Source organism: Callithrix jacchus, chromosome 5 (genome assembly GCF_049354715.1).
Source record: "Callithrix jacchus isolate 240 chromosome 5, calJac240_pri, whole genome shotgun sequence".
In the NCBI taxonomy this organism is placed as follows: domain Eukaryota; kingdom Metazoa; phylum Chordata; class Mammalia; order Primates; family Cebidae; genus Callithrix; species Callithrix jacchus.
Genome location: NC_133506.1, coordinates 54153519 through 54296798, shown reverse-complemented (window position 1 = coordinate 54296798; position 143280 = coordinate 54153519). Strand labels below are relative to the sequence as shown.

Sequence of the window (143280 nt, the reverse complement as noted above, 5' to 3'; positions counted from 1 at the left end):
CCAAGGCTCACTGCTGAGGTTTCCCAGCCTCCCCTGCCAGAGCCCACTCACCGCAGTGGATGAGCCTGGGCACAGGCTGGGCTGTGGGACTCTTGGGCTGCATGGGCTGGGCAGTCATGAAGCCTCACCAGCCTGTGCTGACGGAAGGTGGCCAGCAGCCGCGTCCCCTCAATACACGTGCACACGTGCACTAAGGAAGAGCTCAGCCTCGTGGAAGTTTAGGTGTGAAGTTATAGTTTTCTGATACCAAAATGAAAACCATTTGTTCCCTGAGAAATGTGCAACCAACAGGTGGTGGCAGTTCCTGCCCTGCAGAGGCTCTAAGGACTCCCTGAACCCCAAGCGGGCCATGCCCAGCAGCAATGTCAAACGGAATAGAGCTCCCAGACCCCTGTCCCTGCCCTTCCTCTGCTCCTGGACAGGAATCTTTAACCAGGATACATACTCCTAGCATGGAGCGTGGACACACAGCTCTATAGGATCCAGCATCTCTCTCACTCCTGCAACAGCCAACTCTTCCACCACTGGCACACAGCCCTCACCAAAGGCAAACACTCGGAATGGTGGGGCAGAGGCAGCCAGCAGGGCAGGGAATGGCCAGTGGCAGAAACTGCAGCAGTGGTGCTGAGCGGGGGGCAGCTTCGAGTCCCTGAGACCTCCCTGACCCGCTCAGTAGGGCAGGAGCTTTTTTTGTGCCAGGCTTGGAAGGTCGCTAACACCCCCAGAGCCCAGTGCCACCCAGCTCCTGGCATTTAAAACATTTTAAACATTAAAAAGTTTAAACATTTCATTATGAAATAATTTCAAACTTACCAAAAAATTTGCAGAAATAGTCACAAATAGCTGGGCACAGTAGCTGATGTCCACAATCCCAGCACTTTGGGAGGCTAAGTTAGGGGTGGATCACTTGAGGTCAGGAGTTCAAGACCAGCCTGGCCAACATGGTGAAAACCTTGTTTCTACTAAAAACACAAAAATTAGCCAGGCATGGTGGTGCACGCCTGTAATCTCAGCTACTCTGGAGGCTGAGGCAGGGGAATTGCTTGAACCTGGGAGGCGGAGGTTGCAGTGAGCCAAGATCGCACCACTGCACTCCAGCCTGGGCAACAGAGCAAGACTTTGTCTCAAAAAAAGAAAAAAAAAAAAAGAAATAGACACAAATAATTCTTCAACACCTATCACCCAGATTCTGCCAATGTTAGCATCTTGTACAGCCATGGGACAACAGGCAGCAGGGGCTAGTAATCACCAACACGTGACCATCATCTGTTGGGCCCACCCAGATTTCAGACATCCGGACCGGATCAGGCTACACACCATGCCCACCTGCCCTGCCTGCTTGCTCTCCTTAATCTGGGCAACTGCACAGTCTAGCTTTGTCTGTTGCGACCTTGGCACTTTCAATGCTGAGTTTGCCTGATGTTTCCTCATGACTACCAGCAGGCCATGCATTTTTGGCAGGAATCCTACAGAAATGCTGTGTCCTTCCCTGTATACTGCTTCTGGAGACACGTCAAGTGGCTCTGTCCCTGTCCTGGTGACATGCCCTGGGACACCTGGTTAAGCTGGGTCATGAGTATCTCCACTATAAAGCTACCAGAGGCACTTGGAGACCATCTTGCTGTCCTGTTCCCAGCCCACTCTCACGCTCCAGTTCCAGTGCTGTGGGTCACTTCCACCTGAAACCAGACCTGACTGTGGGGTGCCAGGTGAGGACTTCCTGTTTCCATCACTACCTCTGCAGCCCAAAACTGGGATTCACTGTAAGAAACGGTTCTCCCCCACTCATTTATTCATTCAGTGATCTAGTCCTACCAGTGTGGACATGTGGATTGTGGTTTTATTCTCTGGGCAAATTCATTACCATCAGGATTTATTCTGTGGCTTAGAAAGAGGCATATTCCTTTCTAAGAGGCCAAAGGATATGTCAAGGCCAAGCAGGACATTAGAGTTCACAGTGGAGCCTCCAGGCTGGAGCTCTTCTTGTGGGGAGGGGGATCTTTGCCTAGAGTGGGGATGGGGTATCCTCAGCCCAGGGGTGTATCACAGGCCGCAGCACCCCTGGAGGTGGAGGAGTGCTGAGAACACTCATGGCTGCCACCTGATGAATCTGCAATAATTGCCAAGTGGCTTCCTGTGAACAGGGAATTAAAGCCCAAAAGAGTCTACCTGCTGGGCAGTTCCCAGCCAGCCTGCCCCAGAGGCAAGACAGACCCTCTGCGGGGTGAATGGCAAAGACGGCCACAGAGGGATGGCCACAATGCTCCCCCAGAACCCCTTGCCCACCCGTGCCCCTGTGCCACCCCAGAGCAGCAGCTGCTCCCTTCAGAGAGAACTGCCTGATGAGCATCACACAGCTTGGTCTGTCCACCTCAGCATCCTTCCAGGGAGCCCAACTGCCAGGGCCCCGGGGCCTGGGCGGAGGCAGGGAGGAGGACCAGGTAGCGGGAGCCTGGGGCCACCCTGCCCTACGGCCTGTGATGCTGGGCCAGTCAAGAGCCTCCTCGAGTGCTGGCTGTGTCCCTTGGCAGTTTCTAACCAGTGAAGGATGAGAGCACAGAGGACACGTGCTCCTCCTCCAGCCTCTTCTGACAGGCGGCAGGTGCTCATGGAGGCATGGGGCTCGCAGGCTGCATACAGTCCCAGCTGTGTGCTCAGCATGAGAGAAACGCTCAGCCGTGAGCCTTAAGAGTCAGGTTCCAAACCTGTGCAGAGCACAGGTGAAGGCCTGCCAGCCCCTTCTGCCCAGGCCACCTCACCTCGGCACCCCAGTGTCCCCACCGGCTGGCCCTGTTAGCAGAGGCCCACCACGATGTCTGGAATGTGCACAGCAAGCTAGGAAGCCCAGGCAGAATGAGCTCCTCCCTCCAGGCATTCTGGCTCCTCCCTCATGGCCAGGCGCAGGCTGAATGTCTGACCCTCCAAATCAGAAACTACTTGCCAGGGCCTTTTTGTTTTCCAATTTCAAGTTTACCCCAAGGAATCGGGTTGCCTGCCTGAGAAAACTAGGCTAGGGAGGTAAACCTGGGCTGATGAGAGTCAGTGCACTCTTCATTGGCCTGTTTCTTTAGGCAGAGTCTTGTGCAGTCTCCGAGGCTGGAGTGCAGCAGCAGGATCTTAGCTCACTGCAGCCTCAACCTCCCAGGCTCAATCGATCCTCCCCCACCTCAGCTTCCCAAGTAGCTAAGACTACAGGTGCGTGCCACCACGCCTGGCTAGTTTTTAATATTTTTTTTCTAGAAACGGGGTCTCACAAGGTTGCTATGGGTAATCCTGAATTTCTGGCCTTCTAGCCATCCTCCTACCTCTAGCCCCCAAACTACTGGGATTGCAAGCATGAGCTGGCCTCTTCATTTGTTTAATAAGCATTTTTTGGCCCCAGGGACATCTGAGCTCCATGGGAAAGTCACCCAAGTCACCCCCACCCCACCCCTATTTCCCTCGGTGATTACTGCCACTGAGTAAGAACTGAGCTCTGGGGCCCTGGCCAGGGAGAGAAGAAGGGGCCCAGCCTGGCCTGGGAGTCCGGGTGGCGACCTGGTGAGACCAGTCACCAGAGGCAGCTCTGCTGTACAGAAGGGTTTTGGGAGGGATATGCAGAACAACGCATGCTCCTGCCCTAAGCTTCTGCCGGCCACATACCAAGTCGTATTGGCCAGGCTTCCTCACTGAACCCCAACACTCATGGGGCTCTGGAGCCAGAGCAGGCCCCGAGTTGAGGACATGGCTGGACCCTGCCCTCAGGGCCTCCCAGAGCAGCGCTGATGAAGGCAGAAAGCTCTGGGGGTCCAAGAAGAGCTTGGGGGCAGAGGAGGGACAGGCACCAGCTGGGGAGACTCGGGAAGGGCCCTGCAGGGGCTTGTGGCAGGACAGGTAGGGGAGAGGGGAGCACCCACAGGGCACACCCAGGACAAGCCCTGCAGAGGGCAGGTGGGGCCCCACTCACCTGCTTGATTGCGGCTCTGAAGGCCCCCAGGACGGCCGCGGCACCCCCGCAGTCCCGCTTCATCCCTGGCATGGTAGTCTGTGGGTGGTACAAAGGGACCAGGACAAAAGTGAACTGTGAGGTCCAAGCCTGGCAGCAGCAGCCCCCCCACCCCCCACCTGGCCCCACACCAACCCTACCTTCCCCAGCCTCCCAGGCTTGGGTAGCCCTCACACCAGGCCTCCTGGGCACCCACAGAGCTCATGAACCGCCTACTGGCCAAGCAGAATGTTCTCTAGAAGCAACAGGGAGTCATGGCTATAGAGGGTGGGGCTCCCTTTTGTTTTGACAGAACTTTGGGGTTACCAAGTAGTAACTGCATGGAGGGGGAACCCGAAGAGATGCCCGGAGCTGCAGGATCTGCCATGTCAGATCTGCAGGATCTGACATAGCCACAGGGTTGCTTTGAGGGCGGGCACCCTGTCTCCAGCCCCAGGGCTACCGAGTGCCTGGGGGTCTGTCTGCAGGGCTGCTCTCTCTCCACTCTGCACAGCATGAGGAGGAAGCTGAGGTCCTGGGAAACTATGGGGCTTGCTGGAGGTCCCTGGCCAGTGCCTCAGGGACCTGGGTGGGCTCACTTGCTTCCTGCACCCATTGCAGATTCCTACTGTGCTTATGGTGGGGAGGGGGCCTGAGGGGTCCCTGCCGTGATACAAACCTGCCCTGGCCACCTGCCACACCCTGGAACAGGGCCTAGCTTCCTCACCCTGGCATTTAAAGGCCTTTACCACCTAAAGATCCTTAGGTTCAGCATTCTCTGCTCCTCATCACAGCCTTGAACAGTGGTGAGAGTTGACGTGAACTCTTCGCCAAAATCAGTAACATCCGCCCCCCACCGACGTCACCAGCAGCAAGGACACCTGTGGCTCCCTCATTTCGCTGCCAGGTGAAGAGGCTGCCTCTGCCCTCCTGCTAGTTCACACCTCCTGGTTAACCTGGGTCTAAAGAGGGGCCACTGTTACACAACTGTACATTTTATAGGCTCCCGACTTTAATTCACAAATTCATATTTAAATGAACAGCAGGTCCTCAGAGGTAGAGGTCTGGGTATAAAGTTTACTGAGTGATTTTTGAACCCTTATCGTGTTACATGAACCCCGAATTTTAGTGCAAAGTATTTTTAGACATAAACTGAGCTGCTTTTATAATTGAGTGAAAATGGCCCCTCTTCTACTACTAAAAATAAGCCATCTCTTCTGAGCTAATCTGCAAGAAAGCACAGGATTGTTTAAATGAAAAAACAGGGCCTCTGATCTGGAATCAAACCATGTGCAAAATGGGTCACACAGAAGTGCCTGGAAACGGCTGCTCACTGTACATTGAGTCTCCCCGTCACAGCTGCCAGCTCCTTCCCAATTGCAGGTGGAGCCAGGACTGGGCTTGCAAATATAGTGCAACTGATTGTGCAAAGTTTCACCACTCCCATACGTTGTTTCTGTTTCTATAGAAGAAACCATTTTGAGTTATTAAAGATGGCCTCTGCCTCTTCCACTGGGCTGACACTGACACACTCTGTGTTGGAGTATCAGGCCACAGCCCCAAAGAGGTCGGGGAGCCACTGGATTCACTTTCATGCGCTCTGGGAAAATGAACCAATGCCAATTTCATGTTAGAATTTCCTTGCTGAAGCAGTAAAATTAATTTTTAAAACTCTCGATCCTTGGGTACAAAACATTTTCCATATTCTGTGTGACTCATAATGCACTCCCGCTGCTGCTGCGGGCAGTGGTCGGTCAGAGCAGCAGCTCGGCCATGACTGCTGGGGGAGTTCTGAGCTCCATGAGTCACTCTGACCACCAGCACCATTTTTACTTGAAAGAAAAACTGACAGACAAAAGGCACTTAATTGGATTTAGGTATCTGGCAGATATTTCCCAGAAAAGGAACAAACTGAGCCTCTTACTTCCAGAAACAGCTGACATTATTTATTGCCAATGGTATACATTTGAGCTTTTAAGCAAAAGTCAAAATTTAGAAAAACTTTCTCCTATCATCATGACAACTTCCTCAAACTCAGTGACTTTTCTGATGAGATGAATGGTGATATTAGTGATTTTTTTTGATACTATATAAAGAAAGATGTCAAAAATTCGAATTTCTGCAGAACTCCGTGAACCAATATTTCATGGAGTGAAACATACATATTACAAAAACCACATGTTCAAAGTTCAAGAGAGAACAGTAGATTGAACTGCCATGGGGCATGAAAGTCTACTTGTGAGGCTTCAGATTCCACATTATCACCAGCCTTTAAGAAACTACCACTTGGTGAGTTTTGGTATAATAACAAAGAATGTTCATAGTTAGTGAAAAAGGTACTAAAACCTTCTCCCTGTTCCAACTATAAAATGTGCGAGGCCAGATTTTCTTGATACAGTTCAACTGAAACAGCACATTTCCATAGACTAAATCAGAAGCAGATGTAAGTCTTCTATTAAGCCAGCCACTGACAGGATTTGTGAAAATGTACAACAATGCTACACTCTCAGTAAAAGTTTTTGCATTTTGGAAAATAGTTATCTTTGTAAAATTACATTATTTATGGTAACATGCGGTGGATTTATATGTTATTTTTAATAAATTATACATGTTACAAATTTCTCACTTTCACTTCAAGTAGAGTAAATATCAGTAGACATCACTCTTATACACAAAGTCTCCTTGGGGCTGATACTTGTAAGGGGTGTAAAGGGGACCCCAATAATGCATTTGAGGCTTGCTGATCAGTCCAGGCTGATCTTGATCTGCCCTTGAAATCTTTGGAAATGGAGCTGTCATTTTTCTTGCAAAACTGGGAGCCTGGCCGGCTCCACCCAGCTGGCTTTTTGAGGAGTGACCATTTCTGCACAATCTGCTCTGGAGGCAGCCACTGGGGAGAATGCTTGCTGTGTTCCTGTGTCACACCAGGCCCATGGGTGAGACTCTGAGCGCCTTCAGGTCAGGATTTGGGTCTTTTCACCAATAGCTGGAGCGTCAGTGCCCACTCCACACAGTAACAGCTCAGGGAAGGCCTGTTGGTTGATCCCAAATCCACATAGAACAGTTCCAAGTGCAGCAGGGAAGATGGGCGGGTTTAAAATCGAAAACCAGGTATTGTTTCGCTGGTGCCAGAACGCCCAGCTATTCCATGTATTATGGGGTCTGCAGACCAGGTGGACCCCGGGGAATAGACAGGGGCTATAGTCTCATTTTCAGAAGGTGGTTTGGAACCAAGGAAAATCCCCTACTCTCTGGCAGCTCTACCAGCCACCCTCAGACCATGGCTTCCCTGGAGGCTGTGCCACTGAGGCCTCTAGGGAAGGCCTATGTGGTCAGGTTTTTCCTTTGTGTTAATTTCCAGGCCAGGAGCTGACTTATTGCCCAGGTGCACCCAAGGCCACATGAGATGAAGTCAGGCGCAACGATATTTTCCCTAAATGACCAGAGTTAGTGCCACAAGCAAAAGAATGAATTCCCAGGAAGTCCAGCTTCTCACACTGGTCCACAACAAGCCGACATCAAAACCAAGCATCTGATCCAAGGAGATGAGGGTCCACGACTCTACCAGGCAGAATGTAGCGGCTTCCAAAGCGACTGTGGGTACTGAGGGTGCGAAGGTGGGGGCAGACAGTACCAGGCGCAGGCATTAGGGGGTGCACTATCTGTGGCGAATCTAGGAATCATAGTAAAGTGACTAAAAGTCAGTTTGCTTATTACCACGGTGTGCTGGTATCTCTGAACAACGTCAACAATAACATATTCCTCCTCCAAAAACCTGTTGTTCATTGAAGTTTTAAAAATTGCTGTGGCTATGGTTGCATTTTAATCATACAAATAAAAGCTTCAAATTCGCCTATCTTCATAACTTATCCTGTAAATAACATTACATGGATGTTAACAACAACCTGACACACAGCTGGCCCCGACACTCGCTGAGTCTACTCTCCACATTCCTTCTGAGAATCGCTCTGACAGTCAGGTCCTGTGGGCTGGCTCTGGGCACAGGCGGAGCCTCCAGGGCCCATGATTTTCTACCTCTCCGTGTCAAAATAGAGGACCCAAAATAAAACACGAGAGCACGGGGATGGTAAAAATGATGATGTGGAACCAGAGTTCCTTCAGTTCCCTCATTCTGTGTGAACCCTTGGAGTTTCTGTGCCCAAAATGTTTTTGGTCCACAGATATCGGAAAGCCACAAGAAGCCATCCTGAAGAACTGAACACATGGATGGTATGGTGACTGCTGGAGTTTATTGTGAAATAGGATGTTAGGAATCTCTGCAAAAGATCCCACATTGAAGACTGCTCCTGAGTTTCCATGTATCTGTTGCCACATGTGATTAGAGCTCTTCAAAATCAAAATTAACAGATAGTATTCTTGGACCCACTATGAGTAAAGACAGACTCACAAACTTGATTCCTTTGCCTACTGAACACCCATTAGTAAAGAAGGTCAATTGAAATGAAACCATTGTCAAATCTGGAGATGCTAAGATGCAAAGCCAGAAACATTAATTCCAATATTGGTAGCTAATTCAAAGTTTAAAAACACCAGGCCTCTGTGAGCCTTGCGGGCTGTTGTTTTCAGTGTCTGGTCTGGATGTGCTCCCCACTCCCTCCAGACCTCTTGGGGCACACACTTCCCAGTCTGCTCCCTCCCTGTCCTAGGCCTGGTGTGTGGGGTGAATGGACAGAGATGGTGCAGAGGAGGCAGGCCTTGCTGAGGCGAACAGACTCAGCCACGACGGGGGCTCTGCAAGCGCCTGTCCTCCTGGGATGGCAGGGCAGCAAGCCGCATCACGGGACTAGGACATCTCACAGGGATGTTCCCAGGTGACTCGCTTCTATGCTGTCCAGATTCCCCTTGCTCTCGGGGGTCACGTGCCTTCAGAGGGTCTTGTGGGGCCACCCTGAGTGTTTTCTTGGTGGGGACTGAGGGCAGATTTGGAGACATGGGCGTCCCCTTGCCCTTCCCTTCTTTGGTCAAAGCCCCCAGATCTAAGCCCTGCCTCCCTGGCTCTGCTTGCCCTTCCTTCAGCAATTTCCAGGGCAGCTCTCAGAACCTGGCCAGGCTTTTGTTCCAGACCCTTCCGAAGGGTGGCCATGGAACCCAGAGGCCATGCGAAGTTGTTGCACCAGCATGGGCACTGGCCCTTAGACTCTCCCTGAACGTACCCCAACCCAGAACCCCCAGAAGCCTCACTGCCTCCCACCCCAAGACACCTCTGAGAGGGATAGCTCAACCCAAACTGGGCCCCTCCACACCCCCAGGGCCCCCTGAAGTGCTGGCCCCGAACCTCACCTTCCCTTTGATGCTGAGGCCCCCAGTATCATAGACGATGCCTTTGCCCACCCAGGCGATGGTCTGCGTGGCTCCATCTGGGGTATGGCTGAGGACTGCCAGGGCTGGAGGGTGCAGGGCGGCTTTGCCAACCCCATAGATTCCTATGGAAAGCACAGGGAGAATGGTGTTAGACGTGGGCTGAGCTGAGCAGGGAACTCCCAGAGGTTCCTGGAAACCGCCCCCTCTGGCTGGCTGGTGCTTTCTCCTGGAGTCACACTACCTGAGCCTGGGGTTCCCTGCCCCCTCTCCTGCCCCTGGCCAGTGTGGGATTGGGGAATGCAAATTAGCTCCAATGCCTGAGACTGCAAACAAATTCTATGCAAAGTATTGTTAGGCAAGAAAACCCACTAGGGAAAAAATACTGTATCATTTCCAGAAAGAAAAGAACAGGATTGCAGAATGAAATGATCTTTGGATAATGCCTCAAGGCCCCACTTCCTGAACGCTTTGAGCACTCAGGGACTGTACTGCCCTTTCACACTGACTCCCATGGTCTCTGCACTACTGCCTCTTTGCTTTACATGACACATCTGCTCAAGAAAGCCGTGGCTGTGTGTGCCGACTCCATGCCTCAAAGCACGGCAATAACTGAGTCAAACAATCGTAGCCACCATGATGAGGGCTGATCACAGCTGCCGGGTAAACTCCTACTCATCCTGCAAGATCCGCAGCAAATGCCACCTCCTCTGTGAAGCTCTCCCTGACACAAGCTGCCTCTCCTTCCCCTTCTAAATGGCTTCTATGTAGACACCACCAGGATGGCCCCTGTGACCCCATGTCTGGGCATCCATGTCCTTGTGTAGTACCTTCCCCTCAGGTGGGCAGGTTCTAATGTCTCACTTCTAACCAGTAGAAGGGATGAGATACCACTTCTGGGATTAGGTTACAGAAAAAGATGGGAGTTTCCATCTTGTTGGCTCACTCTTTATCCCCATCTCTCGCTCAGAGACCTCGCTGGGAGGGTGGCTCACCCAGCATGGAACTGCTGTCTCCAGCTAATGACCTGTGAGACCCTGAGACCTGCTGGTAGCTGTTGTGAGCCAGCCTGGAAGCACATCGCCAGCCCCAGACAAGCCTTCGGATGACTGCAGCCCCAGCCAACAACCTGACAGCAACAGAGACCCTGAGCTCGGGGAGGATCCCCTACCCACAGCACAGTGCGGGAATAAGTGTTGCTGCTTTCAGCTGCTATCTTCTGAGTAATGGAAACAGCCACCTTCCTATTACCAGCCTATAAGCACTATAGGGCAGCTGAGTCATAATTATCTGCCCCTCTGGTTCCTGGACAGTGGGGAAAGGAGGGTCTGGGGACTTGGGGAAGGCCTCTCTGAGGAGGGGGCATCTGAGCTGAGATGTACTGGTTGAGAGGGCCTTCACCAAAAAATTATGTTGGGGGAAAATATTCCAGCTAGGGAGAGCCATCTGCATGCAGGTCCTGCTGTGGATGTGAACTTGTGTATTCGAGGAACAGAAAGGCCCTGCTGAGCCTGTCCCCGGAGAAAGGGTGTGCAGCACGTGAGGATGCTGGAGACGCTGCAGGCAGGGAAGGACTTGGATCCTGCAGCTTCCAGAATCCAAATCAGAGTCTGGCTTGCCACCACCCTTCTTCCCCAGGGATGGCTGCTTCCCAGGGTCTGGCCTTGGGCTTGAACACAGGCTGATTCCTTTCAGGTCACAAGCAGGATTGAAGTTTGGGACAATGTTCCATGTGGCCTGCTGAGCCCCCTGCCACCCAAGTGCCCCTGGCCACTGACTGAGGCCAAGACCTACAGGGATGCAGCCCCCACCCACCTCCAAATCCTCTTGTCTTCAGTTCCTCATCCCGGATAATGGTTGGGACGATCCCCAGCTCTTTTCCAACTTTGTTAATCTCCTGGACGTGTTCATGGAAAAAACAACACAACAACACATGAAGATGGCTGGAAACAGGCAAGGCCGAGGCTGGAGCCAGGGAGGAGCGGCTGCCTGTGTAGGGTGGGGGAGCCAGGCTTGGGAGCCAGCTTCGCGCGTGATGAACCCCAGGAGAGGGGCTCACCCTCCACACTCTCATTTGCTGCAGTCCTGCCGAGGGGCCTTGAAGAGGAGGCTCTGTGTTCCCCACACACCCTTTCCTGAGGCCTCCTGGAGCTAGACAGACAGCAGAGCTCCATCGATGGCAGCCTGAGATTCCTGGGCCAGGTTAGCGTGCGGACAGTCCCAGGTTTCCTCTGGCTCTCCTGGGGGCCTACGATACCCATCCCAGCCTGGCCCCACCCCTGGCTTGATGACGCCACAAACCTCAAGGAAGGTGTCGGTGTTCATCTCGTTGCAGGGTGTGTCCACGATGCGGGCTGCTAGCCGCACACCTTCTGTGGCATTTGCTAAGCACTAGGAAAAAAGAGGCCATCACTGGGGGCCTGGGACCAGGTGGGAGGCAGATGTTCTCCGCTTGTACATCCCCCAGGAACCCAAAGGAATCAGAGGCAAATGCCACCCACAGGGCTACTGACAGGGCAGCAAGGGGAGGGGAAGTATGGCTGTCCCTGCCTGCACCACCCACAGCAACCCAGGGCCACCAGCCACCTGTAGAAAGAATTTTCAGCACAGCCACCGCCCTGCATCTCCACAATTACAGGAGTCCCCAGCCTGGGGCCCTGGCCTTTCATGTCTAGGTCCTTTCCAACCCCTGGGTCCTGTTCCTTCTCTCATCCCAGCTACAGCTGAAGGTAGGTGGCCTCACACCAGCCTGAGTATGCCCTGAACTTCCCACCCTCACCTCCGCAGAGCCCACAACTCTCCCTCCCACCAAGGTCCCAGTCATCTTTTGAGGCACTTCTCATAGGCCGTCTACGCCAATGGCTTCTCCAGCTCCTTCCCACCAAGCACAAGCACTCTCCATCCTGAGTGCCTGAACCTGCTGACCCTCCCGGATGCCCTCTCTCTGGCCTGCTGCTTTCCTCATGAGTCCCATGCAACTGTGTCACGAACTCTGCAAAACACATGGGGCCTGGCTGCCCTAGTGCTGTCACTTGACACAGCACGGTTCTGGGCAAGAGGGGAGGGACACAGAGGCAGGTCTCACCTCTTGGAGCTGACGTGTCCACCCAGAAGCTGAAAACATAGGCCCTGCTGGCCTGGTAGGACCTCAGAGCCCACACTCGAAGGCAGGGCAGAGAGGGCCATATGCACCAAAGCAAAAATCACACAGGTCCCAGAAATGCATCTTTCAGCCCTGGTCTTGGCCTTTGCCTTCTCACCTCTGCCCTGGGAGCCTTGCATTCTCTTAGCTGAATCTGCAGGCATCCTTTCCCACCCTGTCCCCCACCATGCACCCCTAGGCGCAGAAGCTTCAGACAGCTGGCTGCTTCCTTGGCCTCCCTCGCTCACCACAAAGACAATATTAAGAGAAAAGCAGCGCCGTTTTGCGGGGGTGCAGGGCAGCATCACGTTTATCATCCCTGCCTCTATTCTTATAATGTCAGGGCAGCAGGTGCCGGGTCGATAGTGCCAGCCCGGCCACCTCCCCCACCCTGCTGAGGTAATTAAACCCCAAAGCCTCAAAGGTAGAAACCTGGAGCTTGACAGCTCTGATATGAATGTGCCTGGGCCATCCCTGCCGCCTGTCAGTGGATTTTCTGTCTATGAGGGCGTGCAGGGACCCGACAAGGACTATCTGAGAATTTCGTCAATGCTGTGTGACTTGCCTACAAGGAGGCCAGGTGGCACCTGGAAGACCCCAGACCTGAGCGAGCGAGAAGCTCTGATGCAAGAGCGCTCCTATGGGAGGCAGGGGCAGGGCTGCATGTGCCCTCCACCACCACACAGCCATGCCACACTGGGGAAGGGGAATCCCTTACCACGAGAGGAGGGCCACTCATTCTGTCCACACTTATGTGAACACCTACGTGCCAGGTGCCATGCGAGACTGAGAATTCAGAGACATTCCAAGGGAGTCAAGCTCAGCAGAGACTCACAACACAATCCCAGTCCCTGCTGTAGAAGAGGAGAGGGCATAGGAAGCTGAGGGGTCTGAGGCCTGGATGGGCGCTGGGAGGGTCCCACAGGGAAGAGAAGGGAGAAGCTGAGTATAGGCCACATGGGTATCAGACACTGGTGTGCTCAGGACCCAAGAGGGCTGAGTGGTGGCAGCCGCGGGTTAACACCAGCTCTGCCCCTGGCTGGCAGACCCAGTTAAGTCAGTCACTGTTGGCAAGCACAGTTTGCTCAGCTCTAACATGGGGACAATAGGCCACCTCTCACCAGGCTATAGTGAGAATTCAGTGCACCAGCATGGGCTGTGTGCACACTCCTGCCTCCGTGCAGGGCCTGGTGGCTGACAGCACTCAGAGGACGCCAGCTTGCACACACCTAGGTGTGTCTTTGGAAGGCAAGTGGAGCAGGAGCTGGAAGGAGGTCGGTCGTCTGTGCAGGAGAACACCTCAAGGCATGGCACTGGGCAGAGCAAAGGCAAGAAACAGGACACACTGGCAAGCTGGGACCAATGGGGTCAGGGACCATGGGGACTCACTGCCCTATGGGTTCCATCACCAGATGTTTACTGGGCCTTTGTCACGTGTGGGGTTGGGTGCTGGGATCACTGTGCATAAGACCAGGTCCCTGCCCTCTGGGGACCCCCACCCCTGGTGGGAGCACAGGACATCAACAAAGATGTGACGTGTCCAGTCATGATGGCTTAGCTGACAAATGGGATGGTGGTGTGGGCCAAGAAGGCCAGGCCTCCCTGGGGAGCAAATGTGGGCAGAGGCCAGATGGACGCCATGCAGGACTAGAGAGGGAAGGACTGGGTGAGGGAGCATGAGCAGCAGTGAGCTTGGCCAGTCTAAGGGACAGTAAGAACTCCACAGGAGGGAAGGGGCCAAGGGCAGCAGAGGGCAGATGGGGGGAATCAAGGGTGATGCTTGAGCCCCCAGGTGGGATATGGTAGATGGCAGGCCTGGAGCTCAGAAGGAAATCCCTAAAGACAGAGAGAAGCAGCAGATGCTGGTGTCTGGCCTAGAGAAGACTGGGCAGGTTGGAATGCTGGAGAAGCCGTGATGGGATGCCAAGAGGTGGCGGGCAGTTTGGGTAGCAGTGGGAGAGAGGGATGCCTTGGGATGGAGCGGCCACACTTCAAGGAGGGACTGCAATGCCCCATCTAGCAGTCCTTAGAGAACAATGTCAGGATGGGGTCAAAAACTATGTTTCTGTATGTTCAGAGAAAAGAGGACTAAGAAAGGCAAATAGACTTTTTAAAAAGTTTGGAGACAAAGGAAAAGGAAAAAGGCGCTACCTTGTGCTGGTGAAGGTGGAAACACATTCTCTCCTGGTAAGGAAAAGAATTCGGGTTGAGGGGCAGTGGTTACAGGCCTCAGAGAGGACATGGTGAAAGAAGTGAGCTGTGGACCAAGTCCCGGGTAGGAGAGCTCGCCTGGGTGAAGCTGACAGCCTTCCTGAGCCGGAAGTGGAGAATGAGCTCCGACACAAAAGAAAAGACAACCTGGGTGGTGCTGTGGGCATGGGGGCCGGAGGTGGCAGGCACGGAGGCTGGGACTGCTGATGTGGGGAAGGGAACCTGAGGTCAGGACCATCCACAGATCTGGAGGTGGGAATCATTTCTGGCCTTTCTTCCCTCAAAAGGCTCATTCTCAGCATCAAGTGAAATAATACACGTAGAAGTGCTCCCTGTAAAGGATGAAGCAACACACATGCACACACACGCCACACATACATACACACCACACATACATCACTCATGCAGACACACCAGACACACCACATACTACACACACACACACCACTCATGCACACACCAGCACTCATGCACACATACCACATACCACACATACACACACACAACACACATACCATTCATGCACATACCAGCACTCATGCATAAACACCACACACCACAGTACACACACACACAACACATACACCACTCATGCACACACACCCCCACACACCACTCATGCACACATACCACACACACACCACTCCTACACACCACACAGACCACTCATGCACACACCAGCACTCATGTACACACACCACACATACACAACACACACACCACTCATGCACACACCAGTACTCATGTACACATACCACACACACACCACTCCTGCACACATCAGTACTCATGCACACATACCACACACACCATTCATGCACACACCACACATACCACACACAGCATGCACGCACCATACTCATGCACACCTCCTACACACACACACCACTCATGCATACACCAGCACTCACACACACACACAACACATACACAACACACACACCACTTATGCACACACCAGTACTCATGTACACACACCACACACACACCACTCATGCACACATACCACACACACACCACTCCTATACACACACCACACATACACACTCCACACACACCACTCCTGCACACACCAGTACTCGTGCACACACACCATACACATCATACTCATGCACACACAGCAACACACAATATATATACACACACCACTCATTCACACACCAACACTCATACACACACAGCAACACACAACACATATACACACACACCACTCATGCACACACCATCAAACACACACAGCAACACATACCACACACACACACACACATCTCACATAAGCGGGCAGGGTTATTTGGATAACAGCATGGACATGCCTGGCACCGATTAGGTGCCCAACAAACACTGGCTGTATATAACAGAATCCTGAAGTCAAAGACCAGGCTGAGGCAGAGGGAGAGGGCCTGGGTGTGGAAAAGCCTCTGCAGCTTCCCAGGAACCAAAGCAGCCACCCTCCCACCCCCCCAACAACACTTTTCCCTCTCCCAACCACCCTCCTACTTGCCCCAGCTTGCCCGGGCCCAGGGGCAGGGTCTGTCCCTCCAGACACCCACCTGCAGTGTGGACACCTCCACTGGCCCGTTGTCTTGTCCCACCAGGAAAAACTCCACAGTGACCGTCTTCTTCTCCAAGCGCCGAGAGGCACCTGAGCGGTGGGTGAACAGCGGGAAGGCCCGGGCCAGGGCACAGGCGGAGGCAAAGACCTCGGGCTGCTCACAGACCATCTGTGGCACAGGGGGTTGATGTGGTGAGGGTGCAACAGCCACCACCAGGAAGTGCTGGGAGCTGCTCTTTGACCACCTCCCAACATCAGCTCCTGGCAGATGACACCTAGACAGAGGTGTCCCATCCCTCAGGTCATCCCCGGAACCATGGAACCGCCATGAGTCTTCCTTCAAGAGAAATAACACATTGGCCACCAGATGCCAACAGCCTGACCAGCCAGGAAAATGACAGACAGAGGGACAGACACTAGATGGGCCTCAGGAAATCCAGGTTTGAGTCTCTGATTTCCCACCAAAACTGATCCAGGGCAAATCCCTGGGTCTCTCTGGAGCTGTTTCCCTGTCTGCAGAGCAGGGATTGTAATGTCGACGGCCCCCCTCCGGCGGCGTGGTTGCGGTCTGTGCAGGGCTGAGAGCTCCCCAGGCCTAGCAAACCGCTGCCCACTAGAAGCAGCCTGGCTGCCTGCTCTGGAAGCACTTACCACAATGCAGCGATGCACTCCGGGCGGCAGGCAAGTCCGCACCAGCCTTGTGATGAAGTGGGCAGCCGAGGGGCTGTTGTGCCGGCTCACCCTGCAGGGCAGGGCAGCCACGGTGGCGTAGTTCAGGTAGAGGGGGCAGCTGTCCGTGGGGTTGGGGTTGAGGGTGCTCAGGGCGGCCTGCCAGAGCTAGATCAGAGGGAAGAGACAAGAGACACAGGCTTCAAACAGCGGCCACGTGCCAGAGGCCCTGCTCTGCGGCCACGGCCACACCTGCAGTCCTGGAAGGGCACAACATAGCTCCCCACCACTGCTGTCCCGTTCTTAGGGAGGTGTGTCACCTCTCTGCAGGGCTAAGTGTCTCTAGCTGGCTCACAGCCCCTTGGTGGGATGAAGCCACTAAGACTGAGAGGGCCAGGCTGGGGGTTGCTTTGCTTCCAACACTCGGATGGGGCTTAGGCGGCTTCCACCAGAGAAGGGGCAGGGGCCGGGGTCCCCAAGGAAAGGCAGCTGGGGACACTGCCACGGGAACTTCTGGAAGGCAGGGCCTGTCGCCAGGCAGGGCCGACGCGCCGCCCTGGGAGTGGCGGCGTCCCCCAGCCCTGTCCACAGGTGTCGTGGGATCGGGGGAGGAGGGGCGGGGAGTGGGGGCGCAGGGCTGGGCTGACAGATAAGCAAGAGCGCCAAACCAGCGGCTGGGCCTGGTACTGGGCCTCTCCGGGCTAGGATGGGCCTGGCGGCTGAGACCGTCAGGGAGGCGGCCCGGCCTCGTTGGGCCGGGCCGGGCCCGGCGGCGGCGGCAAGAGTGCGGCGGGCGAGGCGGGGCCTCCGCGGGCCGCCCGGGCCTGGACTTCCGCGGCGCGGGGCGCATGGCGGCCGGCGGCCCGCTCACCTCCTCGGTGACCCGGGGCTGCAGCTTCCCGCGGACGTGGCTCCAGGGCACGCGGTGCAGGTGGTGCAGCTGCCCGAGCAGCAGCAGGGGCCGGCTCTGCGGGTCCGCGTCCCCGGCGCTCGCCTGGAACTGCAGCCCCACGTTCGCCATCTTCCCGCCGGCCCGCACCCCGGCCCTACCCGGCCCGGCCTGGCCCCCACTTGGCCCGCTTCGCCCCGCTCCGGCCCGGGCTCGCGCCTCCCCGGCCCTGCCCGGCCGCCTGCGGGCCCCGCCTCCCCCGCCGCTCCGGGCCGCTCGCGAGACGTGCAGGGCCCGCCCGGGGCGCGAGGGGGCGCCGGCCAGGCCGGGGGGAGGGTGCGGGCAGGCCCGAGCAGGCCCCAACGAACGGGGCTCGCGCGCCGGGCCTCCAGCGGCGCCGCCCCTTGGCCCCTTGGCCCTGGCGGCTCTGCCCAACACGCGGGGCGACGTGGCCCGCCAGGAAGCGCCTCCCGGACGAGCCCGGCCTCCCTGGGGGCCTGGGCAGACGTGGGCCCAACCCCACCCTACACAGTTCCGGCCAGATCAGGCCCCAGGCCGGCCCCAAACAGGTCCCCTGAGGTCCCTGAGCAGCCACTGGTGATCCCCGGGGATCCCGCACTCTGGTCACCCATCAGGCCAGAGGGGCCCAGTGACTCTTGACTCGAGTCAGGTCCTTTTGTCCCACCGCCTGGCATGGTGGGCACAGCGTGGACGGTCACTTCCTCCTCATTTAATCGGAGGTTCCCTGGCGATGATGAGATCTCGCTGTGCCAGGCACTGGCCTGTATGTTCGAGGGTAACAGGGACGAGGCTTTCCATCCAGGGCACTGCTGCTGGGATGGCCAGGCACTGTCTGGCTGCATGGGGGGCCCTTCTCCCCCACCCTTTTGCAAAAAGGGCCATCTGGCACAGTCTAAGCAGGAAAGGAGGGAGGGGATGAGGAAGGAACAGGATGACCTGAGTCACCTCAGTCGCCTTGCAGGGGAGGAAAAGCCATCAGAGGGTGTGGGGCAAGTGTCGGGTGGTGGAGGAGCCAGGGGTGAGTGGTGAGTGGATGATGGTGGTGGACAGTTCCACCCACAGAGTCAGATGCAGGGGTCAGGGAATGAGGATGCATTGGGTAAGCTCTGCCCAGTCATTTAAAAGCAAAAGTCTGTTACCCCACATCCTGATTGCTCAAGGGCCTTTGGTTGGCACCCTCTCTGTTACCTCCATCTAGTTCCACAAGCCGCTCCTCTTATTTTCAGTTTCTTCTTCATTATCCACCCTAAAAAAAAAAAAAAAAAAAAAAAAGGCACTGTCAACTCCCTAGCCAGGTGTGGGAGGCTTTCCGCCACTGACCTCCCAGCTGGGCCCCCACCTCCCGGACTTGTAGCCAACCCACAAGCCAGGCTTTCATGTTCCCTGCCCACCATCCCCAGGTGTCTCTGCTGAGCTCTGAGCCGTGGTCCCTGGCCCCGGGAAGGCCCTCAGAAACACCACATAGACTAGAGCTTCAGCATCCTGAAGGCAGCTCTTTTTGTCTGTTTCGGATTTTTTTTTTCCTCTGCAGCCTGGCACGCCAAAAAAAAAAAAAGAAAGGCTGTTGAACCACGAAAGGAATTCCTTTGAAACACTCCGCTTTCCCGACATAAAAGTCAACACTAATTGGATCTTATTTTCTTCAAAAGATTTTACAGCAGCTGAATGTTTTCACACATTTGTAAAGGGTACTAAGAGCGTGTATGAAGATCTATCACTCTTTTTTCTGTTTGCAAATACGTTGCAGACAGGCACACAGCACTCCAGAGGACTGAGACAGTTGGGGGATCTTCCTAGAGGGGGAGACACGAAGGCCGTGCCCTGACAGATGTGACAGGACTTCCACAGGCAAAGAGGTGGAGAAAGAAGGCATTCCACGTGGGAGAAGTCCTGGGAGGAAACACAGACGCACATATGTCCAGCAGGCTCCGAAACCTATGTGGTTAGAACACAAGGTTCCTGGAAAAGGGAAGAGTGGGTGAGGAGATCGACTGGGGAGTCTGGTTCACTCTATAGACTTTTGCAAACTGAAGAGGGATCCAAGAAGCATTTCAGATAGCCAGAGCTAGCAGTTTTGTGTACAAGGAGTTGGAAATGAGATAAACTGTTGGTGGAGAGGGCATTTTGGAGATGTTTTCCTTTTAGAATTGTTTCATATTTAAGAATAGACTGAATAACCCCGACAGCCCCCAGAAAGGATGAACAAGATGATTCAATTCAACCAACATTTGTTGAGCACTTAGTATACACAAAGCAAGAGAAAAACGTTAGATGCTTGTTAAAAGCAAATATTGGTGATTCTGGTTTTAAGCCACCCCTGAAGTGAAGAAATCCAAACTAAACAGAACGCTAAGGAATTATTCCACTTCAAATGCCTGCCAATTTCCTCAAGATGCAGCTTGTGACAGATACAAATATATTCCAGGAAAGTACTTTCCCCTTTTCACTGCTGACTTTACAGACTTTAACATAAATAAGACAGGCAGCACTTTGTTTAGATAAATTTTTATGAAGGTATTAATCCATGGCTTAGCATATATTTCACTGTCAATGAAAAATTCACCTCTATTTAATTTTCCTTAAGAAATGAAAGTTTAAAACAAATTACCAGATTTTTAATGCAACCCAAAAAGCAACTTACGTTTTTGATGACTTGAAACCTATTCCACATTCAACTGGATGTCCAGACGTAGCTCAAAAGTTGAGGAAAAGATTAAACACTTCTGGAACAAATCAGAATAAAGTTCCTGGGACTTATTAGGATGCTTTTTGGTACAGGTCACATCCTAGGACACATTTCTCAAATCATATAAGATGGCTCTAGGTGTTTGAAATGTGCATTTAGATGTTAATTTCATGTCACACTTCACCCATATGAAACCTAATGCCTGCTTAGACGCAGCTGATGGCCACAAGGTTCTCAGATTCCATTATACCCCATACTTCAAAGAAACACTCATTTTTTTGGCGCATCTGCTTCATGTTTTCTGGCGTTTTCATTCATTTATTCATTTGACATACATTTGTTGAACATCAGTTCTAAAAAGCTCCAGGACCCATCAGGTTTTGGGGATGCAATAGCGCACATGCGTGCACATGCATGTGCATGTGTGTCTGTGTGTGTGCGCACGTGCATGTGTGTAGGCACATATGTATATGTGGCCAGGAAGAGGAAAGGGGAGCAAATAGAACAGTAAAATCCAGAGATCTAGTCACTGGGAGAAGACTCAGTTAGAGGAGGCCCCTTGGAGTAGGATGAGACTTTTGAATTGGGTCTTGAGGGATGGGTTCAAGTGTGTCAGGCACTCTGATCCCTGACCAAGGAATTGTTCCTGCAAAGGCCTGAAGTAGTAAAGGACGTGTTCATTCTGGCACTGTCAAAAGCTCATGTGGGACCAGGCCCTGTGGCTCACGCCTGTAATCCCAACACTTTGGGAAGCTGAGGCGGGTGAATCATTTGAGGCCAGGAGTTTGAGACCAGCCTGGCCAACACCGTGAAAACCCATCTCTGCTAAAAATACAAAAATTAGCTGGGCCTGGTTAAGCCTACCTGTAATCCCAGCTTCTTGGGAGGCTGAGGCCCGAGAATCACTTTAACCCGGGTTGCAGTGAGCCAAGATCACACCATTGCACTCCAATCTGGACAACAGAGACTCTGTCTCAAAAAAGAAAAAAGAAAAAAGCTCATGTGATGGGACATAAAGTGTGCATAAAATATACATTCACCTTGCAAGTAAATGGACTTGACCTTGACGGAAACCAGTGGAAGTGCCTCAGGCATGCCTAAAGTGAAATTAAGGAAGGGTTCCTTCCTGCTTCAGAATGACTTGCTGCTTCATGAACCCAGGGGAAGCAGAGGTGGGGTCAGCTCCAAGACCCTTCTCTACCACATGGTCCTGGAGCAGCAGGCTGAGAAGTGAGCCCACAACTAATGAAAACTGTGACAGCCACATGACCGCCCAAGTGCTGCCCTGCGTGGTGGAGGTTCGTGCTGCACCTCACCACAACCTGAGCCTGCACAGCAGGGAGGGCCTCGGTTCCCTTCTGCAACTGGCACCAGACACACCACCTAGATTTGCACTAAATGTTCCCTGAAGGGATGAAAAAGAATGCGTTGCCATGAAAAGCACATTTCTCTAGAAACATTTTTGAAAAGTTCATTAACTTTTGGAAAAGTTGAAAATCTGGTATAATGAACACTTCTGTATACCCCTCACCTAGATTCATACATATATAAACATATACACACATATATGTATACACCACACACACACACACACACACGCACACACACATGCATATACACTTCAGAGATATTCTGGATTCAGTTCTGTATTGCAACAATAAAGTGATGTCTGCCTGTATATATGCACACATGCGTGTAGGTATGTATACACATATTTTTCCCTGTACCATTTAAAGTAAGTTGTATACACCCCTACCACAGTGTGTATCTCTTAAGAACAAGGACACCAGCCCACATAATCACGGTCATATACTGATCATACCCATGGAAATTTAACAATGAGACAACACTATTATCCAATATACAGTCTGCAATGAAACTTTAATTGTACCCTTGTCCTTCATGGCTTTTTCTTTTTAAATCCAGAATCCAAATAAGGCATTGCATTTGGTTGTGAAGACTCTCTAGCCTCCTTCAATCCAGAACAGTCCTGACCTTTGTCTTTCACGCACTGGCATGTCCTACAGAAGCTCTCACCATCTGGGTTTGTCTGTTTCATTAGATTAGGGTTGAAAATTTTTGGCAAAAATATGGGTTGTGGTTCCCATCGAACCTCATCAGGAGGCACATAATCTAGGTATCCCCCATCATTGGGCAAGTGGGGTCTGCCAGATCTCTTCACGGTAAAGTGTATTTCCTCCTTTTATAATTAGTTGAGTTAAAATAATTTCCTCTTTATAATCCATGATGTAACACTTTGAGACTAAGAATCTTCTGGGTCCCAGCCACCTTTTCCTGAACGTCTTTAGTACCCATTGATGATTTCTGCCTGAATCAAGTATTGGCTGAGTGATTTTCCAGCTCTATCCTCCCTTCTACACTTACTACCTGGTGTTCTTCAGCAAAGACCTTCTCCCTCTCCCCGGGGCTGGCAGCGTGATAATGCAGAGCCTGTTTCAGAAAACAATTTCAACATGGCAACAGCTCAGCAGTAAACCAGACACAGGGCGCATGTGGCCGCAGTGGCTGCACACCCACGAAGCCAGCCCTGCCCCTGCCCAGATGGATGTGCATCTCCTCAAGTGTCACTGCTCCCAAGCGTCCCCACTGAGGCCAGTGAGAGCCCCATCAGGCAAGCTCCTTTTTGATGTGTTCTTACCTGTTTTCAAGGACCTTGTCCTTTCTGGAACAGTAAGATCATCACAGCCTCACTTTGTTCCTTCCTCGACCCAAATCTAGAGTCAGTCATTTCTCCAAGAAACCCTAGCTCCATTCAGTGGGGAGAATGGTTGGTTAGAGCCAAGAGCTTCAGAGTTAGAGGTCAAGCTCTTGAGCTGGGCATGCTCTCGCCACTTGGGCATCATTGCTCCTGGTCCTCTTGGGTCAGGTTTTCTTTAACATAATAGTTGATACTGATTCCTATCATTCAAATCCACATTACAGGGCTTTTCCTCACCTGCCCGTCTTCCAGAATTGCATCTCCCTCTGCCACAGTGAGGACCCTAGTTCCCAGCCCCTCCTAGAGATTCTCACTGTTTCCCACAACACTCGCCAATGGCCTCTGCTCCCGACAACAGACTCACAACACAGAGTTCAAGATGTTTTCACTTTTTGTTCTTCAGAGTATATCCCAGTGACATTTTCCACATTTACTTGATTTTTGTGCAGCTTACTGATTTGATATAGATTTAGGTTCATGAATCTGTACTTAACAGAAGGGTTCACCATTTTCCATTTTCTACATTTTGTTTTTTGATGACATACATTTTGTATTGTTCAAAAGTCACGCCAGTAAAAATGAATGTTCAAAAAAGTCTCCCCATCTCTGCCCTGCCCCCTTTTCTCATTCATCCTTCATAGGTAGCATTTTTACCTCCACAGGTCACCTTTCTTACCCCCATAGGTTACCATTTGTATTAGCTTTTGGTTTATCTTTCCTGATTCTAACTGAAAATAAGATTATTCATGGATCTTAACCAAAAGGTAGCAAACTACATGCCATCTTCTGCACTTTGCTTGAAAAGCACATTTGGTAGCCTCATCTGCACGTACTGTCTTTACTTCCTGATATCAGTGGGACGAGAGAATGTGTTAATAAAAATGTACCAGCAGAACTGTTTATTACCAACAAAATGTCTTTCCTAGCATGAGTTTTTAGGACCTCTTGATAAAACGAGGGGGCTGAACTAGTTGCTCTCTGAGGTCCCTTGCCATTCTAGCAGCCTAAATTATCCTCTCAGGAAGGGCACAGTGTAAGACAGCAATAACCCTCATGTGTCAGGAACTAAATTTTATTTACTTCTGAACACCAGCAAAATTATTTTTGCAGTTGCAAAAGTTTTCAAGGGCATGTTGAAGACCTGGAGCCTTGGGACAGGCAGCCTGTGAGAGGCAAACGAGAAATAATTAACAGACCAAATGCGGCTCCACATTCCTTCAGGCAAACTCAAGAAAATAAGAGACTTACAGAAAAGCAAAATAGGAGCTAAATGTTTATTTTGATCAAGGAAGCTTTTCTTTAGGAAAACTTTCACTTACAGGATCCTTTTAAATAGTATGTTTCTCTTAGTGCACTGAAAATGATTCAATCTTCAAAAGCCTGAGTCACCTTCTTTTCCCAGAAACACACTTGTGTTTATTATACATCTATCTGTAATATCTGAATGTAGATCTTTTAAAAAGTTAAAAGAATCATCAGGGTGCGGTGGCTCACACCTGTAATCCAAGGACTTTGGGAGGCCAAAGTGGGCGGATTACCTGAGGTCAGGAGTTCAAGACCAGCCTCACCAATATGGTGAAACCCTGTCTCTACTAAAAATAGAAAAATTAGCCAGGCATGGTGGCAGGCACCTGTAATTCCATTTACTCGGGAGGCTGAGGCAGGAGAATCACTTGAACCCGGGAGGTGGAGGTTGCAGTGAGCTGAGATTGTGCCATTGCACTTCAGCCTGAGTGACAGAGCAAGACTGTCTCAAAAAAAAAAAAAAAAAAAAAAGTAGAAAGAATCATAAATCTGTTGCTGAGGATTGTGGCAGCAAAGCAGTATAAGGAAAGGGTGGGGGAAGGAAAAACTAACCCAAAATTGTTAGTTTTTTTAAAGGACAATGAGAAAGAAATTTAGTATTTTTTTTCTCACTAAATCTGGAAGATTCCATATTTTGGGCAGGTTCCTAGTAACGGATGGGGAGTACTAAAATGCAGCAACCTGACTTATGTTACAATGCAGGTTAAAATGCTAGATTTGAAATAAGATCAACTATCCATTCTCAATGATTTATAAAACCTGAGTGACATTATAACCCAAACAGAGTAAAAACCATTCCAAGCAGGTTGGTGGCTTCTAACATCTTCATAAATCCAGTAACTTAAACATTACCTATGAGAACCGTAAAAAGAGACTTTGAAGTCTTTTTCTTAATGTGCTAGGAATACACAGTAAATACACACTTAGAAAGTACTGTTTTTAACACAGGATTTATTTGTTGCATTATAAACTCGGCAGAACATGAAACCAAGTAGTGAATACATATTTTCTCCCCCCTTTAAATGAGAGGCTACTTTTTGTCTTCCAGTGGTCTTGGGGCCAGGTAGCTGGAAGGACTCAGCACTCTTAAGGTGGCGAGGGGTGCTTCGGTGATCTAAGCAGAAGAGGTGATGGGGCTGGTGGCCAGCTTAGGGACTCCCCTAGTTGGGGTCCAGGGTGTGCTCTTTGATCTGTACCACTGCTGGGGACTTTGGTAGCTCCGTGTTGTGCAAAGATACAAAATGTATGCCTCTGTGGGGCACAGTATGTAAGTGCTGAAGTTCTGTGCAGATTTAATTATTAGCATGAACTGAAGGTCCTGTCATTGTTTAACTCATCCGACCTTTTAAACGGATAACCAACCTTGAGGCTTAATTGGATTTTTAAAAAAATCAATTTCTAGCCATTGCATAGTGTTGAAATGAAGTGCTGCATTCTCAGGCAATTGTAAAATCAGTTTTGCTCAAGACTATTTTTTATTATTTACAACTTTAAAATGACATTATACATCTCGATAAGCATTTTATGTACACATATACCTTTCATAAGCAACCACAAACATAACATACACGTACATACACTGAATCACGTCATGAAAGAATCATTATTTTCTGTTGAGCAGCAGCTGATTCATCAGCAGCAATCTCTTCACACCAATTACACAAAAAACTGAGCTGGGGATAATGACATACCACTGTTTGCAAATCTCTCTCAGCCTCAGCCGGTCTCATCTTTGTAATAGGAAAAAAATCCTTGAGGAAGCTTTTGCCAAATCGCATCTTGACCATTAAATCTTTCTTGAGGAAGGTCATTTAATTTTATGGAAAGAAATGAAAAATTAAAATGGCAGAAGCAGAAATAGTCTTGGTCTGGAAATCAGAACACTGACAATTCTAGTTCTAGTCCTGTGGCCTTGGCAAGAGAAAAACTTGGCTCAGTTTCCCCATCTGGAAAAGGGGGATGTTGGGATGGGGGAGTTGTTCTCTTTCCCCCATAGTTGATGAAAATGGAGGTTTAGCATGGTGTCCTGGGTCAGAACACCAAGTTAAAAAAAATACAAAGAAAACATTTGATCCCCTCAACACTTCCTCTGAGAAAAAGAGACCAATGGTGCACAGAGAATCGTCTGCCTCCATTACAAGATCTATAAAATGAAAGCAATAGTGACTACTGAGGGCAGAATTTGGATGATTAGTTAACAGCAATTATAGAATTATCCTTGACAGCAAATGCTAAGCCCAGTGGTGTCTTTTAACTGAGCCTGATTTAAATGTGCATTGTGTCGAAGGGAGTATCATTTAAATGGTCCATTTTAGCCAGATTACGGAGCTGAAGTGGAGAACCACACAGTTACCCTGAGCATTCAGGACAGTCCAGAGAGCTAATCTGGACAACTGGACATGATTATTTTCTTTTGCCTCAATTGACCAGATAATTGTACACAAGTCTCTGCCATTTGACTCCATGGAATGTCCCTTGTGTCGTAAGAAAGCCTGGCCATAGACTGGTGTACCCTGATGTCTATCCAAGGGTGGCATGGATTTGGGGACAAGATGCACGCAACTGACACCTAAAATCTAACTCTGAATCCTAAATTGGAAGCACTTTCACATGTGCTAAGTCTCTGCTTGCACCCATCACTTTGGAGGAGGTCATTTTCGAAACAGAATTAAACAAAACCATCAGGCAACAAGGTTAAGTGGCATCTGGGTGGTCAAGAAAATTTGAAAGTAAAATTAGATTTTTTTTTTTTTTTTTGCTTTAAGATGGCGTCTCGCTCTGTTGCCCAGGCTGGAGTGCAGTGGTGTGATCTTGGCTCACTGCAACCTCCACCTCGCAGGTTCAAGAAATTTTCCTGCCTCAGCCTCCCTGGTATCTGATATTACAGGTGTGTGCCACCACGCCCAGCTAATTCAGTATTTAGAGATTTTAGTAGAGATGGGGTTTTACTATGTTGGCCAGGCTGGTCTAGAACTCCTGACCTCTAGCAATTCACCTGCCTTCGCCTCCCCAAGTGCTAGGATTATAGGCATGAGCCACTTTGTCTGGCCAAGACAATTAGTTTTTCAGAGCTAATACACACCAAAATAAACAATTGTAGGCATGCATGTATGTGCATACACAGTGGTACGTTCTGAAATGCAACTCACGTTGGATGAACCAGGTCTGCCTCCCTAAATCTTAGAAGAAATGGAAACTTACCATAACTAATCGATGAATTATAACCATGGGGAAGGAGGAAGTCTTTGTGATGAGCTGTCTTCCCTACACCCAACTAGGGACATTCCTTCTGTGAAAAGATCTCTCCACATGGCTTGACTAGAGTAAGGGATGCCTATGATCAAACTCATGGCTGTGTGTAGAATGACATGCTATCCCATTAGATTTAGATATAAATGATGCTAGGCTAGGTAGATTTTGATGTGGCTGCAGAACTATGGCAGATGGACCAGGAAGGATTCTAGATTGCTCAAACATCAGATCAGGATCAGATTTTTTACAGAATGGTCACTAAATTGCACAGAGGAAATCTATATCCAGCCTGTTCACCTACTGTCAAAGTGAGTGTTCAAAGGGACACCCCAATGGCCACCCACTTCCAGGCCTCCTGGCAAGTCACGCCTCCAAGTCACTGGTGGCATCTTGCAGCTCTCCACTGACGGCAATGCTTCTTTAGATTGTGTTGCATGCTCTTGTAGCACCGGTTCAAGACTGGGCAACCAAAGACTCAGCTGAGAACATAACCCAAGAGGTCACCAATCACACGGGTGTTGACACCTTTATGTGATCCCCTTCGGGATGGAGGATTCTTTAATGTTATTAAAATATCATTGCCATTGCCGGTCATAGTGTTCTTAAACCCCGATGGCAAATGTCTCTCCTTTGGGAATGGATTTGATTCTTCTTGGACAGAGCCCGTGGCCAACAAGCGACTTGGGGAAATGTAATTTCCAAACAAAAAACAAGGTGAGAGAACAAGAGGAGGCGGCTGTTTCTTTTGTGTGGTTTGTCAACAGGCTCTGAAGGGAAGTGCTGTGAGTCACTGTAGCACCTCAGGACCAAACGCCAAGCGTGCCAAGCAGACCTGGCAGGACAGCTGCTATCTTTTGTATGTATAGGTTCTGGTGATGAAACCACATAACCCTACTGTGACTCAGGTCCACATCTCCCACCAGCGTACGTATGCATGAAAGTCAAGCTTCAGGACAAAGGTCCTCCTTGGGGGACCCCAGGACAGGAACAATCAAGGGGAAACACAGTCTTGGCTTTGAGTTCCACTGGCAAACACTGTCCCTGAAGTTTTGGTGTAACAGAGTAGGAAACAGTCATTTAGAAAGTCAAGTCTCCTAGAGCCTGTGTTTAAGAATTACTTCTCAACAAAGCACACCACAGTTTTATTTTAAGATTTCCAAATGTTTTTTGGTATGTACGTAAAGCATATATTTTCATAAGAAAAATAATTATCTGCCTTTTAGGCAGTTTTCCATTTTGTATATTGGACAGGAAATAGATTGTCCCTTTGAAAGCATCCAATAGATAGATCAACTTTCAGACACCAAGGCAAAGGCCTCAGGCACAAAACAAAGAGTCAGGGGCCCAAAGGATCACAAAACTGGCTGGGCCCTCCCCTAACACAAACACACTGGAAGAAACATGAGCCCACTGTTAAGATTAATACAGGATTGCAGGGTGTTCTTTAATCTGCATGATTGCTTTATTGTACAAAAAGTTTCCAGTAACAGTAAATTGGTTTTTAAAAAGGACAAAAAAGGTCATTTTGGTAGAAGCACTTCACTAATTGCTTTATTTAAGCATACAAGAAAAAAAGTCTTATCTGACCAATTAAGGTGGAAGGGTTTTATTAACTTAAGCCATTAGCTAGGATAAAACACTGAAACCACTTGTGTCAAAACAAATAAATAATGTAAATAACGCTCTCTCAATTAGCAGAGGGTGAATCCGCTTCACATGCATGGCCCAGCCAGCACCCCCACCCCCACAAACGAACACAAGAGACAGCAGTTTTCAGTTACAATCCTGGGAAAGACCAGGAGCTTTGGAAAACTGATGGTAAACATGTCTGTTTCTCCTTCTACCTCCACTGAACCTGAGCCACCCCTGGACACTTTAAAGGAGGCATATGGGCTGGGCATGGTGGCTCTTACCTGTAATCCCAGCACTTTGGGAAGCCGAGGTGGGAGGATCATGAGGTCAGGAGATTGAGACCAACTTGGCCAACATGGTGAAACCCCATCTCTACTGAAATACAAAAAATTAGCCAGGTGGGGTGGCGCGCACCTGTAGTCCCTGCCACTCAGGAGGCTGAGGCAGGGGAATCACTTGAACCTGGGAGGCAGAGGTTGCAGTGAGCCGACATCACACCACTGCACTCCAGCCTGGTGACAGAACAAGACTCCATCTCAAAAAAAAAAGAAAAAAGAGAAGACATGTGTCCAGAGGCTGCACCCAGGGATGCCCAGAGGGAGCCTGCCCTGCTAGGCCTCTTCTCCAAGGGCACATCCCAGGCAGGGGAGACTGGCCTGGGTGATCGTTACCTCCACAGCTCAACAGAGTGCAGAGAAGAAGCATGAGGTGCCCACAGACAACAGCTGTCAGTGAGTGAAGGGAAAGAAACCCTGAGGTACCATGATTCTTCTCTCTTACTTCCTCAAATGCTGCTGATCTCTCCCCAAGTACAGGCTCAAAAGAAAAATACAGTGGTTTGAGGACCCCAAGAAGTCAGCACATAGGCCCGGGGTCAGCTAGCTCCAGGCTGGGTCTATCTCTCCCCCACCTTGGGAAAACAGTCACAGTACCAGTGCCCTGGCTTCAAGTGGAATGGGACAGTTCCCCAACCTGGAGGACATCCTTAAAACAATCTCTATTCAGGTCTGTTATTTTACCCAAATAGGTGCAGGGGACAAAAACCAACCTTCATCACCCTATTTGGTGAAAATAAATATAAACAAACGATGATCTTCTCCTACAGGGTCAGTTTACTTCAAGTGTTTCTAAGACTTAGCTCTTTAAAAAAGCTTGAACAGGAATCCGGTATTGCCACTGCAGACTGTTTTTGAGGCCAGTTCCCTAATTCAGACAGCCCCACTCCTAAGAGGAGCAGGTCTAACTTGGAACATCTCAACCATGGGTTAAAATGAGCTGAGATGAAAGAACACCTCCAATGACTTTCAAGAGCTATGGAAGCCTCAACATTTCAGGGGTGACTGATGAGGTGCTGGCTTCTTATTTTCCGGCCCTCTTTCCTAAACAATACTTGTCAGGGAAGACAGGGGTTGCTTCCTGAAATGCCAGGGACACCTCTAGGTCCTTACCATTCCACAGCTACATCAGTAATAAGAAAACCAGTGGCTGCCGGAGGTGGCGCCAACTTGGAAAGGGAAGGCTGGGGCAGGGGTTTGGATGTTAAGCCCATGAGCTGTTTGGACAGCTTCAATCTCTGGACTTGAGTTTAAATTTCTGGAAACAACTTCAAAGTCAACTCTAGAGAGACATTTTAAGTGACTGGTCCAAATAAAATGCAGTACATTGAATGAGGTCATACACTTCTTAAACTTTGTAAGAGAAGCAAAACAATGGAAAAGCCATTAAAAATTACACAAAGACCATTAAAACTCTACTGGTACCAATTAAAACAAGGCCAATAAAACATGAACTACTTCAAACCTCCCATCCCTTTTCACACTATTCTACAGTTGTAGGAATGTATTTCAGCACCATATTGATAACAGGTAGGAAAATGACGAAGTCTTACTTTGGCAATCTGACCCACACTCACACAAACAAGGAGCTTCCTAGTCAAGATGCCCACAGTCCTTGGCAATGTGCCTGCTTCCTAGGCATTGCTCAGTGGCAATGGAAGAGCCAATAAATCAAATCACTGGTGGAATATTTTACTTTGAAATGGAGTGATGTTTGGTTAATAATTTGAGATCCACTAATCCTAAATGGGGTGACCCATTTAAAATGGCCTCTGTGTAAATTCACAGTTCATTAAATAGAGTCTGGTTTGAACAGGTCATTATGTAGTTAGTATATAAGTAATGGATGGAGCAAGGAGGCTGGGGATACCCACGGGGACACACTGGCTGAGACTGGTGGCTTTCCTAACACTGTCAAGCTTTCTTTTAATGCGAGATTTATTCAAATCACCAACTGTATTTTAGGTGGTTTTGCTTAGTAACCCCTTTTGGTTTACAGTAGAAAATGCAGTGCAAAAATTTTAAATAAGGAATATTCCATTTACAATTAAACTTATGAAGCTGTTTTAACTGGCCCATCTAAATGTGTTAATTAACATCAATGATGGTTTCTTATTTTTCACACTTTGTTACTCTGATCATTAACAGTGATGGAAAAGCTAAATTAAGTTAATAGGGAACAGATTATAAATTCTTAAAGGACTTCTTAGTTGTTTTCAACTGGAAAATATATAGAGAAAGATGAAGAGGCATTTTTGCCTCTACTCATCAATTTTTGGTACCAAATTTCTTAAAAACCAGATGGTTTAAAGAAAATTTTTCCAAAAATTATTTTAACATTCTGCTCAGACATGGCTGCTAAAAAAACAGCATATACACATATAATCCTGAACAGCTTCTGCAGTCCCTGTAAACTTTCAGCTCACTTTCTCTAAGAAAAATATATATGATAACTGATCACAGAACTCAATCTCTATTGTGCAGCAGTATCAAAGGTCCTTAAATTCTCAACAATGAAGGAAAAACAAAAGCCCATTCCCCGGACCACTTGAGCAGGACTAATGGAGGAGGAGTCTGTGGATGGAAAGGTTCTCTGCCCCGATGCCCTCGGATTCCTCGGGGCTGCACCTCTGACGGCAGCTGGCCCGCGCAGGCCAAGCCCCTCACACCGGGAGATGCATGCGTGTGGCACACACGAGAACCCAATGCCACTTATCGAGACTTCACGCCAACGAGGACAACAATGAGCACAATGATGATGACAAATAATATTAAAATCACAAGCATCTTCCGATTCTTCTTTTGATACTGTTCTGCCTACAAAAAGAGGAGGGGAAAAAAAAGGCAGTCATTTTCCCCAAAATCCCAAATCAGGTCCCACGCGTTTCCAGACTGAGGCTTCTGGATCTGTCTGCACAGTGACTAAGGTCTCTGCTACAGGCTACATGATCGTAATCCCTCCATCAATCCCAGGGAATTCTGTCATCAGAAGTGGAAGAGCCCCATGATCCTGGAGCTGCTTATTTGCCCTGGGCATGGAAATGGACTTGTTGGAAACCTACTACTAAGACAAAGGCTGACAGGGAAGTCAAAGCTCATGCTTCCGGATGCTGCTGGGCCTGCTTCTCCACGCTTCTCCTTGCTTCTCCTCCCGCAGGCCCTCAGTTCCTGGTCCCGGCTCCTTGAGCGAATGCGCAGCTCCTTCACCACGGAAGGAACAACCAGCTGGGGGAGCCTAAGAGGCAGGTAGGCAAAGATGTCCCCAAAGAGGCCCCATTTCGGCCTCCCTTAAATTTGGAAACAAGAACTCATCCTTTGAAATAAAAACAGACACGATACAGCAAAGGCACTCCCAAGTTCAACCTGGGGACAAGGCTGCACCCTGCTTATCTCTTCACCTGAACACCGCATCCTGGAAGCTCGGCGGGAGCACGGGAACTCCACCATGCCTGGTACAGAAATGCCAAAGGGCCCCACCTGGCTTGTGAAAGACACACAGCACTGAGAAAGGAGAGCCAGAGGGCAGAAGAGTTCAGAGGGAGCCAGGAAGCATGTCCAGGGAGAACATGCGCTGCCCTCTTCCAGACCTTGCTATGGCACAGGAGGAAGGGCAGCGGGAAGGCAGCCATGGCGAGAATGGCAATTTCTTCTCCTCCATCCCCCTCGGTGGGCTTGTTTCTGAAGCGAGCCTGCCCACCCACCTGGAGGAGCCCCTCATCCACCAGGAGGAACGCCACTGGAGAGTCGGATCATGGGGAGCAGCTCCCAAAGCTCAATCACCCTCAGACAAACCGACTGCTGAGCACCGGCCAGCCGCGGTGCTGCCTACAGCCTTGTAGCTGGAGGGAAGACGGAGCAAGCTGACTTTTCTAATAAGTAACCCAGAACACCAGGGAAGCCAGTACTAAATAATATACTGTAAAACCTCTCAAAATGATTTATAAAGTAGAACCTAAAACAAAATTTTTAGTTCCCGCTAGATTTGCTCACTCCCGCAGAGAAAGCTTTTTCTTTTATCTATTACAAAACATGTTTCACTAGTTTTTATTTAAGAAACTTCAAAACCAATGCATAATTCAGCAGCACATCAAAACCTGGGTATTACAGAATGAGAAACTAAAGTTAGTTTTCACTTTTAATAGATAGGGCTTGGCAACCAAATTAATCTAAATGCTTAAGGAGCCCCTGCTTAGACGAGGTCAGACCTCTCTTCCCCACCACAGGCTGCAATCTCATATCCACCCAGCACATGGCAACAAGCACCCTGAAAAGACAGCTCAGGGTTTCGGCTTAGACAAGGGTAAGGGCTGACTTTTTGTACACCCAATGCTACTGTTAGATGGGGTGATCTCTGGTATAGGAAGCAACTGATTTTAGAAAAATGGTAGAGTAGTCCGATAGCGAATTGGCAAAACACTCATTATATGGCTAGAAATTCCACTGGGCCTCAAAGATACAAGAAAATGGACACTACTTGTGAAGTATTGTTATATTCCTTTTAAAGAAAATATGTAACAATTATATATGAGAGCCACTCAGCAGTTTATGCCATGTTTCTCATAACATTATAAGATTCTGAAGATGCTTTCCATCTATTTTTTTAAAAGAATAAATATCATAAAAAACACCCCTGAAATAGCTTATTAGCACAGAATAGAAGAACTACTACTCTCACTTCAAAAAACTTCTCTTTTCTCAAGGTAATCCACAGATATGCTGTGGTAATTAAAGAGAAAATTAGATTTTTATCTTCTCCAGAATGATTTTACACCAGCAATTCATCAGAAATGTGTCACAACAAGAGAGGCCTGAGTGGCAACAAGCAGATTCTCAACACATATTTTATTTAACAAATGCCCATTCAATTGATTTCCTAAACAAGAAGCCTCAGAAAAGGATGAAATATTTCTAAAAGGAAGAAAATTCCAATCCCCTTAGAATTTACTGTCATAAAAAGGATTTCTTAGCAATTCTGGATCCTGGAATCATTAACTGCAATAAAATGGCAACAGCCCCCACAATTGGCTTTAAATGAAATGAATCCCTTTTTACACTACCGTATTTAGAGTGGACAACACAAATAAGAATGCTGAAGATAGTTATGGTGGAAGAGAACCCTCTGACCGATTCCTGATTATTTGAAAATAGTTCCTAAAATTCCCAGTTCTTGAAAGACATGTCATTACCTTGTGAAGTTGTTTCAAGCCATCTTCCGTTTTGATACAGGACTGTTCAACGTTATAGTCAATTCTATCAAGGACTGTACCCTAGGTAATAAATGACAGTTATAGACGATCAACAATGGCAACTGGGAAAACTGGACATCAAAAATGAGATATACAAATTACACACATCATCATCCATAAGATGATGCTTTCCTTCCCTGTGTGCTGCAGGTACACATGGAGGGCTCTGGAGTCCCCCTCAAGCAGGGTCAGGAGCTCAATGGCAGAGTGCTGGTTAGTGCCATCACGTACAAACCCGGTACTGACAGACCGGGTTTCCTTTTTGGTTTTCGCTACCATACAATATGCCATATTCAGACTTACTTGGTCCTTAAACAACATATAGTTCAGTGGAAAGAGGCTCTGAACAGCAGAGAGGCTCTGTACCCATTTTGTGCCTACATACTTGGACTCATGTAAGTAAAGAACAGCAGCACAACCATTAGGAGCAGACCGCAAACTATCATGTCTATAAACGTGAATACACATCTCTATGGGTCAGAGCAGACAATGTACCATCTAAAATTAAAAATGTGGCCTCAAGGAAAAGATGTTTAATTGTTTAATCTCTTAATACAAAGCAAAAGAAGGGGACCCTGGGCTATAAGGAAGAACAGGGCTTTTATTGGAAACATGCTGGATTAGAAGAGATAGCAGTTCACTGAGAACTGCTGGAGTAATTAATGTAACGGGATCTTTCAGAGCCTGAACACTCCATTCTGCAGTTGGTTTCAGGGGGATCAGGACCCAAATCCCTGCTGGCAAGATAATAAAATGCCCTAATCAGATTTTAACAGTGAACAACAATTTAATTCTACTTGAAAGCTAGTGGTTTCAACTGCCATTACACAATAACCTGCCAAAAATTAGAAGGGAAATCTTACATATTGGCAGAATCATTGTTGAGCTTGGTCAGAGTCAACTAGGTCTCTAAAGTAGGGTGCTCACGTTAAGTACCCTGGAGGGATAGGAAGAGAAAATTAGAACTTCTAAAAAATATTTATTAATATTCTTATAGGGAATGCCAGTAGCCTATGTATATAATTTGTAAATACACACATATACAGGCTGAGTATCCCTTATCTGAAATGCTTATTCTGGATGGGACCCAAGTCTAAACATAAAATTCATTTATGTTTCTATATACCTTATATACATGGCTTGAAAGTAATTTTATACTATATATATATATATATATATATATAGTTTTTTTGGGGCGGGGGGGACAGAGTTTCACTCTTGTTGCCCAGGCTGGAGTGCAATGGTGCAATCTCGGCTCACTGCAACCTCCACCTCCCAGGTTCAAGTGCTTCTCCTGCCTCAGCCTCACGATTAGCTGGGATTGCCGGCATGCACCACTGCACCCAGCTACTTTTTGCATTTTTAGTAGAGACGAAGTTTCATCAATGTTGGCCAAGCTGGTCTTGAACTGCTGACCTCAAGTGCTCTACCCACCTCAGCCTCCCAAAGTGGTGGAATTACAGGCGTGAGCCACTGCGCTCGGCCACAACGTTTTCAATAGTTTTGTGCATAAAACAAAGCTTTAACTGCAACCTGTCACATGAGGTCTTGTGTAGGTATTTTCTACTTGTGGCATCATGTCAGCACTCAAAAAGTTTCAGATTCTTGGGCCGGGTGGAGTGGCTCACGCCTGTAATTCCAGCACTTTGGGAGGCCGAGGAGGGTGGATCACGAGGTCAAGAGATCGAGACAATCCTGGTCAACATGGTGAAACCTCGTCTCTACTAGAAGTACACAAAATTAGCTGGGCATGGTGGCGCGTGCCTGTAATCCCAGCTACTCAGGAGGCTGAGGCAGGAGAATTGCCTGAACCCAGGAGGTGGAGGTTGCGGTGAGCCGAGATCGCGCCATTGTACTCCATTCTGGGTAACACGAGCGAAACTCCATCTCGAAAAAAAAAAAAATTTCAGATTCTGGAGCAGTTTGAATTTCATATTTTCTGATTAGGGATGCTAAGTATATATTTGTAAACATATGTATATGTGTATGTATATTCGTAAACACAAAAGGACAGGCGCGCACCTGCGCGCGCACACATACGTTGGAGGAAATGGCTCCAGTTTTTTTCCCTGAAAGGAGTACAGGAAAAAGAAGGACAGATAAGTATGGCAGGAAAGCCTATTCACAAGGAAGGCCAGCTCACGTACCTGTTCTACAATCATCGCTCCTAAGTCCCTAAATATTTCATTCAGGTCAGAAATGGACTGTACAATCTGGCGGATCTCTCGCTCCCTCTCTTCCACCATCAGTGTGTTCTGCTCCACCAGCACTAACTGGTCATCGGTAAAACCCTAGCAAAACAGTGTACAATTTGTTGGTTAGATTTTTTCCCCCCTCTCTCAGGAAAGATATGGTGTACTAGTCTAGATATAAATATAAGTTAAAGAAAATGAATATATAAGTTAAAGAAAATGAATTCTGAAAATATTTCTATAAAGCACATAAATAACAAGTAAACACTTATTTTTTCCTAACAGGAAAGATTCAAACTCCCTAAATCAGCAGGATCTAAAGCTCTGAGGCCACAGCAGGGAAGACAGAAGCCCACGTCTGCAGCTCTGCAAAAGCCCAGGAACAAAACCCCCAAAACAGCCCTCTGCTGCTCTGCATTCTTCCTAAGAAGGCAGGGTGTTGACCACTTTCCCAAATGTTCTGGAAAGCAGATTACAAGGTCTCCTTCCCTGTGGCCTTTGGAAAGGAAGAAACAGTATGGCTGTTCTTCCACCTGCTGCAAAAACAACTTGATGAATATACAAGTCAGCTGTACCAATCCACTGACACTGCAGATAAGTTTGAGGTCTAGGAGGAGAAAGCAGCAGAATGGGGTGCACAGACCCAGCAGTCAGCTTTGCAGCCCCTTCACGTACCCGATGGTAAAGAGTATTATCGTCTCCATCATCCATTAGTGGTACTGACGTGTCAAAAAAATGCTGGGATCTCTCCTCTCGATTCTTCATACCTACCACAGATAGGAATTCATTTTACTTGAATATGTAAACCACCCTGGTTATTGTTCTACCATTAAAAAGGGGAATTCTAGAGTAAACTTCAACAGTCAAAATGGAGACATTCTTAGCCACTTTAAAGAAACCTATCTCCAGTGGGAGTAGAGGGAGAGTAAAGGGTTACAAACACACAATAATATGCAGGCATTTGGGATTATCCAAGACAAAGTCACAGTGTAAATGTGCACAATTCACTTGATGCCAAGACAAAAATAACACAACCATCTGAGACTCTCCAAGTGAAACAGAAAGATTTAATCTAACTGCTGTTACAAAACATTTTAAAAAATCAATATTTCTCTCTAGAAGCATCTCTAGTAGGAATTCCAAATGGCCCTAATCAAATTTTGGAAGTAATAAAATTAAAATACAAATCTGCCAGTTGTCAGAGGGAGGGAGAACTGAAGTTTTTTTTTTTTTTTTGGAGACTGTGGGGACTTTATTGATTATAATGGCCATTTTTAAAACCCAGCTTACAGGGTGATTTGAATGAGAAGATAGCTGAAATCGGGCTTGGGGCTATTTGTCAAGTGAAACCGGTGGTGCCAGCAGAGGAAGTGTTTCGAGGACCCTGGGGAGGGACTCTCAGGTGCTCTCAAACACTTTGGTTGTTATGCAAACATGTGGCTTTCCCTAATAACAACTGCCTTTACCTATTGAGTAGCAGCTCTCCCAAACCCGAACATCTAGAAAACAACAGGTTTTTCAAATGTGCTTGATTGATTTTCAAATTCTTGCAGCTTCAATAAAACAAATTTTGTTTGCTGAGATGCTGAACTATCTGGGTGCCCTCCCCCAGCCTGCATCGGTACTCCACGCTGTGCCTTCTTTCCAAGCCAGGATTTCACGTGAGGAGGAGGCATCCCTTTATTGTGTAAGGTATGAACCTGCTCAAAAGCTAACAATGAAAGGTATTGGACTATGTGGAAAAATAGTCGCAAAAAAGAAAACAGAAAGTGCTTTTCTTACTCAAAATCCCTTCACTAGGCCCGGGCAGCACTCACGTTTGAGGTAGCCTGACTGTGCGTGCCGGAAGCTGATGGAGAGTTCCTGCAGGGCCTGCGCCAGCGAGGCCACCACGTTCCCAAGCAGCCGCCCCTCCTGCTCGGAGCAGGCCCGGGCCCGGCTCGGCAGGGCCTGCACAGCACGCTGGCACCTGTGGAAGAGCTAAGAGAACAAGCCCGAGGCTCAGGGCAAGCCTGCGAGAGAAGCCCCTCTGCTAACACTGCCATCATCACAAGCCAGAGTGAGAAGTAAGCGACTCTGTTCACTCAGGTTGGTTTAGAGAAGGGTGAACAGATAATAGGAATCTGAGGCTTAATTTATACACACAGAAAGATTTCACTGGATTTTAACTCCTGCTGTGTAGGGCCTGCTGTGTGCCCGGCTGTGCACATATCATTACATTAGATGGGCTGAGTACCCCTCATCCGAAATGCTTGGGATCGGCAATGTTCAGGATTTCAAATTTTGGGAGATTTTGGAATATTTGCAGAATACCTACTAGCTGAGCACCCCAATCAGAAAATTCGAAATCCAAAATGCTCCAATGAGCATTTCCTTTGAGTGTCATATTGGCACTCTTTCAAATTTTGGAGCATTTTGGATTTCAGGTTTTCAGATTAGAAATCTTCAACCTGTATTATCATATATCATATTATTATTATTGCATTCTTCTCATTTAATCCCTAACAAGCATCTTATGAGGATGGTACTACATTAGTCCCATTTTACAGAAGAGAACACTAGAGTCAGAAGCCTTAAATGAGAATCATGCAACTGTTAAAACGGCTGAGAGCCAAGGTTCAAACATCCCAACACTCCAGGGTTTTCCCCAAAGCACCATACTCCTCTGATAATTAGCACCCAGGAGATTTAAATAACACTGAAGTTTAAACACAAGTCCTATTATTTTAAAATTAGTCAAATTTAATATTTTATAAAAAATTTTTCTAGGTTACTTTTCAATTATAAGGACTATATTTTAGCATTAAAATTTCTTAACACTAGTATACAATATTATTCATTTTAAAATCAAATGACTGAACTCAATCATGTCTGAAATTTCATCTTAATCAATCCACAGTAGTATCTGCCAACAATTGAAAACCAGCCCCCACACCTCCCAGGCCTCACAGGTACCTCTGCTGAGAGCTGGAGGATATCAGGGCCTCCTGAGGTCCCTCTGAGAAGTTAAGGTTGGGAGGTGGACTCCAGGAGACTGATTTTGATTTGCACCCTAGTGTTTGAGATTGCCATGAGGCAGCCTGCTGGTTTCCCCAGGACTCACACACCCTCACCTGAGTGATCTCCTGGGTAGTTATCTCGATGGCGTGTTCCTCCTCACTGCTGTCATCCAGGGTGGGTCTGTTTAAATGCTTGTCATGAAGGCTGGATAATTCTTTCATCTTCTGCTTAATCCGGCCAACATCATACTGAATCTAAGCAAATGAAGTCACAGAACTCCACTGATGCCAGGCAGGCTATCGGTCTGCCTCTGAGACAACCAGCTACACTCAGCACATAGAGTTCAGTCTTCAGCAAACTTGTTGGCTTGCTGATGTGTGAGCAGCTTTTAATTCAAATTACCAGAAAATCACATAGCACTCTTCCTTGTTGCATGGGTTTTCAATTTCTTCCTATAATTCAGGTAGTTATTACCAATGTTAAAACTAAAGCAAAAATTATGAACTCGCACATAGACAAGTTAACCTAAAGCTAAAGTACTTCCAGGGATAAACATTCAAGTGTAGCCAAATTCATTTATATGACAGACATCTTAAAATACGTTGTCACAATCACTTAAAAAACAGGATGGTATGAAACTATCATGCAACTTACTTCATCCACTCCATCCACCCATTTAGGAGGTGACCGTTTTGTCACACCAATTGTTGCTTCTGGATCTAAGCTGATGCCTGACACCAGTGCCATACGGTCATCAGCAAGCTATAAGAAAGTAAAGGGACAGGAAAAAAAATTATTCCAATCCAATTTAGATACAAATACTCTTAAACCCTCTTAAATGTTGCTCCCTGAAGATACAGAAAGGAGTGAATGCACTTGCCTGTATTATAAACTTGCTTTTGATAACTGCTACGATTTGGAATTGTTTTCCTATCTTTTCATGCACCAGCTCTTAATTTCCTTGGACATACTTGAGAACATGAATTTGACTTGATCTGGCTATAGAAATGTAATGAAAAATCAACAAAAGGTCCTTAAAATAAAGACCTCTTAGAACTAGTACTGTGATAGAATATCATGAACCTCAATGATTAATCTGATCAGTTACAAGTGAAAAAAGAAAACTAGGCGGTAAATGAAACGACTACAAAATGCTCAATAGTAGGAAGGTTTACTTAAATATGCTTATTTTGGGAATAGTGCTGATCCAGTTATCTCAGTCACACGATCATTAAGCATGTGTTAAAATGTGTGAAACAACTGCTTTTATGGCTAGCAAATTATCTACTGTTTGACAAAAGCAATCCTTAAAATCTCAATGCAATCTTAGACTGTCATTTCTTTTCTTCAGTTAAATATCCACAGGCAACATTTCCCCTTATTTTGAAATGATACTGATGGTTCTTGTTTAACTATATAAGACACTGCTGTAGAAAGCTTCTAAGAATGGGAGGGAAATCAGCCTGGCATGGTGTAATCCCAGCACTTTGGGAGAATGAGGCGGGCAGATCACCTGAGGTCAGGAGTTTGAGACCAGCCTGGCCAATATGGTGAAACCCCGTCTCTACTAAAAACACAAAAATTAGCTGGACGTGGTGGCTCACACCTGTAATCCCAGCTATTCAGGAGGCTGAGGCAGGAGAATCGCTTGAACCCAGGAGGCAGAGATTGCAGTGAGCTGAGATCATGTCCCTGGGTGACAAGAGCAAAACTCCGTCTCAAATTAAAAAAAAAAAAAGAATGCAAGGGAAATCATGGATTTGGCATAGTTAAGCTGTTTTCTTGCCTGCAGGCAGTGAATGGGTTGAAAAGCTCCAGAGCTCAGAATTTTTAAATGCCAGTTTCTAGAGATCCAAATGATGATCAAAAATATAATGGAAAATAGTCTACAAAAGTCCTTTACAGATAATACTTTGGAAATCTTCTAAATCACGCTGTAGAGTTGGTGAAAATTTTTTATTGTTCTTCCCTCTTCCTTGCATTTATCTAAATTTATTTTTTCAGTCACTCAGTAAATACTTATTTGCTTTTCTAACAATAAAGGAACAAGACAAAAATTTTAAAATCTACAGATGAAAAGGGGAAAATATAAAGAAAAACTTCAAGTAATAGGCCCTAAATCCTAAAGTGTTCACAGTAAAACTCTTAAAAGCAAATTAGTATCTTCACCATCAACCTCCCTGTACACACACCCTGGGGTGGTTCTGCCACCATCTGCTTCAGGCTATCTGTGTACTCTGGGCACGTGTCCACTCAGGGAGCGCATCCTGTGCAGTGACCATGCTGGAGGAACCAAGCCCCATTAACTGCTCCCAGCACATCCAAGAGCCGTGATTAAGCCCACGGTGCTCAAACGAGGCACGGATGCTGCAGGCCCAGTGTCATTTCAGTTCTTAAACAAATGGTGTATCATCCAAACCCACACTGTCTGGGGCTCCCAGGCTATGAAGTGGTCATTCTTAACCACCACCACCTTTTGTTTGGTTTTAAAAGTCCACTAATAGGAATTTCATAGTCTTTACATTATTTTAATCCTCACAAAAACTAAGTGAGGTAGGAACTTTTTTTTTTTTTTTTTTTGAGACGGAGTTTCGCTCTTGGTACCTAGGCTGGAGTGCAATGGCGCAATCTCAGCTCACCGCAACCTCCGCCTCCTGGGTTCAAGCAATTCTCCTGCCTCAGCCTCCCAAGTAGCTGGGACTACAGGCGCGTGCCACCATGCCCAGCTAATTTTTGTATTTTTAGTAGAGACGGGGTTTCACCATGTTGACCAGGATGGTCTTGATCTCTTGACCTTGTGATCCACCCGTCTCGGCCTCCCAAAGTGCTGGGATTACGGGCGAGAGCCACCGCGCCCGGCCGGAACTATTATTTTAACCTATAAATGTGGAAATTGAAACCGAGAAAAGTCACTTGCCCAAGGTCACAGAGCTCTTATGTGACAGACTGAAACCTGGGTCAGCTGACTCCAGAAACCCCTTTTGCCTTAGAAGATGCCAGTCACTCCGGAGGCCCATGAACTATCACTGCCATTTGCTAAGAAAATGAATCAAGACAAGCCATCCAATTAAAACAACAACATAGAGTAGTTTGATTCATTGCCCACTAACGGTACCAGGGACTACAGGACAGGCTCGCAGTGAGTAAAGATCTTCCTCTCTTGCTGACCATCTGTGGACAAAGAGGAGGCCTACATCCAGCGATCAGAGGCAGACTTGCTTATTCAACAGTCCTGCTCCCAAGTCACCAACAGGTACACAACTCTTTGGAAGACACACTGACTAAAACACAGAGGCCCAGTTCCCAGCGCCCATACATCAGGTGCTGTCTACAGAATTACTGATGGACTGGAACAGAACTTGAACTCCAGCTATTTATACAAAGTAAAATCTAAAATTGCTAAGTACCTCTTTGTGGGTCCTAGAATTCCCCCAAGCCAGTTTATTATCGAATCCACTATATTTTGTTATCATCCCACATTTCAATACGGTAATTATTTATAGTGATTTTATAGCTTTTAAACTCACGATCTTATTTTGTACTGCTTTTACTGTTTACAAATAAACATTAAACTAAAGAAGATAGAGAGATGGTATCTATCTAAAGTGACTTGCATTGGAATTAGTATTATTTTATCTGAAACAACAAATTATAAACCACATATGAAAAGTTGGTTGTGAATACATTCTTTGAAGCAGTACTTGATTTTGTGTCATGTGTTCCCCCCAAATTAGATGTAAATCAAAAGTGGGGAGAACACACTCTTTGTTAAGGGTCCTAAGGAAGCTTTCTAATTAAGAGATCCCTACACGAAGGGCACGGATGCCAGCCGGCTCAGCTGGGGTACTAGTACTCCACACACTGTATCAGGATTTAGCCAGTAAGAAAGAACAGTTAATTCTTTGGGAATGAAATCTTTAAATAGTGAATAAGTTGTGTCCTTTATGATACAGTCTATAGCTATAGTTACGTATATGTATAACATCATGATAAAGAAACACCACCCCACTGAGAAGAAATGTTTCATTCCTTTCATCAGTATGGATCTGTAATGTGTATCACACTATGTACTATTAAAAAAGATGACAGTATGTTTTGGGAAGGGAAAACAAATGTTGAAGATAAGGGTCAACTATTTGAAATGGGAACAAATATGGACATAAAAAAAATTTTAAGTGCAAAATAAGTACGCTTTTAACTTCAGAAACATCACTTCCCATTTAAAAACATGTCTTATTTGTTGAAGATCCAACGAACATATCAATTTTCAAGTTGCCATCCTATTCCATTCAGATCTTTAAAAACGGCCAGATTTCTAATTCTCTCTACTTCTGCTTGGTGAATTTCAACATGGTGCCCCTCCAAAAACATGATGTTGGTTACTAAAGATTCTTTAAAAATAATTTTGTGGCCAGGCACGGTGGCTCATGTCTGTAATCCCAGCACTTTGGGAGGTCGAGGTGGGGAAGGGTATATCACTTGAGGTTGGGAGTTTGAGACCGGCCTGACCAACATGGAGAAACCCCGTCTCTATGAAAAATACAAAAAATTAGCCGGGTGTGGTGGCAGGCACCTGTAATCCTAGCTACTTGAGGGGCCAAGGCAGAATTGCTTGAACCTGGGAGGCAGACGTTGTGGTGAGCCAAGATTGCACCATTGCACTCCAGCCTGGGCAACAAGAATGAAATTCCATCTCAAACAAATAAAAAATAAATAAATTTGTGCTTCTAAAATAAAAAATCCTTCCATATTTTTAAAATTAAAATTGTACTTAAGAGAATTAAGATTTCTTGTCTCTTTGGTATGTAGTTCCTCTCTCCAAGAACTACTAGGGTCCACTAGCCTAACCTAGAGTCATCCTTCCTGAGAGAAATGCAAAAAAATTTCAGCAGATGATCAAAACAGCATAGCCCAATTGCTCTCCTGCCAGTCTCACTAAAGGGATCTTTTGCTCTTGATCCACTTTAGATATTGACATTTGTCCCTTTAAAGAGTACCAGCCAGTATGAACAAGTTCTCGATCTATGGAAGGAACATACACACACTCTCTTATAAATCTAGCTGTTCCAATTCTATGGCCCTTCTACTGTTAAAAACCCTGCCTTTCCCCGAAGGCTGATTTAGTGTAGCCTAAGATTACAGAACTAGGAAAGGCTCTGTGGAGACTGAAAAAGTCAGATACACCCCCTGCCCATCTAAAAAAAAATCAACTAAGCTTAGCCATAACACATTGGTATTGAGAACAATACTGATAATTCTGTACTATCTACGGCACTGAACATTTAAAAAGTCCAGAAGGGACACTGAAAAATCAATGGACTGGCAACTCATACTTCCAGGTAAAACTCTGGGAGCATGTATGATAAAGTCAGAGCACTTCGCTAATAAGACAATTAGGCTTAGGAAATCTCAGTTGCTGGAGAAAGGAACAAGCATGTGGATAAAAGAAAAAAGTGATGTCAGCACTACATTTTTCTAAACCTGTGTTAATTTTAAAATAATACTTTTTCTGATTATGAAATTAATAAATGGTCAAAATAAACACTTTAAAAATGGTATAGGATGGGCGTGGTGGCTCACACCTGTAATCCTAGCAATTTGGGAGGCAACAGCGGGCAGATCACCTGAGCAACATAGCAAAACCCCCCTCTACTAAAAAAATACAAAATACAATTAGCCAGGCGTGGTGGCACACACCTGTAGTCCCCGCTACTTGGGAGGCTGAGGCAGGAGAATTGCTTGAACCCAGCAGGTGGAGGTTGCAGTAAGCTGAGATCACACCACTGCATTCTAGCCTGGGCAAGAGAGCAAGATTGTCTCAAAATAAATAAATAAATAAAAATAAACAAAGAAAATGGTACAAAAAATATAGAGATAAAACACTTGAGAATCACATCACTCTGATACTGTTGTCAGCGTGGATTTTCCTTTTTTCTCAAGTAACATACACTTTTGGGCCTTCTCTGAGCACTGTACTGAGCACTGCTACTGGCCTGGCCCAGGCCGGTCCCAATAACAATCCTTCAGAGGGGTGCCACTCCCTCCTTTACCAACATAGACATTGGGGCCCGGCCCAGCCTCTCCCAGATGGGCAACAATCATCCGTCCTCAGGAAGTGTGGTTTGGGGGCTTAACATTTATATCTTGTGATTTTAAAAATAATTCTTATCTCGAATTTAAAAACTCCCAAACGTGAGGGATTTCTTTGTCATAAGATGGAAGCAGACTGAAGACAGAGAGCAAAGGAGAGGGCCAGACACTTCCCTGGGTAAAAGAACCAAGGGTGGGCTCGGCTGTCTCCTCAGGGAACAGCTTACTTAGTGTTCCCTCAGAAGGAAAAGTGACATCTCCAGGGTACTTAGGCTGGAGGAGGAGAATGACAATCAAATATGAACAGACTGCAAGAAGACTCCGAGCGAGTGGGGGCGTCAGATGCCTTTACTCTGGGAGGCACCAGTGATACCCACTCAGGGACATTTGCTCAAGCCTCACCTATAAAGCGGTGGCTACCATCTAATCCACTCTGGAGCTGGGTGTTTACTATGTCCAGGAGACGCCAATGCAAAGGCATGCTTCAGATTCAAAGAAGCCTCTAGACACTGTCCCCAACCACACCCCCAACTCCTAGGCCAGTACCTGACACTGCAGAGTCCTGAACGCACAATCACAACCAGCTGAGTAAGCTGACAAGAAACGAGTGGAATGAATGAACGAGGTAAATAAAATGTACGTCACAGACAATTCTGGAAGCCACACTTCATGAAAAAGATAATGGTGCTGGACAAAAGAGCAAAAGCGGCTAGTGAAACGCACAAGGAAATGAGGAGGCCATGGGCACCCATGCTGAGGCAGCAGCCTGCATTTCTGACAGCACTGGGGTGCGTGTGGGGGAGACAGTGCTCTCTGCGCAGGGCCTCTGATCATAGAGCCTAAAGACTCCCTTTTAAGCCCTCAGAGGTGAAGCATAAGAAAATCAAGAGGACCTGCCAAGTTCATGCAGTGAGTAGCCAGTTTCTGGAACTTGCTGCCTGAAAAAGGAAGTAGAAAAGACTGGAAATTGGTTCAGACAGCAGACCCGAAGTAATTATGACCATTTATGTGCCCCTCCTTGGAACATTATTCAAATGCTTCTTCAGCCTAAGTGGTTCCATAATTTGTTACCCTCCCCCGCACCCTATACACTTCTTTTGAGGTCATAAGCTCCATATCTTCAAACTGTTCAGCCAGGAGCAACATTTGTTTTAATACAGAATGCCTGTTCTCCAAGCCCCCAAGCCTTAACATTTTTAAAGACTGGTCAGCAAATCCATCCACTTCCACTGTACTCCAGAGATTCCTACCTTCATGTGTGTGAGCTGGGCCCTCTCCAGGGCCCAGTGCCCAGATGGTATGCTGGCAGTGAGGTTCCTGAATGGGACAGGAAACCCCCACGCAGGCATGATCATGACACCTGGCTCAGTCAGCTACCAGCTAAGTGGTTGTTTTTATTTAAACTAATTGTTTTTAGTGGCAAAGTAGACATGCACATGTTTAAAAATATATATCCACCCTAAGAAAAGGGTTTGCAATAGAAAGGAAGTTTCTCTTCTATCCCAGATGTTTCTTGGAGTATATCCACTGTTAATGGTTTCTTATGTGTCTTTTCAGGAATTTTTTAAGCACACGCAAGCATAAATATGAGTTATTATTCCTGGAAAAAAAACAAAAAGGAACAGGAATCACATTATCCATGCTACTCTGCATCTGGGTCTTTCTACTCCGCCACGTGTCTGGGGCTCATTTCACTGCAGCCCTCATAGTGAACCTCACTATGTACCTGTTACAGAGGATCAGAGATACCACACAATTTATTTAACCAGTTCCCAATGAAGGATACGTAGGCTGTGCTCACTTTGTTGTTATTATCAAGAAGTTGTTTTTTTTTTTTTTTTGAGACAGAGTCTCACTCTGTTTCCCAGGCTGGAAGGCAGTGGCTCAATCTCGGCTCACTGCAACCTCCACCTCCTGGCTGTCAAGCAGTTCTCCTGCCTCAGCCTCCCAAGTAGCTGGGACTACAGGCACACGCCACCACGCCCAGCTAATTTTTTAATGTATTTTTTTAGTAGAGACAGGGTTTTGCCATATTGGCCAGGCTGGTCTCGAACTCCTGACCTTCTGATCCACCCACCTCAGCCTCCCAAAGTGCTGAGATTAGAGGCGTGAGCCACCATGCCCGGCCAGTAGTTAAGGTTTTTAGAATTTATAGGTAGATCTCAATCTACTAGTTAGGACCCCACTGGTTTTAAAAACAGTGATCCTAATCCTACTTTACTCTTCTCACTTATAAATTAAACAAGAACAACCCTCACCTCTCCATTACTCTATTTAAAAGGTCTATCCTCAGGAAAAACATTCTTACCCCTTCAATGCTGAAACAGACACAGACACAAACATTAACAACAGTTTAATCTTATTTTTTCTCAACCCTTTTACTAGGGCTACTAAAAGAAAGTGCTTTGAATATATACTCTCTCCACCGTCTGGGCAAGATGCTACTAGCTAATAAAAAGGCCAAAGGCTCCCCCAGCTAGGAGATGCAGAACTGGGCCCAGGTGACAATAGCTCCAGGTGCATCCACAGGGTGTCATTTCATTCCAGACAGGAGTGACCAGGTAGACCCTCCCACAGTTGCCATGGCTACAGTCCTTCTCATTTAGGGCCTTCACAGACACCCTGACCTTCTATACTGTCTACACGAGCAAGTGCACGACTCATCTCTCAGAAATCAGGAAGCTACAGACATAATTCCCAAAACATTCTGGCTTCTTGAAAAACGTGTTTAACCTTTACTGCTTCTAATGTTGAGACACTTTCCCAAGAGTAGTAAACAATGTTCCCAAAGCCTTTTCCAAATCATCAGTTCACATGATGTGAAAATATATTAAATTCTAAATATTAAACTGTTAAAAACAATCAAAGTAATGAAAACAAATGCTAAAGTATTTATAAGCTCTTAGCATTTTATATATGAGCAAAGACTTCAGGAAAAGCAGGTATTTTATAAACTCAAATTACTCAACATATAAAAATATTCAAAACACAATACCTCGTCCAGCTCCTGAAGAGACATGTTGTTCCCATCAGTCCCATCCAGTTAGGGAAAGCAAAAAGAAAGCAGCATGGGACAGACAGACAGACAAGGCATGGTCAGTTGAGAAAACACTGAGATTTTAAGCCGACTAAATAAAACGATCCACTAAGCAAGGCATTTTAAAAAAAACTCCTTTTGATCTTCCTTTTTAAAAATAAGCTTAAAAATCAATATATGCTTTTATTTTTATTTACTGTGGTTGTTTTGAAAATGAGCTAGGATTTAAACAAGCAAAAAAATGGTTGTAAATATTAAAATACACTGGAAACATATAAAACAAACCTGCTTTAGTTTCACTAAAATATGCTGTTAATGTGTTTCATAAAGACCAAATATCATATACAATACCACATTTTAAATTTCCCTTAGGAAAATAAGAGAGCAGAGCTACAATGTAATTTTATCATATCAAATAAATGTACATTTTAACATGTAAATCAGACCTGCAAATGCAACAAAATTTAAAAAATGAACGAACCACAAACATTGTCTGAGCTGTATTCAGATAACATGTGAGTGACCACATATGAAAAGCCTCTGCAAATGACATCCTGCAGACACGGCTCCATCCCCGATGATAAGAGAGCTGAGAAACCACTCTTTCCCAGAGAGAGACACAGGTGGCAAAATAAAAGAAAAACTCTTACCATTTATTGGTATGTATTATTATTAGCTAGAAAGCACAGTTACGTGCAAAGCTCTTATAAAAGCAAGCAAACAAGACAAAACAAAAGGTAAGAATAATTTTTTTTCTTTTAAGGGGAGTGGGAAGGGAGAAGCATGACACCAGAGGGTTAAGTTTCAATTTAAAACTAAAGATTCTTTTTCAGATCAACATGGAACTCTATCTTCCGGACAGACATTTACTAATGACAGATAATCTAAACAACTAGGCTTTTTTGGTACAGTATTGATCACTGAAATAATTAGTGGTGAAATTCAACAATCAACTGTGTTTTTTCATGGTTAGCAGTAAATTTAGAAAATGAAAAAATAGCTTTCTTATTTAAAAATTAATAGTGTAAATGAAGCTGCTCTAGCAGGGTCAAAATATCATTAAACAATGACAGCAATAAAAATGTAATCAAACTTTACTCCATGTAAAAATTCAATTAGATGATGTTATAGAAAGCTGAAAATCCTCTTCATTTTTTCCATAATTTGCTATGAGAGCAAAAAAGAACTCTATCTATATACACACCCTGCCATAATAGTACTAGATGATATTAATAAAGACAGTATCAAATGGAAATCTGATTTAATTACCTTTTACTTTACAAAGAGATTTTTTTTTTTTATTTTTTAAAAGCTTAACACTAAGAGAACATTGAAATCTCTTATTAATAAAACATGTTGCACAAAAAACCCCTAAATTGAGTATCTCAGGCTCCTTCCTATTCTGCAGCAGCTCCTGGGCATTTAATCTGTGAGCAATGTACTATTAAGCCTCAGTTAAAATCTCTGCGGCACATGTGCCTATGCTCTTGGATTATTAACCGAGCACACACACCCTGATCTTCTTATTTCTACAATTATTAGTTGATGAGAGGTGAAATCAGAATCATGGGATTCTAGGGCTAGAAATAAATCTTTTCTTACAAATAAGAAAACTAAGCTTCACAATGTAGAAGAACTGCATTGCTGGAAGGCACAGAGCTTGTTAATGGTCAGAATGGGGGCAGACCCAGGTGGTTCAGGCCTCTTTCCACCCCACCTTCCAGCCTCTCTAATTTTATTAACAATTCGGGGAATTACTTGTGATAGACAGCTACCACCACATCAGGAATATTAAATTCAGGTCACCTTTTCAAAGACCCTCCCCACCACTCTGCTACTTAAAAATAGAAGGCTTTCAAAACTCTGCCTGCCACCAAATTACCAGGAAATTTAGTCAAGATCTGAATTAATTAAAACATTTAGAATTACCATCAGGAAAGACCAAAATATAGCCAAATGAAAACACGTTACTCCACATCATCACCTTCTAAATCTTCATAATGTCTAAATCTAGGTTTCTGACCTGCCAATGGCATGCAATCAAGCAAATACTGAAAACTCCAAGCAGCATGTGGAATTTATAGTCTAAAGAACTTTCTACATAAAACTGAAAAATAAGTGGAAACTCATCTGTGTTTACTCAGGAAGTCTGGAAAAGTTGAGCAAAATGAGTTGGAAACACAGGTCTATGCTATAGTGATATTTACTTTATTTCCGTTACTGCCAAAATAAAAGTTTGCTTCACTTTTATCCAACAAAGTACCCTTATTCTCAAAGTAAGCCTCACTGCTCCCATGGAATCTTTAAACGCAGAAAAGCAAGTAGATCTAAAGAGAAATATACAATGATTTCATACTTGGATTCTAAAGACAGAACTAATTTTCCAACAGACTCAGCTTGGACTAAAACTTAGAGCCTTCAATCTGCAAGTTAAAACTGACTATGTAAGGTTGTAAAGTGAGATAAAGAAAGATTAGCCTACTGCAAGAAAAAAAAATTGTTTTAAAATAATAGGTCCTTCCATTTTCCAGGATCTGCAGCAGAAGTTCTGAAAATGCAGCCAACACCAGAATGGCCCAGGAGGTGAGCACGGGGCTCTGAAGCCAGGTTTGCCAGAGTTCCAGTCACAGCCCCCAACCCATCAGGTGGGTAACCCTGGGCCAGTTTCCTACCTCCTCTAATATGTTTTCTTATCTTTCTCTGAGAAAAGCAATAGTACTTATTTGATAGAGCACTGTGAAGCTGAGCTGAGCTTACACATGGAAAGGGGTTAGCCCAGAGCCAGGCACATAGTAAATTCTCCATAAATCTTAGGTAATATTGTAGCCTGAATAGGGACTTCAGGTTTCCTATAACCATAGTTAATCCTTAATTTTTTTTTCCTAAAGCACACATTTTATTAAAAATAATGTGCTTAAGTTTCAAACTAATCTAAGACCAATTAACTCTAGCTTCCAATTATAGAAATCTAAGACCAATTAACTCTAGCTTCCAATTATGGATTATGCATTATTTTAAAGCAGAGTATAGATTAGGCAGTAAACACTAACAAAGTAGGCTCCAGCCCCCATATCAGATCCATTCCAGGCGATCGAAGGAAACTACACAAATCCACAGAATTTCATCACATCAGAGGAGCATCTTAACATCTATCTTTCATTCATTTCTGACAATTTTTTTTGAATGATTGTTTAGCTTCATAAATCCATTTCAGTTTCCTAAAGCTAGCTGCTTGAATGAGCTGCTACCTTAAAACCTGCCCTTGGCTGGTATAATAATGTGAAAGTTACTTTTGCACCTTACTGGGGCTACTTCTAAGGAGTTTTGTCAGAAACCTTGGACTGACAGCCATAACACTGTTGACTATGAATTTCTCCTTTTCAAATTAAAGGAAAGTCAGGAGAAACAATGTATTAAAACAAGCTGAGAAAATACCGTCGAATTGATGATAGGGCACTAGAAATGATCTAACTCAAACCCCTCAATTTACAAATGAGGCAAAAGATGTCCAAAAAGATGAAAACCTTGCCTAAGGACACATTCTGAGCCTGCAGCAGAACAGGACTTAGGCCTCAATTCTCAGATTCAATTCTCAGTGCTCTTTCCTTTATTTCATGCTGCCCTGAGGCATGAACGTGACGGGGCACTCAAAACCGAGGCCAGAGCAAAATGCATGAGAAATACAACAGCATTTTGTTAGGAGTGTATAAAGTCAAACCCCAGTCTGTTTTTAACAATTAGTTTGACTAACATTAACACCACTAAGAACACAAAAAAGTAGAATTTTGTTCAGTTCTGGATGCTGAACTTTAAAAAGGATACAGAAAAACTAAACATCATTTATAGGAAAGAAGCTGAACCACTCTGAGCTGGGACTGCTAAGCCTGGAAAGAACGCTGGGTAACAAGGCTGTGGGATTACCAGACAGAAGGAAGACCCTAGGGGACAGAACTGAAAGCAGGACCCCAGGACACAAATAGTTGGGATTAACAGGCAGAGTTTTTGGTGGTAAAAATCATGGAGCTGTTGGCATTTCCCATCATTGTCATAGAATGGGGCCAAAGACAGGCATAAGGGGTTATCAAAAATGGAGACGCTGGGCCAAATGGCCTTTAGGTCCCTTCTGGCCCATGAGACGTTGTGTTTATCTGGTCACTGTGTTATTCCTCCTTAAATTCCTGTTTATTTGACATATTTCCCTGAATGCTGCAAAACCCTATATGCATGCATAGGTTCCACCACAACAATCAACATCTGTTCTCTCAAACTAGGATGCAAAAAAAATGCATGTTTAACGTGGTTTTAGGTGTGCTTTGCTTTGAGGTGTGAGATATACACTACTCTGCAACCAATTTCTGCAGCTTTTTCCTCAAATAAAGATGTCAAAATTTAGGATTATAATTTTTTTAAAAAGTCTTTTATTGTAAGCCTATTTTTAGTTTGTATCAAATGTATCAAGATCAAAGTCTAAAGCCTTTTCTTCCAATTAGAAACTTAAAATTCCAGGTTATTATTTTTTTAATTAAGTTAATCTCAGGTTTAGTTACTTCCTTTTAAATTGCCTGAGTGTTAGAAATATATTTACAAATTGTCTCTTTTTAACTTACTTTAACTAATATATCTAAGTTTCTATTTAAAAATTTTCAAACATGTAGAAAAGCCTATAAAATGGTAAAATGTCCCTTACATACTCATCACTAGACTCAACAATGAGTAACAATTTGCCTTTATTTGCTTCCTCTATTTTTGGAGGGGTTAAGATGCCTCCACGTTTCACCACTAAACATTTCAGTAGGCATCTCTAATAAAATCAGCAAATTTAATTTATTATAATTAATTTAATAGTTCCTTAATGTCACCTAATACAGAGCCCATATTCAAAATGACAGGTACTGTACTGTTGGATTTGCTACACGGCTTTGAAATTTACAAGTCAGAAACAGAGGCTTTAAATTTTTTATGAGCTAGATATGCAGTGAAAAGCATTGCTAAGAGTTAATATGGTTTTTACAAATTGTGTTAGACATGCCTTTTGCTACAAAATGTTTATTAAGCTTTTCCAACTTCCAGAAAAGTTGAAAAAAATCGTAACCTCTACTTAGTCCTGTTAGCATTCTGCCGTATTGTGTGCAGAAACAGATTTCATAATCACCTGTAAACAACGTGAAGATTTAACACTTCAAAAATTTATGACGTGTCATCTTTTTCAAAACACACACAATTAAAATATATAAATCTGTGTTTTCTTTTTAAATTTAATTCAGGCAAATTATGTTTGTTAGACTGCAATACCTATTTTTTAGATAGTATGAACTGACTATAAGACTATTTTAAATTATATGACTGCTTTCAATGATCTGAGAAGGATTTTAAAATGGTCAGACTAATATAAACATTTTCAATGTTATGACATTGAGAAAACATTTTTTAATGTTCTGACTTAGAAAAATATTTTTAGTTGGGTTTAGAAATCTATTTTCAAAAAACTGTGAGTTAGCTAAATATATCTGTATATATCCTGACATATTTTTCAAACTGTATACTTTAGCTATCCATTTTTAATTATTTTGTTTAGCTTAAATATTTTTTTTAAATTGCCTTAGAAAATAATTTTCTAAAGTGGTTTGATTCAGAGATGCACTTTTAAAAAGCTTCCAGTCTCAGCTACTAGGTTTTTAAACGGTCTGACTTGATGGTTAAAAAAACAAAAACAAAAAAACTCATGTTACCCAAAGGTTCAGGGTATTCTGAAACTTAATGATTAAAAATTGAAAAATAAACAATATGTTTTTTAATCAATTAAAACTGATACCTTAGAAATCTTAATGAGTTTCAGCTGTTTTTGAGGCAGCACAAAATGAAGTCATTTAAGGAACGTGCAGTTCTAATTTTATGTTACTCAAGTTCCATTGATGAATTGTGTTCATCCAATTTCTACTCTATTTCTTGGCTGATTTCCGTATACTCTTTAAAATCAGCACTAGAATTAACCCATTTCTATGCTACCAGACATCTTTACATTTATTTCAATATAATGTAATTCCTTTCAGTTTATAAATGTAAAAAAAAAAAAAAAAATCCCAGCACTTTGGGAGGCCGAAGCCGGTGGATCACGACGTCAAGAGATCAAGACCATCCTGGTCAACATGGTGAAACCTTGTCTCTACTAAAAATACAAAAAATTAGCTGGGCATGGTGGCGCCTGCCTGTAATCCCAGCCCCAGGAGGCTGAGGCAGGAGAATTGCCTGAACCCAGGAGGCAGAGGTTGCGGTGAGCCGAGATCGCGCCATTGCTCTCCAGCCTGGGTAACAAGAGCCAAACTCCGTCTCAAAAAAAAAAAGAAAAAAAAACACCCCAAAACCTTCAACTTCTTAATTGAAATCTCACACATGCCCTGTCCCTGTTTCTACACTTTTTTGACCTGAGTGTACATGCTTTTATTCCTGAAACCGCTCACATGGCTTAAAATCACTTTTCTATGAGTGATATGGCCAAAGACATTTTCCACTTGTGACTCACAAAAAGGAAAAACTGTCTTTGTAGACATGATAATCATGACATAAGGCATAATTTTTCTTAAGCATTTAGATAATAAAGAAAAAAAAAAATGAACTGGCAATACAGTCCCTAAGAGTTTAAATGAGGGGTTTCCAAAATTTCCTATTTTAAGTATAATCAATCCCCAATAATGTGGTTCTGGGCTATTCCCCACCTGCTCCAACGCTGCTTCTATTCCAGCCTAGCCTGCCTATAGCAGGTAGCCCGCACCACAACTGGTTCCCTAACTTCACTTTGCAATTGAAGACATTACAGAGCTAATGATCACTGTCTTGTATAGATCATCTAGACTCGCCCCTTACTTAACAGAGCAGTAAACTGAGGCTCACAAAGGGAAAATTAATGATAAAAAACAGTAATTTTTCCAGGACCACCCTTTAAAAAACGGTACTGCTAAGCTCTGGTTCTGGTTAATTTAAAAAAAGAAAGTGCTATTTCGGGGGTTAATTTTCACATATACCTGAGGCTTTTAAAAAAAAGTTCGAATGGAGAGGAAAGCTTAATTTCCCGTTTGGGAAATGGAAAGTGAAGAGGCTAGCACCTTGAGTCTCACAAACGCAAGCCCCCAGGAAGAACAGAGAAGCAATTATTCATAGGGAACATGGCCACACAGAGGGCTGCGAAGCCGTTAAAAGAAAACGGGCAGAAAAAAAACAAAACAAAACAACAACACAACTCCTTCCTCCTTTGGGGGAGGGAGTCGTTCAGTTCCAAGAATTTGTGTCTACGATCCCGCCGCCCAGCTATTAGGACCAAACTGAGGCTCACTATTGGGGGGAGGGGAGCCTCAAACAAAACGAAACAAAAAGGCTTTAGAAAGCCTCAACGCTTCCCAATGTTAGCGTTAAAACATATGTAAATTACAGGCGGCCCGCCGCGCAGTGACGCCAAGGCGGGGGATGCGCGGGGGGGGGGAGGGTGCTGCGGAAGTGAGGAGAGGGCCAGGCAGAGGTGGAGCTGCGGCCTCGTAGCACCGCTTCTTCCCCATCCATGGTTACAGATGCCCCCTGAGTCTAGCCAAGAGATATTATTATTATTAGTCTTATTATTCTTATATTCTTTTTTTAAACAGAGAGACAGACAGAGACAGACAGACAGGCAGAGCCGCAGTGCACACCGTGCGTGTGTCGGAGAGGCCGCCGGGAGACTCACCGCAGCAATGCTACGTGAATGCAGAGGGCTGGAGGTGGTGTGACTACTCACTTGCTCGGCTAACAGCTGCCGGTTTTGGATGGAATTATTCCGCAACAACAAGAAAGCGTCGGTTAAACGCCTGGTGGCCATGTCTCACCCTTTGTGACCCCCCTCTCAGGGGCCCCCCGCCCACTTATAGTCCTGATTTATTCACTTTCTTTCTCTTGGCCCAACCGGCCCACCCTTTCACAGAAGCTTCTCGACGAGGCCTGAGGCCTCAAGCCAAAAAGGCGCAGCTTTGCGCTTCGCCAAAGCGCAAAGACCCCTCCCCAAATAACTACCTAGGCTTTCCAATTGTCTGACTCCCCCTACCCAGGGCCAGACTTCGATCTCTAAGCACTTGAATCCCCCCAATCCTTGAGTAGCGAGCCAACGTCCCAGAGACCCCACCCCAATCCAACCTTGGATCTACAAGCGTCTAACTCGCCAATCCGGCTCTGGACTGGGAGGCCCGGAAGCCCCCTACTCCCTGAGACCCCCGAAGGTCCTTGCTCTCTACCCCTAACTTGGCTCGTAAGCGTCTAGGCCGTGCCCTGAGGTCTGGCTGTGACTCAGTTTCCCGACCAGAGGCCTGGCCTAGGCCCTCTTTGGACAACCGGAGCAAGGACTGGGCCCTTGGACACCAGGGCGCCTGCAGCTCCCTTCTCGGGCCGGGCCTTGTCTGAGCCTGCTGAGGCTCTGTCCGACCTCCTGACCCCTTCCTCTCCTGGGCGGCCTGGTCCTCCACTGCCAGCAGGCTGCCGGCCTGCAAGAGGACAACAGGGCCTGCCTCCCCGGCCTTCTCACTCCTCTTCTCCGGCTCCCTCCATCCCCGGATCTGACTGCAGCTCAGCCCCGGGCCGTTTCCGTGCTGTGGTCCCGGGTTCTGGCGTCCCCCCGGCCCTCTTCCTGTCCGTCCCTCGCGAGTGCCCCCCTGCGACGCTCGGAAGCCTTGCTTGCAACGTTCCGGGCGCGGGAGCTCCCTACCCCCCTGCCCCGGGGCGCGGGAGTGCTCCGCCCTCTCGCAGAGTGCTCCTCGGGCGCCGCGTTTCGCCTTCCCCAACTGGGCCCAGACACTAGGTACAGGCCAGCGAGCAGGCCCGAGCCTGGGGAGCGTGGCCCCCATGCTGCAAACCGCTACCAGGGTCTTTGGCCCCTGCATTAGAGTGGAAGTTGTGCGGCAGGCAAATTTGGGCTCCCCTGGAGCCGAAGTTTTGGGCGCGGGGAGTTGGAGCGGGAGAGGAAAAGTTGGAGACGACTGCCTCTGCAGGCCGAGCACGCTCCACTGCAGGCGGCGGCGCTCGCTTTTTTTTTTTTTTTTTTTTTAACTCTGAAAAAAGATGTATCCGAAAAACAACCAGGAGAAAAAAAAAAAAAGAAAAAAAGGAAGCAAGAGCTCCAGGCAGCCTGGCCGCGCCGCCGCCGGCAGTCGGGGGTCGTCGGGGGCTCACGCCCTCCCCGGCTGCCGCTTTCTGTAGGGGGCACTGCAGGGTCGTGGAATCTCAAGTGGAAAAGTTCCCCGAAAACTTTGACACCTCCCACCCCACTAACCCCCAAGAAAAACTCTGTTCCCTGCCTGCTCCCTGGCCCTGCACATTGCGCACCCCGGCTTGCCACCCCTGGCCAGGTCGGCGGGGTTGGGGCGGTGGCTCCGCGGGGCCAGGTCGAGCAGGGGCCCAGAAACAGGCGGCCGCCCCGCCACGGAAGCCTGGGTGCGGCCCGGAGCCCCTCGGGAGGCCCGAGCCCCAGGGCCTGGCCCAGCGCGTGGCCCGAATGGGTCCGGGGCGCAGAGCCGTGCGGGCCCCGGGCCTGTGCAGGGCCGGCTTCCCCTCTCCGGGCTCCGCGGTGGGGTTTCAACAAAGGACCGCGGCCTCAGAAGCGGCTCCCACTCGTCCTTTGTTTCTGCGTGGAACAAAACTTTACACACGTGTGTGTTCCGAGTGTTTCCCGGGTGCTGAGCACCTGCAAAGCCCAGTGGCGCCCTCCCGGGGAGACACGGCTCTCCCAGAGACTGCAGCACACGTGGGGCGTGGACGGGACCCCCAGGCGACCGGGGGAAGCGCTTGTGACCCCCCTCCATGTGCTTTTTCTCGCACGGAGAATGTTTCCGCGCGTTCGTTGTGCAACTAAAAATGAATGTGAAATATGTCTACTGAGGCAAGTAAAACGCAAACAACGAAACCCACAGAAAATCGAGAGAGCCGCGAGCAGGTGCTGGGGGGTTCACTGCGAGGACCGGCTTTGGCTTCCGCGCTGGGCGGAGAGCAGGGCGCTCGCCCGGGGTCGCTACGAGGCGGTGGAAGATTCGGGCGACAGGGGGCTGGGCCGCCGCGGGCTCGCAGACAGCGGCAGCCTCCCGGGCGGGGCTGGGGGCTGCAGGGGCGCGCAGACTGCCGCTCCGAAGACACAGGCCTGGGGAGGGAAATTCTGGGAGCCCGTGTGCTTAGCGCAGCGCCCCGGGAAATATTTGCCCATGAGGGCCAGTTGTGTCCTCGCACCGCAGCAGATCCCCCCCAGCGAGCTCTGACCCCAGTCTCACGGCCAAGCCCCGTGTCACCCTCCCCTCCTCCCCCTCGCTTCAGGGGACAGGTATTTGTAAATAACAGCTGAGCTGGTCGTCGGGAGGAGAATCAGATTAGAAACATGGTCTCCACGCTCTTCTATCTCCCCAGCTCTCATCACCTCGCAAAGCAGGGGGACTTGTTTACTTTTCCTGCCGCTCTCCCCCAGGCTAGAACCTGATCTTCTTCCTACGCAGGGACCGTGTTTTATTCATCTTTGTACCCACTGCCATATCATCTGGCTGGGAACAGGTTCAGGATAAACATTTTTTAAATATGTGCATGAATGAATGAGAGACCCGAGATTGAATCCCCAACCTCTCTGACCTCCCTCTAGTGACTTTAAGCCTTTAGAGCCCTTATGTGTTAAGAAAGAAAAAAAAATGTGAGTTTTTCATAATCCTGGTAATCCATGCCCTGTCTTCCTCTCTGGGGTTATTGTGAAGATCAAATAAGATAAGTGAAAACGCCTTGTAAACTACCAGGTGCTGAACAAATGTTATATAGGATGGTTATTCATTCATTCCCTCCGTTCAGGAAGCTTAATGGAGTAATTCCTGGTCTGTGTTTCAGCAGATGGTGGTCGCCTTTCCTGGTCAGTCTTAAATATTTATTACAGGACAATCTCATTCTTACATTTAGGAAATCAATCAAGCTTCCATTTCTTTGAGCGAAATGAACATTGCTTGCACACATAAATAATGGAAGAAAAATCCTCGTATTCCCAAAACAGCCACCCCAAGCAACCCAAGAGTCCAACAGCAGGAAGGTCATGAAAATCCAAGAAACTAGCATAGCAGCTAAAGGTAGCACCACGCGGCCATAGCTAGGCTGTGTCTAGGTATGGGTTTGTGTGCCTGAAATAGTGTTAATGAAGAGGAAGCTCAGACAGGGCATGCACCCGTGGCTGCTGCTATGTCCGTGTTCTCCCTGACCCACACTGGAAGGGAGCTGGGAAGGATGTAAATCATTGCATTTGAATGTTCATTGGCTGTTTTATTTTCCTGTCAAGTGGCTTAAGCTTGATTTTTTTTTCTTTTCTTTTTTTTTTTTTTTTTTTTTTTTTGTGAGAAGGAGTTTTGTGCTTGTTGCTCAGGCTCGAGTGGAATGGAGCAATCTTGGCTCACTGCAACCTCTGCCTTCCAGGTCCAAGCGATTCTCCCGCCTCAGCCTCCGGCGTAGCTGGGATTACAGGTGCACGCCACCATTCCTGGCTAATTTTTTTGTATTTTTAGTAAAGAAGGCTTTTCACCACGTTGGCCAGGCTGGTCTCTAACGCTTAACCTCAGGTGATCCGCCTGCCTCAGCCTCCCAAAGTGCTGGGATTACAGGCATGACCTATTGCACCTGGCCATTTTTTTTTTAAAGCATTCTGCCAAGGCCAAGTATGTGTTTCCCTGGAATTGAAATCCAGGTTGATGGTCTTACGTTCTAAAAGCTTTCACTGTGACTCATTCTTGGCCTGGGCTAGGATTCTGTAATACTCCCAGGGCTTGGTGAGGCTCAGTGTTCTGTACTTGGGCTTCATACCCACTTTCTAACATTTTGCCAACGAATCCAACAAGTCATTTTGGGGGACAAGTGTTTCATTGTTTTCTTGTCATCTTATTCAGTGCAGAAAGGAACCGCAATGAAGCCAAGCCATGGCTGGTGGCAGAGGCAGGTTTTCAAGTGCTGAGAGGCAATGGTTAGCACAACAGGCCAGCAGTGGGGGACACACCCTTTGGTGAAAACAATTTAAATGAGACAGGACTTGTGAAGCCCTTATAGGAGTTCAGCAGAGAATAAGTGCTCCACAAATGGGCAATGTCATTTATTACAACAGTAGTCTTGCTGTTGGAAAATTCCTGTGGGTTCTGCCCTCCCTGGAAGGCATCATAAACTCCAAAGAGAATGGCATAGTATTGAGAACTGAACACTTGGAAATCTGAGCACATTTCCAAGATTCTTGTTCTGGAGCTTGGGAATTCAGATGTGTCTGCAATGCATTCTCATGTGGAAGAGGGGGTTAAACAGTCTCAAAGACACCTTTTAACATTGGCCTTTCTCTTACCTATAGAAAGAGAGACGGTTGTTCATTTATCAAGCAACAAAAGCCCCCAAGCCTAACGCATATCTTATCTGCACAGATCTGATATAACAGGCAGATTTGGGGCCAGGTTCAGGTAACAGGAGTTGTGTGTTCTATGTCCCCAAATCGTTCCTCAAAACCTTGAGTATTTCCAACAACAGAAAATTCCCAATCTGGGTCTGTCTTCAGCTATGACGCCTCTTCCAAGAAGGAAGACTCCAGAGAGAGGCAACAGTTTTGTTTTGTCTGGAATCCAGTAGCTTTTAATACCAGACAATTCAATACAGTAGGCATTTCTAAAAATCTACCAGTGGCTGTGCCTATCTCTCGCCAGGCATTGCTAAAAGAATGAAACAGAGCAAAACTCTTGCCTTCAGGGAATTTACATCTCTACTGTCTCTGCCCAAATTCTGGTTCTCATCATGTAGATTTTTCCAGCAGCCTGCTAATAACCACCCATCTCTTCCCTCCTCATCCTGCAGCTTCAGTGACCTTTCCAAAGCACAAATCTGATCATGTCACTGCCTGATTGAGGCCATGAAACAGCTCCCTCTGGCCCACGCCAGCCGATCTCAAATGACGCTCAGCAGAAAACAGGTGCTCTCTCAGCTGAACCAAGCTGGGCATCACTAATATTAACTAATGATGGTCTTTTCTTGGTTGGAAGAAAAAAAAAAAATGAAGCGAATCGATGGAATAGTCTCCATCTTAAGTGTTTCTCCCCTTACTTTCTCTTAAACCTTCAGTCCCTGCTACCTCTTAACTGTATAAGAATATAGTACAAGACTAGATCTGATTTATTCCAGAATCATGGATTTCATTGCAATTTTTTTCATATATCAGTATTTCTTGGAGTTCTGCATTTAGGTTTTCTATGCTCTCCACTTGGTTGAGTGCCTCCTGGCACTCAAAGCCCAGCCCAACAGGCCCTACCCAAATGGTGAGCTTTTTTTTTCCAGGACTTGGCTCACAGGCTTTCCTCTGCCTGGTGGGAGGGCGGGGGAGTGGGTCTTACCCCTTCCGCTTGCTGAACCCTTCCTTCAGGACTTAGCCTACCGTCGGGGGTAATAAATGTTTGCAGAATGGCTGAATGGATGGATTGATGCACAAAAGGTGAGATTAAATGTATTCAGTGCTAGAGAACACCAGACAGTCAAGACTCAAAATGGGTGGAGAGAGTAGGGCAGTTCCCTGTCCCCTCACTCACCCCTTTCCAGCCACACTAGCCTTCTCACTAGTCCTCACACCTCCTTACCACCTGCTATGCCCTCCTTCCTGGGTTCTTCAAATAACTGGCTCCTTCTCACCACTTGCCTCAGACCACTCAAAAGGAAGTAATCCTCCTACCTTGTCCACAGTATTGGGAGAGGACTCTGCTCTCCCAGGTTACCTATGTCACCATCATACCAGGTGCCTGCCCATGCTTGGTCAAGTTCAAGGCTGAAACAATATCTAAATCGTGGCTTTTGGTGTTTGAGGCCAAGAAGAGGTCTCTTGGTTCACAGCACATGCCAGCAAAGCATATCTGCATTTTACTTCTTTTTTTTCCAGGATGATATTGACATGTATGTACTCAAATAAATCAACCCTCCCATCTTAACCATCTCCCTTGGCAGGAACAATAAGTTAATGTGCCAAGCCAGGACTGACCTGGATGACTCAACCCCTAAAAAACATAAAGGAAATCATTGTGTTTTTCCGCTAGCTGGTATTGAAACACCGCCAACTCACTCCTTTCTAGTCTTTTTTCCCATGGCCATAACCACTGACCTGCTCGTGGTCATTTGTGTGATGTGCAGGCGCAGGGCTGGCTCTGGCCTTCTCCAGATGCTGCTTGTGCAGCCAGCAGCCTCCTATCAGTTACGGGCCATGCATGGCTCAAGACTCCTTTGGTCGCAAGGGACAGAACCCAAATCAAATGGAGTTAAGCTTCAAAGCAAATGTGTTGGCCTAAATAATTCAAACATCCAGGCGCAGCTGGATCCAGAGGGGGGAAAATATCAACAAGGAGTGTCAAGCCCTCAGCTCTTCCTTCCTCTGTGCTGGTTACATTCTCAAGCCAGCGAACCCCAGGAGGTGGCAGATTGCTCTCTGGAAGCTCTGCATTGGCATCTCACAGGACAACAACCCCAAAAGACTGAACACTTCTCTTTCCCAGTGGTTTCAAAAGTTCTAAAATTGACTCCTGTTAGCCTGTCATGAGTCACCTCTTTATCTCTAAATTCTTTTTCTTTTTTTTTGAGCCAGGGTCTTACTCTGTCTCCCAAGCTAGAATGCAGTGACACAATCACAGCTCACTGAAGCCTCAACCTCCCAGTCTTAGGTGATTCTCCCCCTTTAGCTTCCCCAGTATCTGGGATTATAGGCATGCACCACCATGCCTGGCTAAATTTTTGTAATTTTTATACTTCTTTTTTTTTAGACTGGGTCTCACCTTGTTACCTAGGCTGGAGTACTGTGGTGCTATCACAGCTCACTGCAACCTCAAATGAGTCTCCCACTTCAGCCTCCAAGTAGCTGGGACCACAGACGTGTGCCACTACACCCCGCTAAGTTTCATGTTTTTAGTAGAGACAGGGTCCAGGGTGGTCTTGAATTCCTGGACTCAAACAATCCACCCACCTCAGCCTCCCAAAGTGCTGGGATTACAGGCATGAGCTACAGCACCTGACCATAATTTTTTATACTTTCGTAGAGATGGGGTTTCATCATGTTGCCCAGGCTGGTCTCGAACTCCTAGGCTCAAACTATCCACCTGCCTTGGCCTTTCAAAGTGCTGGAATTGCAGGTGTGAGCTGGTATCCTGATATTGTAAACTTAGCCAGAAAGTAGTGATCATCAGCTGGGTCAGACCGCAGTCACGTGGCCACTTCTGAACTCAGGGAGGATGGCAGGGTCCGATCCACCCAAACAAAACGGACTGCAAGCTCATCTCTTGAAATCCGTGTGTTGGAACCAAGGAAAGCGATGTTGGGTGCTCGAATACACCAGATTTCTGCCTGGGGCCCGTTTTCAATCCACGCTGTGTCCTTTGCACACTGCCATATATGCCTTTTATTCAAACCCATTCCTCTGGCTTCTGGAGCTTCAGGTCATGCCTGGTTCTCCTCCTTCATAATCTCTCTGAGGCCCAGCCCCCAAATGTTGATTTTCCCCAGTGTTAAGTTCTTGCTTTTCTGTTACCTTTTACCTACCCATCGTGGCAGGTCCCGCCTACCTGTGTGCCTCCTGCACAAACTCTGCCTCTCATTCTGAGCGTCCATGTGGATTTTTCACTGCAGGGAGCCACCTGAGTGTCTTACAAGCTCAACAGTAAACCACTGGCTGCCCATCTGAGCATGCTCCTCCTTCTCCTGTATTGCTTATCTTTCAGTGGCCCTAAATAGAACTTTTGGCATGATTCACCATCCTTGCTCCCATTTGCCCCCACCATCTACCAATACCCCACTCAGGACCACAATGTGATAGGTTCTGCATCCTAAATATCAACAGTCTGCTCTCCTCTCCGTCTTCCCTGTTCTTATCACGACTCTTGCCTGGAAACTCACAGCAGGCAGTCTAGCTGGTCTCCACACCTCCAATGCTGGACCCTGGTGTGGAATGCTCTCCAAACCATCACCTTTCTAAAAATCTCAATCTGTTCACATTCCTTTCCTGATTAGATACCTGCTTTTTCTTCCACTGCCTACTAGAAAAAATTAACTCTTCAACTTGGCTCTCAAAGCTGGACATGTCCAGGGTCTTTCCAGCCACCCCTGCCTTGAATCCTGTAGAACATTCTCTGCATACTCTGTGCTTCTATCTTTTTTTTTTGTTTTGAGACCATATCTCGCTCTGTCGCCCAGGCTGGAGTGCAATGGCGTGGTCTTGGCTCACTGCAACCTCCGCTTCCCGGTTTCAAGTGATTCTCCCACCTCAGCCTCCCAAGTAGCTGGGATTACAGGCGTGCAGCACCACACCAGGCTAATTTTTGTATTTTCAGTAAAAACGGGGTTTTGCCATGTTGGTCAAGCTAGTCTTGAACTCCCAAACTCAAGTGATCTGCCTGCCTTGGCCTCCCAAAATGCTGGGATTACAGGTGTGAGCCTCTGCACCCGGCCTTCTATCTTTTTAACTTTTGACATGCTCTACCTTGAAGAGCTTCCTTTACTTCCACCCCTGTCTCCTGGAAAATTCTCACTTGCCTCTCACAATCAAGCTCTGATATCACTGGTGATCTCACCATCCCCACTCCGTCTTCCCCAGCACACATCAGTCACTGTTGTTTCTTGGCACACAGAGCGCAGTGTTGACACCTGGCTCAGGGGCACTGCAGCCCACCTCACACTGAGCTCTCTTCACGTCACTCTCTTTCACTGGGTGGGGAGCCAGGCTGGGTGGGCGCTGACCCCCCATCTTGGCACTTGCTTTGCCTGTCACTCTTTTTGCATGACTGAATGTGTCAGGGCAGCAGGGGTCAGTGTCTCTAGGGGCTGCTGCTATAGTCAGATGCCATAAGCTCAATGCCTTGAGGGATATTTGGGTTAATGAGAAGGTTGTGTAAACCAAGGACAAAAAAAAAATGCAAGGAAAAAAAAATCCACTGGATTTTGCACCTCCAATCAGCACACACATGCCACCTGCTTGTGAACAACGACTCATCCTTAGCCGGCATCTAAACAGATTCGAGCCTCAATGTTGGATTTTACTGATAAACACTTGTCTCTCTCTTTTTTTAAATTAAATTAAATTTTTTTTTGGAGATGGAGTCTCGCTCTGTTGCACAGGCTGGAGTGCAGTGGCGTGATCTAGGCTCACTGCAACCTCTGCCTCCTGCGTTCAGGCAATTCTCCTGCCTCAAGCTCCCAAGGAGCTGGGAGTAGCATGCACTATCACACCTGGCTAATTTTTGTATTTTTTAGTACAGATGGGGTTTCTCCATGTTGGCCAGGCTGGTCTTGAACTCCCAACCTCAGGTGATCCACCCTCCTTGGCCTCCCAAAGTGCTGATTACAGGCATGAGGCAAATCGACAGTCTTCCTTATGTCTTTTTTTTTTTTTAAGACAAGATCTTGCTCTATCACGTAGGCTGGAATGCAGCAGTGTGATCTCAGCTCACTGCAACCTCCACCTCCCAGGTTCAAGCGATTCTTCTGCCATAGCTTCCCCAGTAGCTGGGATTCTAGGCGCGTGCTACCACATCCGGCTAATTTTTTGTATTTTAGTAGAGATGGGGGTTTCACCATGTTGGCCAGGCTGGTCTCGAACTCCTGACCTCAAGTGATTCACTTGCCTCAGCCACCCAAAGTGCTGGGATTTCAGGCATGAGCCATCACGTCCAGCCCTCATGTCTTTTTGATAGAAATCAAGGCTGATTGAGTCACATCTGTGTCACATTATCTCTAGAAATATGACTGGATGGGGGTCTGCATGAGTCTCATTTCATTCTCTCTGGGTGCTCCATTTCTCTGGAGAAGCCAGCTATTCTAGGAGCTGGGGACCCAAGACATGTGTTGTCTGTGTCTTCCAAAGGAGAGACTTCTATAGGATAGGTATTCTGGGGGTCCACAAAGACTTCAGAGTGATAAAATATGGTGTAGAGAGGTTCATTCCTGCAGAAGCACCAATCTAGGCAGGATGCAGTAGGAGGATAAGAGGAGCTGTACTCTCATGGACTCCCCCATCTAAGGGTGCTTCCTACTGTGACAGTTCTCAGCACAACGATTTCCTGCAACTCTGTGGTGCCCCAGGGACAAGGTTTAACAGTCAGTACCTGACTGTTGAGTCAGGATCTGACTCAATCCATGAAAGAGCCAGTTGACTGACCAATACAGAGTATGGAGTAGCTACCATGAGCCCTGCCTTGTGGGAGACACAAGAGTTATATAAAGAAGTTCTGCTCTCAAAGAACTCACAGTCTAGCTGGGGACACAAAACCAACAGACAGGAAACAATTAGTGAGCAATGGAGCCTGGAAAAATATACCAAAGTGACTATAAAGGCAGCAGCAGTTCAGAAAGGGGAGAGATGATATTTCAATGAAAGCATCTTTCATAAGGGAAGACCTGTGCCTTGAAGGATGGGAAAGGGCTTCAGAAAGGGAAGGGTGTTCCAGACAAGAGCAAACAGTAGGAGCAAAGCTGAAAAAGCAGGGCTAAGAATAAGGCGGTTGAGAGAGCCTGGCTGATCTGTGGAGCCTGGGTGATCTGTGTGAGCCTGGCTGATCTGTGCCAGCCTGGGCAAGGTGTGGACTCATAAATTAGAATGGAGCAGCTGGGTGCAGTGGCTCATGCCTGTAATCCCAGCACTTTGAGAGGCTGAGGCAGGTGGATTACCTGAGATCAGAAGTTCAAGACCAGCCTGGCCAACATGGTGAAACCCCGTCTCTACTAAAAATACAAAAATTAGCCTGGTGTGGTGATGGGCACCTGTTATCCCAGCTACTGGGGAGGCTGAAGCGGGAGAATTGAAAAGCAGGAGGCGGAGTTTGCGGTGAGCTAAGATCGTGCCATTGCACTCCAGCCTGGGGGACAGAACAAGAATCTGTCTAAAAAAAAAGAAGAAGAATGGAGCAAGATTTGGAGATCCCCCAAAGTCAGGGGTTTAAATTTGGTGTATATTCAATTCACAAACATTTATTGAGTATCTACTCTGTGTCAGGTACTGTAAAATTATGCTGGACATTCACAGATGAACAAGACACAGGGAAAGTCAGACACATCAATATCTCATGGTAAGTGTTGCAGTGAAAGTAGTTGCCTAGGAGGCAAAGAGGGGCAACCAGCCAACCCACTTTAGGAAAGATTTAGGTGGACTTCATGGAGGAGGTGACATTTATGTTAATCCTGTAAAGCACTGGAAGTCGGCAGGAGCATGATCTAGGCATGTGTAAGAATGTTCACTACAGTGTTGTTTATCCTGGTGAAAAATGATAAACAATTTAAATGTCCAGCAAAAAGCAACGAGTTAAACAAATTTGGTCCACCCACGTGGAATCCCAGACAACCTTTAAAAAGAATAAAGAATCTCTGTATATTTTGATTTGAAAGATCTTCTAGATATAGTGTTAAGAGAAAAAAACATAAGATCCAGAAAAAAACATATAGTATGCTATCTTACATGTGAGAAAAAAAGGAAATATATAGTTTGTTGGTAAATGACTAGGCTGTCTCTGGAAAGAGACACGAGAAATGTGGATAATAGTTGTTTCCAGATAGGGGAATGAAGAGGAGAGCACAGCTGAGGCTGTGACTCAATCTGGACATGAAATGACTCCAAAAGGAGCTATTGCTGCAAGATTGGGTCTTAGAAGGTGCTGAGGGTTATTCAGGTTGATGGACGAGGAACAGGGTTCTGGACAGAGGGGACAGTTCAATGAGCCTGGCTGTTTAGAAACCCTGAGCAGGGTTGGAGAGAAGGCAGACTTTGGATAGATGGCTGATGGGCAAACAGAGGCTGGACCATGAGATTGGTGTGACAGAGAAGGAGCTCACGCTTTAGTCTAAAACTGTCCATCGGCATTGATGTGGACCTATGATGGCTTCAGAGACTGTTCACTTGGCCAGGCTCAACTGCATTTTCTGGAATTCTCTTCCCTGCATGTTTGCAGTTAAGATGGACCACAAGGAAGATTCTTGCAAGATTCAGAAGGCAAGAGAGGCTGCAGCCATGTTTTGCAATTGGCACACATTGCTGCTGATCTGCTGACTCACCTCATTGGAGTGGAGCAGCCTGCCACGACACCCGCAACCTTCCACGACACCCACAACCTTCCATGACACCCGCAACCTTCCCCTGCATCTTCTTGCTGCTTTTCCACTCCTGGCCATGCCTGTGATGAAGGGCTAGGCTTCCGCAGGACAGCCTCACCGCTGTGGTCAGAGGCAACATGAACAGTCACAGGCTTCAGGCTGCTGTCCTGGGCTCTAGCCTGTGCCCATGGGTTCCTGCTCTCACAGCCTTTCCTCTCGACTGCCTGTCCTTTGGACCTGACACCAGCTTCAGACTTGAGACAAAGCCTTACAAAGACTGCTTCACCAGTTCCCACAAATGCATAAGCCAATTCTCTGTAACAAATCCCCTAAAATAATTTATATGTATATATCTCCTATTTCCACTTTTCCAGTTGAACTCTGGCAGATTCGCCCATCCCATGCTAGGCGCTGTTGTGGACTCTGAGGATGCAATGATGAACAAAACCAGTGTAATGCTTGCCTTCCCCTCCCCCACTCACTTTCTAGGAGGAGGAATCAGAAAATAAACAGTGAATAAATAATGTGATCCCAGAGAGAGAGAAATGCCAGGAGAAAACCAAAAAGAACCGCCTGCTTGGACCAGGGGTAGTTCAGGTGGGCTTCTCAGAACAAACAGCATTTGAGCTGAGCCCTGAAGGGAAGGAGGGGACAGCTAGGCAAGGAGCAGTCTGGACAAGAGTCACTTCAGGGTGATGCTCCGAGGTGGCATGAGCCCGGAGTCTTCAGGGAACAGAAAGGGCCTTAAGAGGGGAGAACGTGCAGGGGGAGGCTGCAGCCCAAGGCTGGCTTCAACCTTGTTGGGCTTGGAGGACAAAGCAGTTTGGATTTGATTCTGAGAGCATCCTGGAGTTAAGGGATTTTTCAAAATTGGCTGACCGAAAGCCCACACACAGCTTTGCCTTTGAAAAGTGGGGCTAAAATGTGGTCTTGCTCTGTGTGCATGTGGCGGGGATTTGTGTCTTGGTTTTTGCCTCGGCATGACTTACAGACCTTTCCATCCTGCTGCTCTCACCAGAATTCCATCTTTCCGAGGAAATCAGGTCTCCTCCTGCTAAGAAGCCCTGTCCAGGCCTCTGATAAAAGCGTTATGTGAAGCTGAATAACGTGTGTGGTTTTCCACTTCATTTCCTTGGGATACCATTAGGAACATCAAGCACCTCTGTCTTGATTTGACACAATCTCCTACCCTGTTCTGCCTTGGAACAGAAGAAAAACGAAGAGAGAGGTGTTGGGAAGTTGGGTTGGGAGTGGCGGGGCAGCCGTTTCAGGGCAGGGCCTTTGGAGTCCAGCAGAGGGAGAGGCTCCCGAAACAGGACAGATGGCATCCACCTTCCCAGGATCACTGGTCAGCCTCACGTTCTCTGGCTCCTATTCCAAGCCTCAGCATTTCTGTCTAATTGATTTAGAAAGAATGGAATTATTGGACAGATGCCTAGAGATCATGTAGCCCAGAGAAGGGAAACTATTTGCTCAAGGTCACACAGCAGCTCAGTAGCATAGTTTGGCCTTGCAGCCAGCTCTTTCTACTGCCAGAACAGCACTGAGCACCCCTCAGAGAAGAGTTAGTGTCTTCCCCAAGTCCCCTCAAAGACCAGTACCTCCTGTATTTCATTCTTCGGGACAATTGGCATCTTTTCTCACTTTAGAGATGCAATCACTTAGATCTTGATTTAGTTCACAAGCAGGGGTAGAGCAGGGTGGGGTGCACAGGCTGGAGGGCACCAACGCAAGAAGCATATGCCAGGGTAAAAACGCAGCCTGCCTGGTGTGCAGAGCCATGTACCCTTCCTGCATTGGATGAATGGGTCAGTAGATGGATGGTGGTCACACATGATGATGGCTTCACTCTCTTCTCTCCCATAATTTAAAGACCTGAAGTTCCACCTCCAGGAAGCCTTCCTGGACTGGTAGAAGATCAATCTTTGGCCTTAACCAGTTGCATAGACAATTTCCACTGTTTCTAGACTCATGGGTCCTGCTAGTAAGAGTCCCAGGACTGAGTCTCAATGGCCCACATGCCCACACCTGCCACCACTTAGTGTAAGGCTATCTGGTCTAGCCTGGTCACCTGCTCAGAGCTAGAGCTGGACCAGGCCCTCCAGGTGAGTGGACTGAAGCAGCAGGGTGCTGTTCTGAGGAAAATCAGGGTGCTGTTACCATAACACCCTGGCAAGCAAGAAAGAACAGCGAACCCTACAGACACAAGGATTTCCTTATCTCCTGGTCAGAAGCACTAAGAGCTGTGGAACGGCATGTACGTTGTTCGTGTCTGTACTATCCTCATGCAGAGTGGGGGCTTTGGAAATATTTGCTGAGTGAGTGAAAGAATAAATGAATAGTAAGTGAATGAATGAACCTCCCGAGTGACAAAGGCAGCCTTTACAGTGGGCACGAGGCAGGGACTACTGCGTGCAGGGAACGGCCGCAGGCTCCACGCTCCGTGTGATTGACCGGCAAGACTGGCCGGCGAGACAATCTCGAGTGCCCAGGCTGTTTAGACAGCGTGCAGGGCCACAGCAGGCAGGATGGCGCCCCTGCCAGGAGCACTTGGGCTTGAAGTTAGAGTGGGGAGGCTGGCGTGCTAGTGGCAGGGCTGAGGCTCAGGGTGCAGCTCGGTGTGAAATGAGGGCTGCTCTTCTCAGACATGTCAGCCTTGGCCAGCAGCCCTCGTCCTAGAGAAATTTTGGAGGCAACAGATGGATCTGGAGTGATAGGAGAGAGCCTGGGGCATGCTAATTTTCCTCACTCTGTGGAGGCTGAGCCGTGGCAGAGCAGAATGGAGAATTGACGGGCATTTGTGCTGGGATAGGGGTGGTTGCAGAAGGCCCGTAGAACGTCCAGGAGCGAGGGGGAGGCAGCATCTCCATCCTATCCTGGAGGCCGACCTCAGCCTGGCTGCTGCCCCCTTGCCATCCTTAGTCTAGCCCTCCAGTCCCAGCCAGCAGGGCTAGACAAATGGAAATGGCAATGGAACCAAATATTTTGTTTTCAGTGCAGGAAGCTTCAGGCTTGGGAAGGGGTGGGCAGAAGGGGCCACCCATGTTGGAAGGCGAAACAAGGCTGCTTTGGGTGTGTTTCATGCAGGTCCCATGATTGAGTTTCCCATTTGTAGGGAGCAGCTTTTTCACAGCTTTTTGGTCTTCTAAAACGAGAGGCGCACAGAGGGTGGAAGAATTTGGTGGTCCCCAAGGACCTACTGGGAAAGATGCATCCCCAGGCTCTCGGCTCAGGCTGATGGAACAGCCTAACGGGGCTTCTGTTAGTAGGGGTAGTGGGGTGGATTCCGCAGCTTCTTCTGTGCTCAGCACCAAAAATGGACTGTCTCACTGAGCTCCCTCTTTTACAAAGAAGCTGGTTCAGATTGCTCACATGACCTGAGGTCATGTCAAGGCAGAGCCAAGATGGAACTCACGTCTGCCTGGCTCCAGTGCCCACCTCCTGCAATCATGTTGATTTGGGGGAAACCCACCAGCGTCACCCACAATGATCTTAGTTAAGGCCACTCAGATGAGACAAAGGCAGCCTTTGTAACCAAGTCCTTGGGGACCTGGGGACCTCACGGAGCCCCCAGGAATAGGAGCTGGATTCAACCATGGGCAGATATGAATAGAGCAACTACGAGGTGGCAGGTAGGGATCTGACTGCTGGGGATGACACTGACAACTTCCCTGTCCTACGACAGGCAGGAGACACGCACTAAGGACAGTCAGGGAAGGCTTTCAGGAGGAGGTGACACTGATGCAGAGACTAGGAGTAAGCCACAAGCTGTGGTGAGGAAGAGAACCACAGGGAGCAGGAAGAGCAGGGAGGGAAGGAGAAACCAGGAGGCCAGGGTGTGGTAGGGGCCCGAGGTGAAGAGCCCGCCAGGCCGTGAGGACTCTGGGTTTGGCTGAGTGTAGTCAGTATTGCCGATTCCTGGAGCGTCTACAAGTGGGTGCTCAGGGGCTCCCTCTCAGGCTCTGAAATGCTTCGGGCCCCTGAAGGGCGACAGCTCCTGAGGAGAGCAGCTCCTCCAGGCTGGAGGCAGCCATTCAGGCCTTCCCAGCTACTGCTAGGGAGAAGGTTTGGGGCGGCCTTTCCTTTTAATGTCGGGCTGGTGAGCTCCCACCAGCTGGGTGGTCTCATCCCCACATCCTGATGGTCACCTGCGCTTGATACCACTTGAGATGAAAGGATTGCAAAACCCTTCTCCTGAAATGTCTACAGAACGTCTCTACATGACACATGCACAGAGCGCCAGCCAGGGAGATTTACCAGTGAGAACCCTCCCTCCCTGTCCACTCCCTCCCTCATCCCTCCCTCTCCCCTTCCTCTCCCCTCCTCCCCTCCTCCTCCCCTTCCCACTCCCCTCTCTCTTCCCCTCCTCTCCCCCTCCCTTCTCCCCTTCCCCTTTCCCTCCCCCTCCCTTCCCTTCCCCCTCTCCTCCCCTCCCTTCTCCTCCCCCCACTCCCTTCCCCCTCCTCCCCTCCCTTCCCCCCTCCCCTACCTTTTTCTCCTTCTTTCCTTCCTTCCCTTCCTCTCTTCTTCTCTTCCCTCCATCCTTTCTCTCTTCCTCTTCCATCTGTTTTTGTCAGCAGACCTCCAGTTGGCTCTACCTTCTTTGTAGGAATGTTGATGGCATCTTTTCCACTTGTTTATATTTCCAAATGTGTAACAGGCCACCCTGAAAGAATGGAATAGGGAAGAAAGGGAGAGGTCAAGGAAGTCCTTTGCCCACTGGCTTTGTCGGTTTGTCTGGCCCTCGATGGGGAGGCATCCATCCTCGACCCTCAGAGAGTCCTGCAAGCCAGGAGGAGTGGGGTTCTCAGTGGCAGCAGGGAGGTTCCACAGCAGGCAGCCCGGACTCGGCTTTCCTGGCTTGGCACTGCTGACAGGGGGGCTGGTCTGTTGTGGGGCCACCCTGTGCATTGCAGGATGTCTAGTGGCACCCCAACGTTAAACCATGAAACCAAAAATGACCCCAGACTTTGCCAGATGTTCCTGGACACAAAATCACCACCGGCTGAGAATGGCTGGTCTCTGTGTGCAAAGGCCCTGCAGGGTCCCCATGGCCAGTGGCCGTCTGGACTTGGTGGCCCACAGAAGGCTCTGGGTGACTCAGGGCTGCAGCACAGTCACACATCGTGGAGCAGATCCACCGGCCCAGACCCGGGAGAGATTTGCCCCACAGCAGCAGGCGTGAGGGAGCCCCCCGACTCCCAGGCCAGGACTGTCATTACCCAGGAGGCCTGTCTCAGTGTCCTGGAGCGGGTTTCACCTCCACTTTCTGATTACTCAGAAAGGCAGTGGAGGTGCAGAGAAGCCTCTGGAAGCCTCTGGGGCCTGCTGCTCTGTGTCCTGTGGCAGCATCAGCCCCTGAGGCGGGACGGTGGGCTCTTGAGGGCTTTCCCAGAGATGCCGGGATAGGTGGGAGTGTGAGTGTTCCCAGCCATCAGGTCTCGTAGAGAAGCACGTGGTCCCAGGGGAGGGCTGTTAAGAAAGCTCTCCTCTGTGGCTCCCTGAACTGCGGTGGGTATGGCCTGACCTTGACTTCCCATACACTTTCATTTTTCTTTTTTTTTTTCCCCTGGTTCTTGGCTCTGGAAAAAGTGGAAAAACATATACAGTGACCATACTGCTGATGTCTCGGTCAGAGAGGAGGAACAATCTCACAGTAGCGGGAGGAAGGCGCCGGGTGCCTTGTGGGCTCATAAATCACGCCCACATTTATGCATTTGTGGGTGTGGGTCCGCAGAGATGTTTCCTTTCTCACGAAGAGAATTTAAGCTCTAGACACTCTGACAAGGCTCCACTAAATGGAGCTTCTCTCCTGCCTGCTAAGGGCAGCTTTCAGAAGAGTGTTTGTTGAATGGAACCTGAGTCACCTTTTCCCTCTCCACCAGGTGGGCAGGAGCAGGGCACACAGAGGGTTGGGGGGTGTCCCCTCTGAAGACCTGACCCCTGGGGAAGGAAAGCAGGGTTTTCTTGCAGAAAGTTCATGGAATTAGAGACAAGCAAGATGTCTTCCTGGGGGCGTTCATGGCACCCCAGCGTCTAGGGCAGTGGCAGGCACAGCATAGGGACTTAGCAGGCATTGAACGAGCAACTTCTTGTTCTCAAATGGGCAGGATGGTTGACTTCTGTGTCCAGAACATTCCACCGCCCATCCGGCAGCCACATGCTCCTACCCCTTCCCCGTCATTCCCTCTCTGAGTCGAGCTTGCAGTCACTAGGCCAGGAAATGACTGCTGAATAAACTATCCATCAAACAGCACGTTTGCCAAATCCATTAAGTATAAGACCTAGAAAGTATACAGGCTTTGGGGAGGGGAAGGAGGTTCTGTTAGGAAGGAGGGCAAATGCGTGGCACACCTCACCCCACCCTCCCCTCCCATGCTCCCAGCAGCCCCTGCTAAACCATCCCTATACATGGAGCTTCAGACACTGGCTGACAGAAAGCTCTAAGCTTCACCTCCTTGGGAGGGACTTTCGGTGCATGGCTCTCGGAGGTAAGGGGCCACCCACATGACCAGCCAGCAGGTGGAGGGCCAGCGTGGATGGAGTTATATCATACGGTCTGACTTAATGTGACCACAGCAAAGTTTTCATCTCTGTATCTCCCTAAATCTACCCAGTTCTCCAACCCAAACCTTCTGCACTCTCTCACCTTATTCCTCAGCCTGCAAGAGGAGTAGCTGGGACCCAAGTGAGTTCTGGCCACCAGGGCCCTGCCCACCCCCTTGCAGAGAGCTTCTTCCCTTTTGGCATTGCTCTAACTTCTTTGGGGGAGAGGTTGACAAGGATCTCCACCTACGAATTCTCTCCTCTGTGAAAGTCACACACAGCTCTGGAGACCAAAACAACCAACTTCGTCCAGACTCGAAGGGCCCTTGACACTGAACAAGGAATGAGAGCCCCAAAAGCATCTGTGCCGCCTCTCCCGTGGCAGATGGGTCCACATAATTTTACAAAAACACGTCATTTTCATGGTAGTGGCAAGACTGTCCAAGGGCCTTTGAGGAAAGACTTCTCCCGAGGGGCTAAGAAGTGCCTCCCCTCAGTAGGAAACAGCTAGAGTTTCCAACTTGATTGCAGGCGGCTTGGGGCGATTCACAGTTCCCATTTTCAAATGGCTTCTACAGCACAGGCACAGTGCCCCATACATGGAGGGTACTCACTAGCTATTCTTGTAAACCAGATAATACAAAGAACAAGGTACACACCACTGGCTCTGTCTTGGGCCCTTGTGAGGTGCCAGTGTCCATGCCAAGCATTTTGCGTGCTAAGCACTTTACCTCTGAAGGTGGGACCCAGTTCTCCTCTCTGATGGTGATGACCAGATGCGCTTGAGCCATGGGTACAGGACTGGACATGGGCGGACATTTGTACAGCCCTCTGGAAACTCACCTGGAATTAGAGAGACAAGATATTGAAAACTGCACTTCTGATAAGGGTTAAACAGCCATTTGATATAACAATAGAAGAGATATTCAGGGCAGGGTGTGATTAATTACCCGGCAATTCGTAGGAATGAAAAATGTTTTAGGAACTCAGAGGAGGAAGCCGTTTCTCTAAGCCGGGCAGAACAGACAGACATGAGGGGGGTAATTGTGCCCTTTCAAAGGGGGTCCCTGAGGTTGCTCTCTGAGAAGGTCATTATCACAGAGTGAGTGTTGGAAGGGTGCCCTTTGGCTTTTTTTTCTTTTTCTTTTTCTTTTTTTGAGGCGGAGTCTCACTCCGTTGCCCAGGCTGGAGTGCAATGGCAGGATCTCAGCTTACTGCAACCTCCATCCACCTACCAGGTTCAAGCAATTCTCCTGCTTCAGCCTCCCAAGTAGCTGGGATTACATGTGCGCACCACCATACCTGGCTAATTTTTGTATTTTTTTTAGTAGAGATGGGGTTTCACCATGCTGGTCAGGCTGATCTCGAACTCCCAGCCTCAGGAGATCCACCCACCTCGGCCTCCCAAAGTGCTGGGATTACAGGCATGAGCCACCACGCTTAGTTGACATTTTTTCCTTTTTAAGGACTAGGTCAGTTTTCAGTTGCCCATTTGCCACAGTCTACCCGCACTGGAGTCTTTAGGAAACCAGCTAGTTCAGGGGACTGGAGAGAGGGCGAAAGCATGCGCTCTATTCCCTTTCCCACCGTTTCAACTTCTCCTGGACAAGCCATCCATCTGCAATCTCCTCTCTAGAGAATGGTCCTGGAATTTGGTGTTCACGTTATGTGAGAAAAGGCTGAAGACACTGTCCTGGAGCCCCAAAAGCATCTGGGCCTTCTCTCCCTAGGCAGATGGGTTCCACATAATTTTACAAAAACGCATCATTTTCGTGGTAGTGGTAAGACTGACAAGTGTTCAGATTTTGCCCAAAATTTCAAGAGGCTAGAGCTGAGAAGTTCCCTTGAAGGTCTCGGAGCCCTGAATTGTGTTCATTTGGGTATCTATTAAGAAAACAGCCATTTCATCACAGCTCGTAACATAAATTGGTTCATGGATGCCCAAGGCCTTATCTCATTAAATTGTGTCACTATCTGTAAACGGTGTTCAGGCTGTTTCTCTGTGAGCAAGGTTATCTGACTGTTTAGAAACTCCAACTCTGGATGGTGAGACGCTGCTATCTGCAGACTTGGGAGAAACAACGGGCATTTCCCAAAATGCAAACAATCTCAAAAAGCTCACAGGCCTGGAAGGGCAGCATGGGGCAGGTGCAGCTGTGGCCCAGCCTAAAGGGGCCTGCTCTGGGCTCTGGCTGTCCCCAGCAGTGAGAAAGTAGGTGGCTGATGATAAACCACAGAGCTGTCATCTGCAGAGGCTAGCTAGTGACATCACAGCTGGGGAGGGGGCTTCTGGAGCCAGAAGAGGCCCACAGAAAAGTGTGTTGGTGGCTGAACTAGGCACAATGGCTCTACACTCTCTCTTCTTCTTTCCCCCTCAAATCTGACTCAAATTTCCCATGAACAAACCAACATCTGCAAAAGCACATCGTTGTTGCCAATGTTGAGAGCAAGTCAGTGATCCTGGTGCCCCTGCCCAAGCTGTGAAGCAGCCTTAGAAGGTGGCCAGGGAGTCCTGGCCAGGGCAGGTCTATGGAGGAGTCAAGAGCCGGGCTTGGGGTCAGAGTTCCAGTCAAGTCCTGCCTATACCACTGGACTTTGAATGAGTTACTCAGTCTCTCTGTCTCAGTTTCTTCGCCTGTAAAATGGGCTTGCAATGAGGACAAAATCAAATAATGCATTCCAGGAGTTAGAAAGTCCAGGCTCTGGGCAGGAGAGCCATGGGTGGGGTGGCGTCTGCAGGATGAGAACTTTTCACTCAGGGAGGCTTCAGCTTTGCTGGGATGGCAGCCACTGTTCGAGTGAACCCTCTCTAATTTTTGTCCAAAACATCCAAACATTTGGGCCACAGTGTTCTCTCCCAAAGCTCTCCCAAGGCAGGCAGAGGGCGGCTGCTAGAGAAGGAGTGCCATGGGCCGGCTTGCCTAGAAGTTGGAGGGATGCAGCAGGGGCAGAGGTGGGGAAGGCTGGGGTGCCTATGGCTTCCTGGGTCTGGCCAGGGCCTTGGCTTGCTCCCTGAACATGGCCCAGCAGAATTTCCAGGCTGGACACGATGGCAAAGCCCAGAGGTAGCAACAGCCTGGTGTTTGCCGCACAGCCATGAGCCGCGGCAGGAGGAAGGGGAGGGAGGGGAAGGGGGTTGGGGAGTCTGTTGTTCTTTTAAATTAAAAATAAGTTCCATATGTTGATGGTCCCCAATGAAGGGGCTTCGGCATTGAAGGCCCTGGCAGCCATGTGAAGACAGGCTCTCTGGGGGAGAGGTCTTAGGGAGAACAAGGCACCAAGTATTTCATCAGTTGTCTGAGTTATTAGAGGAAAACAATATCCCCTGAGCCCCTGGCACACAACACCATTAGGACATGAAGCTGGAAGGAAGGGAGAAGAGAGCCTTCCAGAAACCCTAGACAATCCTGTGATGAGGCTGGAGAGAGAGAAGTTCCCAGAAACAGGAACAATAGTGGCTGCTCCACAGCCCCCAAGGCCCTTTGCCCCACTGGCCACCGTCATGAGACTGGGGCTGGTCTGCACAGACACTTTCAGTGGCTGCCACTCCTTCTCCCCTCCTGCCATGATAGAGCCCGAACCCCTTATCTAGCCCCTGAAGCCCTTCAATAGGGAGGGAAGAACCACAGTGAGAGGAGATGGCTCTAGAGCTGAGATGCCCAGGAGGACGCCGGCTTCAGGAGCTGCTGGGCAGCTGCTTCCCCTCCAGGGCACCCACTTCTTCAGCCACGTGGGCATCATGGTGGTCAGTCCTTCCCACTGAGTCCTTGTCATGGGCACTGAGTGGCAGGACCCCCATGGCTTGTAGAATGCTGTCTGGCACATATAAGTGCTCATCACCACACTGTAAGTGCTCTTTAGTGAGGGTTTCTAGGAGTCCCTTTCTAGGCTTTTTTGCATGCCCAGTGAGCCGCATGCACAGCTTGCCTCTGTTGGCAAGTTCATAAAGATATCACAAACCACATTCGGAGGATGTGCCAGGCAGGGGGCAAACACACAACAGACATCATCTTGTGTCATTCCTTTGCAAGGTAGGCCCCCTTTCACCTGTCAGAAAACAGGATCCAGCAGTGGAAGCAGCTTGAGCAAGGCCACATGGCCAGAAAGCTGTGAAGCCAAGATTTGAACCCAAGTCTAAATTCACTTCCCTTCTTCACCTCCTCCCGTTGCCCCCTCACCACTGCCATACCCATGATTTCCTCACCCACTCAACTGTCCTGGCCCACTCCAAGGCCACCCCCACCTGAACCATCTTGGTTCACCCAACTGGACCTGGGTGTCGTTCTTCAGCTCCTCCACTGGCCTTGCCCTCCTCCATCTTGCACTATGGTCTCCTGGGGCTGTGTCTGGCTTCCTTCCAAGAAAGGAACCCAGTGGCAGGTAGCTGGCACCCAACCCGTACTGTTAGGGAATTGGGAATCACATGAGCCTCATGGTCTCAGGTGGGCCTCACTCTGCTGTCATCCATGGGTCCCACAGACTCTTCCAGAAGAGCCCCATCCACAGATGCAGCAGGCCTTCTGAAGAAGCCCAGTTCTCAGCATGAGCCAGAGTGGTCAAGGTGAGAAGCCCCTATGGGCCCACACTTGTTATTTCCTTACACTTTCTTGGACTCTAGGAAGAGGAAGGAAGGAAAGGAAGAAAAGAGATGCAAGGGGAAGAGAGAACAAAAGAAAGAGGAAGAAGATGAGGGAGAGCAGGCACAAGGGCAAAGACGTGGAAAAAGGGAGTGAGAACAAGACAGGAGGGAAAGAGGGCGAGACACAAAGCAGCCTCCATCAGCTCGTGGTGCCCCCAGGAAACCCAGATCTGACACCAAGCTTCAGCCAGCCTGGAGCGGGAAGCCTGGGGGCTCTAGCTTGACTACAGAGGAAATATCACCCCAAGTTCTAGTCAAGGGGGGCACCAAACCACGAGGGGCATGCATGGCAGGGAAGCTCAAGCCAACCTGTGGCTTCCTCACGAAGCACCGCAAGGACACATGGAGCATTGATTGCCAGCACGGCATTCCCGATCAGAAACAGCCAATGCCCAAACCTCTTAGAGCTCCTGCCTCTAATAGCAGGATTTCTTCCACTGTCGTCAATGGTAACAAACTGATCTATAAAAGGTTTTTAAAGTGCTGCAAATAGCTCCTCCAGGCCTCTAAACTCAAGCTCATTGGGGGAAATGGCTGCCTTGATTGCTCCCTGCACAGCTGGGTGTCTGGATGTGATGGACAGAGTCAGCTCACTTCAGGGCTTTTAGGGCAGCTGGGTACCTCCAGAATGGGGTGGAGAGCCCCCTGGGCTAGGGCTGCCTGGCCACTGTCCCTCTGCCCTTCACCTCCTTCCTCTCTGGGGTATGACAAGGGCCAGACAAGCAAGGCATCATATTTAAGGTGGCACTCACTCACAAGGGGTGCCAGCAGAGGGTTGGCCTCTGAAGGTGAGCACCACCTTAAATCAGTACCCTGGACATCTCACTTAAGTGTGAGAAGGAACACAGGGCCCTGCCACTTTCCTCATCCATAAAATGGGCCCATCTTGGCAGCTATTTATTGACCCTGTCCCAGGTGCTGGCTTTCCAAAGGCAGGAAGTGCATCTGCACTCAGTGTTCACAGAACTGTGGGACAGGCAGAGGGAGGGAGGGACCCTAGCCAAGCACCACTGTTCTGCATGTGAACTCCAGTTTTATAGGTGCAATGACTCTGCCAGGTGCCCAGAGACTCAGGCTGGTGCCAACATCTGCAGAGCATGTGGGAAGGGTGGGGAAGCTGTGTCCCAGCAGTGATAAAAAATGCAGGGACACGGGCCGAGGGGAAGCCAGTGAGGCCAGGTTACAGAGGGGGAGGGCAGGGCAGGTCACGCCACCCAGGAAAGTGGGCCTGCCTTGGGTCATGCTGAAACATGCAACTTAGGGGCCCCTCTCTGCTGTCACCCTTATGGCTCACACCCACTAGGCAACTTCCCAAACAACCTGTGATCTGGACAATTCTGAGCTGTGCCTCATCCAAACCTACCCATCCTGTGTCACCGGGTGCCTAGTCTCTTGCTAAGTATTGGCAACACGTTTTTACCCACACTCAAGAGTCATTATGCTGCTACTATTTCTTCTAGAAAACATAGGCCCGTTTTCAACAGGGCAAGCTTTCTGCCTGCTCTCTTGTCTCCAAAGGAGGCCCCTAATGATGGAGCCCAGAGGGCTCACATTTACCATGATCTTCCCAGCTCCCTGGCCCTCACAGATATTGCCAAACTTGCTCTCCTTTTCCAAGCCGGGCTCTGTCTTGCTGGTGGGCACATTGACACCAGGTGACAGATAACAGGCTTGCATGTGGAATCAAACCTTCCTGCTTTCTGAGGATGGACAAGAGTCTGGGGCTGGTGCTCCATGACATCTTCCTCTAGAAGCTTCTGGGCTGTATCTAAAAGAGCAACCCATCAGGGAGGAGAGGATCAGGGTCCACCCTCTGGGTCACAGCCCACGGGCTCATCTCTGCAGTGCTCGTCTTACCACCTCCCCTTGCTCTCCAGCCCCACTGGCCTCCCTGGAATCTGGAAGCACATTCCCACCCCAGGGCCCAGCACAGCTGCACCCTCTACCCAGACGCCCTCTTTCAGCAGCTCTCCCACTTGCTGCTTCTTGCACCATCCCACCTACTTCTTTGCCTTGCTGTTCACTCAACATGCATCTGCTGAGTGGCAAAGGGGGCAACTTTTCCCAGAGAGAGCCTCCAGAGGCTCAGGCCTCGAGCAAGGTCTGAGAGACCCCACTGCCCACATCTGGGGGCCTTCAGTCAACATGCATCTGCTGAGCATCTACTGTATGCAAGCCCTGTACTCAACACAGAAATGCACCAAGATCAGCACTGCTCTGACCATATGGGGTTTGCACTCAGTACACAAATAAGTGCAGGTGATCATTCCAGGCAGTCCTAGTAGCTATGAAAACACGTGGAGCACGGTCCCTCACTATCGGCTCTGTTCCTTATTATTTATCCATTTCTGTTTGCTGTCCACCATCCCCCTGGACCGTCAGCTTCATGAGGTCAGGGATTGGTGTTGATATTTTCTCCCTAGAAGCTTCTGGACCATACCCAGAAGAGCCACCCATTGTGGAGCATGGCTGTCTGTCCAGGGGATGGGGGCAACTTTTCCCAGAAAGAGCCACCCAGAGGCTCAGGCCTCGAGCAAGGCCTGAGAGCCCCCACTGCCCACATCTGGGGAGCACCCCACAGAATGGACTGGTAATGGCCTGCAGCCCACGGAGCTTCTGAGAAAAACAGTGCTGGGGACACATCTGTCTGCCCTCTGATCCCTGGGTTCCAGCTGTGGACAGCATTCACTGGCTCTTCCAGTCTATCCCTTTCCCATCCCCCTCTAGGAAAGGAGAGTTTAATTCCACAATGGCCCTAAGCATAGGTGTGGGTGACTCAGAGCGGGCGGATGAGAACAGGAGGCCAGCAGGGATTCTGGCTGAGCGAGGCCCCCGCAGTCTGCAGCTCAGCCAGTGACTCACTCCAGACGCGGCGTGAGTCAGCGGCTCTGCGGCTCCGGCCAGCTCCGACGCCCTCTGCACACTGATGAGACCCCAGCAGGACAGAGCACGTGGAGGAGGGGGAGGCAGGCAGAGAGGATGGGAGGGCACACATGCCCCTCCTATGCACACATGTGTGCGCACACAGTTCACACACATCACACACAGTCATACACAGGTGCACACACACACCTTCCCATGCACACATGCATGTGCACACGGTATATACACACACCACACACTATCACACACACTTGCGCATGCATGCACACACACACCCTCCAATGCACACACTCATGCACATGGTTCACACACCACAATCACACACACTAGTACATAGGTGCACACACATCCTCCAATGCATACACATATGTGCACACAGTATACACACATCACACTTGTACACACACTCCTACACACACCTTCCAAGGCACACCCTCCTATGCACAAGATTCTCATATGCATCACACACACACACCCATATACACACCACACACACTCATACACATGTTCACATCCACATTCACACACACACTTGCATACACACACAGCCGCATCCACACTAACTATATACATATTCTCATATGCCCACACAGCCCCTCCCTCTTTCCTTCCTTCCTTCTTTTCTTCTCTCCCTCTCCCCATGCCTTCCTCCTTTCCTTCCTGGTTAAGATCATGGGCTTTGAACTGAGGTCATCCTACTCCAGCCCCACCAACCAGCGGTGTGATCACGGATGTGTCGCTGTGCAGCTGTCTGCCCTAATTCTAATCTGCGAGATGGGGAGACGATGAATGCCACTTCCTAGGACGAGCCTCCATGTGAAGTGTGATCGCAGCTGGGCGCACCACAGTGCACAGTGTTGGCTCCTGTGGTCAGGACCAGTCATTGAGCTGTGCATCCGACCAGCGTCTGCAGGGTGCCCAATCTGAGCTGCACAATCCTCCTCTTTGCAGACCCAGAGTCTGGGAGCAGAGACCACAGCTACACAGATGAGTTACACTCCCAGCAGCAAGTGAGCCACCGAGCTAGTGCCAAGCCAAGGTGGGTAGGCATGGAAGGCACAGCGGGCTTGGGTTTTGGGGAAGAAAACCATGGGGTAATATGGAGGGATGGTTGGCAATGGGAACACGGTCGTTCAGCTTTCTAGTTACTCCTGCCAACAGTCCATGGAGTGTGGTCAGCAGGGATCTGAGAGCTGGGGAGTGGCCTTCAGCCAGAGGTGACCAGTGTGGAGTGGGAAGAACCTCTCAGAGGTTTTTTGTTAACCTGCTGATGGAGGAGAAGGATGTCTTCTTGTATTAACAATGCTCTTTCTGTTTTCATGAGCAGAAACCCACTTCAGTGTGGCTCCAGGAAAAAGTGGGATTTTACTGACTCATGAAAGTGCATATCTGTGGTGATAGGGTGGATTTCAGGCAAGGCAAGACCCAGGAACATTGGAGCTGTCAGCAGGGATCTAGGTCTTGCTCTACTCTGAGTTCTCATTTCCTCCACATCGGCTTCATTCCCAGGCAGGCTCCCCCTAATGGGGGCTCATGGTGAGTCCCAACTTGCAGCCACCCCAGTCGGCCATCCCACAGAAAAAGCTTGTTTCTCTACAGTCCTTTCCAAAGCTGTGATCACATCTTCTTAACCTACTGGCTCATGTGCCCATCTCTAAGTCAGACCTAGTGGCCAGAGGATAGAATGCTCTAATCAGCTCTGGGTCATGGGCTTCTCACAGACATCATGTATTGAAAGCTGGGGAAGGGCAGCCCCTAAGGAAAACCGAAGCACTGCTACCAGAAGAATTGGGGATAGACACAGGGCTGTCAGAACAGCACAGTCCATCTTCTCCAGTAGCAGGGACAGGGACGCCTGCTCTCTAAGAGACAGAGAGGGTTGGTTTCTGTCCCAGGGGAAGGCTTGGCGTCTCTGTGCCTTCAATTCCCCAGCTGCAGAGCATCCAAGGCATGGCCCCTGCTTGAGAAAATGCTTGATGCTATTCTCACCACCAGCTTGGCTCTCCCAACCAGCCCTGAGACCTCAGGCAAGTCCCCAAGCCTCTCTGTGCCTCAGTTTTCTCACCTGCAAAATGGAGATTATGACAGTACTTACTTAAACAGTTCTTTCCAGCATTAAATAAGCCAGTCCATACAAAGCTGCTGTATATTAAGTGCTCACCACACCATCAATGAAATGCTCAAGAAATCACTACTATGATGATGATCATTATTTTTACTGTTGCCCATCCTTTAGGTCTTGGCAAAAACGTGGCTGCCTGCAACCACCCTGTCTAAAGGGAGTGGTTTGTGATTGCCTCCCATTGCGTTCTTTTCTTTCCTTCATGGCTCTTGGCACATTTATAATGATATATTTACATGTGCAATTCTTTTACTTCATGTGTTCCCTCCACCAGACTGTGAGCCTTGAGGGGGTGGGAGCTGAAGTGTGCTCCTCACGGCAAGCTCAGGGCCCCGTGCAGCCCCAGCGAGTGGCAGGAATCAATAAATACCGAATGAAAATAGTCCTTGGATGATCGAATGGCTTTTGATCTGGTTTGATCAGGCAGCTGTGCCTGGTTGCACCGTGGCTGCGCCTGGCCCCTGCTGAGTGCCACCAGCCCCACCTGGGCTAAGGGATGGTGCTGTCGGACGAACCCAGAGCTGCAGGAAGGCCCTTGCTGAGAGGCTGGGAGGCTCTGGCCCACCGCTGGCCACACATACTTCCAGCCTGCAGGAGCGGACACAGACTCAGACCTCTGAAGGCAGCTGCTCACCCTTCCCGTCCTCCTGTCTGAACTTCATGGGGAAAGTCAGGGCAGTGTGTGCCTGTCTGGCAGCAAGGGGTTGGGTCTGGCAAGTCCAAAGCTGCTTCTGCCCTGGGGGTCTGGACACACCCCAGGCCCTTGTGACCTGGGACTCAACATCCTTCAGAGCTTCCCTGTCCAGTTCCTTCTGTCTCTGCCTCTCTCCCAGTGATGCTTCCAAGCCTGAGTAGAGTGGCCCTGGGCTGCTCTTGCTGTTAGCTCCAGCACTGGCAGGGGCTACTCTGAAGTCCAGGGTAGGCCCCCCAGCTACAGTCCACAGAGAGCAAAATGCCCAGCCACCAAGGGCAGGGTAGCACGTGCCTCCGCATGGGAACGCCAACTGTGCATCGACTCCAGTACGCAGTCCATGTTGCGACAAGCTGGACTAGATCTTGAAATATAATGAGTGAGCCAGGCCTGTCCCATTTCTCCTCCTAATGCCTCTGGAGCCGGCTCTGCGGCTGAAGACCTCCTACGCGGCCTTCATTTTCATACATCCCAAAGGGCAAACTGGTTTTCTTTGCCGATTTGTTCAAGGCACCATTTTCAGAAACATCTAGTTTAAGTAAAAAAGTCAAAGCAATGCCTCCTCACATCCCCAATGCAAAATCAACAAGCACTTCTCTCAAGAGTCAGAACAGACACAAGTATGTGAGAATCCAGAAAACATATCAGCCATTAGCTAAAGCCTGAAACACAGAAAGCAGATGACCGGGTGAGGGGTGAGGGAGGAGGCGAGACACTTCCGCAGCCATTACAGTGACACTTTATGTAAAGCTGGGTACTTGGCAGGAGCCCAAATGGTGACCACGGATGAGACCATATGCTTTGGCCAAACCCCTGAGTCTCCCAGGGGCGGGAATTGTCCTCTGAAGGAAAGACCTTGAACAAAATAATTGCCACATACAAGAGTGTTTGTTGTAAGGAATCTAGAAGCCCCACTGAACAAAAATCTAGTTGTGGGGGTTGAGGTAGGGGGATGGGCAGTCATCTACATAGAACTGTCCTCTCAGCAGTGGAGAAGCTTCTACTACCAAGATGGAAAACATTAAGATCTTAACACACAGCAGAGCCTGGTGCTGTTTGGACAGACCTGACTGAGCCCCAAAGAGGATTTTCCATACAAGCGAGAAGCAGGAGCAGTTAGAAGCCCACTGCATGGGCCGCAAAGGTGCTGCTGACGGCTTCTGTGAGCCCAAGGCTGGCAGACATCAGCTGTTCTTGTCTCTGTGATGTGTATGGAATCACTGCAGACACAAGGTGTCCTGCAGTTTAGGAGCTGCTCACACAGCTGAAGCCATCCCGTCAAACTCAAAAATAAAGCTCACCTTCACCAGGTCTAGCGGGAGGGCAGAGAGTGCACAATCCCGGCTCTGTGTCTCCCATGGATAGGCGTGACGCCTAGCACACAATTGGTGATCAGGACACACTGGCAGTGAAAGAAGGAAGAAACCCCGAGCCTCTTAGCCCTCCTTGTCTTTCCACACAATTCTTTTTGTCATTCAGAGCCCTCCTAAAAGGACACTGACTCCATGCTGTGTTTCTGCCTCTTCCAGCACATGCCCTGTGTCAGTGTCAGCTTCTGTGTGTTCTGTGAGGGTGAGGACCACTCCTGGCTCTCATCTTCAACCCTCATCTCCCGAGGAAGGAGCAGATACTTTATCGGTGCTTATCAGTGTAAGTGTTAAGTGACTGTTGATGAAGAGATGATCTGATACACTTAGATTTCAAATCTGAACCTCAAAAGATTTCAAATCCAAACCCCCACTCTATGGGGGACTCTTGCTCCCTTGAGAGAAGCACAGCTGATGTAGGGAAAGCAATACAGTAAAAGTAATGGATAAATACAAAACTTAAAACCACAAGGGACCGTGTCATGCACACTAGGATGGCTGGAATAAAAAAGACAGACAATAACAAGTGTCGACAAGGAGGTAGAGGAACCTGGAACCTTCATTCACTGCTGATGGCAAAATAAAAGGGGCAGCTGCTTTGGAAAAGGGTCTGGCAGCTCCTCAAAAAAACAGAGCTACTATGTGATGCAGCATTCATTCCACTGCTAGGTGCATTCGCGGGAGAAATGGAAACACAGGTTCACACAGAAACTTGCACACAAATGTTCATAGCTGCAGTATTTGTAATAGCCAAAACGTGGAAACAGTCCCAATGTGCATCAACTGATGATGCATTGCATCAACAAATGTGGTCCATCCAGATAACAGGGTATCATCTGGCCACAAACAGGTGGGAAGCGTTGATTCAGGCCATAGTGTGCATGAGCCCCAGACACGTTACGCTAAGTGAGAGAAGCCAGACACAAAAGGATCACAACTTGTATAAATCCGTTTACATGAAATGTCCAGAATAGGTAAGTCCATAGGGACAGAAAATAGATATGTGCTGTCTTAGAGCTGGCGAGGAGGGCAGAAGCAGAATGGGGTGACTCCTAATGCAAAGGGCTTTCTTTTGGGGGTGAATCCTCTAAAATACAGTCTGATTATGGCTACACAGTTCTGTGAATGTACCAAAAGCCATTGAAATGGGTGAATTGCATGCTCTGTGAATTAGATCGCAATGCAGCTGTTAAAAACAATGGCTGTGGGTTCAGGTCTGGACTCAGCCACTTCCTTGTCTCGTGACCTCAATTCTCCTCTCTGAGCCCTGAGTCCTTCATGACACAACCATGAGGCTGTCTCAAGGTGATCGTGGGAGATGAAATGAGATACTATATAGAGAGGACTTGGTTCCACGCTGGGCAGAGAGTGATCCCTCTGTCCATTACACAGCACCTATTCAGGGAGTGCTTCCTGACATACCCAGGGACTGGAGGGGGACAGGACAGGGTCTTCCCTCTCACACTGATCTGCATGGCTGAACCACCCCTCTCAGTTCCTCAAACTTTCCAAAGAACACCAGCAACCAACCAGAGATATCAGGCTGCGCCATCACTGTTGGCCAAGTGACATCAGGAGAGGAAAAGCAGAGCAGGATTTGGGGAGCAGCCCCCCACGTCTGATAGCATGCCAGCTCATAGTGTGGCGGGAATTCCAGCACAAGGTGCAGACATTTTTTTTTTGCCCTTGGCTCTGGTGCACCCGCTGTGTGCCAGTCTTGGCCCCCTCAAGGTCACCTGAGCTATGTTCCTGGTCCCAGCTCACCTGGCACCTCCAAGGAAACTGTCACCCGCACCTTATGATGGGTTAGGGCCCCCAAACACAAACACAGCCCCTTGTTCTGCCTCCACCCCACTTTCCCTGCCAGGTGTCTAAGATCTGGCATTCCATGGGCCCGACATGCCTCCAAGGCCCCAGAAGTGCCAAACATGCTGGTGCTATGCTGCCCTCCAGCTCTGAGCTGGGGTGTCCTATACTGAGCTGGCAGCTTCTGTCTCTCCCCTGGTCCTTTCCCCCTTTCTCCCTCCCTTTTGCATGGAAAGCATTTCATGCTCCTTCCGTTAAAAGTGGCATCACCGTTGGGCCCAGGTACCAACCTGAGCTCGCTCTGCTCACCTGCCTCGCTGCTCTTGGTCAAAGGAAATGCATTAAGGAGAGGAAGAGCATGCCACAGTTGTCCTGGTTACTCTTTCCTGTACTTCCCTTGAAGCATCCAGCCCTGGCCTGTGGGGCAAAGGAAACATTTGCATCCTGAAGACAGGGGGATCCCAGGGGTGGGTTCATGCTGGCTGCGTTCCAGAGTCTACAGGCCCAGAGGACACATACACAGCGTCGGTGATGACCAGGAAAGCTCGCATGGTCTGTGGTGGGGCTGTGGATGGTGGTAGTGGGGAGGCGGGTCCACTCTGGGATCAGTTGACTGTAGCACCCCTGCGCAATGGCCGTGAGATGCTGGGTAAGCAGCTGGACCACTAGAACCTGTTTCTTCCTTGGTGAAATGGGGACAGCTCTTGTGAGGTCACAGTGAACAAAGGCAAGCAAAATGGCTTTGCGCTGCACCCAGAGGACACGCCTTGATTGGCAGCACATTGTTGATTGACACATACACTGTTGAGGTGGCACACACAACCACACAGTCTGCACCTCTCATTTCTAAACACACATGAACTCAGCAAGGACCTGGTGCCAGCCAACCTGGACCTAGGCACACAGTGAAGAGGATCCTGGGGCCAGAGGGGCGACACGAAGACAAGGTAGGGGCTCACCTGCACCAGGCCCAGCTGCAAGTGCCTCATGTATACCAATCACCCCCTACTCCACACTGCAACATTACAGGGGAGGCACTGCCATTAACCTTATTTGACAGACAAGGATGGTGAGGCTCAGAGAGCTGAAGTCACCTGCCCCAACGCATACAGCGAGCTAGTGGTAGAGACTCATGGATGCTGTCCTCCAACAGAAATCCCAAATGACATGGGCTCAGGTCCCAGGTGAACTGCTTAGGAGCCTGGTGGCTTTTGGGGTGCCCCCTGCCCTCTGTGCCTCAGCTTCCCCACCTTGGGTGAGAAGCGCATGTGCTCACTTGTGACTGAGCCTGCAGGGTGGAGAGGAGGCTGCAGGGCTGCATATGACCCCAAAGTGACGGAGCATCCCTACTGCCCTCGGGGCCATCGGAGCACCCCGGGATGCACAGGCAAGGCAGTGAGCCACCCATGTAGCCTCACCTGCTGGAGCTGGGAGCACACGGAGACCCTGGTGGGGCCCAGAGTAGCCAGGAGGGCCACCCTGTGGAGAAAGGGCAAGTAGCCTTGCTGGTGACCCCGTACCCCAGGGAGGCCCTGGGCACAGTCTGCCAGGGCCACTGCCACTGCCGGAGCCCCTCTCCCAGGCCAAGTTCGTGTGGATGTATTGGCAGATGTGTGTGGGTTGGGTTGCTGAAGTCAGATCTCTCTGAGGCCCCTCTCATGTCGGGGCGGCACGCGAGCAGCCTGTTCTCTGCTGCCAGCAGCATCTCCCACCCCTGCTCTGACACTGCAACTCCCTCCTCTCATCCCCCTAAGGAGGAGGGCACCTCCCACCCTGTCCCTCGCCTGCACTCTTCTCGGCTAAAGCACCGTGCCCCTATTTTTGTCTACTTCACCCCTGCTCATCTTTCCTCCAGCCCCAGAAGGGCCCTCCTGACCCCCAACCTTGTTCTTTGTCCCCAAGACACTCTGCGCTTCCTCCCTAGCTCAGGGCTGCTAGGAGAGCCTGGTTCCTGGTCACTCTGCCCACTAGATGGCAAGCTCTGAGGGACTTGTGTGTCAGGGTCTCTGGACCCCCAGCATCCAGGACTCCGGGAAGAATTGTGGAAGGACAGTAGGCAGCAGAGAAGGAAGATTTCCTCTCATACCAGCGAAAGCCAGAAGGGCCAAGTGAGTGTTAATCAAAGAGTCCTCCCTGGAGGAGGTGGCTGATGGAGCCTGAGTGGTCTGGGCCCATGGTCTGCTGCTCTTGCGCAGCTTCACATCTGACCCCCTGCCACACACACACACCCTCCTGCCATCAACCTCTTTCGGGGCTGGGGCAGCACAGGCTTGGGCCACCATGTCCTGGGAGAACCAGGGCTGGTGTCTGGCCTTTCCACCCTTTCCACCAGCCTCATTAGGGCATTAGGAAAACTAATTCCCTGCATCTCAGGGCTGTGGGCTGCTGGCAGCTAGCTTCCTGGTTTGCCTAAGACTAAAGCAGGTCCAGGGACCTGGCATCTAATCTGAGGACACCGATGGTGGTGGCCAGCCATGTAATTGGCATAAGGTGGCAGTGGCGGCAGCCTCTGTGCCGGGGGACATGTCTATCAGGCTCCTGAGTACTTGAAGTCCGGGCCTTATTTAATTCTGTCCTTTTCAATTAAAATCACCCCTCTCTCCTGTCTGCAGAAACAGACAGGCTTAGACAAACATGGAGTGGTTTTCATTCCAACATGGTTCCCCCACCAACTTAAAAAAAAATTTATTTATTTATTTGAGGTAGAGTCTCACCCTGTTGCCCAGGCTAGAGCGCAATGACACAGTATCAGCTAGCCACAGCCTCAAACCTCCCGGGTTCAAGTAATCTTTTCACTTTAGCCTCCCAAGTAGCTAGGACTACACCCAGATAATTTTTGTATTTTTTTTTACAGACGGGGTCTCACTATGTTGCCCAGGCTGGTCTCGAACTCCTGGCTCATGTGATCCTCCCACCTCGGCCTTCCAAAGTGCTGGGATTACAGGCATGAGCCACCGCGCCTGACCTTTCTCCCATTTTCTTTCCTGACTACACATTTCTAACCTTGCCCTGGGAAGATTAATTAGGGTCTATACTCCAGGAAGCTCCCACCTACTCTTCCCTCTGCCCCCCTCTTCCTTTTTCCTTTTTATTTTTTTCTGGGGAATGGCCAGTGGCTGTGTCCTCAGAGGGCGAGGGAGAAGCAGGCACCACAGCTTCATATACCTGGAGGTTCAGAGGAGGCCAACGCCATCCAAACGTGTCTCATGTGAAAGCAATAGAAGAAAAGTGAGAAAAACCTTTCTCCTTCCACTGCCCACCCAGTCCCCTCCTTAAAAGGGAAAAAAAGTTCCCACAGTGATATAATGTACGGTTTTAAAACAACACAAACATTGACCTTGGCAGATGGCCCCGTGGAAAGAATAGGCATTATCGACACAACGGAATGACTTAAAAAGACGAGGCGCCTCCCCAAGGAAGTGAAGAACGTGGCGGCTTTGCAGGAGTCTATTCACTGGACGCCAGAGTCAACAGGCCGTGATCCCTGTGGGCCTGAGGGAGGCCCAGACAGCCCCTCCCGCAGCCAACTCCTGGGCCCGTCCGTCTTTGGGTCCTCAGGGTGCCTTCACCTGTTGATTGTTACCTTGTAGATTTAAGAACCGAGCTGGGGTGTGCTTGAGGCCACAGTGGCACCCTCTGCCCCTCAACCTGGTGGGGGACACAGGCACGCTCGGCCAGGACTTCTGTCCCATTTAGGATTGAGGAGCAAACCCTGGGGAGCTAGCCAAAGGCTGTCAGCTGATCAACAAAGGCTCTAGTCACTAGGAAAGAGAGAGGGAGGGAGGGGTGGAGGGAGGCTTCCTCTCAAGCCAGCATGGGTCTGAATTCCAGCTCTGCCCTCTCTAACGTGAGACCTTGCAGGTGTCCCCCAAATCACGTTTGTGACACGAGCCAATGACAGTTCCTAGCTGGTGGGTTGTTGGAAGGCAAAGGGGAAGCTACTGCTTTATAAGCGAACATTTAGGTCAGCGCCGGGCCCAAGGCTGGCATGGTGGCTGTTTTACCATGGGGGAATGAGGCCAGGAGGGCATGGCAGGCGGGTGGCTTTAGGTGGGACCTGAGGGAGGCCCACATGTTCTGGCTGGGGGCTGCTGGCAAGAGTCCTGCCCCGGGTTTCAGATCCCTGGATGGGAATGCGTGTCCCCTTCATGCCCTGGGAGACAGCAGTCCTGGCCTCACAGCTTGTCTGTAGCACAGAGCAGTTCCTAGGGCCTTGGGGCCAGGGGCCCAGGCCTTTGGGTCTCATCTCCTCCAGAGAGGGGGAAAGTGAGGCCCAGAGAAGTCGTCACCTGCCCAGTTCAGGCTCAGTGCTGGAGCCAGCCAAGAAACCCTGTGTAGCCCACCTCTCTCCACTGGCACCTCCACTTGGGGGCTCAGCAGCAGGGCCCATGCCACCTGATCTCCGGGCCTGTGCCCATTTCAGCCATGGTTCCTAGCCAGGCAGGGTGCTGCTATGGCCATCCTGTCTGGGGCCCGGGCAGAAGGAAGTTTCCATGGAAGTGCTCTGAGATCACGGAGCCTGAGGGCTTCCCAGCGCTTGTTTAGTCGTCCGCTCTGATTAGTGCCACCTGTCCTGTTTATCTGGCTCTTGCGGCCTAATCAAATCCTGAGTCCCTTAGTCACCTTGCTTATGCGTCCAGAGGCAACAGACAAATTTTAGAAAATGCTCCTTGCAGAGAAATGAAAATTCCAGGGCCTGAACCTGCACCCTCTGAAACCTTCCATGCAGAGTCCTTTCCCTGAGTCCTGGCTGGGGTTTCCAGAAGCTTCCCTGAGATATTGACACACAAGGAATCTCTGCTGTCAGTGTATACGGCTGTAAAATGGGATGGGAGCTGCAGCCAATGACCAGGACAGCCAAGGTCTCGCTGGGCTCCATCCCCACAGTGAGCAGGTACTGAGGGCCAGTGGGGCCCTCACCAGGAGGTAGGGGACAGGGAACAGGCAAGACAAAGTCCCCAGCCCATGGAGCTTGTCATCTTTCACAGGGAGAAGGACAAGAACACACACACATACACACACACGCACGCATGCACACAATGGTTGTTGATGATTAGAGCAACACAAAAATGAACCAAGGATATGACGACAGGAAGACCTGGGGAGGGGAGGTGTGGGACATCCACTTCAGCCTAGGTGGTCTGGGAAGGCCTGTCAGAGGAGGGACAGTTGAATGGGGGACTTGCAGGCTGAGAAGGCCCCAGCCACGGGGAGAGAGTTCCAGGCAGGGCAACGGCCTGTGCAAAGGTCCTGAGGTGGGACAGGTTTGGTGTGTTCAGGAAGAGCAGGTGGCCATGGGCTGATGAACGGGGAGAGGAAGGCAGGCTGGACCGCATGGGGCCTTGTAAGGTCTGCCTGGGATCCCTGGAGAGTGAGTCTTCACTAAGCACTGTGGGTCTGGACCAGGAAAGTGAGGGGCTCACTGTCTGCCTGGGAAGTCCTGTGAAGGGGACAAACCCCTCCCTCCCCACCTCAGCCAGGCCAGGCATGGAGAGGGCAAGGGGGAAGCTGGCCGCAGTGGCCCAGGCTCCCTGAATGTGGAGCTGGGTTCTGCATGGAGAATGCCTTGCTTTGAAGCCAGCGCTCAGCAGGGTGTGTCCTGGAGACCTGGCGTCCTGCCACGGTGCAAAGTGCTTCCGGCTCGGTTGCTGCTCCTGCCCTAGGCTCCCACCTGGCCCCTTCTCTGGAGCCCAGGACAACCCTTAGTGGCTGAGGCTAGAGCCAGACAGATGCCCAGGAGAAGCAATTAGGGGCTGACCTCAAACCTCCCCATCCCTTAGTTTTCCCCCAATTAGCACTACTGACCCCCAAGTTCCTGTGCATGTCATAATTAACAATCTTAATAATAATCATAGGTTACATTTATTGAGTGCTTACTGTCTACCAGGCACTGAACTACACGAACCACACAAATCAACCCGTCTAATCTACACAAAGCTGCACAAGACAAGGGCTCTAATCAGCTCTGCTTCCAGATGAGAGAAACTGAGGCACAGAAAAGTCAAGCAACTTGCCCAAGGCCACACAGCTGGCAAGTGGCAGAGCCAGGAAGGGAGCTCCAACAGTGTGGCTCCTAAACCCAAGCTTTTAATAAGTCCTTCCTCTGTGACACCTGTTATGAGTACTCACAACAGCAAAGCAGCTGAGGTTTGCCGAGCAACTGCCCAGGAACCGTCTTTGTAAGCTTTTGCCATTCTTGACCCCTGCAAGGAGCCTTTTAAAGCATTTTTTCCTAATAGCTCTCGCCCATGAACTTGTAATGCCACAGATACTCTGGGTATCTGTTTAGGTACTGTTCACCTATCTGCTTTTTTTTTTTTCTTGAGATGGAGTTTCACTCTTGTCACCCAGGCTGGAGTGCCATGGCGCGATCTCGGCTCACCACAACCTCCACCTCCTGGGTTCAGGCAATTCTCCTGCCTCAGCCTCCTGAGTAGCTGGGATTACAGGCACACACCACCATGCCCAGCTGATTTTTTGTATTTTTAGTAGAGACGGGGTTTCACCATGTTGATCAGGATGGTCTCAATCTGTTGACCTCGTGATCCACCCGCCTCGGCCTCCCAAAGTGCTTGGATTACAGGCTTGAGCCACTGTACCCGGCCCACCTATCTGCTTTAAACATAAAGAGTAAAATATGTTTTTCCCCCTTGGGAAGCAAATCTGTCCTGTCAGGACAGCACGCTCTACCCAGAAGAGCTTATGGCAGTGCCATAGATGGGGAGGATGTTTTGTGATGAACCTGAGGTTCAAAGAGATTCAGGCCTTCTCCCAGACTGCATGGCTTGGCAGGGGTGAGGCAGCTCCACCTGAGTCCACCTGTCCTGGCGGTAATGCTGAAGTTGGTCCTCTGTCTTAGGCAGGCCACAAACACACACCAGAGTCATCTGATCTGGGGCGTCTGACCTTTCTGAAACCAAACGCTTCCGTGCCCATGCGTGTACACACTCCTGGAAGCAGGTGACTTCAGGAGTCCCTGACCCGGAGTGGTCTGGAATGGCTGTGGCACTCATGCAGGCATCAGAAAGAGCTGGGTCCCAGGTTGGGGCCGGAACCTGGGCTACATGTGCTCTGTTACCTGGCTCTATGTCCCGGCTGCTGCACCAGCCTGTGTTCCCAACCTGGCATTTGGGGATCCTGGGGGTCTGCAATAGGGCTCTCTGAAATGCAAGGGGAATAACCCTGTGAGTACTTCTAGGAGGCCCAGTATGGCCTCCACAGTTGAATAATGCAGTCACTGCCCCACCAGACCCCCAGGCCCCTCGGCTGGCACTGCACAGACACCCTGCCCCCTCTCTTTTGCAGAGAGGAAGTTGAGGGCACGGTGAGAATCAGAGTCAAGTGGGACTGGTTGGCTTCCCAGGCTGGGCCCACTGACCTTCCTTCTGAGAAAAACGCTCCAGGCGAGTAAATCCAGGCCTTCGTCCAGTACCCAAAATAGTTGGCATCTCCGGCCTGGGCCTCCACGTCCTGAGGAACAATGGGGCATTGTGCAGTCCCAGGCCTCCCAGACAGGAAGCAAGGTCCTGCAGAGCCCATGCCAACAGTGACCCTGGGCCCCAGGCTCACACATGCGACCCAAATGGCAGGTGTGGGCTGCCTGGTTTCCTTCAGCTCTAGCAGGCAGCAGTCTCAGCCCACAAGGCAGGACCTGGGGCCGAAGCTAGGAGGGAGTGAAGAATGGACAGACAGCGAAAGAGGCCAGACCCTCAATGGACCCCACCTGGGATGTCCCCCAGGAAGCTTCCCTATGAAGATGGGTGGGGACAGCGCTGTGTCCTAAAGCCCAGCAGTCTCCAAATGCTCCCTCTGTGCCAAGGACCATGCCTCCCATGGGTGGTTTGTAATGTAGCCCTGGGGCTCACTCCCCTCCTCTCAAGCCCTGCTTTGGGGCCTGTGGACCCTTGCAGTTCCTCCAGGTCCAGGTGCAGGTTCGTGCCCCAGGGCCTTGGCACTCACTGTTCCCATCTCCTGAAATGCTCATCTTTTGCATGTGTTTCTGCTCTATTCCAATGTCACTTCCCCAGAGAGGCTTCCCCGGCCAGCTCCTCCCTCTCTGCCCTTGCTCTGCTTCCCTGGCATGGCACCTGTGTGGACGTGTCATGGTGGGGTTTGTTTAGCAGGTGATCTCCACCTCCGGCGCTCATACTGAGCTTGGGAAGGGCCCTGATTTGCTCCTTCTCCACCCCGGTGCCCGCACATAGGAGGTGCTCAGCTGGCATTTTCTGAGCCAATGGCTTGGGCTACTGTGCGGTTTGCCCAGCTGTCCCCATCATCCCACCTGAAAGGTGAGCCAGCCCATGCCCTTGTAGAGAAACTGGAAAGAAAGGCAGTGCAGCCTGAGTGGAGCATGCATCAGGCAAGGAGGGGACCCCGTGAGCCAGGTCTGAGCCACGCTTTCCCTCAAGTCCGTGGAGGCCCTCAGGAGGCTTTTAAGCAGTGGGTGTCTTCTCTGCAGAGCGGAGAAGCAACCAGAGGAACCAAGATCAGCCGGGAGACTGCTGAGATACGACAGGCAAGAGACAAAGGGGACCTGGCCCAGGAAACGGTGGACCACAGAGCAACGTGAAGGTCACCTGGCCCGGGAAATGGTGGGCCACAGAGCAACGTGAAGGTCACCTGACCCAGGAAATGGTGGGCCACAGAGCAACGTGAAGGTCACCTGGCCCGGGAAACGGCAAAGCCACAGAGCAACGTGAAGGTCACTTGGCCCGGGAAACGGCAGGGCCACAGAGCGACGTGAAGGTCACCTGGCCCGGGAAATGGAAGGGCCACAGACCGACGTGGACAGATGCCGTCCAGCATGACCCAGGGCCTCGCTGGAGCCCTCCAGGTGCAAGTGATGATTCCTGTATTTGTTGCTGTGTGACCTTGAGTGAAATGTTCAGCCTCTCTGAAACTCACAGGGATGATGACAACAATAATGCCAATGATACCGCTAGGGCCCTGCCTGTGTGAGCGGAGCCCTGGAAGTGTTAGTTGTCATTGGCTGAACCATAGGAAACTGCTGTTTTATGTGCAGCAAACCAGTCCAGTAGTGACAATTTCCTAGGGCACAACCTAATAGTATGAACTATTCACAACATTTGCTATAGTTGCAAGTAAGATAAACTTCAATACAAAAATGGCATCAGGCTATACAGAAGGACTTGCAGAATCACGTATGAAAGATTAGCAACCTCTAAGCATGACACAAATGTTATTTACAGAGATACATGCAGAATTCTCTTTGAAATAAAGCCCAAAGCATGGTGCCTAGAGTCATGAGGGGTGAGAGTTGGTTACCAAAGAAAGCCCTCAAAGGAGGACCATATCTTTTCAGGTATAAAAAATAAGGTCTTATGGGTGCTCCAGAATTTATTGGTCCTTTTTGGGGGGATGGACTCACATCAACCAAATTCACAAGAAACTGATGTATAACCCCCTCCAGTCCTGTTTATCTGAAAGGGCAAATGTGACTCTACCAGATTGGAATCCTTGGTTCCACTCCCATGACTTGTATTTGGAGCTATGAAGGACTCCAGGGTTGTACTTGTAGTTGTGAAGGACTTTGGGCTGTTAACGGGCCGTCAAAAGGCTGAAATGAGAGTGGGAATCAGAGAACTACTACCCAGGAGATGGAAACATTAAGTGACAGTCTACCCAGCCCAAATGGAATCTGACAAAAGAACTGATTCACAACGGAAGCCAGCAGAAATCATGGCCTGAGACTTAGCACCTCTCTTTCGGATGGTATTGGCTAAATGTCCACAAATCCTTGTCCCCTGACCCCCTCCACCTCTTCTGGGTTCTCCATGACTTTCCTCATCCTCCTGTCCAGGCCCCCCTCCCAGCTGCACAGGAGCTCCCACAGCCCCTGGCAGGAGCAGAGATCATAGACTAGGACAGATCTGAGGGCTTGGAACTCACGTGTGGTGCCCACCAAGCTCTGTCTCCTGCTCCTTCCATGGCGGTCTATGTCCCCGCTCAGATGCGTTTGTTTTCACATGACATGAGCACTCCAAACCCGCTGCCATTTAGTTGAGGGTTGTCCTTTGACATCCTTGGAAGCCCTTGTTTGGCCCAGCTGCAGGGTGGGGAGGAGGAGGTGTAGAAGGTGGAGGGTGGAGTGTGGGCGCCCACTGCAGACTTGGAATAGTGTTTTCCCTTTGGCCTTTGTTCTGTTACCCAGTGATGTCCCTGTGTCCTCCAGGCTTGGGATATGATCCAGGAAGTAGGATGTGTCAGGGAAGCAGTTGGTGGGATGGGGAAGACCCTCTCTTCCCTGCCACTGACCAGGCTCCTTCCCGGGTCTGCAGGATGCCCTGGACCCAGGCGGCATGCTCAGCCTGTCCTGGTAAGCAGCCAGCTTTTGTTGGCAGGAACACTGTCACTGCCAAATGGCCTGAGCACCCCGTGCTAGGGGCCGAGGGAAGCCAGATCGAGCCTGCTCAGGTGAAGACTCCTGTGTTCAGTGAGCACAGGCAAGCAGGGAACTCACTGAACGCATGCGGTGTTTGTGACAGCACCGGGTGTGGGGATGCTCCTTGTGTCGCAGCAAGGGCTGCCGTTGTCACAGTTTTTGTAGTGTTCATCACCACCACGGAAGTGCTGTGCTCAGCACTCCCCAGGTGTGGCCTCCATCCATCCTTGTGGCAGCTTGGTGGGAAGTACTCCTGTTTCCATCTCTCTACAAGAAACTGAAGACCAGAGAGGCTCAGGGACTTGCTCAGACCTGAGTAGAGAAGACAGGATGTGAAGCCGGGACTACCTGATTCTGTACCCCAGGGCTTTAAACCATGTATGCTATCCGCCCGGACAGGGAGGGTGGGGAACGTGCTATAGTCACCGGGAGGTGAAGGGAAGACCTGTTCCTCCGCTCATCCTCAACTCCTGACCTTGGCCCCAAGGAGGCACTGCATGTATCTCCAGGTGTGGATAAAGGACCCTGAACATCAGGATGTCCAGTAGATGAGATAAAAAATGCACATTCCTGGGCCTCACCTGACCTCCACTGACCCTGAGTCTCTGGGTGGCTGATACCTTCCCCAGGTAGGGAGTTAGCAAATGAAAACACAGGATACCCAGTTAAATTTGAATGCCAGGTGAACAACGAATAACTTTTTTAGCATACGTATGTCCCGAATATTTCCTGGGGTATACTTACCCTAAGTGATTACTCGTTATTTACCTGACATTAGAATTTAACTGGGTGTCCTGCATTTATTCTGGCAACTCTTTTTCCAGGTAGCACAGATACCTGAAGAACAAAAGCTGTCCTGTGCACTTGTGCCCTTTAGGACCCCAAAGGGAGCAGGTCCTTTCGAGTCCACTGCACGCTGACCCTGTTTCAAGTTCATGGCCCCAGCATGAGAAACACAGGCGAGGTCCCTCCCTTCAGGAAACTCTCATTCCAGCTGCACCTCCCAGGGTCCCTGCTGGCTTCCATAGGTGGGAAGACTGAGACAGCACAGGCTGGTGGAGGAGGCCCTCAGGCTGCTGGGGCCTCAGGGGAGCCCCTGCCCCAGGCAGGCCTTCCCGGTACACCAGGGCCATCTGGGCTCAGACTCCAACACCTGGCATCTGTCGAGCAGGAAGTGGCCCACCCTGCCCCACTGGGACCACTTCCCGCCTGCGTTGGCCAGATGGCTGGGCAGAGCTGGGGAGCAGAGGGGCTGGGGCTGCACCGGAGCCAGTCCAGATGCCTTCGAAGGGCAGGGAGCAGCAGTCAGCTCTGTCTCCGTTCCAGCCTTGGAGAGCAGCCATTGCTGGGAAGGGGAATACGTACATACAACGCTCACATCCCTCTGGCTGTTTCATTTCAAAGAAACTTAAGGTTTAGAAAGAATCTAATTAGGCATCTCCTCTGCAGTTTTATCCTGCATGAAATGTGATTGCTCGTGAAACATAGTTCATCCCTGACCAGGAGCCAAGGGGTCAGTGGCTCTGCCGGGACTTGTGTGCATGTGGGTGGAGGAAGCCATGGGGGTGCCGAGGGGCTTTTTGGGAGCAATGCCCAGCCTCGTGAGCTGGTCCTCCCTCCCCTTCAATCTAGCACCCACCCCACCTCATCCAAACCCCCTCACTGGTGCTCAGGAGTTTTACGAGTTGCCTCTCTTCTCCCGGGTTCTAGGGGCAGGCAGTGCAGAGTCCCAATCCCTGGACTAACTCTATGACCTGGCATGTCACTTCATCTTTCTGGACATTTAAAAATCCACAAAATGGAGCTGGTCCTTGCTTCACTGCAGGATTGTCACAGGACTACAGGAAACCCAGCACCCAGTGCTCCATGGATGCCATCCGAGCTGCAGAGCTGTGTGGATCGACTTTCATTGTTGTGCTGGCCCAGTGTCACTGTCCTCACAAGGAGCCCCATGAAGGCAGGAATTTTCTTTTGTCTGCTGTGGAATCACCAGCATTTAGCATCTGGAACAGCTCAGGCTCCAAGAATGTCTTCAGTAAATGAATTCATGAGAGAATGAATGTCTTAGAGTCTGGGAGAAGCTGGAATGCAGTTTCAAGGAGCTGATGACAACCTCGAATGAAAAGGGGGGTGAGTGAGTGTGTAGTCCACAAGGTGCTTTGAAAAATATTCCCTCCTGAAGATGGGATCATCATTCCCATTTCAAGGTGGGAAACAGGCTGAGAAGGGAGAATCAAATTCACTTGGGCTGCTCTTTGAAAAACACTGTTGAAAAAATGAAAATACAAACACGGTTTCCAGTTACCAAAAAGGTCTCTAAATATTCTCACTCTTGTTATTCATTCATACCCTTGTATAATGAATGTCTTCCTAGATTGAATAGGGCTGACCTGCATTAACCTAAACAGGTTTTTGTTGAAATAACCATGTGTGACTTCTGAGGCTAGGTCATGGCTAGACTTGGCTTTCTCTTAGGTGCTCACTCAGGTAGAAGCCAGTAGCCATGTTGTAAGGATGCTCAAGCAGCACTCTGGAGAGGCCCATTTGGAAAGGAGCAGAAGCCTCCTGCCAATGACCACCACCACATGAATGAGCCACTTTGAAGATAGATCCTCTGGACCTAGTCAAGCCCTCAAATGATGGCAGCCCTGGCTGTTACCTTAACTGCAAACTCATGAGAGACTCTAAGCCAGGACCACCCAGCCAAGCTGCTTCTGAATTCGTGGTCCACAGAAACTGTGTGAGATAATAAATGTATTTCATTTTAATTACCTAAGTTTGGGAGCAATTTTTTATGCAATAGTATAAATTAACAAACAATGCACAAATTGGAAAAAATGATTGCTGGACACATATCTAATAACACACACATTCAGAAAATATGAGGAACTCTCACAGCACAGGAATCAGAAAAACAAACAAGAAAATGGGCAAAAGATTTGAACCAGCATTTTACCAAAGATATATGAATAGACAATAACCACATGCTAAACATCATTACTCATTCAGGAAATTTAAATTAAAATCATACAGAGATACATCTACACACTTATTAGAATAGAAAAATAATTTAAATCTGACAATAGCTAGTGCTGACGAGGATATAGAGCAACCAGGCCTCCCATTTATTACTGGTACAAATGTAAAATGGTGCAGCTGCTTTGAAAAGCAGTTTGGCAGCTTCCTAGAAAGTTAGGCTATAGCTCTTATGACCGGGCAGTCCCACTTATAGGTACTCACACAAGAAAAATGAAAATTCACATTTACAAAAACTTGCACGTGAATGTTTATAATGGGCTTATTTGTGGTTGTCCAGTCTGGAAACAACTAAATGTTCCTCAACAAATTGTGATAGGTCCTTGCGATGAACATCACTCATTATTAAAACCACTGATACAGGCAGCGTGCAGATGGAGAGCAGGTGTTTTCCACTGAGTGAGAGAAGCCAGACTCAAAAGGCTAAGTGCTGTATGATTCTACTTCCATATGATTCCAGCACATGCCATGCTGGAAAAGGCAACACCATGAGGACAGAAGACAGACCTGGTTACTCAGGGCCAAGGGCTGGGGGATTTGGGGGACAGCTTGACTCCAAAGAGGCAGAGGAAGCTTTCTGGAGTGATGCCACTGTTCTATATCTCAACTGTGGCAGTGATCACAAGATTGTATGCATTTGTCACAATTCCTGGAAATACATATACCTAAAAAGGGTGAACTTTAATCTAGGTAAATTATACCTACATAAACTTGACCTTTAAAAAGATTTGCCATTTGACAAGAGTGTCAAGACCATCCAGTGGGGGAAAAGAATAGTCTCTTCCACAAATGGTACTGGAACAACTGGACATCAGCATACCGAAGAATGAAGTAGAACCTCCTCCTTCATGCCACACATGAAATTGATTCAAAATAGATCAAAGAGCTAAAGGTAGGAGCTAAAACTATAAAACTCTTAGGAGAAAACATAGGAGAAATTCTTCATAACCTTGGTTTGGCAAAGGATTCTTAGATACTACATCAAAAGCATGAGCAATGAAATACAAAATAGATAAATTGGACTTCTTCAAAACTAAAAATTTTTGTGTTTCAAATGATACTATCAAGAAACTGAAAAGACAACACAGTGAATGAATAGGAGGAACTATTTGCAAATGACATGTCTGATAAAAGACTTGTACCCAGCACATATAAATAACTCTTATAACCCAGTAATAAAAAAGCCAACCCAATTTCAAAGGGAGCAGAGGATGTGAGTAGACACATCTCAAATGGCCTATAAGCACAGGAAAAGATGTTCAGCATTGTTTAGGGAAATGCAAATCAAAACTACGCCGAGACACCGTGTCACACCCAGCAGGACGGCTAGAATCAGAAAGTCTGATGGCAGCAAGCATTGGCTCTCAGAGGATGTGGGTAAATCGGAGCCCTTATACACTGCTGGTAGAATTTGAAATGGTGCAGCTGCTTTGAAAAACAGTCCAGCAGTTTCTCAAATGATTAAACATAGAGTTACCACATGACCCAGCAATTCCAATCTTAGGTATATACCCAAGAGAGATGCAAACGAATGTCTAAGCAGAACATTGCACATTATTTTAATAGCCAAAAACAACCCAAATTTCCATCAACGGATGGATAAAATGTAGTAGAGCAGACAATGGAATATTAATTATTCAGCCATAAAAAGGAATAATGTACTGATACCTGCTATCACATGGACTTCAAAAATACTCTGCTAAATAAAAGAGGCCGGTCACAAAAGGCAAATACTGCATGATTCCAAGTGTATCAGAGTCCAGAACACGGAAATCTATAGAGACAAAAAGTAGACTAGTGGCTGTGTAGGGCTGGGTGTCGGGCCTGAGGCTAGAGGTGTGGTACTTACATGTCACACAGTTTCCTTTTGAAGTGAAAGTCTGTTAAAATCGACTGTGATGACAGGTGCGTATATCTGTAAATATATTTAAAACCATTGAACTGTATACTTAAATGGGTAAACTGTATAATTTATGAATTATAACTCATAAAGCTAATTTAAAAAAAAAAAGAAAGAAAAAAAAAAAAAGACACGCCAGGCCCTGCTGGACTGAAGACTGAACCACTGAGCTAAGGCCCAGGCAAGGCTGCTGCGCTCGGAGAGGTCCCAGGAAGGCCACATGTCTTCCTGGCTACAAATCTGTCTTGATGGTGTTCTTTTTAAGGTATTCTCTTCCTGTATTTTTCTCCTCTGTGGAACATGTGCACCCAAAACTAGAAATTTTACTTGGACCAGCGCTTGGCCTCTGTAACTAGCCTCAGGTGGAGCCTCCGAGGTACAACCTGAGAGAATCCAGGAAGGCCGCCACCTCCACACCCAGCAGCGGGCTGTCCACCAGGTGCTGGTTGTGACGTCCCCCTGTGGTTCTGCCAGGCAGCTGTGTTAACTGCTGCAACTCTCAGGAAGGGTGAGAGATACCAAGACTTCAGGTGAAGAATTAGGTCATCCGATTGTTTTGTCTCCTTGACAAAGAAGTGCCAGCTCCCCTCCACCCCGACCCCCGCCTCCCCGCCCCAAGGGGGCCTACTCTCTCTTTTCAGGGGAAATTAGGCCTGATCATGACTTGGATCCTCTGATGGTTGCCTGGAAACCAGGTGGCCTAAAGCAGGAGTGCTCAAAGCGTGGTCCCTAGTGGCAGTAGCATCTCCTCCTGGAAACCCTTTAGCAATACATGTTCTCAGGCCTCACCCCAGACCTACTAGGTCAGAAACTCATTTTGGGGATCCACGTAGCAATATGTGCTTTTATTTATTTATTTTAGAGATGGGGTTGCACTATGTTGCCCAGGCTGACCTCAAACTCCTAGGCTCAGGTGGTCCTCCTGCCTCAGCCTTCCAAAGTGCTGGGGTTAGAGGTGTGACATCATGCCCCGCCCTCATCTGTGTTTTTAGAAGCCCTCTAGGATATTCTGATGCAAACTGAGAACCACTGAACTAACGGATGGGTTCATTCAACAAATACTCACTGGGTACTCCCAGGTGTAGCTGGAATTGTGGGAGGCCCAAGGGTTAAACACAGTGGAGAAAAAGTACAGTGGATTGAACGGTGGCCCCCAAAAGACCTGTCTCAGAAAACTGTGAATATTGCCTTATTTAGAAGAAGGGTTTTTGAGATGTGATTAAGGATATTGAGATGAGATCATCCTGGATTACCCAGCAGACTCGAAACCCAATGACAAGTGTCCTTAAAAGGGGAAGACAGAAGGCCATGTGAAGATGAAGACAGGGATGGGAGCAATGAAGCCACAGGCTGAGACACACAGGAGGCTATACAGGTAGACGGATGGCTGATAGGCAGAGAGATATTAATAGATAAATAGGTAGGTGTATGAATACACAGGCAGATAGGTAGGCAGACAGATAGAGGATAGATAGATGGATAGATAGGTATTAATAGGTAAATAGGCAGGCATATAGATAGATAGGCAGACAGATGATAGATGACAAGAGGGCAGATAGGCAGGCAGATGGATGACAGATTGATAGATGATAGGCAGATAGATAGACATAGAGATAGATAAAGAGATGGAGGGATGGGGAAAAAAAGAAGAGAGAGAGAGAGGGATGGAGAGATGAATTGCCCCTTAAGAGCTGTCGGACCCAGGGCCTCCAGGCCTCGCTGGCTGTTGGCCAGAGACAGCAGCTCCTTGCTGCGTGGGCCTCTCTGGCTTCATCAGAGTGAGCAAATGAGAAGGGCCAGAGAGAGAGCAAAATGGAAGTCACCTAACCTCGGGACTGGCCTCCCATCACTTTGCCATCTCCTACTGGTGTGGGAGGAAGTCAGTCAGCCCAGCCCCCACTGGAGGGGTGGGGACTGCACACGAATGTGACTGCCAGGATAGCAGTTTAGAGTCTGCCTGCCACACTGGGAGAAAACCAAAGGTTTTGTTTAGGACATGATACATTTCAGATACACTTCAAGAATCTATGAAGATTGCAGCATGGGTGAGGGTAGATGGGTTGTTGAATATTGAATGAAGAAAAGAATGGAAAGATGAGTAGGTGGGCTGATAGATCTATGGATGGACAGTCCACTGCTAAAGGCTGGTTCTGACAAAATCACTGAAAAGATCCCTTCCCTCAGTTCCCCAAGGATACGTTCTTTCTGAAGTAGAGGCGTTCATACCACTTGCCTTGTGACAGACCCTCCTGCTTCCCTCCCAGCTCCCCTTCCTGCATGGATTAAGCTCTTGGGAAGATGAGCTCAGAGGTGGTTTTCTGCCCAAACAAATGGAAACGCGGGCTTCCATCCTGCTAGAGAAACATGTCAGTGTGCTGAGCGCCGCAGAGGGAACCACTGGCGGCCTTAGAGCCACTGAGAGATCCTGGAATTCCACACGCCAAGCCGTCAACTCCAGGCCAACAAGCTAGAATTATGACAGAGGGATTAGGAGCCGGTGGAAACTTGGAGGTCACCCACGAAGACATCTGAACATTTGTTTTCTAGCTACAGCCTCATTTTTCAGCTGCGTGGTACACTTAATCCAATATGAAGTATTGCCTATTAAATGTCCTCCCTGATTATAGATCTCCTCACTCTCAAATGATCCCTGGCACCCAGTGGGCACTTTCTTTGATTGCTCGTGGTGCGTGTGGTTGTGCACAGCTCCAGCCAAGCCTTCTCTCAGGAATCTGTGCTGGGATGCTGGCTGGAATGAGCTGGGAAGCCGGAAGTATGGCCTGTGCCTGTGGGTTAAACAGCAAGGCAGCCCCTCCACCTGGGTACCCGAGTGCAGGAGGGCAGGACCGCCAAGATAATTGGTATGGGGAGGGCAAGACAGAGGCTTTTCCAGATTAGCTGGGCTGCTAGGGGTGAAGACACTGAGCTTCAAAAGAAGCCTCCCAAACTTAAGGCTATTAAGTTATTATGGCTGATTACAGTCAGAGGGGCCTCGGCTGGCAGGCCTCTAACTGGCAGCTCTCCTGTGATTTTTATGGGAACCGGGCTGGGATGGGGAAGGCTGAGATCACTGAGAAAAGCAGCCCCACCCAGCAGAGGCCAGATGAACCGGGGATGTGAATTATTATTCTGACATCGTGGCAGGCCCGTCTGCAATCCCTCACAGCCTCCTGTTCCCAGAGGCCCTCAGCACAGCTGACCCTGGCCTCTTCGCAGGCTGCCCCCATCCACCGGTGGGAGGAGGCCAAGACAAAGGTCAGGGGGGCTGCTGAGGACTGGGAGTCTCCATTGGCCTTGCTGGCTGCACACAACCTGATTCCCTCCAATTCTTCCTCCATCCAGAAATGCATATTGAAGACTCAGCGGCGGTGAGGGAGCTGGGAGCTGGCGAGATGGAAAAGGTCTGCATACTGGGCTGAGCAAGCAGAGCCTAGCAGTGGAGCCCCAGACCTTCCCAGAGGAAACAGCCGTGGAGCCCTACATAGCAACCCTGCTGTTTTTGTTTCAGTTGGATGTTTATGTGGAGTGCCCTGGGGGTGTCTCATGTTACAGGTCTGGCTGCTACGACGGAGAGCCCTAAAATCATAACGGCTGAAACTACACAGGAATCAATTTCTCTCTCTCTCATAAAGGTCCACGTTCCCAGTCCAGAGCCGGTGGAGCAGCTCCACAGTCATCAGAGAACCAGGTCCCTTATACCTCATTTCTCAGTTTCTCTTGCATAGAGCTTCCAATTCAAGATACAAAATGGCTGCTCCAGTGCCTACCATTACATCTGCATCCCAGCAAATAGGGAAGAATGAAGGGCAAGGAGTGGGCTTGCCTCTTTCCTTTCAACAGCACGATTTGGAAATGGCTCATACCACTTCCATTCATAACACAATGGCCGAAATTTACACGTGAGCACATCTAGCTGCAAGGCTGGCTGGGAAATGTGATCTTTATTTCTGGTGATCATGTGTCCAGATACATTCCCTTAAAATAGAAGAAGGGAAAAAGAACAGTTGATTCCACAGACAACTTTGATAGAAGCAGGGTGAAAACAACAGCCTCCAGCTTGAGCGTCTCCTGGGCATCCCTTGGGCTACAGGGGTGACACCCTTTTCTTCTGTTGGCATCAAAACATTATGCAAAATCCTCCTTGTCCAGGAAGACTTCTGGGGTAAATCACTCAGGTTGTTGGCCAGCTGGTCAACCTCATCTCTCCCTGTAATCCCCCAGCACCCCCCACGCCCCGCAGCCCTCTCTCTCCCAGTGCTTGGCTATTTTGGAGCCCAGGCATCTCTGTCGAGTCCATACCAGCATCCGCAGCAGACTCACTGCATCCCAAGCCAGAGAGCCCATTGACACTTTAGTGTGTACCAAATCCACAGTGCCAGCCCCACACCTACGTCCCCAAGCAGTAAACACCCGGGATGTAGTGCTCTGATCATATGTAGCAGAAAGCACACCCTACCATCTCCGTGTTCAGAGCTCTGCGAGGGCAGGAACCTCATCTTGTTTACTGTTTTATTCCCAGAGCTTGGCACAGGCTGGCAGGTACAGGCACTCAGTAAGTATTTGCTAAATGAACAAAGACCTTCTTGGATAATGATAGTAACAATAATCATCATTACACCTGATGTTTACTAAGGACTCCCATGAGCTAAGCAAGCATTATACAATAGTCATCTGAAATGGGAATTGGCAAACTTGTTCTGCAAAGGGCCAAGTAGTAAATATTTCTGGCTTTGTGGGCCAGAAGGTCTCTGTCGCAACTATCTGTCATTGCAGCATGAAAGCCACTGGAGGCAACCTGTAAATGAACGGGCATGGCTGTGTGCCAATGAAACTTTATTTACTAAAGTAGGTGCAGGCCAGATTTGGCCAGTGGGCCATAGTTGGCTAACCCCTTATCTGAAACAGAAAAGAATGTCCCAAACCGAGGCTGAAGAAAATCTAGAGGTAGCTCCAGCTAAGATGTGCATACCTGGTAGATTGGGCAGGGCACTGGGAGACTCACTCTGGGGGTGCTGGCTCAGTCCCCTGTCTCTGAGAGCCATTTCCTCTTTCCTCTGTGGAAGGGCGGTGGTACATACAATGCTGCCCTCTGAGCATGGCTGATTGCCCCAGGGGCAGATGCACAACCGAGGTGGCATGTGGAATTGGTACACAGATTTTTTTTTTTTTTTTTCTTAGAGACAGAGTCTCACTCTGTCACTCAGGCTGGAGTACAATGGTGCCATCTTGGCTCCCTTCAGTCTCTGCCTCCTGGGTTCAAGCAATTCTCCCGCCTCAGGCTCCTGAGCAGCTGGGATTACAGGCACACCCACCATGCCCGGCTAATGTTTTATATTTTTAGTAGAGACAGGGTTTCGCCATGTTGGCCAGGCTGGTCTCGAACTCCTGGCCTAAAGTGATCCTCCCACCTTGGCCTCCCAAAGTGCTGGGATTACAGGTATGAGCCACTGCACTTGGCCTGGGACACAGCCTTCTGATCCATCTCAAACTAAGGACACAGATATGGGAGTGGGGGAGGCAGAGGAGGTTGCAGAGAGGGCCAGCATGGTTGGCAAACTCCCTGAGACCCCCAAGATCCCTGTTCTGCAGGCTGTGACATACGTGGCTGTGGGACAGGGGTGCAGCCACCCCCACTGCCCTCTCTTCTCCTGCTGGGGGCTCCAAGTCTTGCTTTCCACGGGCTTATTTTTCCAGAGGCACTCAGGACTTTACACAGCTAAATGAAGAATGTGGAATACTTAAAATTTCCACTCACACACTCCTGGAAAAAACACATTAACCTTTAAGAAGGGAATAATGGCTTCGTTTTCAAGTGACCTTATGGATTAACCCTCGACAAGCACTTTCTGGGGAAGAACGATGGCCTGTGGCACAGACCCAATGGGTGCGAAAGATGAAAAAGTAAAAGCCGGCAGTGTCTTTTTGCTTTCCCTAAATAAAGGCAGAGAACTGCTGACTGAGAACAACAATAACGACAACACTCCTCGCTCCTGCAAGACACCGAGTGTGTCTGACAAGCAGATTGCCGGCTTCAGGACAAAGTCGAGGCTGTCCTTCTGGGACCTGCTGCGGAGCAGCGTGGAGCAGAGCCAGCAGCCTGGGCTTGGGCAGTGCAGCCCTCCACGCTGTTCCATCGGGCACCCACTGCTGGGAGAAGGTCCCCTCCTCCTCACAACAACCTCCCCCAGGAAGAGCTTTCCCACCAGCCTGATCCGCCGAACTCATCCTCAAAGTATGAACCCCATAGTTTATGCGTTGGAGAAAACGGCCTAATCTATACTCCTTTGGGGAATTCACAAAGCACGTTGGCATAGCAAAGGCTCTGAGAAGTCCTGTCAGAGGGATACCTGTTTAACTTCGTTGAACACCATCATTTCCCAAATTATTCCACAGGAAACACCTCCCCAGTCCCTTTTAAAAATTTCTCAACTAACACCTATGAATGTCTGGCAGGACTGCTAATCCACTGAACGTGCTTTAGAAAATACAGACCACAGAACCCACCTCTCCGAGACCATTTGAGCTACAGAAAACCCCAGAGCTCCCTCTTCATCTTCCATTCATTCATTCATCACACACATGTTGACCCCTTCATCCATCCAACTATTCCTTCTTCATCCATCCATCCATCCATCCATCCATCCATCATTCATCAACACTGGTTCTCAAAGCCAAGCACCATCTGGGAGCAGAGGCAAACCTGAGTGCCTCTCTGCTTTTGCCAAGCTGCCCAGGTGGCAGGGAAGATAAGAAATGCCCCAGGTTACAGAGTATAAAAGGCGCCTACATGGAGATCCTGGATGTCAAAGGCCTAACTTCCAAAGATGCTTTTCGCAAATTATTATGGAAATGACAGTTTTGAACGACTACCAACAAGTGTCGACATGCAGTGAAGAACAAGCTTTTCCAGCATGAGGGAGAAGGTTGGAAGGAGGGAAAGGCTGAGGGGTGGATGAGGTGGGACCTTAGCTGTCTCTTCATTCCCACCCAGGGTCTGGAGTTGGTTCTGTGCCTGGAACTGCACTGACACCTGCCCCTGCCCCTGTGCCTCCTTCATTCAGCAATCATCTAGAAGGTGCTTCCCACCATGGTAAACACGAGCTAGCTTGCATCCAGATGGCCCGGGAGACAGAATCTCCCCCGGTAATTCACAAGGAGGGCTCGTGTGAGGGCTCGTGGCTGCCAGAGTGAGCCTGAGAGGCTTGCCCCACACCACAAAGCTAGAAGACAGATCTGAGACTCCAATGCAGGTCCCCCTGGCGCCCAAGCCTGCTCTGTCCTCTTAACCAGGGGGTAAAGAGACAGTTGGTTTCAAACACTACCAATCCCACTAGAAAATCAATGGCATGCCCAAGAAAGAATGATGTTTGCAGAGGGCAAGCTCGATGCTTGTGGTGGATGCAAAGGCGGAAAAACAGGTACAGTGAGGGGGAGAGACAAGGCTACAGGAACGGGGGCTCATCTCCCGCTGTAGCGTCTTCCCCCATCTCGCCCCGGCGCCCACTCCTTCTGTCACGGTACACCCCTCCCAGCACACTGACTGCTAATGAGTGCCATCTAGCCAGCAGCCTCCTCTGTCCTCCTCGCTCTTCAAAGGAAAGCTTTGAACAGCTCTAGGCAAGACCCTTGTTCTCTGCTGCTTTCTCTGCATATTTTTCACATAGCCACTGTGCCTTTGTCACTCTGGAAGGGCACAGGGTAGAAGGCTGCTGCTGGCAGTTTCTGCTGCTGTTTGCTGCTAGCCGGTGCTGTGAAACCAGCAGATGAGGCTTGAATCAGGACAGTGGCTCCATCATGGCCCCAGAGGTGCCAGCTCAGCTCAGGTGGCCACAGTTTACATGCTCATGCCTCCAGCGCCCCTGGAGCCACAGTGGAAAACATGCCCTGTGGTGTCACAGTGTGGCATCAGTTTTGCAAACAGAGTTTGTATTCATTTCCTCTTGCTGATGTATCACATTTCCACAAGTAGATGGGCTACAACAGTAGAGATTCCTTTTCTGACAGTTCTAGAGGTCAGAAATCCTGAGATAAGATGTCCACAAGGCCACTTTCCTTGGGGAGGCTCCAGGGGAGAATCCACCTCCTTGCTCTTCCCAGCTTCCCAAGGCCCCTGCATTCCTTGGCTGCTGGCCCCTTCCTCCACCTTCAGAGTAGGCAGTGTCTCCCTGGACAGAATCTGCTTTTCTGATTCTGACCTCCTGCCTCCCTCTCACACTGTGATGGCACTGAGCCCACCAGGTCATCTGTAAGATCCCCGTCTCAACATTTAGGTGACATCCAAGGGCCTCTTTTGCCCTGTAAGATGATACATTCACAGGCTTGCATATGTTACTTATGGACATCATAGGGGTTCCGTTACCCAGCCAACTACACAGTCTCTACTTCAGGCCCCTGGGCTGGTCTGGCATCTGTCTGGCTGCTGTGGACACTGGCAGGGTGTGGGGGTCCGGAGGGCTACAGGCTGATGGTGAGGTGCCTCGGAAAGTGAGAGAGGAAGTTGCACGTTGCCCTTCAGCCCCCTGAACAGTACATGGAGAGAACCTTCTGGCCACAAAACACTGAATCAGACCACCTTCTAAGGTACAAATGAGGCTCATAACAGCTCCTACCTCATGTGGCTGTAGGAAGGATGGAATGATGCAAGCCCGGGTGGGTAGAGTCACAATTCATGTCGGGTGAATGAACAAGCTGTTCTATGCTAAGTGATTGTGGCACACTGGAGCACAGCACTTCCCCTGCAAGCCTCTGTCCTTGTCTGTAAAATGGGTGTGCTCCCCACAGCCCCCACTTCAGAGGGCTCTGGAGTTCCCCATCCATAGTCACTGCAGAGCTGAGGATGAACAGCCCCTTGGTGCGCAGGAAATGTGAACGCTGGCTGTGACCACACAGCCGGAGAAGGCCTTTCCTGAACCACCACCACAGCCCATTCTTAATGACAAGAGCCAGGCACAGCTGATGGTCACTTTTGAGCCTTTGATAATTTGCCCTGTGCCGGGCACTTGGCTAAGCACTTTCAGTTCTCAGCCCAGCCTGGGAAGGGTGGCAGTGTCTTCCCCATTTCCCACATAAGGGTCTCAGGAATGAAGAGACACAGCAGTGAAGTGACCTACCTTGGATTTAAATGCAAGTTGCTTTGCATTCCAAGCCTTTGGTTTTAATGCATATTTAATGCTCCAGCTTAAAGTGGTGACCAGCAGCTGCCTGATACAGGTACAACTCATTATTCATATACTCATACACTCATTCATTCCACACATATTTACTGTTGAAAGCTAGGGTCTGGGTTTGCACAGTAGTCAACAACTTTTGGAGGGAATGGGGGAAGAGAGTGTGATTATTAAAATCCGCAAAGTGCCTACTAAGCTCTCAGCATCAGGATGCCAGGTGCTGTGAGGACCCTGCGTTGGGAGCCGGGGTCGCTGCCCCATTTTACAGATGAAGATGTGTTCCTTCCAACAACAGGAACCACAGCAGCTGGGCACACGGAGGCTCTGGCAGGTTATGTGCCTGGCCCTGTGGCCCACACTGAGAGAGCCAGGATTTCTGCCCAGCTCTGCCTGGGTCTTTTCTCTCCACCTCCACGAAGACATCTCACAGATACCGTGGGTAGCTCGGCAGGCCATTTCTGCCCCTCTCCAGCCTCCAGCTGCAGAAACACTGCAGGCCCCCAAAGGCCAATCGATTCTGTCCACAGCCCTTTGCCTAGCAACCCGGGCGGAACGGATTCTCTCTTGTGGGCTGTGTTGAATCTTTGGCTGCCCAGAAACCTGCTCTCTCTCTCTCTTTCTCTCTCTTGTCCCAATATTCTCAACTGGCATCTTTTTGTAAAAAGGAAATCACCAGGCTTTTCTCCAACAGACGTGGACCCTTCTTGCTGTATTTCTCTTCCAGTATACTGTGAGACAAAGCCAAGCACACATCTCTCTGGGGAGATATCATCAGATTGAGGGGTTTGTCCCCAGGGCTTCAGGCAGTTTTTCAGCCATTCGCTGGTCCCATAGATGTTTTTGCACTCTGGCTCTGTGTTCAGCATCTGCTAGGCACCGGGGCTGTTGTACAAACCAGGAGGACAGGATCCCCTCCTCCACAGTTTACAACTCCGGGCAGGGAGGGTGATTTGATGCCAGTCCCCAGAGCCCCAGCATGTTCCCTTGGCCCCAGGATGAGCACAGGTAGCCCAAAGTGCTCAGAGAAGAGCCCTACAGTCAGCTCCATAGATGTTCCACCATGTAGCAAGGGCCTCCCGAGTGTCTTGGACCTCATTTCCCCACCCTCCCAATAGTCCTAGGGCATATAGGAATGACGTCCTGCAGTTCAGAGAGGTTAAGTAACTTGGCTGAGGCCACACAGCTAGTACATGGTATAGTTGGGACTCCATGTCAGATTGCCCAATTCCAGAAGCTCCTGCTCTTATAACCAGTTGGTATACGGCCTACAGCTGACCCAGAGAGGAAAGACATGTCCTGTCACCGGTTGGGGTCTATACAAGTCAGGAGACCCAGAACAGAGGGGCTGCTTAGCAACAGAGAGACTCTAAAAGGTTCAAAGTGAAAGGGGGGTGATGGCCCCCCAGGCAGCCAGAGGGAGCTGAGTGGGGTTGCAATGTGAACGGCAGACAATAATCGCAGGGCGCCCGTCATGAGGCTGGACATCACTGCTGAGAGTGCCCCGCCCGGCTGTGCTGCCAGGGCAAAGCCACCAGCTAATGGGACCCTCACCACCCGCCTCTGCCACAGCTTCTGATTCCACATCTATTTCTCAAACAGAATTCGAGGTAAAAACAATCCAATGGAGGTCACTTTTTATTGATGAAAGTTACCATCCAGCGTGAAGATCCATCAAAAACATTTTTTAAGATATGAAAACCATCTTTTAAAGATACATACACTTTGACCCTGCCCTTCTGCTTCCAAGAAATGGTTCTAAAGAAATTATTGTGGATGTTCCCAAGGGCCCATAAACAGGGATATTCATTGCGGCATTGTTTACAATAATGAAAAATTGGAAACAATCTAAATGTAATACTGTGCAGGCAGTAAGAACAGTGGCATAGGAGGCTGATATTTATTGACAAGGAACAGTGGTTATAATAAATTGTCAAGGGAAAACAGAAAGTCACAAAATAGTATGTTTAGAAGAATCTCATTTTCATATAAAATAGATAGTAGATAGAGGATAGATAGATAAGATAGATAATTGACAGATACATGAAAGGAAAAGATACATAATAGATTATTATTTTTCTTTTTTTATTTTTTAGATGGAATCTCACTTTGTCACCCAGGCTGGAGTGCAGTGGCATGATCTCAGCTCACTGCAACCTCTACCTCCTGGGTTCAAGCGATTCTCTCACCTCAGCCTCCCTAGTAGCTAGAATTACAGGCACATGCCACCATGCCTGGATAATTTTTGTATTTTTAGTAGAGACGGGGTTTCATCATGTTGGGCAAGTTGGTCTTGAACTCCTGGCCTCAAGTGATTCACCCAACTTGGCCTCCCAAAGTGCTGGGATTACAGGCGTGAGCCACCATGCCCGGCCCAGATAATAAATTATCAATATATGATAGAGAGATAGAAAAATAGGTGACAGATGGGTGATAATAGGTAGATCGTAGATAGATTAATGATAGATAGAGGGCGGATAGACAGTACATAGATGACTGGTGGAGGATTGACATATAAATGATAGATAATAGATGATTGGTGGGTAATAGAAAGATACATAAATAGATGGTAGATAGACAGTAGATCAGTGGTAGATGGTAGACAGAGAGTAGACAGATGATAGATGATTGATAAATAAATGATAGCTAACAGACAACTGATAGACAATAGAGAGACAGAAAGACACAGGTAGTTAGTAGAGAGATGGTAGATAAAGAGATGTGGACAGGCGATAGATGATAGGTAATAGATGATGGAGAGGCACCCGGCACTTCTTGTCCTGTGTCTTGAGGATACAGCGCTCGTGGAACTTACATTCTCATAGAGAGATTTTCTAGATAGATTTTATTTATCTAGGGCAGGCTAGCAGTCTTGGAAGTGCAAGTTCTGATAGGCACTGACTGAACTAATTTCTAGAGAAAGGCTGTGAGGTCTGGGATGGGCTCCCGCCCATGGGCAGAGAAGAACCCGGCATGGCAGGGAGAGATGGTTGTGACAGATGGGTGCTGGTACAGGGAGGTTTGTGGGACGATTCCGTCTCCTTCTGCATGTTTAAGACTTTCTGAAGTGAACATGGGGACAAGCTGGGCAGGGGAAGATGGTCTCCGGAGTGAGACTGTCTAGTTTCCAACACGGTCCCCTACTTCGTGAGGTGGGTGGGTGCCGAGCTCTTCCTGGTGCCCACTGTCCCTCTTTCATGGCTGTGGTGGAGACCCAGCCAGCCCTTGGCGAATGGGGCCTCGGTGTTGTGCCCATTCTTGTAGCAAAAGCCAAGAGCATGAGCATGGCTGCTGTGCAGGGAATTTTGATTTGTGATCTGTTCCTTCAGCGTTGTCATCAATGACCATGGATAATATGGAGAATACAAAGTAACTGGGAACCCAAACGATGCTTGTCCCAGACCCTCCATTCCCGCGACCATCACCACACACACTCAGAGTAGCTGCCCAGGGAGGTCCGGGGGGGGTGAGGGATGGGAGGGCTTCAGCAAGAGCCCCTTCTCCATGCCTGCAGCCTGAGGGGAGACGTGAACTGAGGCACAGCCAGAGCCCACCCTGGGGGCAGCTCTTGGTCCCTCACACCTTCCAACCTCACTCAGCAAGCACCTACTGACCTGGGATCTGGGCATGGAAAGACTGGCGACCCGGCTGCCTCCCAGGCTGGTTGCTTACAAGTGAACTGATAGGTGCAATGTTCTGAGAATGGCTGTGACTGGTGTGCTCAGAAGCTGTGGAGACTCCAGGCCTGTGGAGCTGGGGTTGTTCATGGTGTGGGCTTTGGAGTGCAAAGACCCACATCTGAATTCCAATGCCAGCTTTCTTTTTTTTCCCTATGTTTAGATATATTTAGATACATAAATACCATTGTGTTACAATTGCCGACAGTATTCAATATAATAATTGCCGCACAGATTTGGAGCGTAGCTGCACTGGGCTAGTCCATCTAGCCTAGGCATGTGGTCGGCTAGAGTTTCTAGGTTAATGTAAATATACCCTAGGATATTCACACAATGACAAAATCATCTAAGGACACATCTGATAATGTATTCCTGTCATTAAACAATGCATGACTGTATTTATATGTTTATTTCCACTCTCCTTCATTAAAATTTTAACTTCATTTAGGGCAGGGACCAATCTCTGTCTCATCTTTTAGTGCCTATGAGAGCACCTAACAGATAGTAGTCGTTCAACAAATATTTGGTGAATAAACAAATGAATAGAAAATTGATTTGAAATTTTAAAAAATTAATGAGTTTTCAAAGAATTTGATTAAAACCCTGTGTATTAATTTCCTAGAGCTTCTGTAACAAAGTACCACAAATTGGTTGCTTTTAAACAAGAGAAATTTATTATCTCACAGTTATGGAGGTCAGAAGTCCAAAGTCAAGATGTCAACAAGGTTGATTCTTGCCAGCACCTCTGAGGGAGAGTCTGTTCCATGCCTCTCTCCCTGCTGCTGGTGATGGCAGATAATAATTTCATCCTTTGGCTCGTTGTTTTGTTTTGTTTTTTGCATTTTAGGTTTTGGGGTACATGTGAAGGACATGCAAGATAGTTGCATAGGTACACACGTGGCAGCGTGATTTGCTGCCTTCCTCCCCTTCACCTGTATCTGGCATTTCTCCCCATGCTGTCTCTCCCCAACTCCCCACCCCCCCCCACTGTCCCTCCCCTATTTCCCCCCAACAGACCCCAGTGTGTGATGCTCCCCTCCCTGTGTCCATGTGTTCTCATTGTTCAACACCCACCTATGAGTGAGAACATGTGGTGTTTGATTTTCTGTTCGTGTGTCAGTTTGCTGAGAATAATGGTTTCCAGGTTCATCTATGTCAGTACAAAGGACACGAACTCATCGTTTTTGATGGCTGCATAATATTCCATGGTGTATATGTGCCACATTTTCCCTGTCCAGTCTATCATCCATGGGCATTTGGGTTGGTTCCAGGTCTTTGCTATTGTAAACTGTGCTGCAATGAACATTCGTGTGCATATGTCCTTATAGTAGAACAATTTATAATCCTTTGGATATATACCAGTAATGGGATTGCTGGGTCAAATGGAATTTCTATTTCTAGGTCCTTGAGGAATCGCCACACTGTCTTCCACAATGGTTGACCTAATTTACACTCCCACCAACAGTGTAAAAGTGTTCCTATTTCTCCACATCCTCTCCAGCATCTGTTGTCTCCAGATTTTTTAATAATCACCATTCTAACTGGCGTGAGATGGTATCTCAATGTACTTTTGATTTGCATTTCTCTAATGACCAGTGATGATGAGCATTTTTTCATATGTTCGTTGGCCTCATGTATGTCTTCTTTTGTAAAGCGTCTGTTCATATCCTTCACCCACTTTTGAATGGGCTTGTTTGTGTTTTTCTTGTAAATCTGTTTTAGTTCTTTGTAAATTCTGGATATCAGCCCTTTGTCAGATGGGGAGACTGCAAAAATTTTTTCCCATTCTGTTGGTTGCCAATTAACTCTAATGACTGTTTCTTTTGCCGTGCAGAAGCTATGGAGTTTGATTAGGTCCCATTTGTCTATTTTGGCTTTTGTTGCCAATGCTTTTGGTGTTTTGGTCATGAAGTCCTTACCTATGCCTATGTCATGAATGGTTTTGCCTACATTTTCTTCTAGGGTTTTTATGGTATTAGATCTTATGTTTAAGTCTTTAATCCATCTGGAGTTAATTTTAGTGTAAGGTGTCAGGAAGGGGTCCAGTTTCTGCTTTCTGCACATGGCTAGCCAGTTTTCCCAACACCATTTATTAAACAGGGAATCCTTTCCCCATTGCTTGTTTTTGTCAGGTTTGTCAAAGATTGGATGATTGTAGATATGTTGTGTTGCCTCTGAGGCCTCTGTTCTGTTCCATTGGTCTATGTCTCTGTTTTGGTACCAGTACCATGCTGTTTTGATTACTGCAGCCTTGTAGTGTAGTTTGAAGTCTGATAATGTGATGCCTCCTGCTTTGTTCTTTTTGCTTAGAATTGACTTTGTTATGCGGGCTCTCTTTTGGTTCCATATGAAGTTTAAGGTGTTTTTTTTTCCACTTCTGTGAAGAAGGTCATTGGTAGCTTGATGAGGATAGCATTGAATCTGTAAATTACTTTGGGCAGTATAGCCATTTTCACGATATTGATTCTTCCTAACCATGAACATGGAATGTTTCTCCATCTGTTTGTGTCCTCTCTTACTTCCTTGAGCAGTGGTTTATAGTTCTCCTTGAAGAGGTCCTTTACATTCCTTGTTAGTTGTATTCCCAGGTATTTTATTCTCTTTGTAGCAATTGTGAATGGCAGTTCATTCTTGATTTGGCTCTCTTTAAGTCTGTTATTGGTGTATAGGAATGCTTGTGATTTCTGCACATTGATTCTGTATCCTGAGACTTTGCTGAACTTGCTTATCAGTTTCAGGGGATTTTGGTCTGAGATGATGGGGTCTTCTAGATATACTATCATGTTGTCTGCAAATAGAGACAATTTGACTTCCTCCTTTCCTATTTGCATCTCCTTTATTTCTTTTTCTTGCCTGATTGCTCTGGCTGCTTTCTGCTTACTCTCTGTGCCCTTGGCCATGGAGGCTCTTCCCACAGTTCCAGCCTGCAGCCTGCCATGCAGCACAGTATCTGAAGTACGCTCTGTGTATGGGTGAAGGGTGGTCATCTTCCCTGGAGGTGCTCCAGGGTGACCACCGTCTCTGGGCAAATAACTATGTGTACCATGCCACCTCCTACTACCTCCTCTTGGAGCACCACCGTGCATACATGGTCAATACTCTGACAAGTCCTGTAGCATAGCCAGCTGTCTAGCTTTGCTTAAGGCTGCACTGAATACTGGCCTGAGGCATCACTGTCTATGGCTGAGTCCCCAGAAGCAAGCCATGAGCTGAGAATATGGGGGGGTGAGTGCTTTGGGAGGCAGTCCTTATGGAACAGACTGGAAGGGGAGTGGGAAAATGAGCCTGGGAGAGGGAAGGGATGGGCAAGAAGGCTGGAACAAGCTGAGTTCCATGGAGGGTGGCATTGGCTCACCACTGTGGCAGGTTCTGGAAAGAGTGCCATCAGGGCGAGGGAGCTGAGATGTTTATACCCTCACACCCACATTTGCTAGTCATTGGTTAACGTCGCCCCAAAGCAGGGGATGTGAATTCCCAGACACTTCCTGCTTATCACGTTGGCAGATGAAATCAATTCTGGAAGGCTGAGAGCAGCCTTTAGCAAAAAGACCCAGGTCCTGGAGCCCGAGAGAGAAAGCTCCAGGAACAGACATGAAAGGGCTAAAGGGACATGAGACGTGAGTGGAACATGGGCAGGGTCAAGGCTCTGACAAGTCCTGCAGGAAGGCAGCTTTTGAACTTTGATTAATCCAGCTCATCTGGCCACAAGCCCACTTCTGTTCAGCCTCTATCCACCGCTTCTGGATGGAATATTCCAGAGTACAGGCACGCAGGTTTTGTGGACAACATAATCTGCTCTCCTTCATTTTTAACTTTTTGGTTTATGCTAATATTATCTACTCCACTGCGAGTTCCTCATGGGCAGAAATGATGACCTCTTCCTTCCTTCTTGTGTCCTCCAGGCCTGGCCTCCACACAGAGGACAAGCAAAACAAATCTCTCAGAAGCAAATGAATCAATGCACCAATTCTTGAAGCTGCGGAGCTCTATAGCTGGCTTGGCGCAGGTGGGCAAAGAAGAACTCTTCTCCCATTGGAAAATGCGAGGCATATATACTTAATAAAGTACAAACTTTCTGTACAGATGGAACATAAACCAATGACGTCACTAGATCCACTGGCCATTCACTCAAGCTGCGGACAGAGCCCGACGGCCGGGGCACCAGACTGCTGAGTGCTCAGGGAGGCTCAGCCCCCACAGCCCCTGCTCAACCCAAATCAGTGGCAGGTCACAGAGGTGAGGCCACCAAGGGCTTCTGACCCCTGTAGCCCTCCCAGGGCTAACCTACTTGAGTCCATTCTTCTGGTCAACCAGCTTGGGAGCCTTAGTGAGTGGCAGGTTGTTGCAAGAGAGAAAACCCTAGAGTCCTCTTTGTTCTAATGACTTAGAATAAAGTCCAAACTCACCAGGCTCCCTGGACCCTGTGGGATTTGGCCCCTGCCTGCGTCTCCCCCTCCCCACCCTCCACTCTACTTCTGGGTCCACTCACTCCAGCCCTGACATCCGTTCTGTTCCTTGAAACCGATGAGCTGATTCCTGCCTCAGGGCCTTGGCACTGGCCGCTCCTCCACCTGGAAGGCTGCGTCTCAGCTTCCCTGGCTGGCTCCTTCTTGTCTTTCAGACTCCAACTTCCCTGCCTGGGGTGGCCTTCTCAACCGGCACTCCCACCCCTCACAATCTAGCCTCGAAAGCTCATTTATTTTTTTCTTAACACTTTCATTTTCTGACATTCTTTCTGTCATTTGTTTACTTAAGTATAGCCTGGAATGTGGCCTCCAAGAGAGCAGGGACCACATCTGTGCTCACAACTGCACCCCTTGATACCGAGAACAAAGTAAGTGCTCAACAAAAACCAGGAAGGAGGGAGGGAGGGAGGGAGGAGGGAAGGAAGGAAGGAAGGAAGGAAGGGAGGGAGGGAGGGAGGGAAGGATAGAGGAAAGAAGGAAGCAAGGGAAGGAGGGAGGAGGGAAGGAAGGAAGGAAAGAAGAGAGGGAGGGAGGGAGGGAAGCAAGGGAGGGAGAAAGGAGGAAGGAAAGAAAGACAGATGGGCAGATGGATCGCACCTCCTGTGACCTTGCCTCCACTGAATGATGTGGCTTCTTGGGTGAGCCAGGGATAATGAGTAGAAATTGTAAAACTGATTTACCTTGGTGTGTGCATGTGTGTGTGTTCTCCAGAAGTACAGAACCATAGCAAAGATGAGGCACCATTTTGAGTATTTTCGATATGCTTTAATAACTCAAATAATTATCTCAACAACCCTGTTAAGTAAGTGTTACTGGACACTCACTGTACAGATGAGGAAGCTGAAGCTCTGAGATGCTGGGTATTTTCCCTGAGGTCACACAGCCCAGGGCAGCCCAATGCAATGCCAGCAGCGCACACTTCCCTTGGCACCTGCACCCCAACCTGCCTATGCTGCCCAGCACCAGAATGGCCCAGTCACAGCTCCTCCACATGGGTGCCTCTGCCACTGCCACACTTTGAGACTCTCAGTTGGTGAGTGCAAAGCCCACCTTCGTCGCTCGGTGACTAGGAGTGAGCTATTTCACACAGCTCTGGGGACCTGGGAAAGGTGAGTAGTCCCCCAGAGCTCACCGATGCTCCAGGCCACAGCTCTGGTGTCACTGCAGCAGGGTTTTCTGACCTGGCATGTGGACTACATCTGTGGTACAATTGGAGGTGTGAGGCCCGCGTGGTTTGTAAAAGAGAAGGAAAGGCCAGCTCAAGTGTGCTCATGTTGAAGAATGACACAGGGCAGCCACGGAAAGGAATGAATTCCCAGGAGGGTGGGGGCATCGCCCCACTTTCTTTAGCAGCTCGACCCCTCTGAGGGCTGCATGGTCATCCACCTGTGGTGGGCTCCTGGTCCCAGCACCTGGGGCCAAGCCCCACGTAACAGCACCCCAAGGGTTAAGCCCCTTCCCAACTGCTCCCACCGCCCCCTCCTGCTCCACTGGGGTAATGAGGGAAATGTCAGCAGAAGTGATTGCTGGGAGCCCTACAGAGAAACTGCCCTATTGAGTTTTTTAAATTAAATCTATTTATAAGTTATACCCTGCCTGCTTCAAAAAAGGATTTGAGGTGGTTTATGATAAATGACACATAAAATGGAAAGGCTGTTAAATAGAAAGAGAAGAATCAAGAATGCCACACAGAAGGAGGGAGAGAAAAGAAATCCCTGGGCTTAGGGAAATGGTAACAGATTAGATATGATAGTTTGTTTGGCTCCCTGCGTCCCAGCAGCTGAGGCAAAAAGGGAAATCATTACAAGGGGCCACGTAACTCTGTCTGGTGATTCACGGAAACTCACCACGCTGTCACAGGGCAAGCAGGCAGCCTCACTGGCGGTGAGGAAAGGCATAAGGCATCTGGCTCTGTGGTCGGCGGGCTGCCCCTTCCCAAACATTTCTACGCTGCCCCTCAGTGATTTCCAGCAAACAGACGCCACTCCCAGGCTCTGCGTGCCCCGCCTTTCCTCCTCACTGGTGGTATCACCTTCCAGATCCGGGGTCACTCCTTAAAGGGGATGCTGCCCAGCAAACAGTCCCCTTCTTCTGGAAAGCAACCCCATTGTACCACCCTCACCTGCTCATAGCACACACAGTTTAGATCGTTATTAGTCCATTTTCACAGTGCTGATAAAGACATACCTGAGACTGGGTAATTGATAAAGAAAAAGAGGTTTAATGGACTCAGTTCCATGTGGCTGGGGAGGCCTCACAATCAAGAAGGCAAAAGGCACATCTTACACAGTGGCAGACAAGAGAGAATAAGAGCCAAGCAAAAGGGGAAACCCCTTATAAAACCATCAGATCTCATGAGACTTATTCACTACCATGAGAACAGTATGGGGGAAGCTGCCCTTATGATTCAATTTTCTCCCACCAGGTCCCTCCCACAACATGTGGGAACTATGGGAGCTACAATTCAAGATGAAGTTTGGGTGGGGACACAGCCAAACCATATCAGATCACACTCACTTCCTGACCCCTGGCCCTGGGAATAGGCATATGACCCAAAACAGCCCAATCAAAGTCAACCCCAGGACTTCCACAGAAACTTTCAGCAAAATAACCTCTGCCCAGGGGGTCGCTGGCCTGAGGAACACAAGCAAGGAGCTGCTTCTGGCCATCTTTCCTCCACTTGGAGAAAGACTGCCTGAGAATGAGGCCGACAAAGAAGAGAGAACAGAGAGAAGGCAAGGGGAGCCAGGTCCTGATGATGTCACTTGAACACCTGTATTCAACCATTCCTGAAGCCATCATTCCTGGTCTTTTCTGGTTAAGAGCTAATAATGTCCCTCTTCTTAGCATACGCCTACTTGAGCTGGGTTCTGTTTCTCTGTAAACAAAAGCAACCTGGCTAACCATACCTTCCATCTCCACTGCTTTGAGAGCTCTCCATCCCAGATTCTACCACCAACTTGGTTTCAGCTAAATGTCCTCATGGGACACCCATCTGTTCCCCAGCCCCAGGCCTCTTGGCTCTCTGGCCTCTTGCCCAATGACCCTCCTCTCCCTGTCCTCCACTTCTCACCCTCTCAGTCCCTTTGCTACTCATTGGATCCTGAATTAGTCCACCTTGCAGCCTCCAAATCCTCTCTCTCTCTCTCTCTCTCTCTTTCTTTCTCTCCAGAGCCTCCTTCTTTCTTTGCTTCCAGGATACATGCTTTTTCACCTCGAGACTCCCTGGCCCTAACTCTTCCACTTTCTCCCAATTCATCAGCTCCACTTTGGCCTTCCTTCTTCCTAAACTGGGCCCTATGGAAATGAAGTGACACGTGACATTTCAGCTCATGCACCATACCCTGCCTGGTGCTGAGCACATGCCCCGCATCGTCTCATGTGGTTCTTATCGCAAGCCTGAGAGTAAGAGTTCTTGTCCTCAGGTGACAGGGAGCAAGCCTGAGGATTGGGAGGTGAAGGCGGCTGAGGCCACATTGCTGAGCAAGTGGCAGGGCTGAAATTTGAGCGAGGGGTCTGGCCCCGTAGCCAGCACTTGTTCCTTGCTCTCTTGTCCCACCCCATCTCTCCCATGAGCCTTCACCTCTGAAATGTCCTGTAATCGTCTCTTCTGCACATGGGTGTCTGGGTACACCTGGGAAGCTGAACAATTTCCCAGACTGGACAATTTCTAACTTGCAGGGTAATGCCTAGGCACCCCACCTCTCCAACCTCTCCACAGCCAGCCCCTTGAGCAATACTAAGCACTATTCCTCCCTCCCTTTACTCCCATGGTTGCCTCTTTCTAAAAAACTCTTTTCTTCCTTCTTACCTGGCTAATTCCTACTTCTTTAAATATATGAGATACAATTTAGGCTGGGTACGGTGGCTCACGCCTGTAATCCCAGCACTTTGGGAGGCAGAGGTGGGTGGATCACCTGAGGTCAGAAATTCAGGTTCACCATCCTGGCCAACATGGTGAAACCCCATCTCTACCAAACATACAAAAATTAGTCAGGCGTGGTGGCGGGAGCTTGTAATCCCAGCAACTTCGGAGGCCGAGGCAGGAGGATTGCTTGAACCTGGGAGGCAGAGGTTGCAGTGAGCCAAGATGTCACCACTGCACTCCAGCCGGAGTGACAGAGTGAGACTCCATCTCAAAAAAAAAAAAAAGCCGAAACAAAACAAACAATAAATTAAAATGACAAGGCAGAGGCACTCTGCACCCACGAGATTAGCAAGGAGCTGTCAATGTCAGTAACACCTGGTGTGGACAAGGAAGAGTGGGAAAGACATCTCACTGCTCCTTTCTGGGACATACATCCCACTAGCCTTCACGGGGCAGTGTGACAAAATCCAGGAAAACTTGAAACGTGAACTTACTGCAGCCCAGCTGTTGTGGGTCCACAGAGATATCTCAAAGAAGCATCAAGTGGGTGCCCGAAGAGTCAGAAGCTCCAGTGTGGGGATCCCTCCCCCAAGCAAGTTTGAGGAGCCCCGCCATCAGCCTCCCAGTAGCTATGTCCTCTCCTGTCTGCCACAGGAGGTTCCTCCCTCTCTGATCCCAGCAAGATGGTTGACCTGCCCATTCACAGCCACCCATAATTCTCCAGAAGCCCCACCAGGGCCCTGGGGTTACAATACCTCCCGCTTCAAATTGGCTTTCCTGGCCTCTGGTTCCAGAGGGGCCCTTGAAAAATATTAATGCCCCAAGTTAGAAAACTTTGGAGCCAGACGAGGGGCCTGTGCATCAAAGCCAGACCACGGTCCTCAACAGGGATCCATAACCTGGACCTAGATGTGTTTTGGGTTCAGGAAATAAGCGTGACATTGGAACTGAGCTGCCAATTAGCCTGCAGTCCTGGCCCCTGCCGGTGGGCCTATTTGCTCAAGGTGATGGGCTGCTTGTGGAGGCTGTGAGCTTTTTATGTGCCAACCTGCACCTTCTCGGCCCCTTCGCTGGGCCATTTAGCCGTCTAAATCAAGACATCTCAGTCCACAACGACAGCTAGATATTCACGCACGGGGCTGCCTTTCCTCCCCTTGTAATCTAAATCTAATTTATTGGCCCAGGGACATAGGGAGCAGCCTACGTACGTAGCTGGTGTGCAGTGAATAATATAACATACAACCTTCCTGTGTAATAAGGCTCTTTATAGAAGGTATTATGTAGGGTCTGGCTTGGAGCACCAACGAAGCCCTGATTAATTCCTACCTGGAAAATATCCATGTTGCCACCCTCAGAAGGCTCCATGGGGGCGGGAAGGGGGCTCAGCGCCTCTGAATTCTCACACTGGTTTTACATCTTGGTGGTTTATAAGATTAGATGTGCTTAAGCTCCCTGAGGGCAGGAGCCCTGTTTTATGGGCACCGCTCACCCATCCAGCTGCAATGAAAGGTGTTCAATAAACTCGCCGAATTAATCTGGATGAAATTGAAGTGAAAAGTTATTCTTTATGCACTTGCTATGACTTGAGGACTGACTTCCTTAGCCAGCGAGGACTGGTGCTCACCTGGTGCTAAAAGCCTGCTAAGCAAGCTGCCACCTCATTGAATTGCCGTTGCTGGTTGGGCAGAGACAAACTCTTGATTTGTTGGGGCCTCAGTTTCCACTTATGTGCTGTGGGACATTGGTGTCCCAGGGCGAGAGTAAGGGCTACTCGGAGGACATTCATGCAACATTCGTGATACTCATTGCCAGGTGCCCATTTTCCCTGCCAAACACTCAGGGGCACACACCTCACTCAGTCATTCACCCATTCATTCATTCACTCGACAAATATCACATCTCCTGGATTCTGAGATGCACAGGTTTTTTACATCATGTGTCTGAAACCAGGACATCTTGTAAAATTGACATCCATGACATACACCAAAGTCATAAACTGAGGCCCATAGCCCAAATCCTACCTATCACCTGTGTTTAGAAACACAGTTTTACTGAAATGCAACCATGCCCACTGGTTTATGGACAGTCTGTGGCTGACCTCGTATGGCAGCAGTGGGGTTAAGGGTTTCAGCAGAGACAGCATGGCCTGCAAAGCCAGGAGTACTGGCACCCTGGTGCTTGACATCACCTAGTGGTGAAGTCCCTGCCATGGGATCTGTCAGGGTAGCGGTTACACCCAGGATGGTGGCTTCAGGCATAGGCAGAGCTGGATTTCAATCCTACTTCCACGTCCTACCGGCTATGTATCCACTGGCAAGCTACTCTCTGAGTCCCAGGCTCTGAATCTGTAAATGGGGATGGGGAGAAGAGGAAATATAAGCACAGACAGGAAGCACTGAGTGCAGCGCCTGGCATGTGGGAAGCACTCAGCATGCAGTCGTCTCCTCTGTTATTGTTAGTTATTGTTATCATTATTATTAACACATGCCAGGCACTGGGCTGTAAGGGGTGGGGAGAGGAAGCATGAACAAACCCGCTCTCTGCTCACAAGGTGAACTTTACAACCCAGAGCACAAGACAGGGAAGCAGAAAAGTGAAATATGGAGAGGCAGAGGCTGCGTAGAGGATCCCAGGACGGCCACTGACCCAGCTGACAGATCAGTCAGGCAGGGCTTCTTGGAGGAGTTGAGGTCTACATTCAAACTGAGGGATTTGTAGGGAGGAGTCAGTGTTTGAGCTGAGAGTAGGGGTCTGAAGAACCTACCAGTCCTGAGTTTCAATCCCCACTCCAGTGCTTCCTGGCTGTGCAATCTGAACTAAGTCCCTTATCCGCCCTGTACTTCTGTTTCCTCATTTATAAAATACAGTAACAATGTCTTCTCCTGAGGGGGCTCAGCAGCAGCTCCTGCACAGCTATCTGTCATTTTGTATTTGCCTGGCTCTGGGGACCAGGGAGGAAACAGACATGGGCCTGGTCTTCGGGAAGGGGAGAAAGAGCAAATAAATGAGGAAAGAAATGCATGACCATAAATTGGGGTATGCGCTCTGAAGAACAGAGTGCGGTGACAGAGCGTGGGGGAGGCAGGATGGGGTGGGGTCGAAGACAACAGATGAGGGTGTGAAAACACTCGGAAGGCCGCTGTCCACAACTGGCAGGTTGAGCTCAGCCTGCAGCCCCGCAGTGCCCTTGTCCCCCACCCCCTGCCTCCAAGCCCCGGAGAGTGAGTCCAGCTCGGTGCCTCACACTCATCCATCACATGGAGGCCCAGGAGTGAAGTCCCACCCACAGGCAAATTTCATTTGTCTCACCTGCAAATTGCTTTCATTTCAGAAATTTGATTTCACTGCTAAAATTTAAAACCAGGAGAGGGCTCATTAAAAAAAAACAATTTTCAGCTTTTGCCTAAAAAAAATGGGAAGATCTAGCAATTCTGGGCCACTTTCTCTCCTGGCATGAGCAATCTAGTTTGCCACACTCCCCACCCCTCCCTAATCTCATACACCTGTCTGGCGCCCCTCCTTTGTATTAACTACTTGCCTGGTCCCTTTAGGTCCCTGAGTTTGCAGCCCCTACACCAAATGCTGGAAACCCCACCAGAGCAGATCTGTGCTGGGTATAACCCACGGCCCCTCACATCCACGTTCACTTTCTCTAGGCCCCAGGAGGCCACTCCATACTGACTATTAGCAGGTCCCTGTGCCCTCTGGCCAGTAGAGGCACCTGTGGGAGACCTGGGGGGGTTACTCTCCTGGCGCTCTTCTAGTCAGGTGGCACTGGCTCTGGGTCATTTTGGTAAAGCCCCAGCCCTCCAAGCACTCCTCCCCTGGAGCCGCCCCCCAGGGCTCTGGGCACACTCCACCCCTGTCTTATGTCCCTGGAGTGGGAACTGCTCCCTCTGTGATCAGTCTGGACTGTACCATCCCTTCATTGCTTTTTCTAAGCCCTGCTCATATCTGCATATCTTTAATCAAATCTCAGATGATGCCACCCACTCCTGCCTGACCTCTGATTCAGGCCCACCATCCCTGGAATGGGGGACACATGAGGCTGGGTGTGTGGGCGGTGCTCAGCACATGGGGCGAAGGAAGGGATGGATTGCTGGAGCCATGCTGTCTGGTTTCTCCTAAGACTGTGTCCTCGACCAAGGAGCTGGCCACCTCTAAACGTGACCCTTCACCAACAATCCCGCCCCCAGCCCCGCCACCTCATCAGACTCAGGGCCGGGTCCCTAGAAACGTCTCCCATCCAAGAAACAGCATCTTCCTTTCCCCAAATGCACTGGACCACTTTAAATGCACGTCTCATCTGCTCCAAGAGTGCATAAACAACTCCCGTTTTCAATCATGTTGGGGACATGGTGCCAGCCCTCATTACCAGGTCTCCGGGAGGGAGTGACAGCTGGCATTAGTATTTCAGCACGGCCTCAGAAAGCACATGGCAAGCGCCGTGAACATCGTGGCCTGCTTGTGCAGCCTTTGCTAGCTGGCAAGCTGAGCTAGCACAGGGGCAGTGAGGCCCCGCTCGGCCCGGATAAGCAATTTCCTATACCTTTGAGGACAGAAAGAGAGAAAAAAGCACCCTTCTCCCCACAAGCCCCCTGGGTGTCAGGTGTCCACAGAGCCTTGTTCCCCAGCCAGTGCTGTGTCCTCCCACAGGCTGAGCGGCCTTTCATCAAATCCTGGTGGTAACAAAGCTTGGCATGTCCAGTGCTTACCACATGGAATTCAGTGCTGGGTTGTCTCCGTTTTACAGAAGGACTCAGGCTGGAGTCTACACAGCTCACTCTGAATCACAGAGCTTGCCAGAGGAAGAGTAGAGGTCGAGACCCCCCAGCCTGTACCTGTGACCCATGCTGGCCATGATTCCTTGACCCCTGAGGGAGCCAGTGCAGAACCTAACTGCCTGGCAGGGCCTCTGGGAGCTTGGGGCTCTTGCTGGAGACCCTGCCTGTCCCGCTGATGCTGACGAAGAGGCCAGACTGTAAGGCAGTGAGGCATGAAGCTCAACGCCCATCCACAGGTCACACAAGCCAGCTGCAGATATCTGCTTTGATGAGGCTCCTTGGACGGCCTTGGAGAGTTGATGGAGGTAAAGACGAGGGCAGCCTGGTGAGGGGGGAGATGAAACTCTGACACTAAATAACCCAAGCAGAGCAGCTGCTCCATTTCTGCAGGAGCAGGGTGTGAAATGAAGGCGGGAGGATGGCTCCTCCAAGGCGCCTTGTGAAGGACATTAACCACGCCGGAGCCCACAGATGCGTCCCCATGTTGCACAGCTATCGAGCACGTACTAAATGCTAGCCTGTGCTAGGTGCTGGGACTAGAGACAAGCAGACAGAGGCAGTGCCCTCAGAAAGCTCTCAGTCGAGCGAGGGAGCACAGACAATAACAGCTAAGGTCCTGTTCATGCTGGGGTGGTCTGTGCATGATAAACGTTGTGATGGCAGAACCTGGTGTTCCAAGATCCAGAGGAGACTTATTCCAAGGTGCACATACCAAACAGCAAAAACGCCTTAGAGAAAGCAAAGCGTACAGCACCTCTTCACTTGTGTCTTCTGATAGACGACAGTAAAAGCAGCATCCAAGGGAGCCCCACTTCACAACACAGGAAAACATTTCTTACACACTATTTCCTCTCCCAACTCTGCCACCTCACATTTCCCTCAGAGACTCTTATTTGCTTAACTTTCATCCCCAAAACTCACCCTTGCACTCCATCCTCTTTCTTTTTCCTCTTGCCTTTCTCTCCTAGTTTTTGTTTTCTTTTTTGTTTTTGTTTTTGTCTTTTTTTTTTTTTTTTTGAGATGGAGTTTCACTCTTGTTACCCAGGCGGGAGCGCAATGGCGCGATCTCAGCTCACTGCAACCTCTGCCTCCTGGGTTCAGGCAATTCTCCTGCCTCAGCCTCCTGAGTAGCTGGGATTACAGGCATGCGCCACCATGCCCAGCTAATTTTTTGTATTTTTAGTAGAGATGGGGTTTCACCATGTTGACCAGGATGGTCTCGATCTCTCGACCTCGTGATCCACCCGTCTCGGCCTCCCAAAGTGCTGGGATTACAGGCTTGAGCCACTGCGCCCGGCCTGTTTTTGTCTTTTTGAGACAGAGTCTTGCTCTGTCACCCAGGCTGGAGTGCAGTGGTGCGATCTCAGCTCACTGCAACCTCTGCCTCCAGGGTTCAAGCAATTCTCCTGCCTCAGCCTCCCAAGTAGCTGGGACTACAGGGGTGCGCTAGCATGCCTGGTTCATTTTTTAATTTTTTTGTAGAGACAGGGTTTCCCATATTGGCCAGGCTGGTCTTGAACTCCTGACCTTCTGATCCGCCTTCCTCGGCCTCCCAAACTGCTAGGATTACAGGTGTGAACCACCGCGCCCGGCCTTCTCCTAGTTCTTTTAAAATGTATGTTTGCAGCCTCTCCCCAAGGAAAGGAAGCGGCATTCCTCTCCTCCTCACCCCTTTCTCAGCTCATGCTCTATACCTTGGCTTGTAGGAGGTGGCCATGCCCCTCAGTTTACCTGGCCAGTCCTGCCATACATCTGGTACCCTGACAAAATGTTTAATAGCTCCTCCTCTCACTCCCCAAAGTGCCCCAGTTTGATCAATAAATTACATAGTCTCTCTATCAGCACATCACCTCCTGGTGAGGCTCATCCCCCCTTGGAGCCCTCTCCATGTATGTCTCCTGCTGTCATCCTCTTTCAAGACAGCCTACTTTTCTTCCCTCATGGGGCTTCTTACTTTGAAATGCATTGTTTTGTTTGAGGGCAGGAAATCTGTTTCCTCTTCCACCTACGTGAGGACCTACACACTGTTTGGGACATTTTAACCACTAAATACATATTAGTGGGTGGGTGGGTGGATGGTGGTTGGGGAGATGGATGGAGGAAGGGAATGAGGGAGGGAAGGAAAGATAAGTGGCAGGATGGTGGGTGGTGGGACGGATGGATGGTGGGAGGGATGGTGGATGGGGTAGATAAATGAATGGGTTTTAGGGAAACCGGTTAGAAAGCTAGTGCAGTCATCCAAGGAAGAGAAGGTGATCAGCTGGGAGGAGGTGAAGATGGAGGTAAGTGGGTGATTTTTACACCACTGCTGGAGATGGACTCAAATGGACTTGGCCATGCTGGGCGAAGAACGGACATGAACTCAGGCTTCCTGCTTGGATCCTGACAGAGCCTTCTCTCCCCAGGCACCTTACCTGGGGGACAAAATCCCTGCTGTTTCTTGAGGAAGCAGCTTATTGTCATGAAAATAGTTCAGAGGAACTGTGGAGTGACCCACACCAGTTCCAAGAGGAACTGGAACCTGTGGGCTGGAAGAGGCAGGCCTCCCAGCCTCCACTGGCCTGACAGGCGCCTTTCAATCACTCCTTAACTGCACAAGAGCCATTGCTAGTTAATAAAGAGTCCTTAAAACCCTCCAAAGGTGCAACGCCACGCCCACAATACATCGCAAAAAGTTAAATGGAAAATCTGGGACCGTCTATCAGCAGGGAGCTCAAGCGCCTTCTGTTGGGAGTGAAGAGGAACTCGGGGAGATTGTGAGCAGCCACTGTGAGCCTCAGTTTGCTTCCGTGTAATGCAGAGATCATAGCAGTACCTGCCTCCCAGGCTAATTGGAAGATAATATGAGGACATGGTCACATGAGGCTCCCAGCAGCACCTCCCCAACCCATGCTGCAACTGCTGCTTGTGCTGGGGTCTTATACACGTATTTAAGGACATACTAATTTCATCCTTGTAACCAGCCTCCACACTGGCCTTTCTCTTTCCAGTTTGCTGATGAGAAAACTTACAGTTGGGGCACCGCAGCCTCTCTCCAGGTTTGTGCAGCCGGCGGAAGTAGTCACTGCAGGTCTCACACTGACGGATGGGTCACGCACATCCCATGTGTTTTACTTTCTGAGTTGATCTAGGACAGGAGCCGGCACACCTTTCCTGTGAAAGACCAAACGGTAAACAGGTTTGGCTTGGTAGGCCACACAGTCTCTCTGTTGTAACTATCAGACCCTGCCCTTGTCCCACAGAAGCAGCCATGGGCAAGACTGCATTCCAATAAAACTTTATTTACAAAAACAGGCCCAGGCCAACCCCTTGCTCCAGAGAGCACAGAGAATGAAAATTCTTGAGGTGTACATTTTACCTCAAATATCAGTTGCTGGGTTTGTACACGTCCAAGGGTTAGAAGTGGACAGTTAAAGCAGCCCACGTCCCAGTGTTTTCTGTGAGAAGGCGTGTAAGGAATTCCTCCCCGACATTTCTCCTGGGGAGGATGCTGAGGCAGGTTTTCTAACTGAAGGTTAAGCTCTCCAAATTGCTGTGTCCATAGAGATATTTTCTTGCTTCCCTCTCTCAGCATCTGGTAGGAAGCAGAAACCACCCTTTCTTTGTTGGTGGGCAGGAAAGGCAGCCAGCCAGGGGATCGAGAGACAGGCCACCTCCCAGAATTACTCTGTGGCCACCATCTTGGAACCACGTTCTCCTGGGAATACATGGATGATGTGAATAAACGTGCTTTTCAGTAGGAAAAAAGTTCAAATGTGTTCTCTAGAGGAGCATGTTGCTTCTGGATGCCAACTTGCTTCTTAGAAATGTTTTTTCCACCCAGGCGCAGTGGCTCAAACCTGTAAATCCCAGCCCTTTGGGAGGCCTAGGCAGGCAGTGGATAACCTGAGGTCAGGAGTTCAAGACCAGCCTGGACAACATGGTGAAACCCTGTCTCTACTAAAAATGCAAAAATCAGCCGGGTGTGGTGGTGGGTGCCCATAATCCCAACTACTCAAGAGGCTGAGGCAGGAGAATTGCTTGAACCCAGGAGGTGTAGGTTGCAGTGAGCCAAGATTGTGCCACTGCACTCCAGCCTGGGTGACATCTCAAAAAAAAAAAATGCTTTTTCCAGAAGGTGGGGCTGGGGGGGTGGTGAGGCTATGATTAAACCTTAGGTCTTCTGTCATCTTTCCATTGAACTAGTAACTTCCAAAGCCATCATGTGTAAGAAGCAGGAAGGAATAGGTGGATGAGGGGAGCCGAAAATGGTTGTTGTTTTTAACTCTGAGCACATTTATAACAGAATTGTAACTGTATAATGTTATGGTATCACTTAACTGACATATCTACTTTGGAATGTTTATAACTACTGTAAATCAAGGGGCTGCCAAGCCAGGGCAGCGGCCACACGTAGACATTCCAAGGAAAACGTATAAAATAAATAAAACAATCACACAGTATCAACATTCCATTCCCGGCTAGAAAACGGAAAATGTAACTGCCCTGGCAAAAAATGCAAGCGCCGAAAGATGAATGTGCTAGGAGCAGAGGCAGATGGGGCCTCCTCACGAGTGCTCAGGAAAGATGTCAAGTGGGGAAAGGTTATGAAGTCAGTAAGCACGAAGCGCCTGGCCCCAGCGGGCACTCCCAGCCCCGCTCCCTGGGCTTGCAAGGCCTCACCACGGCATTCCTCCTGATGGTCTATGGGTGGCTGTGAGTTTCTGTGTTGTGGGGACGTGGTCGTAGCCGCTTTTGTGACTTCCCTCTTTATGACTTCTGTCCAATTTACATTATCTAAAGAAAAATAAAGATTTGTTATCCCCAAGGCGTAACATTCTGCAGATTTACAAACTGCTGGATTTCTGACCTTTGCGATTGCTTTTGGGCTTAAACTACTTTTCTGTCTTGACCAGTGGCTTGTAAAGTACACATCAAAATGAATTCTGGCTACATAAACATCTGGTCATTAAAGCCGGGCAGGTCTTTGGTTTGAAGGCAGCCACCGTAGCATTCTTAGGTCACCTGGTGCTTTTCTTCACGGCAGACTCTGGGTGCATGACAGCAGAGGCACAGCCATGAATCCTGAAACTGTAGGTTTTTGTTTTTAAGTGGTAGCAAAACTCTTTTGAGCCATCTTTCTTGTCTCAGCACCTTTGAGGTAGAAGGTACAAGCTTGGGTAATAAAAACTACCAAAAGTTAAAAATTAATAACCACAGGGATTAATCACATCTAGGAGGACTTTGAAGCCATTTGTCTTTCTCCCAGGAGAGGATCTTTGCTTTCTGACAGCTCTGGAGGAAAATGCCCAAGTCGTTTCCCCTACAATTTTTTGGACAACTACTTTTGTCTTTTTGAGTTTAATGTTTCTTTGTTCATCAAATGAGGAAAATGGACAAACTCTGTATTCTTCAGAGCTTGGATTTGGGGTGGGGGAATGCATGCTTTCCTCTGATGGCATGAAAAAGGTGTAGCACGCTTAAAGTTAATAAAGCCCCCAAACACACAGAAAACAGAATTTCCAAGAAGGGCAGTGAGAATCACAGAAACAGGGGCACATCCCAACCAGTTCAGCCTCTCAGTGAGCTGAACTTCCTTCCCCTGGACCTTAATTTGAGAAGAAAGAAAAAGAAAATCATCCTCAATCTCATGGTCTAGAATTCATATGTTTAGCCCAGGACAGAATCGCAAAGGGTAAGTGTGGATACTTGACCAAGTCTACCTTCTTTCTTGGTGCTTTTCAAGCCACGTTGGTTCTGAAAGTTCTTTCCACACCTCTGTGGGCTTGGGTTGTAAACGCCTGGTTCCCTGGACTGTCAGAGGCCAGCAGGGCAGGAGGCCAGAGTCTGACTGATGACTTGCATCCTTGGGGCCTCTCGAATGAGGGTTCCATCCACGAACTAATGGCAGGGCTCTCTCCCCTCCCGCCCTCCCGTGAACACCTTGCTCCCTGCCCATGAACGGGAAAGTATACCTGCCAAGCGCTCCATTTCTAAACACAACAGGCAGGGATGTCGATTGCGGAATTCCAGATGTCAATATTTGTATTATTGGATCATAATTACATTTCACAAAAATTACTGCAAAGAAAAAAAAAATGACTGCTCCCTGGAAGTGAGATTTACTGTCCCTTTCCGTCCTTTGTCTGCCTCCTCGAGTGGCCTCATTTCTCACTGGGCCTCCGATGATTTATTATTTTGGGGACCCCAGTGGGAACACAGCATTGCCTTTCTGTAAAGGTCACGTGGTGAACGCAGGCTTTATCCGGGTCAGAAGCTGCCCTCAGACACCAAAGGGAAACCCCAGATGAAGTTAATCACCATCCAGCCCATGGCAGGTCAGTGAGCCCTCTCGGGGCGGGAGGGGGCTGGCCTCTTTGTACCACCAGCTCCTCTCCAGATGGACATTCACGTTTTCATAACGTTTGTGGTTCTGATCATTTCGCCTGGGCCTTTGTTTTTCTCCCCTAGGTGAGGGGAGGGTGGGCCTCACATTTCTCCATAGCCAGCTCCTGATCTGCGAGCCAAGGTCCCAGGAGGCCCCAAGTCTACCTTCAGGGCCTGTTTAGCACAACCAGCCACAAGGACAAAAAGTAAAGGAAGCCAAATGGCAACTCTGACTTGCCCCCATGGTTCCAGTTATGAGGCAAGTGTCCTAAGGCCACCAGGGCACCCACAGGGGGGTGTCAGAAGTGACACTTTTAGGCTTTGGCAGCCTTGAAACACACTGCCACATTAGCCACGTCTGCAAGGCTGCTACCTTGGAGGAGGGAGGGAGTTTCATCCACGCTGAGTGGGCCAGGCCCCACGTGCAGACACTTCACGTTAACCAGCACACATGACAGCACAGCAAGGAGCATCCACTGGAAAACTTTGTTCTGAAGTTGGGGGGGCCCTAATCCCCCAAACTTCCCTTTTTCTCCAGTTAAAGGGACACAACCTGGTGGGTAGAGCTGCTCAGGAAAACCAGCTTAGGCGATGGCAGGAGGGCAGTGGTGTGAGCAGTAGAGGGTTCTTGAAAATCATCCTTAATTTCATTAATAAATGCCCCCCAAATCCCAAAGACAGCCCTGCCCCTTCCTCGGCTTAGGAGAGACAGTTTAAAAAGATCATCAGTGGAAATGTGTTGGTGCTGTGTGTCTGGGTCTGGGACTGGGTACCCAGGGCCAGGGTGGGCAGCCTTTTGTGGAACTAAGCTGGTGGCCCCAGCCCCCGGGCACTCCGGCTGGAGCTCTCCTGTGGCTCCCAGTACCCTGACGCCATGGGCAGAGGAACACACCGGAATCAGTACAATTATGATGACTGACTGTCTGCAGTTCAATATCAATCTTTCAGAAAGGCTTGGCTTTGGAGGGAAGGTATTAGGTGGCTCCAACAACTTCTTAAAAACGTTACTCTTTCTTTACAGAATGTCAAGTGAGATTTCAAGGGGGAATACTTCATAACCGAAGTATGTTTTCCTTAGGGCAATAAACCATGATTGAATGCACATGCCTGCCACCCCAGCCCTCTGGATTTCTAGCCAAAACTTTCATCTGCTTTTCAGAGAAACCATTTTTTTTTAAGGGGAGGTGTTTTCTTCAAATACAGGGAAGGCCCCTCCTGGGTGGCAGAAGGAAAGTCAGGTAAACTTTATAAACCTAGCAGGAGAGCGGATTTTGGCAGCGCTAGAAAGTGGAGTGGGGTTTTTCTGTCAGCCTCACTTAAAACATCACCAGGAGGCCCCCCAATGGCCCCAGTGTGTGGAGGGGTGGGTGGGCACCCGTGTGTGGAGGAGGCAGGCTGGCTGTGGCTCTGGATGGCCACCATCCTCCCAAAGCCCCCACAGGGAGGGTAGAGTGGGAGAGGGTGGAAGTGCCTAGGGAGAGGACGCTGGAGTTAAGTAAGGAGCAAGAGCTGCAGTCTTGGGGACCAACACCAGGCATTCCCTGATGGATTTCTCATCAACCATGTGGGAGTCATCGGCACAGGGAGGTGTCCACACACCCGCAGCTAGACCCCCTCCTGCAGCAGCACCAGCATGAAGACGCACTAGTGCCGCAAGCTCGGTGCAGAGATGACCCTCATCCATGGCCGGTGGCTGTGAGGGGGGCAGGTGAGGCCTCTCTTGGGGAGGAACAGATGTCTTGGGAGACCACAGCTGTGCAGCTGGAACAGCCAGAGGCTGTCGCCTGCTTTCTGCTGAGAAGTGGGACTCGCCCAAGGTCACAAAGTGAGTTAGGAAGAAACAATCAGTTCCTGGCTCTGTTCCTAACAAGCAGAATCCTATAAAAAAGAAGAAAATGACTCTGGGGATTTGAACAAAGAAGCCTGGCTATAAATCCACTCTCCGCACAGCTGCCGGCTGATCTTCCTAAAATGCAAATCGGAAGTGCGCTGTGGCCCCAAGATGCCCTTCGGAGGCATCCCAGGGCCCTCGGGAGAAAGACCCAAACTCTTAGCCCTGGCCATGGGGCCAGATGGTCCTCAGCCCCAGACATCTGGACCCACTGCCATCCCCCCATGTCTAGACCCCAGGCATGAGGCCCCTTGGAGTTCTCTCTTTCTGTCTATCTCTCTCAATCTGTCTCTCTGTGTTTCTCTTTCTCAGCCAGAAACTCATTTATTTATGTAAAAAAGATTTCTCAAGCCTGGCCTTGATACCCGGCCCCGTGAACACCCAGGATACGATGGTGCACACACAGTCCCTGTCCTCACGGGGCTTCAAGTAATGTGAGTCAGGACATTAACCAAATCGTCACATAGATATTTTAAATGTAAATGTATGGGCCGGTGCAGAAGGGTGCAGGGGGACTGGAGGGCATCTAAGAAGAGGCCCTTCTTTAGAGAGGGGTGGGAGATCTCTAGGAGCTGCAAGGTGGCTGCAGGAGGCAGGAGGCTCAGGCGAGTCCGAGCCTGAAGCCTGGAGGCTGACAGGAGGGAAGCCCCAGTCCAAGGAGAACTGGGCAGAGCAAGGATGATGCCCTCTGGGTATCCAGGCTCCTGGTCGTCCCTGGTGTGGGTGCGACCCAATGCCCCACTCCACACTCACCTTCCTGACGGCCCTAAGGCTGAAGTCCAGGCTGGGGCTTTGAGTCATCACGGACCAGGACAGGTCACTGGTGCTGAGCCCTCCAAGGACAGCTGTCCCTCTTCCCTGCCCACTTCATTCCCTCCACAACCCATGAGACAGGTGCTGGGAAACAGAACAGGAGAAGCTCGGAAAGTTACCCAAAGTTACAGATGAGCAAATGGCAGAGCTGGGATTGGAACCAGAGGCTGCGGAGCTTTTGAGGCTGCTTTCCCCATCCTCTCCTGCCTTTCATCCCTGCACCCTAGCACCTGTGTGTCAGCCAGCTCACAACTAACACTGGAGAGAGTGAGAGAGGGAGCAAATGAATGAATGTGCCACTGTGGAAATATGGTTAGCTCACACTTCTCTAGGTAATGGCTGGGCCTCTGTTCACGGGGCCATGGTGTCCCCAAGCTGAGAGGTAGAGACACAGTCTCCTGGAGGGGCAGGAAGGAGGCAGACACAGTCAAAGCTGCAGAAGAAACAGTGTCTCAGCTAATTGCCTGCCCTCCTGAGAAGCCATGACCAGCCTGGAGGTTGAGTTCTGCTTTGAAAAAGGAAGGTTGATCAGCTCTTAGGGATATGAAAGGATGCCCTGAATCCCATCGACAGGCTCGACAGGGGCGCGGGCTGGTATTGATCAAGAGGAATCTATTGTTTTGGAGGAGGGCATGGTTAAAGGATAGACAATGTGTTAAGACTGTAAATTCAGGAGTGGGGAATAGACAAATAGGAAGAGAAGTTGGCGGAGAATGGAGAATACACATCCTCACCCGTCAAGAGCAAGGTGAGCCAGCACCCAGCTGGGTTTGACCAAATGAGCTGGGTGCTGAAAAGCTCCATGCCCATATGCCCCCTCTTCAGTGCTGCCAGAATGCAAATAGCCACACACAAGTGGAGGCCCCACAACTAAAGACAGTGCCCTCTGAGGTCCAGCCAGCATCCTCTGCAGGACAGAACGAGGCCAGGCACAGGAACAGCAGTGGCTTCACAGGCATGTGTCTGTGCAGCCGCAGGGCTCCATGCTCAGCAGAGGCCCACACTTGGTTTAAGAGTTTTTGAAGGGGCAACCTTGCATTTTTATTTTTCACTAAGCCCTGCAAGTTCTGTAGCCAGTCCTGCTTGGGAGGGAAAGGCAGTGGATAAAGAGGATATCTCCAGGGGTAATTCTGTGCTCAAACACACTTGGGTTCTGCCGCCTGCTTTACGCTTCCTGCTATAGCCATGGGCGAAGTCTCACTGGATGTGTGTAATTTCTCATTGCCTTGCCAACTCATGGCTGAGAGGACATGCCTGGGAGACGGTGAGTCACCTGTGTAAACTTACTACTAATTGTGGCCCCTTAGTAATCCCAGTGAGGAAGGCTGAGACCTCTGAAAGGTGAACAGGGAAGCAGAAAGAGAGCACTGGGCTTCAGAGGACCCCTTTATCTCCCGGGAAAGGCAGAACGCCCCTGGACAGCAGCAGGAGAGCTGAAAGAGCCATCCTTTGTCCACTGCCTGAGCCTGGAGCCCCACCCCACGTCTCCTGCAAAGGAAGGTAGCTCAGACCTCACGGCAAATGGCCACTAGTCAGCACGGCCTTTATTGCATCAGTTACTTGCATCCCAAGATCATTGGCACGAGTCTTTTAGCCAGGGCACCTGGGCATGGTGCCTTCCAATGCCCACTCACATGGTCAAACCCAATGCTTGCCCTGGAATTCAAGGCCCTGCCTAATGCAGCACTACATTCATCTTCCAGCTAGCACTCTCCCCTCATCCCCCAGCTCACCACTGGGCTGGTCCCCTTGAGCACTTCTCACTGGACTTGGGGCTTTTCCCTACTGCCCAGAACCTCGAGGCTGGGATCTTCTTCCACCTCGTCTAGGAAGCTTACCTGCCTCCGCCCAGCTCTCTCCACCACCCTCCCTCTGTCTGTGTCTGTCTGTAGGCAACATGGTGCCAACTTCTGAACTCCCTTCACACTGTCAGCTCCGTGATCAAAGAACACACTGGAGTCAAACCTACTTGAATCCCAGCACTGTGCCAGAGCTGACAACCAGTGATAAATGAGAGTGACAGCCCCTCCCCAGCAGACAAAGTGAGGTAATGCTTGCAAAAGGCATAAAGAAATGAAGGTAAGACAACAGTAAGAATGATAGTCAGTGTCCTTGCCGGAATGAAAAACATAGCAGATCAAAGGCACCATTAAAGAAAGGCAGCTACAGCCGGCACAGTGGCTCATGACTGTAATTCCAGAACTTCAGTAGGCCAAGGTGGGTGGATCACCTGAGGTCAGGAGTTCAAGACCAGCCTGGCCAACATGGCAAAACGCCATTTTCACTAAAAAGACAAAAATTAGCCAGGCATGGTGGTGGGTGCCTGTATTCCCAACTACTCAGGAGGCTGAGGCACAAGAATCACTTGAACTGCACAGAGGTTGCAGTGAGCTGAGTTCGCGACACTGCACTCCAGCCTGGGTGGCAGAGCAAGACTCTGTCTCAAAAAACGAAAAGAAAGAAAGGCAACTACAGATAGAAACATTATATTGACAAAAAGTTATTCTGACAGCCTGATGTCAGACAAGCTAGAAAAACTGGACAAGCACATAAAAAGACATAGCAACCTGAGACCATGAAAGACCAGCCCAACCACAGACCCTGAAGGGACCAGTGTGGCCACAGCAGACCTACATGGACAATGGAGTTTATGACCAGCAGTTCTCGAACTGCCTTCCATGGCAGCACATACACCTGGCAGGATGGCTGAGTCAAACAATAAGAATATATTTACTTGTTAAGAAACTGCTTTTTTCCCAACCATCAGTGTAGGAAAACTCCAGTCCTTCCACAACCTCACCAACACTTGGTGTTGTCTATCTTTTTAATTTTAGCCATTCTGGCAAGCATGGTGATATCTCATTGTCCTTTTAATATTCGTTTCCCAGATGATTAAGGATGCTGAACAACTTTACATGAATCGTTTATTACTAATTGGCTATACATATGTTTTTTTGTAGAATGTCTTTTCAAATCCTTTGCCCATTTTAAATATGGGTTATTTGTCTTTTTATTATTGAATAGTGAAAGTTATTTATATATTAGAGATAAAAGTCCTTTACAGATATGTGTGTTCAAATATTTCCCCCCAGTCGTCTCTGTCTTGGCTTTTGGTTTTCTCAACCATGTCAGCAGTTCCTTTTTTTTTTTTTTTTTTTTTCCAAAAAGTTCCTTCATGTCCCTTTTTAATCAGTCCCATTCCTCTACCCCCTTGCCTTTTCTGGAATGTGAATATCATGCAAATGGAGTCACGTATTTGTAGAAGCCCAGCCTCATTCACTCCTGATAGTACCTTCTGCAGTCATCTGAGATGTGTGTAGCAGCCCGTCATTCCTAACACTGAGTAGCTCCAGTAGGAATTCCATCATATGGCTGTGGCACAGTTTCTTTATACATCCATCAGCTGATGGATATTTGAGTTGTTTCCAGTTTTTTGCAACAATAAATAAAGTCACTGTAAGCATCCATGTATACGTTTTTGTACACATATGTTTTCATTTCCTT

The 143280-nt window shown here is 48.8% G+C and overlaps 2 protein-coding genes and 1 long non-coding RNA gene across 18 annotated transcripts in view; all 3 read right to left on the bottom strand.

Moving 5' to 3' along the window:
• Positions 1-21422, bottom strand: part of NPEPL1 (aminopeptidase like 1) — a 24432-nt gene extending 3010 nt beyond the window's left edge. The window contains exons 1-9 of one of the 6 annotated variants that reach the window (XM_035299038.3): positions 21318-21422; positions 20409-20490; positions 18956-19013; positions 16840-17025; positions 16187-16357; positions 11585-11674; positions 11099-11180; positions 9266-9408; positions 3947-4024 (exon numbers count right to left, since the gene is read on the bottom strand). In XM_035299038.3, coding sequence (XP_035154929.3) covers positions 3947-4024; positions 9266-9408; positions 11099-11180; positions 11585-11674; positions 16187-16357; positions 16840-17025; positions 18956-18961 — 756 coding nt within the window. In that variant the 5' untranslated portion in view covers positions 18962-19013; positions 20409-20490; positions 21318-21422. Of the gene's footprint in view, positions 1-3946; positions 4025-9265; positions 9409-11098; positions 11181-11584; positions 11675-16186; positions 16526-16839; positions 17026-17728; positions 18006-18955; positions 19014-20408; positions 20497-21317 lie in introns of those variants that run through there. The other 5 variants (XM_078372018.1, XM_078372016.1, XM_035299036.3 and 2 more) reach the window with 5 other exon arrangements.
• Positions 21423-29169: 7747 nt separating this feature from the next.
• Positions 29170-57866, bottom strand: STX16 (syntaxin 16). 11 transcript variants are annotated; one of them, XR_001911538.4, is made up of 10 exons: positions 56973-57866; positions 49220-49231; positions 40789-40896; positions 40248-40388; positions 38952-39114; positions 37810-37901; positions 37090-37233; positions 35806-35879; positions 34883-34963; positions 29170-32513 (listed from the first exon to the last, which is right to left on the bottom strand). XR_001911538.4 is itself a non-coding variant. In XM_002747714.6 (9 exons), the coding sequence occupies exons 1-9, from the start codon at positions 57102-57104 to the stop codon at positions 32409-32411; spliced, it is 978 nt and encodes a 325-aa protein (XP_002747760.2). In that variant the 5' UTR covers positions 57105-57866; the 3' UTR covers positions 29170-32408. The 11 variants fall into 11 exon arrangements, 10 of the variants coding, with proteins under 10 accessions (XP_002747760.2, XP_002747759.1, XP_008994424.2 ...); XM_002747714.6 differs by lacking the exon at positions 35806-35879; XM_002747713.7 differs by lacking the exon at positions 35806-35879 and having other exon boundaries at positions 57024-57866.
• Positions 57867-73844: 15978 nt separating this feature from the next.
• LOC128932065 (uncharacterized) lies at positions 73845-133859 on the bottom strand. Its single transcript, XR_008481388.2, has 3 exons — positions 133718-133859; positions 76633-76744; positions 73845-74021 (listed from the first exon to the last, which is right to left on the bottom strand). It is a non-coding gene; the product is annotated as an uncharacterized LOC128932065 (long non-coding RNA).
• Between the last annotated feature and the right edge of the window lie 9421 nt (positions 133860-143280).

Bases quoted from the DNA above. Each gene is read 5' to 3' on its own strand.
- STX16 (XM_078372019.1), bottom strand. From the start codon at position 57,104: ATGGCCACCAGGCGTTTAACCGACGCTTTCTTGTTGTTGCGGAATAAT. The intron at 39,115-40,247 runs GTGAGGGTGTGT...TTGTTCTCTTAG, and splicing joins CTACCCAGGAGATCACTCAG to CTCTTCCACAGGTGCCAGCG. The intron at 34,964-37,089 runs GTACGTGAGCTG...TTTATTACCTAG, and splicing joins GAGCGATGATTGTAGAACAG to GGTACAGTCCTTGATAGAAT.